The sequence below is a fragment of the Pseudophryne corroboree genome, chromosome 2, assembly GCF_028390025.1.
Source record: "Pseudophryne corroboree isolate aPseCor3 chromosome 2, aPseCor3.hap2, whole genome shotgun sequence".
NCBI classification, from domain to species: Eukaryota; Metazoa; Chordata; class Amphibia; order Anura; family Myobatrachidae; genus Pseudophryne; species Pseudophryne corroboree.
The window spans coordinates 12605351-12738131 of NC_086445.1; the positions used below are offsets into that span (position 1 = coordinate 12605351).

The 132781-nt window shown below is 52.4% G+C and overlaps 2 protein-coding genes across 5 annotated transcripts; one reads left to right on the plus strand and one right to left on the minus strand.

Moving 5' to 3' along the window:
* Positions 1–6304: 6304 nt before the first annotated feature.
* Positions 6305–87769, minus strand: LOC134992685 (ankyrin repeat domain-containing protein 50-like). 4 transcript variants are annotated; one of them, XM_063950800.1, is made up of 6 exons: positions 87692–87769; positions 73816–73963; positions 22405–22869; positions 17552–17781; positions 11116–14826; positions 6305–6622 (listed from the first exon to the last, which is right to left on the minus strand). In XM_063950800.1, the coding sequence occupies exons 3-5, from the start codon at positions 22776–22778 to the stop codon at positions 11117–11119; spliced, it is 4314 nt and encodes a 1437-aa protein (XP_063806870.1). In that variant the 5' UTR covers positions 22779–22869; positions 73816–73963; positions 87692–87769; the 3' UTR covers positions 6305–6622; position 11116. The 4 variants fall into 4 exon arrangements, with proteins under 4 accessions (XP_063806870.1, XP_063806871.1, XP_063806873.1 ...); XM_063950801.1 differs by having other exon boundaries at positions 87659–87745; XM_063950803.1 differs by lacking the exons at positions 73816–73963; positions 87692–87769 and adding an exon at positions 72422–72495.
* Positions 87770–118448: 30679 nt separating this feature from the next.
* On the plus strand, positions 118449–127269 carry LOC134992748 (uncharacterized). Its single transcript, XM_063950806.1, has 4 exons — positions 118449–118518; positions 122061–122742; positions 122838–122996; positions 124628–127269. Exons 2-4 carry the CDS (start codon positions 122094–122096, stop codon positions 127252–127254), a joined length of 3435 nt encoding a protein of 1144 aa, XP_063806876.1. The 5' UTR covers positions 118449–118518; positions 122061–122093; the 3' UTR covers positions 127255–127269.
* The last annotated feature ends 5512 nt before the right edge of the window (positions 127270–132781 follow it).

The following is a 132781-nucleotide window of genomic DNA, read 5'->3' on the forward strand; positions in this document are numbered from 1 at the left end:
GGCACCAGTCCCTGTGAGGGCACCAGTCCCTGTAAGTGCACCAGTCCCTGCGAGGGCACCAGTCCCTGTGAGTGCACCAGTCCCTGTGGAGGCACCAGTCCCTGTGAGGGCACCAGTCCCTGCGGGGGCACCAGTCCCTGCGGGGGCACCAGTCCCTGCGGGGGCACCAGTCCCTGTGAGGGCACCAGTCCCTGCGAGGGCACCAGTCCCTGTGAGTGCACCAGTCCCTGTGGGGGCATCAGTCCCTGTGAGTGCACCAGTCCCTGTGAGGGCAACAATCCCTGTGGGGGCACCAGTCCCTGTGAGTGCACCAGTCCCTGTGAGTGCACCAGTCCCTGTGAGTGCACCAGTCCCTGTGGGGGCACCAGTCCCTGTGAGGGCATGTGGGGGCACCAGTCCCTGTGAGGGCATGTGTGTGCACCAGTCCCTGTGAGTGCACCAATCCCTGTGGGGGCACCAGTCCCTGTGAGTGCACCAGTCCCTGTGAGTGCACCAGTCCCTGTGGGGGCACCAGTCCCTGTGAGTGCACCAGTCCCTGTGGGGGCACCAGTCCCTGTGAGGGCATGTGGGGGCACCAGTCCCTGTGAGGGCATGTGTGTGCACCAGTCCCTGTGAGTGCACCAGTCCCTGTGAGTGCACAGGATCCGGTGTCAGTCCCAGGTGAGGACTCCGGCCGCCGGGTTGTGTTGCATCTCATCCTGTGTTATATTGGTCCCTATTAGTGGGATAACTGATAATAGACGGTGTGACCGGACGCCTTCCCACCTTCACTGACTGCGTCCTGCGATCACAGAATGGGTTTGGGTCACACGGGACCTGTCCAATTAGAGGATTCCCGCTTACTGCCAGTAACCGCCTGTTACTGACTCCACCCACTGCGCCGTGGGCGGGTCTGATGCTGCCACCACCAGACTCCTTATTCCCGTGGCATCTGGAACCACGGATCTGCTCAGGCTCCTACCGCCGGCACCTGAATAACTACTTACTGCTGTGTATGCGTCGACGCGCTTTTGCCACCCCTCCTGGTGGGCACTGCCTGACCAGGCCTCTGCACGGTAGCATGGCGGAAGGAGAAACTTGGAGACGCTAGGTTCGTACTCTTTGACAGCCGGAGAACGGGATCGCTTTTGGCGCGCTTCTGCTGGTCACAAGATGAAGGCGGTTGACTTGAGGCAAAGGTTGTTTATTTGCTTAAACATAAATCGGTATCCTAGAGAGCGCAGCACAGGAAATCTTAAATTAAAGTGATTTTACACAAACCTACTGGGAAGACACCCTCATTTGCATTCGTAAAACACAATTTGATTTAGCATCCCCTCCTGTCTTTCCCATCTCCATATAAAACCAGCTTTGGCTTATCACCCAACAGAAGATTCCGATAAGACAGCAAACCAATCCTCTCACCTGCATGTGTCTATAACGGTTACACAGAGACACAAAGAATGGCTTGTCCACAGACCCAGGTACCAGGGTCATCAGCATCTCAATTCCTAGGTGAGAAGGTTCTAAGTCCATTTGTCCTCTGACGTCAATACATTTTAAAACCAAAACAGCTTACACATTCCTTGTAAGTGCTGCCATTTGCTGCATTGTAAATGTGCAATCCTACAACTGTGCCTAGAGCATTAAATATAACATGGTGAGGACACAGTATTAAACATGCATTTACAGTACATGGCGCCCAGCGCCAATTCATCCATTTAGATAATGGCGAACGCGCCACAAGTTTATCATGTCGGATGGGTCTCCAGCCACAGACGAGATGTGGGGAACAATATGTCTGGGCCATACACCAGGACAACTCATATTGGGGCAGGGAAGCCTGTTGGTGGCACGTCCTGCACCGAGCGCGGGGCTGGTGAAACGCAGATTCTGTACTGATGAGGACAGTTGTGGCGGCCGGCGCAGCTTCCGCTTCTGTATTACTGCACCTTCATTAGTGGTACGGATACTTGGATTAGCATAAGGTAGTATGTCCTAATTCGGAAGTCTGTCTGTCCTTTTGTCCCCTTGCCAAGTGGATGGGAAGTCTGTCCCTATGACAAGTGGATGGGAATCTGTCTGTCCCTATGACAAGCGGATGGGAATCTGTCTGTCCCTATGACAAGCGGATGGGAATCTGTCTGTCCCTATGACAAGCGGATGGGAATCTGTCTGTCCCTATGACAAGCGGATGGGAATCTGTCTGTCCCTATGACAAGCGGATGGGAATCTGTCTGTCCCTATGACAAGCGGATGGGAATCTGTCTGTCCCTATGACAAGCGGATGGGAATCTGTCTGTCCCTATGACAAGCGGATGGGAGGTCTGTCTGTCCCTATGACAAGCGGATGGGAATCTGTCTGTCCCTATGACAAGCGGATGGGAATCTGTCTGTCCCTATGACAAGCGGATGGGAATCTGTCTGTCCCTATGACAAGCGGATGGGAATCGGTCTGTCCCTATGACAAGCGGATGGGAATCTGTCTGTCCCTATGACAAGCGGATGGGAATCTGTCTGTCCCTATGACAAGCGGATGGGAGGTCTGTCTGTCCCTATGACAAGCGGATGGGAAGTCTGTCTTTCCCTATGACAAGCGGATGGGAATCTGTCTGTCCCTATGACAAGCGGATGGGAATCTGTCTGTCCCTATGACAAGCGGATGGGAAGTCTGTCTTTCCCTATGACAAGCGGATGGGAAGTCTGTCTTTCCCTATGACAAGCGGATAAGTATCTGTCTGTCCCTATGACAAGCGGATGGGAATCTGTCTGTCCCTATGACAAGCGGATGGGAATCTGTCTGTCCCTATGACAAGCGGATGGGAATCTGTCTGTCCCTATGACAAGCGGATGGGAATCTGTCTGTCCCTATGACAAGCGGATGGGAATCTGTCTGTCCCTATGACAAGCGGATGGGAATCTGTCTGTCCCTATGACAAGCGGATGGGAATCTGTCTGTCCCTATGACAAGCGGATGGGAGGTCTGTCTGTCCCTATGACAAGCGGATGGGAGGTCTGTCTGTCCCTATGACAAGCGGATGGGAGGTCTGTCTGTCCCTATGACAAGCGGATGGGAGGTCTGTCTGTCCCTATGACAAGCGGATGGGAATCTGTCTGTCCCTATGACAAACGGATGGGAATCTGTCTGTCCCTATGACAAGTGGATGGGAGGTCTGTCTGTCCCTATGACAAGTGGATGGGAATCTGTCTGTCCCTATGACAAGCGGATGGGAATCTGTCTTGACAAGCGGATGGGAGGTCTGTCTGTCCCTATGACAAGCGGATGGGAGGTCTGTCTGTCCCTATGACAAGCGGATGGGAATCTGTCTGTCCCTATGACAAGCGGATGGGAATCTGTCTGTCCCTATGACAAGTGGATGGGAGGTCTGTCTGTCCCTATGACAAGTGGATGGGAATCTGTCTGTCCCTATGACAAGCGGATGGGAATCTGTCTGTCCCTATGACAAGCGGATGGGAATCTGTCTGTCCCTATGACAAGTGGATGGGAGGTCTGTCTGTCCCTATGACAAGCGGATGGGAATCTGTCTGTCCCTATGACAAGTGGATGGGAATCTGTCTGTCCCTATGACAAGCGGATGGGAATCTGTCTGTCCCTATGACAAGCGGATGGGAATCTGTCTGTCCCTATGACAAGCGGATGGGAATCTGTCTGTCCCTATGACAAGCGGATGGGAATCTGTCTGTCCCTATGACAAGCGGATGGGAATCTGTCTGTCCCTATGACAAGCGGATGGGAATCTGTCTGTCCCTATGACAAGCGGATGGGAATCTGTCTGTCCCTATGACAAGCGGATGGGAGGTCTGTCTGTCCCTATGACAAGTGGATGGGAATCTGTCTGTCCCTATGACAAGCGGATGGGAATCTGTCTGTCCCTATGACAAGTGGATGGGAATCTGTCTGTCCCTATGACAAGCGGATGGGAATCTGTCTGTCCCTATGACAAGCGGATGGGAATCTGTCTGTCCCTATGATAAGTGGATGGGAATCTGTCTGTCCCTATGACAAGCATGCGCCCATGTGTCTACTGCATCTGTTTGTTTTCAGCCAATTCTTCCACAGAACCTACCTGACTCCGGTCAGGTAAGTGAGATTTGGGGGAAGGTCAGATACATACCCTAAGTGCAAGTCAGCTTCCTGCACCTTCTGACATCTGATCTAGGAATGGTCTGAGGTGCAGTCCTTTTGTGATCAAGTGATCCAGGTGCTCTCTACTACGAGTATCCCCTGATCCCCCTTTCCATTCTCTCACCAAAGTTCTGCTGCCTAGGGACTATTGAGGAGAACGTCCTTGATGAATATAGTATGCAACACGCTACTAATTTATGTACCTTGGCCAAGGATGGCCTACCCAGGTTATGGATGCCACCCAAGGGTCCAGACTTCCAAGCCTGGTTATCTTTAGATAATGTCACAGATATGTGTTCTTTACTCGCACAGCAGAATCTAAATTTGACCGCATTCTGTCCAGGTGGCTCTCCTCTAAACACGCTCCACCTGTGACCAGGGCTGGATTAAGCCTTGGTAAGGAGCACTTAAGACTAGGGTGCCCCAGGGAGGTGGGGGTGTATATAAGATAGTGTATACCTCCCAACATGACCCATTCCAGGATGGACAAAATGCTCTCTACCTGGACATCCCTCCTTATATACAGTATGACTGGTGTCACCTGTGTTGAACAACACAGAAGAGGAGGAGATGCTGGGATCGCTGGATGACTTACAGCTCCCCCCCCCCCCCCCCCTCGTATCTCTTCCCCGGTCCGGAAGCTCCATTGGCAGTTCATGAAACCTAGTACACCTGTGTCTCATACCTGCCTTTCGAGAAAGACGCCCTGCTGGCGTTGAAACGCGTTAAGGATACAGGCTTTCTATCACAAGGACTTATACTCTAAAGCTACGGGGAGCTGTTACACATAACAGCGATAAGCCCTGCATTTTTTGGATCCACGGCTCACCACTGCGACTGGGAACATCTATGCTGCATTTCTTCATCCTTTGCAGCCAGACCGCACACGCCAAGCTGAGCGGTGGAAGCTACGTCAGCCGCCTCTTCAAGTCCGGCACAGATCGGCGAACGGAGCCCCTGTCGGATGCCCGCCCAATAGAAGTTAGGCTCCTTGTGGGTCACACACACCAGGAAAGTTTACCCTATTCAACTCCGGATATACCAGCTAATAGCCCCCGTTTGCAAAGCACGGAGGTACCGGAGACGGTGTGAATTGGGCTAGGACGGCGCATTGAGATACCCCGCACGGCACGGCTTCCAGATTGTCCACTGAGGCTCTGGCGAGTGTCTCCGTCCGGACTGTGGGACAACACCGGGGAGCAGAGACCGTAGGAGCTCCTGCCCAGTGGTAACTGTGTGCACACAGCTATTAATATACACGTGTCTTTTTTCTGCAATAGCTACCCACTGTTATGAACTTACATTTTTGCAACTGGCTAAAAGAAAACAGTTGCTAGTGACTTTTGTTCTATTAATTAGTAATAATAGTGTGCATATATAACCCATAAAAGGCTGTTTACCTTCCAGGTGTTATTTATAAACCAATTACATGCTATTAATTAGGCTCATTCAATGTTAATCCAGACATTGTGTTGTTTTAAGATTTATCACCCCCGGGAGGTTGTTGTAATTTTTACATGCATTTAAGAAAATAAATGTTTTAATTTACTCTGGTTGTCCAGCGCCACTTGTTAATTGTTTTATTGGTTGTGTTTTAAGGGATTGGCAATTCCCTTTTTCAAGAGGCTGCTGACAACCAAGTGCAGTGCTATTCACCTGAGCGCATAGCTTTTTCCACATTTACACCTGTGTCTCTGCCTGCACTGCATACTGTCCTACTGACATTCTAGCTGCCTGTTTCTGCTGCTGCACAAGAGGGAGAGTTAGTGATGTCAGTGTACTTTGGCTGAGGGGCCCCCTGACAGAGGGGGCACGGGGTACAGTGCCCCCCTTAATTTGGCTATACCTCCGACACTCACATTGAGGTAATTCCCTCTGTATACACTATTATCTCCCCACATTGTTGTTATCCATACTACGTTTGTTCTGGACTATGCCCCCGCTTTCCACGCTGCTACCGCTCTCCCTCAATTCATTTGATGCCAGAGATCTGTGAATGTGTATGTGGCGGGATATTGCCCCCGTTTGGTGTAACACCGTTCTGTTATTGTATGGTTGGGGTTTCTCTTCCTGTACGTCTGTTAGTGGAAACCAATAATAAATATACGGCCAGGACGTGATAACCTCGTATGTACAAAGTAATGACGGAGTTATGTAAACAACAGATAACATCTGAAATACCAACATGAAGAAGGTTTATTCGGTTATACGAGTCCTCCATCACTGAGTGCACGTCGTTACCACCCAGGATGGGACGTTACCCATAGCAACCTATGTCCATTCTAGTATAAATGCTTACACAACAGGTTAGATACACAGGTCCCCAGCACAACGCTATAGCAGATGGCCCTCTGATCGCACAGCCTGGAACAGCCCAGCTGCTCCCGGAGGCCAGTGACAATCCTGCTCCCACTGCGACGCAGGTTCCTCAGCAGCTTTATCCGCAGCGCCCGATCCTGCGCCCAGCAGACTGATCCCGCAGAATGAACGCGTCACCTGGAAACGGAGATAAGAGAGTAAGTCTGACATCTACGCTACACAACGCCACAGCATCCGCCCCCGATATAAATAACATTATTACTACTATCATTACCCACTTCATGGGCCTCATTCAGGACTGGAAGCTATTTGCACATACAGATGTGTCCACTTACATCTAGCCTCCCTGCACGCTAAACAGCCATGCCGTGACTTCATAGCGCCAGCGTCTTTTTGTGCGATTTTTCCCAATAAAACGAGTATTAATCGCAAAATTATATGCGGCATGCCGGTATTCTGTGTGCGACCGCGGTTCTATCTCCATACGGAATTTTATTTACAGTGTTTACCCCACAATACTGTCTGCATAGCATTTTCATCGGCAGTCTGCGTCCTATTCACATAGCGATGCTAAAAAGACGCATTTTTGCCAAAAAAAGAAAAGATGCCCGACGCTAACGCAGAAAAACTTCAGGGGGCGCCATTTCAGTGCAAACACAAAATATGGTCATAGAACATCTCATACACTGCGCGCACACACACACACACACACACACACACATTATAGTAATGGATGGATAATAGCATTGTCCTCGCTGACACATCACTCATCTCCTGATATACTCTGTGCTGCTGGGGACCCTGCTCCTCCCACTATATAACTCTCAGTCTGTGGCTTCCTGCTGCCTCCATTCCCCTCCTCACATCATGTCACTGCCCCTGTCACATGCAGCCCTGTCCTCACTGACACATCTCTCCTCTCCTGATGTACTCTGTACTGCTGGGGACCCTGCTCCTCCCACTATATAACTCTCAGTCTGTGGCTTCCTGCTGCCTCCATTCCCCTCCTCACATCATGTCACTGCCCCTGTCACATGCAGCCCTGTCCTCACTGACACATCACTCATCTCCTGATATACTCTGTGCTGCTGGGGACCCTGCTCCTCCCACTATATAACTCTCAGTCTGTGGCTTTCTGCTGCCTCCATTCCCCTCCTCACATCATGTCACTGCCCCTGTCACATGCAGCCCTGTCCTCACTGACACATCACTCATCTCCTGATATACTCTGTGCTGCTGGGACCCTGCTCCTCCCACTATATAACTACATCCTCTCACCTGTACGCGACACCGCGTACATCACACAATGTACACCCTCTCTCCTGTACGTGACACCATGTACACTCTCTCTCCTGTATGTACATCCTCTCTGCGTACTGTGTAATCTGCCACGCCAGGTCATATACCGCTGATAGGGAGGACATGTGTTTACGGACGCTGCTGTTGACTTTGGAGGTGGCGAGCGGAGCAGGAGTTGTTTTCAGAGCAAACAAACGGAAGGGAAGGATTTCTGGTTAATCTTAAGATGTGAAAGGTTTATACCGTCCTCGCAGGACAAAGCGTCGCTGACAAACTGGAACGCAGAAGCCCGGAGGCGCCATCTGCTGGTTGGGCACATCTGTGCATGTGCTATGTAGATGGGGTGCAGTGGTAACGGTGGGACATTGGGGGGGTCATTCCAACTTGATCGCACGCGGCCCTTTTTCGCAGCGATCAGGACAGAACTGCGTATGCACCGCAATGCGCAGGCGCGTTGTACGGGTAAACAGCGGATCGTTGCTGGGCGATGAGTTTAACGAAAAATCCATTCGCACAGCCGATCGCAAGGAGATTGACAGGAAGAAGGCGTTTGTGGGTGTCACCTGACCGTTTTCTGGGAGTGGTAGGGAAAACGCAGGCGTGTCCAGGCGTTTGCAGGGCGGGTGTCTGACGTCAATTCCGGGCCCGGACAGGCTGAAGTGATCGCAGCGGCTGAGTAAGGTCAGAGCTACTCAGAAACTGCACAAACTATTTTTGTACCGCTCGGCTGCACACGCGATCGCACACTTGCAAAGCAAAAATACACTCCCCTATAGGCGGCGACTATCTGCTCGCAGCGCTGCAAAAAACATCTAGCAAATGATCACCTCGGAATGACCCCCACTGGCAGCCAATACTTCTTTACACATCAAGGCCAAGAGATTTGCACAGAAAACAAAACTGTTGTTCAGACTAATTAGCTAAATCAGGGATCTCGGTAATGAGTATAAGCGACAGGTTTTATCATTTTTCCAGCGTTTGGGCGGAACTGGCGATTGTGGCTCGCTGTCACCCATTACAGATCTGGCAGAGGGTTGTATAGTGTGCGCCGGCTGTTACTAAGTATTAGTGATTCTGTAACAAAAGAACTGTATAAAGTAACTAATAAGATGCATATTTCACAAGAGCGGCACGGCGCGGTTACGCTGGCTGTTTGGCGCAATCTGAGGATGTGTGTACAGATGTGTCCACTCACGTCTAGCCCCCCAGTCATGTCATTCCGCAGTGTGACTTGGTGGTGCTGAGCGTCTTTTCATGCGACTAAAATGCGCCTTATTCGCAAACCTATATGAATAGGACGCACAAACCGTTTATGCAGAGTAAATGATATGCGGCATGCCTATATTGTGTGCGTAACCGCGCCGGTATCTGCATACACAATGTTACGTTACAGTGTTTTCCTGGAAACATTCCGTATGCAGATACAGCCGCAGACGCACGCAGAATATAGACATGACGCCTATCATTTTAATCAGCAGAGTCTGCTTCTGCGTCTGACACCAGCCTCATTCCACGGGACCTGTCAGCTGACTCACGCCGGGCATCTCCCGCTGCGTGGCGTACTGAGGCTGGATGTATGAGGCATCTCCCGCTGCGTGGCGTACTGAGGCTGGATATATGAGGCATCTCCCGCTGCGTGGCGTACTGAGGCTGGATGTATGAGGCATCTCCCGCTGCGTGGCGTACCGAGGCTGGATATATGAGGCATCTCCCGCTGCGTGGCGTACTGAGGCTGGATGTATGAGGCATCTCCCGCTGCGTGGCGTACCGAGGCTAGATGTAAGAGGCATCTCCCGCTGCGTGGCGTACTGAGGCTGGATGTATGAGGCATCTCCCGCTGCGTGGCGTACTGAGGCTGGATATATGAGGCATCTCCTGCTGCGTGGCGTACTGAGGCTGGATGTATGAGGCATCTCCCGCTGCGTGGCGTACCGAGGCTAGATGTAAGAGGCATCTCCCGCTGCGTGGCGTACTGAGGCTGGATGTATGAGGCATCTCCCGCTGCGTGACGTACTGAGGCTGGATATATGAGGCATCTCCCGCTGCGTGGCGTACTGAGGCTGGATGTATGAGGCATCTCCCGCTGCGTGGCCTACTGAGGCTGGATGTATGAGGCATCTCCCGCTGCGTGGCGTACCGAGGCTAGATGTATGAGGCACCTCCCGCTGCGTGGCGTACCGAGGCTGGATATATGAGGCATCTCCCGCTGCGTGGCGTACCGAGGCTGGATGTACGAGGCATCTCCCGCTGCGTGGCGTACCGAGGCTAGACGTATGAGGCATCTCCCGCTGCGTGGCGTACTGAGGCTAGACGTACGAGGCATCTCCCGCTGCGTGGCGTACTGAGGCTGGATGTACGAGGCATCTCCCACTGCGTGGCGTACTGAGGCTAGACGTACGAGGCATCTCCCGCTGCGTGGCGTACTGAGGCTAGACGTATGAGGCATCTCCCGCTGCGTGGCGTACCGAGGCTAGACGTATGAGGCATCTCCCGCTGCGTGGCGTACTGAGGCTAGACGTACGAGGCATCTCCCGCTGCGTGGCGTACTGAGGCTGGATGTACGAGGCATCTCCCGCTGCGTGGCGTACAGAGGCTAGACGTACGAGGCATCTCCCGCTGCGTGGCGTACTGAGGCTGGATGTACGAGGCATCTCCCGCTGCGTGGCGTACTGAGGCTAGACGTACGAGGCATCTCCCGCTGCGTGGCGTACTGAGGCTAGACGTATGAGGCATCTCCCGCTGCGTGGCGTACCGAGACTAGATGTATGAGGCATCTCCCGATGCGCGGCGTACCGAGGCTAGACGTATGAGGCATCTCCCGCTGCGTGGCGTACTGAGGCATCTCCCGCTGCGTGGCGTACTGAGGCTAGACGTATGAGGCATCTCCCGCTGCGTGGCGTACTGAGGCTAGACGTATGAGGACACACCTGTAAGTGGACAAATCTGCAAACACGATGGAAGATGCGTATGGCTGACACCTACTCTCCTTGATAGATGCCTAGCACAGTACCGGATCCTGTAACCGCTGGGAAGAAGTAAATGTCCGCTGCGCAAACCACATAAAGCGTGCATGCTACCACCAGGAAGCCTCCTACTGTGTGTAAGGCCAGCGGGCGACCCTTACATGGGGCAACTTCCCTTACCGTGCCCTTCAGACAAAGGACCTCCCACTGACAACTGGTACCTCCTGCCTCCCGCTGACCTGTATGGAAACGGGACCAAGGGATGGGACCCCCACTAGCTCCCTAACAGATCACTGTGACTAAAGGTTCCAGGACATTGCATTCATTATCCTTATGTGTCTGATATACACCTGCCGACACACACCTACACCTGCATAAGAGGAAAGAAACGGTAATTATTGTGCTGACCTCACAGTGGTGTCTCCTTCCTGTAGCTGAATCCACACGTACGCCCCTCGAACTGCAGCTTGATGGCCTGTTTGAGGTGTAGCTGTGGGTCCCTGGTGGTGATGGAGATAATGGGAGGATGCAGTTTGTCTGGGGAGCTGGTCTGGTCCCGACACTTATTTGGAGAGTACTGATGATATTCTTTGGTCTTACTCGGCGAGTGCTCCGTGTCCCCGGCTTTTCCAGGAGAGTACGAGAAGTCCTCAGGTCTTTTGGAACCACATGGTTTATCTTTGTATCTTAGAGGAGAGGTTACGATGTTTAGTGTTTTTTTGTAAGGAGATACAGTTTCCACAGGTCTCTTTGGGGAGGTCACTGGGTCATTGCATTTCTTTGGAGAGTACACAGGGTTCCCCATTATTTGGGGAGAGCGCATGGGTTCCCCGGTCTTGGTAGCACAGTGCACAAAGTTCTTGGACTTCTCTGGAGAGTCCGTGGTCTTTCTGTGCTCAAAGTCTCTCTCGGTGCCAGTATGACTTGATGAATATCCAGAGCTACTGGTTTTATTTTGGCTATAGCCAGGGTCTCCCATCTTACTACAAAATGAGCTGGAGTTACCCTTCCTATCCTGAAGGTGCACACTGTCAGTGGTCTTGCGTAGAGCGTATGAAGGGCTTCCGTACTTTGGGTTTGTGAGAATCCCATTCCTCTTTAGCTCGCGGTCCGGAGAACTTGGATTTTGGCTAGGCCTGCTAACTGCTTCCCATATATTAAGTTCATAAAACGCTGTGGGACTTTGTGGTGAGGTAGGTGCATCTACTGGCTGAGTGGGCATGAAATCAGGAAGACCATGGGAACCAAGCACGTCCGTGATGGCAACAGCTTGGCGGGAACGGCTACGTGGAAGAGAGTGTTGCTGGACCTGCTGTGTAAAGGTTAGGATGTCCATGGGCACTGTTGCCTGGGAATGGTATGTAGAGGAGGTCATAACTGATCCCCTAGAGCTCTTCAGGGAGTTGTCAAGCGAGTGGCTACCTGTTGACACTGGGGAAAGTGTAGACCAACTATCTGCACCTGCTTCCATTTTCTCTTTTCTGGATGAGTCTTTTTCTGGAGCTCTCCCCATCTGCCCTTGGTAGGAAGGAACACCATGTTTCTCCAGAAGAGTCACTAGTGCGATGTGCCCACCTTTCCCAGCTACTCTTATAGGGGTACGTCCATAATGGTCAGCATGGAAGGGGCTGGCCTTTCCCTCCTCCAACAACACTCTGGCCAGCTCCACATGTCCTTCTTGGGCAGCAATACAGAGAGGGGTGGCACCCTGGGAGCATTGGGCATCAGTGAATGCCCCATTCTCTAGCAGCAGTTGGGCAATACTGACATGTCCTCTCCAAGCGGTGCAATGTAAAGGAGTTCTCCCTTCTTTGTCAAAGGCGTTGCAATTGGCCCTGCCCTTGCCCAGGAGAAGCCGAGCCATTTCCAAGTCTCCCTGCCAGCAGGAGGCATGTAAAGCGGTGCGTTCCTCCGGATCCCTACCTTCGGGGTCAGCCCCATGCTCCAACAGAACGTTTGCCATGTCTGTTTGCCCTTGCAGAGCCAACAAGTACAGGAGCGGCTTGCCTTGGCTAGTCTTTATATCAGGGTCCGATCCCTTTCTCAGCAGTAAGTCAACTGTACTTTTGTGGCCCCCGAGAGCAGCAAAGCACAGAGCAGTCATTCCATCTCTGCCCCGCTGGTCTAGGGGAGACCCCCTGTTAATCAGTAACTCTACGCAGCCCGAGTGACCTTCCTGAGCTGCCAGGAGAAGAGCAGTGTACTCCTCGTTGTCTCTTGTGCTAATTTTAGCGCCCCCTTCTACAAGAGCGCGGCAGACATTTCTCCTTCCTTCACAGGCTGCCCAGTGCAGCGGGCTCCAGCCCAAGTGGTCCTGGTGGTTCTCATTCAGCCCTCTGTCCAGTAAGACCCTGACAGCCTCTTCTCCTCTAGCTGCAGCGGCCGCCAGCACCAGTGCTGACTTCCCTTCTGTATCCGTGACATCCGTAGCAGCGCCCCAAAGCAATAGGACCCTCACCGTCTCAGCATGTCCCACCGAGGCAGCTGCCAGGAGCGGCGTCATCCGTGCCTTTCCCGGACGATCGGGGTCAGCTCCAGCCTCAAGCAGAAGCTCCGCAACTTCTTCCTGCCCCTCATATGCAGCAACCAGTAGTGGTGTTGCCCCCTCCTGGTCTGGCAGCTCCGGGTCTGCTCCATGTTCCAACAAAAGAGACACCAGCTCTGGGTGCCCGTGTCCCGCAGGCACACACAGACAGGCCACAGCAAGAGCGGTGCGCCCTTCCAGATCACACTTATTCACATTAGCTCCAGATTCAAGCAGCAGCTTTGCAACTGTATGATGACCCATATAAGCCGCCGCCATAAGGGGAGTGCGTCCCTCCACATCGGCATCATCTATCTCCGCCCCTGCTCCTAGCAAGGCCTTCACCGTGCCCTCGTGTCCTCCCCAGGCTGCTGCTCTTAGTGCCGTTCTTCCGTCAGGGCCAGAAATGTCTGGCTGAGCGCCAGCTGCAAGTAGTACTTCTACCACCTCAGTGTGGCCTCCCCAAGAGGCGGAGCGCAGGGGTGTCCACGCACGGTTGTCAGTGTGGTCATAGCAGGCCCCATGCTTAAGGAGGAGCTCTACCACTTCCACGTGTCCGCGGTGGGCTGCCAGTCCCAAAGGAGTTTGCCCATCTTCATCTGTAGCCTCCAGGTTTGCTCCTCTGGAAAGCATCAGCGTAACAGCCTCCAGGTTCCCAGCATGGGCTGCAGCAGCCAGCAGAGTCCTTCCAGCACGATCCCGCTGGTTTAACCCACCCCCAGTCTCTATCAGCATTTCCACAGAGCCAGCTGGCTGTAGCGTCTTCCTCAGAGTGCCAGAGGACTCCACAATCGAATCACTGTCCACCTTACACCTGGCCAGTAGAAGCAACTGCAAGACTTCCAACTCTAGGGGAATGTCTGAGGCCAAACAGTCAGATACAGGAACCCCTGTCCACAAAAGCCACAGCGCTAAGTGAGAAGGTTCTAGTCCTCGGAGGTCAGACAGCAGAAGATGCCTGGCTAGCTGATGAACCTCGTCGGGTTTCAGGTCTGGTGCTCGGGCCGAGAAACTCATGGCAAGCATGCAGTGCCCCTCGGAGACACTGCACAGGTACTTCTGAGTACAGTATTTCACATCCAGGAGCCACTCGGAAAAGCTGTGATGGAAGAGCACGAGAAGACCGTCAGGGGCACTTAGCGGGCGCAGCAACATGGAAATGGATCCTAGAATCTTGCTGAAGTCCTCAGCGCTCCACCCTTTCATCTGCTTGGTCCAGACCGCCTGGTGCAGCTCAGAAGGTAACAGCGGAGACGGAGAAGCCAAGATGACATTCAGCAGCGTCTGCACCTGGCAGAACTGCCGCCCGGAGAAAAGCCGCTGGCACAGCCACAAATAGAGTCCGTTCAGGGTGCCAGGGATATGGCGGATCTCGCGGAGGACGATGGCCCCCTCGGATACGCCGTCCAGCACTCGCTCCAGGTAGAGGAAGCAGCCGTTGCTCTTTATGTGCAGCTGGTTAAGCATCTCTGCAGTGTCGGGTGTCAGGTGCTGCCGCAGAGCCTCTTCCCTGTCCAGGCGGCACAGGATGTACTGCTGAACGTTGTGGACAACGTGAGCCTTGCGGAGATCGTCCAAACACAGCCTGCGGAAACCTGCGGGGAGCAGAATGAGATGGTTTACTCACAGTGTCTACAGAGGAGCTTGCTGCGCGTGCATGCAGAGAGGGCTATATAACAGGTGTATATATATATATATATATATCTATCACAGTGTGTACAGAGGAGCATGCTGCGCGTGCATGCAGAGAGGGCTATATAACAGGTGTATATATATATCTATCTATCACAGTGTGTACAGAGGAGCATGCTGCGCGTGCATGCAGAGAGGGCTATATAACAGGTGTATATATATATATATATATATATATATATATATATCACAGTGTGTACAGAGGAGCTTGCTGCGCGTGCATGCAGAGAGGGCTATATAACAGGTGTATATATATATATCACAGTGTGTACAGAGGAGCTTGCTGCGTGTGCATGCAGAGAGGGCTATATAACAGGTGTATATATATATATATCACAGTGTGTACAGAGGAGCTTGCTGCGTGTGCATGCAGAGAGGGCTATATAACAGGTGTATATATATCGGAGTGTGTACGGCGGGGATGCTACCTGACAACCAGCAGCGCGGGAAGACAAGTAATGCTGGGACGTGCTTACAGCAGGCGTAATAGATCCAGGACTACACCATGGTACAGTGGTTCTCTAATACCCCTTTCACATCGCACAAATAACCGGGTACCGACACGGCATATTGCCGTGTCGAACCGGGTCAGTGTGCGATGTGAAAGCACACTAGGCGATTTAGCGGGTCGCCTGACCCGGTAAATCAACCCGGTAAAAAAGAAGGGTTTTACCCGGGTTGATTACCGGGTCAGGTGCGGTGTGAATGGGAGCCGTGTCGATGCGACACGGTTCCCATTCACAAGATAGGGAGAGGCGGCGCAGGAGATGAGCTCATCTCCCGACGCCGCCTCCACCCCCGCCCCTGCTGCTGCTGCGGCCTCCGTTGTCATGGCAACCGACCCGGTATATTGCCGGGTCGGGAAGCCTGCAACGGAGCGCAAATGCCGGATCCCACCCGGTAAGTACACGTTTGTCTTACCGGGTAGGACCCGGCATTTGCGGTGTGAATGCAGCATAACTCAGGACCCCAAACAGCTCACCCAGCAGGTGCACAGGTGTACTCATTACTCACTGACACATTTCCCAGGTCACCCGTCAGGTGCACAGGTGTACTCATTACTCACTGACACATTTCCCAGGTCACCCAGCAGGTGCACAGGTGTACTCATTACTCACTGACACATTTCCCAGGTCACCCGGCAGGTGCACAGGTGTACTCATTACTCACTGACACATTTCCCAGGTCACCCGGCAGGTGCACAGGTGTACTCATTACTCACTGACACATTTCCCAGGTCACCCGGCAGGTGCACAGGTGTACTCATTACTCACTGACACATTTCCCAGGTCACCCAGCAGGTGCACAGGTGTACTCATTAGTCACTGACACATTTCCCAGGTCACCCAGCAGGTGCACAGGTGTACTCATTAGTCACTGACACATTTCCCAGGTCACCCAGCAGGTGCACAGGTGTACTCATTAGTCACTGACACATTTCCCAGGTCACCCAGCAGGGGCACAGGTGTACTCATTAGTCACTGACACATTTCCCAGGTCACCCAGCAGGGGCACAGGTGTACTCATTAGTCACTGACACATTTCCCAGGTCACCCAGCAGGGGCACAGGTGTACTCATTACTCACTGACACATTTCCCAGGTCACCCAGCAGGGGCACAGGTGTACTCATTACTCACTGACACATTTCCCAGGTCACCCAGCAGGGGCACAGGTGTACTCATTACTCACTGACACATTTCCCAGGTCACACAGCAGGTGCACAGGTGTACTCATTACTCACTGACACATTTCCCAGGTCACCCAGCAGGTGCACAGGTGTACTCATTACTCACTGACACATTTCCCAGGTCACACAGCAGGGGCACAGGTGTACTCATTACTCACTGACACATTTCCTGCGCTGCTGAACACGCCACCTGTCACGCTGTCCTCCTAACCTATGGCAGCCAGCAATACTAGATAATGACATCACGTATGTGCACAGGACACGGACTGGCTCACTGACCGAGATCCGCCTGGCGCTGAGCTGGTGGTGTCCGTGGTTTATACAGCACATGCCAGGAGTTACTTGCTGCATGAGGGCCCGTGCCTGTGTGTGAGCACCAGGGGGCGCTGTGATTGCTCCCAGACATAGCACGCTATATACTGTACAGCGCTGACACAGGGCACAGCTATAACCGTATAATACCCAGCCTGCTCTGTCTGAGAGGTGACCCTGCCACGGTCTCATGCTGAACGTCCTCTCTCTCTCTGCACTGGATCTCGGCAACCGAATGAGCCCCTCACCTGCACCTCCCCTCCCCCCATCTCACCTGGTGCATCACAACCCGTACAGATGAGGCAGCGCAGCCAATCAGAGGCGGGCAGAGCATATACTATACCCCCACCACCATTCTCTCCGTGCACGGGCTCAGACAGGGCAGGTAAGTGGGGGATGTGTGGTATTTGGGACCTGGGGGTTCCGGGGGTGTAAGGCGTGTCTGAGTTGCGATGGGCATTCTGGGATGAGTAATGTGGGGGTGCTGTGGTAATACTGGGGGTCAGCCCTTTGCTGTAGGGACACCCGCCCTTGTAGTATGGCCGGCTGCCCGTCACATGTTCTGCGCATACTCTGCATGTATGTTACACAGCATATAAAACATACTACACGCGTCACGCCGCCTCACCTGTGAACATCCTGGTGACAGACTTGTTCACCCTCCGCGCAGAGCACACAAGCAGCAGCCACGGGGGCAGTAGCTCGCAGTGATTGGCCAGCAGCTCCGCAATGGTGCATCTGGGCTCCGCATCGAAGCAGTCTGAGCGACAGCAGCAGCACATCTCGTCCACAGAGTCAACAAGCAACAGCAGGTTCTGCGAGGGCGGCATCAGGTTCTCCAGGGGCGACACGATCACCCTGCAAAAAGCCAGACCGTGACCGTTCATTATCCATACCTGGCGCAGAGCGCCCGATTATACATAAGCTGCAGAGCATAGCGGGGAGGTTATTATATGTACACTGCAGAGCATAGCGGGGAGGTTATTATAGATACACTGCAGAGCATAGCGGGGAGGTTATTATATGTACACTGCAGAGCATAGCGGGGAGGTTATTATAGATACGCTGCAGAGCATAGCGGGGAGGTTATTATATGTACACTGCAGAGCATAGAGGGGTGGTAATTATAGATACGCTGCAGAGCATAGCGGGGAGGTTATTATATGTACACTGCAGAGCATAGCGGGGAGGTTATTATATGTACACTGCAGAGCATAGCGGGGAGGTTATTATAGATACACTGCAGAGCACAGCGCTCAGGTTATTATAGATACACTGCAGAGCATAGCGGGGAGGTTATTATAGATACACTGCAGAGCATAGTGGGGAGGTTATTATAGATACACTGCAGAGCATAGCGGGGAGGTTATTATAGATACACTGCAGAGCATAGCGGGGAGGTTATTATAGATACGCTGCAGAGCATAGCGGGGAGGTTATTATATGTACACTGCAGATCATAGCGGGGAGGTTATTATATGTACACTGCAGATCATAGCGGGGAGGTTATTATATGTACACTGCAGAGCATAGCGGGGAGGTTATTATAGATACGCTGCATAGCATAGCGGGGAGGTTATTATATGTACACTGCAGAGCATAGCGGGGAGGTTATTATATGTACACTGCAGAGCATAGCGGGGAGGTTATTATAGATACACTGGAGAGCATAGTAGGGAGGTTATTATAGATAAGCTGCAGAGCATAGCGGGGAGGTTCTTATAGATACTCTGCAGAGCATAGCGGGGAGGTTATTATATGTACACTGCAGAGCATAGCGGGGAGGTTATTATATGTACACTGCAGAGCATAGCGGGGAGGTTATTATATGTACACTGCAAAGCATAGCGGGGAGGTTATTATATGTACACTGCAGAGCATAGCGGGGAGTTTATTATAGATACACTGCAGAGCATAGTAGGGTGGTTATTATAGATACGCTGCAGAGCATAGCGGGGAGGTTATTATAGATACGCTGCAGAGCATAGCGGGGAGGTTATTATATGTACACTGCAGAGCATAGCGGGGAGGTTATTATATGTACACTGCAGAGCATAGCGGGGAGGTTATTATAGATACACTGCAGAGCATAGTGGGGAGGTTATTATAGATACGCTGCAGAGCATAGTGGGGAGGTTATTATAGATACACTGCAGAGCATAGCGGGGAGGTTATTATAGATACACTGCAGAGCATAGTGGGGAGGTTATTATAGATACGCTGCAGAGCATAGCGGGGAGGTTATTATAGATACGCTGCAGAGCATAGCGGGGAGGTTATTATATGTACACTGCAGAGCATAGCGGGGAGGTTATTATATGTACACTGCAGAGCATAGCGGGGAGGTTATTATAGATACGCTGCAGAGCATAGCGGGGAGGTTATTATAGGTACAGTGCAGAGCATAACAGGGAGGTTATTATACATGCACTGCAGAGCATAACAGGGAGGTTATTATACATGCACTGCAGAGCATAACAGGGAGGTTATTATAGATACACTGCAGAGCATAGCGGGGGGTTATTATATGTACACTGCAGAGCATAGTGGGGAGGTTGTTATAGATACGCTGCAGAGCATAGCGGGGAGGTTATTATAGGTACAGTGCAGAGCATAACAGGGAGGTTATTATACATGCACTGCAGAGCATAACAGGGAGGTTATTATACATGCACTGCAGAGCATAACAGGGAGGTTATTATAGATACACTGCAGAGCATAGCGGGGGGTTATTATATGTACACTGCAGAGCATAGTGGGGAGGTTATTATAGATACGCTGCAGAGCATAGCGGGGAGGTTATTATAGGTACAGTGCAGAGCATAACAGGGAGGTTATTATAGATACACTGCGGAGCACAGCGGGGAGGTTATTATAGGTACAGTGCAGAGCATAACAGGGAGGTTATTATAGATGCACTGCAGAGCATAGCGGGGGGGTTATTATATGTACACTGCAGAGCATAGTGGGGAGGTTATTATAGATACACTGCAGAGCACAGCGCTCAGGTTATTATAGATACACTGCAGAGCACAGCGCTCTGGTTATTATAGGTACAGTGCAGAGCATAGCGCTCAGGTTATTATAGATACACTGCAGAGCACAGCGCTCAGGTTATTATAGGTACAGTGCAGAGCATAGCGCTCAGGTTATTATAGATACACTGCAGAGCACAGCGCTCTGGTTATTATAGATACACTGCAGAGCACAGCGCTCAGGTTATTATAGGTACACTGCAGAGCACAGCGCTCAGGTTATTATAGATACACTGCAGAGCACAGCGCTCAGGTTATTATAGATACACTGTAGAGCATAGCGCTCAGGTTATTATAGGTACACTGCAGAGCACAGCGCTCAGGTTATTATAGATACACTGCAGAGCATAGCGAGGAGGTTATTATAGGTACAGTGCAGAGCATAGCGCTCAGGTTATTATAAATACACTGCAGAGCACAGCGCTCAGGTTATTATAGATACACTGCAGAGCATAGCGCTCAGGTTATTATAGATACACTGCAGAGCACAGCGCTCAGGTTATTATAGATGCACTGCAGAGCACAGCGCTCAGGTTATTATAGATACACTGCAGAGCATAGCGCTCAGGTTATTATACACTGCAGAGCACAGCACTCTGGTTATTATAGATACACTGTAGAGCATAGCGCTCAGGTTATTATAGATACACTGCAGAACATAGTGCTCAGGTTATTATAGGTACACTGCAGAGCACTGCGCTCAGGTTATTATAGATACACTGCAGAGCATAGCGGGGAGGTTATTATAGGTACAGTGCAGAGCATAGCGCTCAGGTTATTATAAATACACTGCAGAGCACAGCGCTCAGGTTATTATAGATACACTGCAGAGCATAGCGCTCAGGTTATTATAGATACACTGCAGAGCACAGCGCTCAGGTTATTATAGATACACTGCAGAGCACAGCGCTCAGGTTATTATAGATACACTGCAGAGCATAGCGCTCAGGTTATTATAGGTACACTGCAGAGCATAGCGCTCAGGTTATTATAGATACACTGCAGAGCACAGCGCTCTGGTTATTATAGATACACTGCAGAGCACAGCACTCAGGTTATTATAGGTACACTGCAGAGCATAGTGCTCAGGTTATTATAGATACACTGCAGAGCACAGCGCTGAGGTTATTATAGGTACACTGCAGAGCATAGCGCTCAGGTTATTATAGGTACACTGCAGAGCACAGCGCTGAGGTTATTATAGGTACACTGCAGAGCACAGCGCTCAGGTTATTATAGATACACTGCAGAGCATAGCGCTCAGGTTATTATAGATAACCTGAGCGCTGTGCTCTGCAGTGTATCTATAATAACCTGAGCACTGTGCTCTGCAGTGTATTATAGATACACTGTAGAGCATAGCGCTCAGGTTATTATAGATACACTGCAGAACATAGTGCTCAGGTTATTATAGGTACACTGCAGAGCACTGCGCTGAGGTTATTATAGGTACACTGCAGAGCATAGTGCTCAGGTTATTATAGATACACTGCAGAGCACAGCGCTCAGGTTATTATAGGTACACTGCAGAGCACAGCACTCTGGTTATTATTGATACACTGCAGAGCACAGCGCTCAGGTTATTATAGGTACACTGCAGAGCATAACGCTCAGGTTATTATAGGTACACTGCAGAGCACAGCGCTCAGGTTATTATAGGTACACTGCAGAGCATAGCGCTCAGGTTATTATAGATACACTGCAGAGCACAGCGCTCTGGTTATTATAGGTACACTGCAGAGCATAGCGCTCAGGTTATTATAGATACACTGCAGAGCACAGCGCTCAGGTTATTATAGGTACACTGCATAGCATAGTGCTCAGGTTATTATAGATACACTGCAGAGCATAGCGCTCAGGTTATTATACACTGCAGAGCACAGCGCTCTGGTTATTATAGATACACTGCAGAGCACAGCGCTGTGGTTATTATAGATACACTGCAGAGCACAGCGCTCAGGTTATTATAGATACACTGCAGAGCACAGCGCTCAGGGTATTATAGGTACAGTGCAGAGCACAGCGCTCTGGTTATTATAGATACACTGCAGAGCACAGCGCTCTGGTTATTATAGATACACTGCAGAGCATAGCGCTCTGGTCATTATAGATACACTGCAGAGCATAGCGCTCTGGTCATTATAGATACACTGCAGAGCACAGCGCTCTGTTTATTATAGGTACAGTGCAGAGCACAGCGCTCAGGTTATTATAGATACACTGCAGAGCACAGCGCTCTGGTTATTATAGATACACTGCAGAGCATAGCGCTCAGGTTATTATAGATACACTGCAGAGCATAGCGCTAAGGTTATTATACACTGCAGAGCATAGCGCTCAGGTTATTATAGATACACTGCAGAGCATAGTGCTCAGGTTATTATAGATACACTGCAGAGCATCTGACGCTAATGGCGCCATATAAGTCTGGGGGCACCGTCCTCACCTCTTGAACAAGTCATTGAGGTCCCCCTTGCAGGTCTCTGTGTCGGTCTCTCCTCTGTACCCCTGGATGAGCGTGCTGTGCTGCAGCTGCCGTGCCAGGCTCTGGATGAAGTGATGCGGGTTGAGACTGGCATGAGTGTGGGCCTGGCAGAAGTGGTATGCCAGGACCCTGGAGCTGAGCCGTGCGTTCCGTCCTGCCTCAGACGTGGGCCACAGGATCTCTGTACACAGGGCAGTTTTTCCTGCCCCGGGGGCACCGGTGATGAGAATACCAGGTGCGGCCGCTCCCCCCAGCCTCTCCAGACAGTGGCCGAGCCTCTGAAGAGCCCATTCCCGGCAGTAGAAGGCCCGCCCCCGCAGTTCACTAGATGTCATCTCGGTAGGCCTGGTGGGTACTGCGCCGCTGGCTGTGGGAGCATCACGAGGTGTACGGGAGCGTCCGGCAGGTCAGAGGCAGCGTATATACCTGTAACGTAAGAGACAGTAAGTGATCGGCAGAGAGACCCACCGAGACTCCTCGCTCGTCCCCATACACAGGCCCATGTAGTCCACTGTGCAAAACGCCCTGCGTATAACCTCCCCACCCACCGCCTCTATTCTAATAGGTTATATGTCGCTATTCTTGTTGCAGAGCACCTACAGGTGGCGCCACAGGGACCCGGAGAATGAGTACTGCGGACACACGGTGCAATAGTAACCTAGCAACAAAGGTGCATCTTGTGATACCCCGCAGCGGCCATTTTGGAAAGAGGCTGATTTAATAAAGAGGAGTTAGAGAAGTGAGAGAGGAGAGCGGAGGGGCCCCACTGCGCAGTGATACGCAGTCGACAGAGAGGAAGAGTGTCTGGGACTTGTAGTGCCACACAGAAAGCCTAGCTGGGAGTCCTGTCCAGCTGTTTGCTCTGCCCAGTAATAACCTTGTTTAGGACCTCAGACTTGGTGAGAGGAAACCATTATTATACACAACCTATGTGATATAGAGAGACTGGACCTGATCCAGAGGCGGACGCTGAGCGGCAGAAGCAGCGACCTTTGTCGCCGGTGATACTGCCAAATTATACTTTTGCTGCAGCCGAGAGATGGCCACCAGCCGCTGCTCTATCCCGCCGTAGTGCGCACACAGGCGTGCCATGGAGCAGACATGGGCCACAGAATCAGACCGCAGAGGACCCTATAAGTGCTCAGAATGTAAACAGAATATGGCTGCAGGAGTCCGAGGAACTACGTTTTCTGGCGCAATCCCCGACACCGGAACGCCCTTCACACGAGCCACCCCCTGTCACCGCCCCGGAATGCCTATTAGGATCTCCATGCAGCTCCAATCTGCGCCTGCCGGCTAGGCCCTGCGGGACAAATATTGGGCCCTTGACCTTCAGTTGTAAAGACACTTTAAGGGCCCCACCATGTACACAACAACTTAACAGTAACCCAGGTTATCAATGATTTGAGGAGGGTGCAGCACTATACAGGGTTAGGGGAGGGGGTGCAGCACTATACAGGGTTAGGGGAGGGGGTGCAGCACTATACAGGGTTAGGGGAGGGGGTGCAGCACTATACAGGGTTAGGGGAGGGGGGTGCAGCACTATACAGAGTTAGTGGAGGGGGGTGCAGCACTATACAGAGTTAGGGGAGGGGGGTGCAGCACTATACAGAGTTAGGGGAGGGGGGTGCAGCACTATACAGAGTTAGGGGAGGGGGGTGCAGCACTATACAGAGTTAGGGGAGGGGGTGCAGCACTATACAGAGTTAGGGGAGGGGGGTGCAGCACTATACAGAGTTAGGGGAGGGGGGTGCAGCACTATACAGAGTTAGGGGATGGGGGGTGCAGCACTATACAGGGTTAGGGGAGGGGGGGTGCAGCACTATACAGGGTTAGGGGATGGGGGTGCAGCACTATACAGAGTTAGGGGAGGGGGTGCAGCACTATACAGGGTTAGGGGAGGGGGTGCAGCACTATACAGAGTTAGGGGAGGGGGGTGCAGCACTATACAGAGTTAGGGGAGGGGGGGTGCAGCACTATACAGGGTTAGGGGAGGGGGGTGCAGCACTATACAGAGTTAGGGGAGGGGGGTGCAGCACTATACAGAGGTAGGGGAGGGGGTGCAGCACTATACAGAGTTAGGGGAGGGGGTGCAGCACTATACAGTTAGGGGAGGGGGGGTGCAGCACTATACAGAGTTAGGGGAGGGGGGGTGCAGCACTATACAGGGTTAGGGGAGGGGGGTGCAGCACTATACAGAGTTAGGGGAGGGGGTGCAGCACTATACAGAGTTAGGGGAGGGGGTGCAGCACTACACAGAGTTAGGGGAGGGGGTGCAGCCCTATACAGAGTTAGGGGAGGGGGTGCAGCACTATACAGAGTTAGGTGAGGGGGGTGCAGCACTATACAGAGTTAGGGGAGGGGGTGCAGCACTCTACAGGGTTAGGGGAGGGGGTGCAGCACTATACAGAGTTAGGGGAGGGGGGGTGCAGCACTATACAGAGTTAGGGGAGTGGGGTGCAGCACTATACAGGGTTAGGGGAGGAGGTGCAGCACTATACAGGGTTAGGGGAGGGGGGTGCAGCACTATACAGAGTTAGGGGAGGGGGGTGCAGCACTATACAGGGTTAGGGGAGGGGGTGCAGCACTATACAGGGTTAGGGGAGGGGGGTGCAGCACTATACAGGGTTAGGGGAGGGGGGTGCAGAACTATACAGAGTTAGGGGAGGGGGGTGCAGCACTATACAGAGTTAGGGGAGGGGGGGTGCAGCACTATACAGAGTTAGGGGAGGGGGTGCAGCACTATACAGGGTTAGGGGAGGGGGGGTGCAGCACTATACAGGGTTAGGGGAGGGGGGGTGCAGCACTATACAGAGTTAGGGGAGGGGGGGTGCAGCACTATACAGAGTTAGGGGAGGGGGGGTGCAGCACTATACAGAGTTAGGGGAGGGGGTGCAGCACTATACAGGGTTAGGGGAGGGGGGTACAGCACATTACAGAGTTAGGGGAGGGGGGGTGCAGCACTATACAGAGTTAGGGGAGGGGGTGCAGCACTATACAGGGTTAGGGGAGGGGATGCAGCACTATACAGTGTTAGGGGAGGGGGGGTGCAGCTCTATACAGAGTTAGGGGAGGGGATGCAGCACTATACAGGGTTAGGGGAGGGGGTGCAGCACTATACAGAGATAGGGGAGGGGGGGTGCAGCACTATACAGAGATAGGGGAAGGGGTGCAGCACTATACAGAGTTAGGGAAGGGGGGTGCAGCACTATACAGAGTTAGGGGAGGGGGGGTGCAGCACTATACAGAGGTAGGGGAGGGGGGTGCAGCACTATACAGAGTTAGGGGATGGGGGGTGCAGCACTATACAGTTAGGGGAGGGGGGGTGCAGCACTATACAGAGTTAGGGGAGGGGGGTGCAGCACTATACAGGGTTAGGGGAGGGGGCGCAGCACTATACAGGGTTAGGGGAGGGGGGTGCAGCACTATACAGGGTTAGGGGAGGGGGGTGCAGAACTATACAGAGTTAGGGGAGGGGGGTGCAGAACTATACAGAGTTAGGGGAGGGGGTGCAGCACTATACAGGGTTAGGGGAGGGGGGGTGCAGCACTATACAGAGTTAGGGGAGGGGGGGTGCAGCACTATACAGAGTTAGGGGAGGGGGGTGCAGCACTATACAGAGTTAGGGGAGGGGGTGCAGCACTATACAGGGTTAGGGGAGGGGGGTGCAGAACTATACAGAGTTAGGGGAGGGGGGGTGCAGCACTATACAGAGTTAGGGGAGGGGGGTGCAGCACTATACAGAGTTAGGGGAGGGGGTGCAGCACTATACAGGGTTAGGGGAGGGGGTGCAGCACTATACAGAATTAGGGGAGGGGGGGTGCAGCACTATACAGAGTTAGGGGAGGGGGGGTGCAGCACTATACAGAGTTAGGGAAGGGGGGTGCAGCACTATACAGGGTTAGGGGAGGGGGTGCAGCACTATACAGAGTTAGGGGAGGGGGGTGCAGCACTATACAGAGTTAGGGGAGGGGGTGCAGCACTATACAGAGTTAGGGGAGGGGGTGCAGCACTATACAGAGTTAGGGAGGGGGGTGCAGCACTATACAGAGTTAGGGAGGGGGGTGCAGCACTATACAGAGTTAGGGAAGGGGGGTGCAGCACTATACAGGGTTAGGGGAGGGGGTGCAGCACTATACAGAGTTAGGGGAGGGGGTGCAGCACTATACAGAGTTAGGGGAGGGGGGTGCAGCACTATACAGAGTTAGGGGAGGGGGGTGCAGCACTATACAGAGTTAGGGGAGGGGGGTGCAGCACTATACAGGGTTAGGGGAGGGGGTGCAGCACTATACAGGGTTAGGGGAGGGTGGTGCAGCACTATACAGGGTTAGGGGAGGGGGGTGCAGCACTATACAGAGTTAGGGGAGGGGGGTGCAGCACTATACAGAGTTAGGGGAGGGGGGTGCAGCACTATACAGAGTTAGGGGCACACATGGGAGCTGACAGTCTCCTCACTCTGTGCAGATGTCTCCTCCTCAGCTGCTGCAGCTCTCTCTCACTTCCTCCTCCTGTGTATGAGGTGCGGGGTGAGGACACGGGGAGGGTCCGGCCTCTCTCTCCTCCTGCCTGCCCCGAGCTCTGTATAATATATGTATCCCTGCCTCCTGTCTCTGTGCCTGCCCTGAACTCTGTGTACTATATATGTCCCCTGCCACCCTACCTGCCCCGAACTCTGTATACTGTATATCTCCCCTGCAACTGTGCCTGCCCCGAACTCTGTATACTGTATATCTCCCCTGCAACTGTGCCTGCCCGAACTCTGTATACTGTATATCTCCCCTGCAACTGTGCCTGCCCGAGCTCTGTATGATATATATCCCTCTTGTTACATTGTATCAGTGGCTGTCTTAGTGTCCTGCCATGAGCTCTGTATAATGTATATATACCTGTGGCTGTCCCGAGCTCTGTATAATGTATATATCCCTGTTCGTTTCACTGTGCCTGCCCCGAACACTGTATGATATATATCCCTCTTGTTACATTGTATCAGTGTGAGTCTCTGTGTCCTGCCCCCAGCACTGTATCGCCCTCCTGTTATATATAACACTGTATTTATGACTCTGACCCCACTCCGGTATTTATGACACTTACTCTCTACCGTCACTTTAACGCCCCCATCCCTCACTTTCCCCTCTCACTGGAACATTGCCCCCCCCCCCTTCCCCTAACTACAACACTACCCCCACGGTAGATGCTAGAATCAAGTGGGCTAAGGGACCTTTTCCGTAAGGGGGAGGAGTTACGACGCAAGGGGGAGGAGCTAGGCCCCTACCCCCACCCTTCCCCTGTCACTGTAACACTGACTCTTCCCCTCACTATAACACTGCCCCCACCCTTCCCCTGTCACTGTAACACTGACTCTACCCCTCACTATAACACTACCCCCACCCTTCCCCTGTCACTGTAACACTGACTCTTCCCCTCACTACCCCTCACTATAACACTACCCCCACCCTTCCCCTGTCACTGTAACACTGACTCTACCCCTCACTATAACACTGCCCCCACCCTTCCCCTGTCATTGTAACACTGACTCTACCCCTCACTATAACACTACCCCTACCCTTCCCCTGTCACTGTAACACTGACTCTTCCCCTCACTACCCCTCACTATAACACTGCCCCCACCCTTCCCCTGTCACACTGACTCTTCCCCTCACTATAACACTACCCCCACCCTTCCCCTGTCACACTGACTCTTCCCCTCACTATAACACTGCCCCCACCCTTCCCCTGTCACTGTAACACTGACTCTACCCCTCACTATAACACTACCCCCACCCTTCCCCTGTCACTGTAACACTGACTCTACCCCTCACTATAACACTACCCCCACCCTTCCCCTGTCACTGTAACACTGACTCTTCCCCTCACTATAACACTGCCCCCACCCTTCCCCTGTCACTGTAACACTGACTCTACCCCTCACTATAACACTACCCCCACCCTTCCCCTGTCACTGTAACACTGACTCTTCCCCTCACTACCCCTCACTATAACACTGCCCCCACCCTTCCCCTGTCACTGTAACACTGACTCTACCCCTCACTACCCCTCACTATAACACTGCCCCCACCCTTCCCCTGTCACTGTAACACTGACTCTACCCCTCACTACCCCTCACTATAACACTGCCCCCACCCTTCCCCTGTCACTGTAACACTGACTCTACCCCTCACTACCCCTCACTATAACACTGCCCCCACCCTTCCCCTGTCACTGTAACACTGACTCTACCCCTCACTACCCCTCACTATAACACTGCCCCCACCCTTCCCCTGTCACTGTAACACTGACTCTTCCCCTCACTATAACACTGCCCCTACCCTTCCCCTGTCACTGTAACACTGACTCTTCCCCTCACTATAACACTGCCCCTACCCTTCTCCCCTCACTGTAACACTGACCCTACTCTTCCCCTCACTATGACACTGCCACCACCCTTCGCCCATTACTGTAACACTGACTCTTACCCTCACCATAACACTACCCCACCCTTCCCCTCTCACTGTAACACTGACTCTACCCCTCACTATAACACTGCCCCCACCCTTCCCCTGTCACACTGACTCTTCCCCTCACTATAACACTACCCCCACCCTTCCCCTGTCACTGTAACACTGACTCTTCCCCTCACTATAACACTGCCCCCACCCTTCCCCTGTCATTGTAACACTGACTCTACCCCTCACTATAACACTACCCCCACCCTTCCCCTGTCATTGTAACACTGACTCTTCCCCTCACTACCCCTCACTATAACACTGCCCCCACCCTTCCCCTGTCACTGTAACACTGACTCTACCCCTCACTATAACACTACCCCCACCCTTCCCCTGTCACTGTAACACTGACTCTTCCCCTCACTACCCCTCACTATAACACTGCCCCCACCCTTCCCCTGTCACTGTAACACTGACTCTACCCCTCACTACCCCTCACTATAACACTGCCCCCACCCTTCCCCTGTCACTGTAACACTGACTCTACCCCTCACTACCCCTCACTATAACACTGCCCCCACCCTTCCCCTGTCACTGTAACACTGACTCTTCCCCTCACTATAACACTGCCCCTACCCTTCCCCTGTCACTGTAACACTGACTCTTCCCCTCACTATAACACTGCCCCTACCCTTCTCCCCTCACTGTAACACTGACCCTACTCTTCCCCTCACTATGACACTGCCACCACCCTTCGCCCATTACTGTAACACTGACTCTTACCCTCACCATAACACTACCCCACCCTTCCCCTCTCACTGTAACACTGACTCTACCCCTCACTATAACACTGCCCCCACCCTTCCCCTGTCACACTGACTCTTCCCCTCACTATAACACTACCCCCACCCTTGCCCTGTCACTGTAACACTGACTCTTCCCCTCACTATAACACTGCCCCCACCCTTCCCCTGTCACTGTAACACTGACTCTACCCCTCACTATAACACTACCCCCACCCTTCCCCTGTCACTGTAACACTGACTCTTCCCCTCACTACCCCTCACTATAACACTACCCCCACCCTTCCCCTGTCACTGTAACACTGACTCTACCCCTCACTATAACACTGCCCCCACCCTTCCCCTGTCATTGTAACACTGACTCTTCCCCTCACTACCCCTCACTATAACACTGCCCCCACCCTTCCCCTGTCACTGTAACACTGACTCTACCCCTCACTATAACACTGCCCCCACCCTTCCCCTGTCACTGTAACACTGACTCTTCCCCTCACTATAACACTGCCTCCACCCTTCCCCTGTCACTGTAACACTGACTCTTCCCCTCACTATAACACTGCCCCCACCTTTCCCCTGTCACTGTAACACTGACTCTACCCCCCACTACCCCTCACTATAACACTGCCCCCACCCTTCCCCTGTCACACTGACTCTTCCCCTCACTATAACACTACCCCCACCCTTCCCCTGTCACTGTAACACTGACTCTACCCCTCACTATAACACTACCCCCACCCTTCCCCTGTCACTGTAACACTGACTCTTCCCCTCACTACCCCTCACTATAACACTGCCCCCACCCTTCCCCTTCCCCTGTCACTGTAACACTGACTCTACCCCTCACTACCCCTCACTATAACACTGCCCCCACCCTTCCCCTGTCACTGTAACACTGACTCTACCCCTCACTACAACACTGCCCCCACCCTTCCCCTGTCACTGTAACACTGACTCTACCCCTCACTATAACACTGCCCCCACCCTTCCCCTGTCACTGTAACACTGACTCTTCCCCTCACTATAACACTGCCCCTACCCTTCCCCTGTCACTGTAACACTGACTCTTCCCCTCACTATAACACTGCCCCTACCCTTCTCCCCTCACTGTAACACTGACCCTACTCTTCCCCTCACTATGACACTGCCACCACCCTTCGCCCATTACTGTAACACTGACTCTTACCCTCACCATAACACTACCCCACCCTTCCCCTCTCACTGTAACACTGACTCTACCCCTCACTATAACACTGCCCCCACCCTTCCCCTGTCACACTGACTCTTCCCCTCACTATAACACTACCCCCACCCTTCCCCTGTCACTGTAACACTGACTCTTCCCCTCACTATAACACTGCCCCCACCCTTCCCCTGTCATTGTAACACTGACTCTACCCCTCACTATAACACTACCCCCACCCTTCCCCTGTCATTGTAACACTGACTCTTCCCCTCACTACCCCTCACTATAACACTGCCCCCACCCTTCCCCTGTCACTGTAACACTGACTCTTCCCCTCACTATAACACTACCCCCACCCTTCCCCTGTCATTGTAACACTGACTCTTTCCCTCACTATAACACTGCCCCCACCCTTCCCCTGTCATTGTAACACTGACTCTTCCCCTCACTATAACACTACCCCCACCCTTCCCCTGTCATTGTAACACTGACTCTACCCCTCACTATAACACTACCCCCACCCTTCCCCTGTCATTGTAACACTGACTCTACCCCTCACTATAACACTGCCCCCACCCTTCCCCTGTCATTGTAACACTGACTCTACCCCTCACTATAACACTGCCCCCACCCTTCCCCTGTCATTGTAACACTGACTCTACCCCTCCCTATAACACTGCCCCCACCCTTCCCCTGTCACTGTAACACTGACTCTACCCCTCCCTATAACACTGCCCCCACCCTTCCCCTGTCACTGTAACACTGACTCTTCCCCTCACTATAACACTGCCCCCACCCTTCCCCTGTCACTGTAACACTGACTCTACCCCTCCCTATAACACTGCCCCCACCCTTCCCCTGTCACTGTAACACTGACTCTTCCCCTCACTATAACACTGCCCCCACCCTTCCCCTGTCACTGTAACACTGACTCTTCCCCTCACTATAACACTGCCCCCACCCTTCCCCTGTCACTGTAACACTGACTCTACCCCTCACTACCCCTCACTATAACACTGCCCCCACCCTTCCCCTGTCACTGTAACACTGACTCTACCCCTCCCTATAACACTGCCCCCACCCTTCCCCTGTCACTGTAACACTGACTCTACCCCTCCCTATAACACTGCCCCCACCCTTCCCCTGTCACTGTAACACTGACTCTTCCCCTCACTATAACACTGCCCCCACCCTTCCCCTGTCACTGTAACACTGACTCTTCCCCTCACTATAACATTGCCCCCACCCTTCCCCTGTCACTGTAACACTGACTCTACCCCTCACTACCCCTCACTATAACACTGCCCCCACCCTTCCCCTGTCACTGTAACACTGACTCTTCCCCTCACTATAACACTGCCCCCACCCTTCCCCTGTCACTGTAACACTGACTCTTCCCCTCACTATAACACTGCCCCCACCCTTCCCCTGTCACTGTAACACTGACTCTTCCCCTCACTACCCCTCACTATAACACTGCCCCCACCCTTCCCCTGTCACTGTAACACTGACTCTACCCCTCACTATAACACTGCCCCCACCCTTCCCCTGTCACTGTAACACTGACTCTTCCCCTCACTATAACACTGCCCCCACCCTTCCCCTGTCACTGTAACACTGACTCTTCCCCTCACTATAACACTGCCCCCACCTTTCCCCTGTCACTGTAACACTGACTCTACCCCCCACTACCCCTCACTATAACACTGCCCCCACCCTTCCCCTGTCACACTGACTCTTCCCCTCACTATAACACTACCCCCACCCTTCCCCTGTCACTGTAACACTGACTCTACCCCTCACTATAACACTACCCCCACCCTTCCCCTGTCACTGTAACACTGACTCTTCCCCTCACTACCCCTCACTATAACACTGCCCCCACCCTTCCCCTGTCACTGTAACACTGACTCTACCCCTCACTACCCCTCACTATAACACTGCCCCCACCCTTCCCCTGTCACTGTAACACTGACTCTACCCCTCACTACCCCTCACTATAACACTGCCCCCACCCTTCCCCTGTCACTGTAACACTGACTCTACCCCTCACTACCCCTCACTATAACACTGCCCCCACCCTTCCCCTGTCACTGTAACACTGACTCTTCCCCTCACTATAACACTGCCCCTACCCTTCCCCTGTCACTGTAACACTGACTCTTCCCCTCACTATAACACTGCCCCTACCCTTCTCCCCTCACTGTAACACTGACCCTACTCTTCCCCTCACTATGACACTGCCACCACCCTTCGCCCATTACTGTAACACTGACTCTTACCCTCACCATAACACTACCCCACCCTTCCCCTCTCACTGTAACACTGACTCTACCCCTCACTATAACACTGCCCCCACCCTTCCCCTGTCACACTGACTCTTCCCCTCACTATAACACTACCCCCACCCTTCCCCTGTCACTGTAACACTGACTCTTCCCCTCACTATAACACTGCCCCCACCCTTCCCCTGTCATTGTAACACTGACTCTACCCCTCACTATAACACTACCCCCACCCTTCCCCTGTCATTGTAACACTGACTCTTCCCCTCACTACCCCTCACTATAACACTGCCCCCACCCTTCCCCTGTCACTGTAACACTGACTCTTCCCCTCACTATAACACTACCCCCACCCTTCCCCTGTCATTGTAACACTGACTCTTCCCCTCACTATAACACTGCCCCCACCCTTCCCCTGTCATTGTAACACTGACTCTTCCCCTCACTATAACACTACCCCCACCCTTCCCCTGTCATTGTAACACTGACTCTACCCCTCACTATAACACTACCCCCACCCTTCCCCTGTCATTGTAACACTGACTCTACCCCTCACTATAACACTGCCCCCACCCTTCCCCTGTCATTGTAACACTGACTCTACCCCTCACTATAACACTGCCCCCACCCTTCCCCTGTCATTGTAACACTGACTCTTCCCCTCACTATAACACTGCCCCCACCCTTCCCCTGTCACTGTAACACTGACTCTACCCCTCCCTATAACACTGCCCCCACCCTTCCCCTGTCACTGTAACACTGACTCTACCCCTCCCTATAACACTGCCCCCACCCTTCCCCTGTCACTGTAACACTGACTCTACCCCTCCCTATAACACTGCCCCCACCCTTCCCCTGTCACTGTAACACTGACTCTACCCCTCCCTATAACACTGCCCCCACCCTTCCCCTGTCACTGTAACACTGACTCTACCCCTCCCTATAACACTGCCCCCACCCTTCCCCTGTCACTGTAACACTGACTCTTCCCCTCACTATAACACTGCCCCCACCCTTCCCCTGTCACTGTAACACTGACTCTACCCCTCACTACCCCTCACTATAACACTGCCCCCACCCTTCCCCTGTCACTGTAACACTGACTCTTCCCCTCACTATAACACTGCCCCCACCCTTCCCCTGTCACTGTAACACTGACTCTTCCCCTCACTATAACACTGCCCCCACCCTTCCCGTCACTGTAACACTGACTCTACCCCTCACTACCCCTCACTATAACACTGCCCCCACCCTTCCCCTGTCACTGTAACACTGACTCTTCCCCTCACTATAACACTGCCCCCACCCTTCCCCTGTCACTGTAACACTGACTCTACCCCTCACTATAACACTGCCCCCACCCTTCCCCTGTCACTGTAACACTGACTCTTCCCTTCACTATAACACTGCCCCTACCCTTCTCCCCTCACTGTAACACTGACCCTACTCTTCCCCTCACTATGACACTGCCACCACCCTTCGCCCATTACTGTAACACTGACTCTTACCCTCACCATAACACTACCCCACCCTTCCCCTCTCACTGTAACACTGACTCTTCCCCTCACTATAACACTGCCACCACCTTTCCCCTGTCACTGTAACACTGACTCTACCCCTCACTACCCCCTCACTATAACACTGCCCCCACCCTTCCCCTGTCACTGTAACACTGACTCTTCCCCTCTAACACTGACTCTTCTCACTATAACACCGCCTCCACTCTTCCCCATCACTGTAACACTGACTCTTCCCCTCACTATAACCCCGCCTCCACTCTCACCCATCTCTGTAACACTGACTCTACCCCTCACTATAACACTGCCCCCACCCTTCCCCTGTCACTGTAACACTGACTCTTCCCCTCACTATAACACTTCCCCCACACTTCCCCTCTAACACTGACTCTTCTCACTATAACACCGCCTCCACTCTTCCCCATCACTGTAACACTGACTCTTCCCCTCACTATAACCCCGCCTCCACTCTCACCCATCTCTGTAACACTGACTCTTCCCCTCACTATAACACTGCCCCCACCCTTCCCCTGTCACTGTAACACTGACTCTTCCCCTCACTATAACACTTCCCCCACACTTCCCCTCTAACACTGACTCTTCTCACTATAACACCGCCTCTACTCTTCCCCATCACTGTAACACTGACTCTCCCCCTCACTATAACACTGCCCCTACTCTTCTCCCCTCACTGTAACAAAGGCCCTACTCTTCCCCTCACTATAACACTGCCACCACCCTTCGCCCATTACTGTAACACTGACTCTTACCCTCACTATAACCCCGCCTCCACTCTCACCCATCACTGTAACACTGACTCTTCCCCTCTAACACTGACTCTTCTCACTATAACACCGCCTCCACTCTTCCCCATCACTTTAACACTGACTCTTCCCCTCACTATAACTCCGCCTCCACTCTCACCCATCTCTGTAACACTGACTCTTCCCCTACCCTTCCCCTCCTCACTGTAAGACTGACCCTACTCTTCCCCTCACTATAACACTGCCACCACCCTTTGCCCAACACTATAACTCTGACGCTTCCCCTCACCATAACACTATTCCACCCTTTCCCTCTCACTGGCGTACTGACTCCTTCCCCTCACTAAAACACTACTCCACCCTTCCCCCATCATTGTAACACTGACCCTTCCCCTCTAACACTGACTCTTCCCCTCACTATAACACTGCCCCTACCCTTCTCCCCTCAGTGTAACAATGGCTCTACTCTTCCCCTCACTATAACACTTCCCCCACTCTTCCCCTCTAACACTGACTCTTCCCCTCACTATAACACCGCCTCTACTCTTCCCCCATCACTGCAACACTGACTCATCCCCTCACTATAACACTGCCCCTACCCTTCTCCCCTCACTTTAACACTGACCCTACTCTTCCCCTCACTAGAACACTGCCACCACCCTTCACCCATTACTGTAACACCGACTCTTACCCTCACCATAACACTACCCCACCCTTCCCCTCTCACTGGAGCAGTGACTCTTTCCCATCACTATAACACTGCCCCACCCTTCCCCTCTCACTGGAGCACTGACTCTTTCCCCTCACTATAACACTACCCCACCCTTCCCCTCTCACTGGAGCAGTGACTCTTTCCCATCACTGTAACACTACCCCACCCTTCCCCTCTCACTGGAGAACTGACTCTTTCCCCTCACTATAACAGTACCTCACCCTTCCCCTCTAACACTGACTCTTCCACTCACTATAACACCGCTTCCACTCTCCCCCTCTAACACGGACTCTTCCCCTCACTATAACACCACCTCTACTCTTCCCCATCACTGTAACACTGACTCTTCCCCCATCACTGTAACACTGACTCTTCCCCCATCACTGTAACACTGACTCTTCCCCCATCACTGTAACATTGCCCCTACCCTTCTGCCCTTACTGTAACTCTGACCCTACTCTTCCCCTCACTATAACACTGCCACCACCCTTCGCCCATTACTGTAACACTGACTCTTACCCTCACCATAACACTACCCCACCCTTCCCCTCTCACTGGAGCAGTGACTCTTTCCCATCACTATAACACTGCCCCACCCTTCCCCTCTCACTGGAGCACTGACTCTTTCCCCTCACTATAACAGTACCTCACCCTTCCCCTCTCACTGGAGAACTGACTCTTTCCCATCACTATAACACTGCCCCACCCTTCCCCTCTCACTGGAGAACTGACTCTTTCCCCTCACTATAACAGTACCTCACCCTTCCCCACACTATAACACTGCCCTCACCCTTCCCCTCTCACTGTAACACTGACTCTACCTCTCACTATAACACTGCTCCCACCCTTCCCCTCTCACTGGAACACTGAGCCAACTAGGGATGGCCATCGACCATCAATGATTCCAAATCATCGATGGTTTATGGCCGATGGCAAATGTTTTTGCCATCAATGGGAGAGAACCAGACCGTTTCCCTCCATCGATGGCACAGATTAAACAAATATTTTTTTATTTTATTTTTTGCAAGATTCCGGGACACTGCGCATAGCTCCGCCCCTGACACCCACTAAGCCCCGCCCCCATTTTTTATTGGCCCGCGGCCCGGCCAGCGCCTTTCAGTGATGGCCATTGAGTAGTGCAAACTATCGATGGTTCACCATAGATGGTTCAAGTGCCATCGATGGCAGCTCACCAATAGCCATCCCTAGACCCAACTCTTCCCCCCTCACTGTACCACTGACTCTTCCTTTCACTATAAAAACTGCCCCCACTCTTCCCCTCTTACTGAAGCACTGACTCTTCCCCTCACTATATCACTACCCAACTCTTCCCCTCTCACTGTAACACTTCCCCCACTCTTCCCCTCTAACACTGACTCTTCCCCTCACTATAACACCGCCTCTACTCTTCCCCCATCACTGTAACACTGACTCTTCCCCTCACTATAACACTGCCCCAACCCTTCTCCCCTCACTTTAACACTGACCCTACTCTTCCCCTCACTAGAACACTGCCACCTCCCTTCGCCCATTACTGTAACACCGACTCTTACCCTCACCATAACACTACCCCACCCTTCCCATCTCACTTGAGCAGTGACTCTATCCCATCACTATAACACTGCCCCACCCTTCCCCTCTCACTGGAGCACTGACTCTTTCCCCTCACTATAACACTGCCCCCACCCTTCCCCTGTCACTGTAACACTGACTCTTCCCCTCACTATAACACTGCCCCCACCCTTCTCCTGTCACTGTAACACTGACTCTACCCCTCACTATAACACTACCCCCACCCTTCCCCTGTCACTGTAACACTGACTCTTCCCCTCACTACCCCTCACTATAACACTGCCTCCACCCTTCCCCTGTCACTGTAACACTGACTCTTCCCCTCACTATAACACTGCCCCCACCTTTCCCCTGTCACTGTAACACTGACTCTACCCCCCACTACCCCTCACTATAACACTGCCCCCACCCTTCCCCTGTCACACTGACTCTTCCCCTCACTATAACACTACCCCCACCCTTCCCCTGTCACTGTAACACTGACTCTACCCCTCACTATAACACTACCCCCACCCTTCCCCTGTCACTGTAACACTGACTCTTCCCCTCACTACCCCTCACTATAACACTGCCCCCACCCTTCCCCTGTCACTGTAACACTGACTCTACCCCTCACTACCCCTCACTATAACACTGCCCCCACCCTTCCCCTGTCACTGTAACACTGACTCTACCCCTCACTACCCCTCACTATAACACTGCCCCCACCCTTCCCCTGTCACTGTAACACTGACTCTACCCCTCACTACCCCTCACTATAACACTGCCCCCACCCTTCCCCTGTCACTGTAACACTGACTCTTCCCCTCACTATAACACTGCCCCTACCCTTCCCCTGTCACTGTAACACTGACTCTTCCCCTCACTATAACACTGCCCCTACCCTTCTCCCCTCACTGTAACACTGACCCTACTCTTCCCCTCACTATGACACTGCCACCACCCTTCGCCCATTACTGTAACACTGACTCTTACCCTCACCATAACACTACCCCACCCTTCCCCTCTCACTGTAACACTGACTCTACCCCTCACTATAACACTGCCCCCACCCTTCCCCTGTCACACTGACTCTTCCCCTCACTATAACACTACCCCCACCCTTCCCCTGTCACTGTAACACTGACTCTTCCCCTCACTATAACACTGCCCCCACCCTTCCCCTGTCATTGTAACACTGACTCTACCCCTCACTATAACACTACCCCCACCCTTCCCCTGTCATTGTAACACTGACTCTTCCCCTCACTACCCCTCACTATAACACTGCCCCCACCCTTCCCCTGTCACTGTAACACTGACTCTTCCCCTCACTATAACACTACCCCCACCCTTCCCCTGTCATTGTAACACTGACTCTTCCCCTCACTATAACACTGCCCCCACCCTTCCCCTGTCATTGTAACACTGACTCTTCCCCTCACTATAACACTACCCCCACCCTTCCCCTGTCATTGTAACACTGACTCTACCCCTCACTATAACACTACCCCCACCCTTCCCCTGTCATTGTAACACTGACTCTACCCCTCACTATAACACTGCCCCCCACCCTTCCCCTGTCATTGTAACACTGACTCTACCCCTCACTATAACACTGCCCCCACCCTTCCCCTGTCATTGTAACACTGACTCTTCCCCTCACTATAACACTGCCCCCACCCTTCCCCTGTCACTGTAACACTGACTCTACCCCTCCCTATAACACTGCCCCCACCCTTCCCCTGTCACTGTAACACTGACTCTACCCCTCCCTATAACACTGCCCCCACCCTTCCCCTGTCACTGTAACACTGACTCTACCCCTCCCTATAACACTGCCCCCACCCTTCCCCTGTCACTGTAACACTGACTCTACCCCTCCCTATAACACTGCCCCCACCCTTCCCCTGTCACTGTAACACTGACTCTTCCCCTCACTATAACACTGCCCCCACCCTTCCCCTGTCACTGTAACACTGACTCTACCCCTCACTACCCCTCACTATAACACTGCCCCCACCCTTCCCCTGTCACTGTAACACTGACTCTTCCCCTCACTATAACACTGCCCCCACCCTTCCCCTGTCACTGTAACACTGACTCTTCCCCTCACTATAACACTGCCCCCACCCTTCCCCTGTCACTGTAACACTGACTCTACCCCTCACTACCCCTCACTATAACACTGCCCCCACCCTTCCCCTGTCACTGTAACACTGACTCTTCCCCTCACTATAACACTGCCCCCACCCTTCCCCTGTCACTGTAACACTGACTCTACCCCTCACTATAACACTGCCCCCACCCTTCCCCTGTCACTGTAACACTGACTCTTCCCTTCACTATAACACTGCCCCTACCCTTCTCCCCTCACTGTAACACTGACCCTACTCTTCCCCTCACTATGACACTGCCACCACCCTTCGCCCATTACTGTAACACTGACTCTTACCCTCACCATAACACTACCCCACCCTTCCCCTCTCACTGTAACACTGACTCTTCCCCTCACTATAACACTGCCACCACCTTTCCCCTGTCACTGTAACACTGACTCTACCCCTCACTACCCCCTCACTATAACACTGCCCCCACCCTTCCCCTGTCACTGTAACACTGACTCTTCCCCTCTAACACTGACTCTTCTCACTATAACACCGCCTCCACTCTTCCCCATCACTGTAACACTGACTCTTCCCCTCACTATAACCCCGCCTCCACTCTCACCCATCTCTGTAACACTGACTCTTCCCCTCACTATAACACTGCCCCCACCCTTCCCCTGTCACTGTAACACTGACTCTTCCCCTCACTATAACACTTCCCCCACACTTCCCCTCTAACACTGACTCTTCTCACTATAACACCGCCTCCACTCTTCCCCATCACTGTAACACTGACTCTTCCCCTCACTATAACCCCGCCTCCACTCTCACCCATCTCTGTAACACTGACTCTTCCCCTCACTATAACACTGCCCCCACCCTTCCCCTGTCACTGTAACACTGACTCTTCCCCTCACTATAACACTTCCCCCACACTTCCCCTCTAACACTGACTCTTCTCACTATAACACCGCCTCTACTCTTCCCCATCACTGTAACACTGACTCTCCCCCTCACTATAACACTGCCCCTACTCTTCTCCCCTCACTGTAACAAAGGCCCTACTCTTCCCCTCACTATAACACTGCCACCACCCTTCGCCCATTACTGTAACACTGACTCTTACCCTCACTATAACCCCGCCTCCACTCTCACCCATCACTGTAACACTGACTCTTCCCCTCTAACACTGACTCTTCTCACTATAACACCGCCTCCACTCTTCCCCATCACTTTAACACTGACTCTTCCCCTCACTATAACTCCGCCTCCACTCTCACCCATCTCTGTAACACTGACTCTTCCCCTACCCTTCCCCTCCTCACTGTAAGACTGACCCTACTCTTCCCCTCACTATAACACTGCCACCACCCTTTGCCCAACACTATAACTCTGACGCTTCCCCTCACCATAACACTATTCCACCCTTTCCCTCTCACTGGCGTACTGACTCCTTCCCCTCACTAAAACACTACTCCACCCTTCCCCCATCATTGTAACACTGACCCTTCCCCTCTAACACTGACTCTTCCCCTCACTATAACACTGCCCCTACCCTTCTCCCCTCAGTGTAACAATGGCTCTACTCTTCCCCTCACTATAACACTTCCCCCACTCTTCCCCTCTAACACTGACTCTTCCCCTCACTATAACAACGCCTCTACTCTTCCCCCATCACTGCAACACTGACTCATCCCCTCACTATAACACTGCCCCTACCCTTCTCCCCTCACTTTAACACTGACCCTACTCTTCCCCTCACTAGAACACTGCCACCACCCTTCACCCATTACTGTAACACCGACTCTTACCCTCACCATAACACTACCCCACCCTTCCCCTCTCACTGGAGCAGTGACTCTTTCCCATCACTATAACACTGCCCCACCCTTCCCCTCTCACTGGAGCACTGACTCTTTCCCCTCACTATAACACTACCCCACCCTTCCCCTCTCACTGGAGCAGTGACTCTTTCCCATCACTGTAACACTACCCCACCCTTCCCCTCTCACTGGAGAACTGACTCTTTCCCCTCACTATAACAGTACCTCACCCTTCCCCTCTAACACTGACTCTTCCACTCACTATAACACCGCTTCCACTCTCCCCCTCTAACACGGACTCTTCCCCTCACTATAACACCACCTCTACTCTTCCCCATCACTGTAACACTGACTCTTCCCCCATCACTGTAACACTGACTCTTCCCCCATCACTGTAACACTGACTCTTCCCCCATCACTGTAACATTGCCCCTACCCTTCTGCCCTTACTGTAACTCTGACCCTACTCTTCCCCTCACTATAACACTGCCACCACCCTTCGCCCATTACTGTAACACTGACTCTTACCCTCACCATAACACTACCCCACCCTTCCCCTCTCACTGGAGCAGTGACTCTTTCCCATCACTATAACACTGCCCCACCCTTCCCCTCTCACTGGAGCACTGACTCTTTCCCCTCACTATAACAGTACCTCACCCTTCCCCTCTCACTGGAGAACTGACTCTTTCCCATCACTATAACACTGCCCCACCCTTCCCCTCTCACTGGAGAACTGACTCTTTCCCCTCACTATAACAGTACCTCACCCTTCCCCACACTATAACACTGCCCTCACCCTTCCCCTCTCACTGTAACACTGACTCTACCTCTCACTATAACACTGCTCCCACCCTTCCCCTCTCACTGGAACACTGAGCCAACTAGGGATGGCCATCGACCATCAATGATTCCAAATCATCGATGGTTTATGGCCGATGGCAAATGTTTTTGCCATCAATGGGAGAGAACCAGACCGTTTCCCTCCATCGATGGCACAGATTAAACAAATATTTTTTTATTTTATTTTTTGCAAGATTCCGGGACACTGCGCATAGCTCCGCCCCTGACACCCACTAAGCCCCGCCCCCATTTTTTATTGGCCCGCGGCCCGGCCAGCGCCTTTCAGTGATGGCCATTGAGTAGTGCAAACTATCGATGGTTCACCATAGATGGTTCAAGTGCCATCGATGGCAGCTCACCAATAGCCATCCCTAGACCCAACTCTTCCCCCCTCACTGTACCACTGACTCTTCCTTTCACTATAAAAACTGCCCCCACTCTTCCCCTCTTACTGAAGCACTGACTCTTCCCCTCACTATATCACTACCCAACTCTTCCCCTCTCACTGTAACACTTCCCCCACTCTTCCCCTCTAACACTGACTCTTCCCCTCACTATAACACCGCCTCTACTCTTCCCCCATCACTGTAACACTGACTCTTCCCCTCACTATAACACTGCCCCTACCCTTCTCCCCTCACTTTAACACTGACCCTACTCTTCCCCTCACTAGAACACTGCCACCTCCCTTCGCCCATTACTGTAACACCGACTCTTACCCTCACCATAACACTACCCCACCCTTCCCATCTCACTTGAGCAGTGACTCTATCCCATCACTATAACACTGCCCCACCCTTCCCCTCTCACTGGAGCACTGACTCTTTCCCCTCACTATAACACTGCCCCCACCCTTCCCCTGTCACTGTAACACTGACTCTTCCCCTCACTATAACACTGCCCCCACCCTTCTCCTGTCACTGTAACACTGACTCTACCCCTCACTATAACACTACCCCCACCCTTCCCCTGTCACTGTAACACTGACTCTTCCCCTCACTACCCCTCACTGTAACACTGCCTCCACCCTTCCCCTGTCACTGTAACACTGACTCTTCCCCTCACTATAACACTGCCCCCACCTTTCCCCTGTCACTGTAACACTGACTCTACCCCCCACTATAACACTGCCCCCACCCTTCCCCTGTCACACTGACTCTTCCCCTCACTATAACACTACCCCCACCCTTCCCCTGTCACTGTAACACTGACTCTACCCCTCACTATAACACTACCCCCACCCTTCCCCTGTCACTGTAACACTGACTCTTCCCCTCACTACCCCTCACTATAACACTGCCCCCACCCTTCCCCTGTCACTGTAACACTGACTCTACCCCTCACTACCCCTCACTATAACACTGCCCCCACCCTTCCCCTGTCACTGTAACACTGACTCTACCCCTCACTATAACACTGCCCCCACCCTTCCCCTGTCACTGTAACACTGACTCTACCCCTCACTACCCCTCACTATAACACTGCCCCCACCCTTCCCCTGTCACTGTAACACTGACTCTTCCCCTCACTATAACACTGCCCCTACCCTTCCCCTGTCACTGTAACACTGACTCTTCCCCTCACTATAACACTGCCCCTACCCTTCTCCCCTCACTGTAACACTGACCCTACTCTTCCCCTCACTATGACACTGCCACCACCCTTCGCCCATTACTGTAACACTGACTCTTACCCTCACCATAACACTACCCCACCCTTCCCCTCTCACTGTAACACTGACTCTACCCCTCACTATAACACTGCCCCCACCCTTCCCCTGTCACACTGACTCTTCCCCTCACTATAACACTACCCCAACCCTTCCCCTGTCACTGTAACACTGACTCTTCCCCTCACTATAACACTGCCCCCACCCTTCCCCTGTCATTGTAACACTGACTCTACCCCTCACTATAACACTACCCCCACCCTTCCCCTGTCATTGTAACACTGACTCTTCCCCTCACTACCCCTCACTATAACACTGCCCCCACCCTTCCCCTGTCACTGTAACACTGACTCTTCCCCTCACTATAACACTACCCCCACCCTTCCCCTGTCATTGTAACACTGACTCTTCCCCTCACTATAACACTGCCCCCACCCTTCCCCTGTCATTGTAACACTGACTCTTCCCCTCACTATAACACTACCCCCACCCTTCCCCTGTCATTGTAACACTGACTCTACCCCTCACTATAACACTACCCCCACCCTTCCCCTGTCATTGTAACACTGACTCTACCCCTCACTATAACACTGCCCCCACCCTTCCCCTGTCATTGTAACACTGACTCTACCCCTCACTATAACACTGCCCCCACCCTTCCCCTGTCATTGTAACACTGACTCTTCCCCTCACTATAACACTGCCCCCACCCTTCCCCTGTCACTGTAACACTGACTCTACCCCTCCCTATAACACTGCCCCCACCCTTCCCCTGTCACTGTAACACTGACTCTACCCCTCCCTATAACACTGCCCCCACCCTTCCCCTGTCACTGTAACACTGACTCTACCCCTCCCTATAACACTGCCCCCACCCTTCCCCTGTCACTGTAACACTGACTCTACCCCTCCCTATAACACTGCCCCCACCCTTCCCCTGTCACTGTAACACTGACTCTTCCCCTCACTATAACACTGCCCCCACCCTTCCCCTGTCACTGTAACACTGACTCTTCCCCTCACTATAACACTGCCCCCACCCTTCCCCTGTCACTGTAACACTGACTCTACCCCTCACTACCCCTCACTATAACACTGCCCCCACCCTTCCCCTGTCACTGTAACACTGACTCTACCCCTCCCTATAACACTGCCCCCACCCTTCCCCTGTCACTGTAACACTGACTCTACCCCTCCCTATAACACTGCCCCCACCCTTCCCCTGTCACTGTAACACTGACTCTTCCCCTCACTATAACACTGCCCCCACCCTTCCCCTGTCACTGTAACACTGACTCTTCCCCTCACTATAACACTGCCCCCACCCTTCCCCTGTCACTGTAACACTGACTCTACCCCTCACTACCCCTCACTATAACACTGCCCCCACCCTTCCCCTGTCACTGTAACACTGACTCTTCCCCTCACTATAACACTGCCCCCACCCTTCCCCTGTCACTGTAACACTGACTCTTCCCCTCACTATAACACTGCCCCCACCCTTCCCCTGTCACTGTAACACTGACTCTTCCCCTCACTATAACACTGCCCCCACCCTTCCCCTGTCACTGTAACACTGACTCTACCCCTCACTATAACACTACCCCCACCCTTCCCCTGTCACTGTAACACTGACTCTTCCCCTCACTACCCCTCACTATAACACTACCCCCACCCTTCCCCTGTCACTGTAACACTGACTCTACCCCTCACTATAACACTGCCCCCACCCTTCCCCTGTCATTGTAACACTGACTCTACCCCTCACTATAACACTACCCCCACCCTTCCCCTGTCACTGTAACACTGACTCTTCCCCTCACTACCCCTCACTATAACACTGCCCCCACCCTTCCCCTGTCACACTGACTCTTCCCCTCACTATAACACTACACCCACCCTTCCCCTGTCACACTGACTCTTCCCCTCACTATAACACTGCCCCCACCCTTCCCCTGTCACTGTAACACTGACTCTACCCCTCACTATAACACTACCCCCACCCTTCCCCTGTCACTGTAACACTGACTCTACCCCTCACTATAACACTACCCCCACCCTTCCCCTGTCACTGTAACACTGACTCTTCCCCTCACTATAACACTGCCCCCACCCTTCCCCTGTCACTGTAACACTGACTCTTCCCCTCACTACCCCTCACTATAACACTGCCCCCACCCTTCCCCTGTCACTGTAACACTGACTCTACCCCTCACTACCCCTCACTATAACACTGCCCCCACCCTTCCCCTGTCACTGTAACACTGACTCTTCCCCTCACTATAACACTGCCCCCACCCTTCCCCTGTCACTGTAACACTGACTCTTCCCCTCACTATAACACTGCCCCCACCCTTCTCCTGTCACTGTAACACTGACTCTACCCCTCACTATAACACTACCCCCACCCTTCCCCTGTCACTGTAACACTGACTCTTCCCCTCACTACCCCTCACTATAACACTGCCTCCACCCTTCCCCTGTCACTGTAACACTGACTCTTCCCCTCACTATAACACTGCCCCCACCTTTCCCCTGTCACTGTAACACTGACTCTACCCCCCACTATAACACTGCCCCCACCCTTCCCCTGTCACACTGACTCTTCCCCTCACTATAACACTACCCCCACCCTTCCCCTGTCACTGTAACACTGACTCTACCCCTCACTATAACACTACCCCCACCCTTCCCCTGTCACTGTAACACTGACTCTTCCCCTCACTACCCCTCACTATAACACTGCCCCCACCCTTCCCCTGTCACTGTAACACTGACTCTACCCCTCACTACCCCTCACTATAACACTGCCCCCACCCTTCCCCTGTCACTGTAACACTGACTCTACCCCTCACTACCCCTCACTATAACACTGCCCCCACCCTTCCCCTGTCACTGTAACACTGACTCTACCCCTCACTACCCCTCACTATAACACTGCCCCCACCCTTCCCCTGTCACTGTAACACTGACTCTTCCCCTCACTATAACACTGCCCCTACCCTTCCCCTGTCACTGTAACACTGACTCTTCCCCTCACTATAACACTGCCCCTACCCTTCTCCCCTCACTGTAACACTGACCCTACTCTTCCCCTCACTATGACACTGCCACCACCCTTCGCCCATTACTGTAACACTGACTCTTACCCTCACCATAACACTACCCCACCCTTCCCCTCTCACTGTAACACTGACTCTACCCCTCACTATAACACTGCCCCCACCCTTCCCCTGTCACACTGACTCTTCCCCTCACTATAACACAACCCCCACCCTTCCCCTGTCACTGTAACACTGACTCTTCCCCTCACTATAACACTGCCCCCACCCTTCCCCTGTCATTGTAACACTGACTCTACCCCTCACTATAACACTACCCCCACCCTTCCCCTGTCATTGTAACACTGACTCTTCCCCTCACTACCCCTCACTATAACACTGCCCCCACCCTTCCCCTGTCACTGTAACACTGACTCTACCCCTCCCTATAACACTGCCCCCACCCTTCCCCTGTCACTGTAACACTGACTCTACCCCTCCCTATAACACTGCCCCCACCCTTCCCCTGTCACTGTAACACTGACTCTTCCCCTCACTATAACACTGCCCCCACCCTTCCCCTGTCACTGTAACACTGACTCTTCCCCTCACTATAACACTGCCCCCACCCTTCCCCTGTCACTGTAACACTGACTCTACCCCTCACTACCCCTCACTATAACACTGCCCCCACCCTTCCCCTGTCACTGTAACACTGACTCTTCCCCTCACTATAACACTGCCCCCACCCTTCCCCTGTCACTGTAACACTGACTCTTCCCCTCACTATAACACTGCCCCCACCCTTCCCCTGTCACTGTAACACTGACTCTTCCCCTCACTATAACACTGCCCCCACCCTTCCCCTGTCACTGTAACACTGACTCTACCCCTCACTATAACACTACCCCCACCCTTCCCCTGTCACTGTAACACTGACTCTTCCCCTCACTACCCCTCACTATAACACTACCCCCACCCTTCCCCTGTCACTGTAACACTGACTCTACCCCTCACTATAACACTGCCCCCACCCTTCCCCTGTCATTGTAACACTGACTCTACCCCTCACTATAACACTACCCCCACCCTTCCCCTGTCACTGTAACACTGACTCTTCCCCTCACTACCCCTCACTATAACACTGCCCCCACCCTTCCCCTGTCACACTGACTCTTCCCCTCACTATAACACTACACCCACCCTTCCCCTGTCACACTGACTCTTCCCCTCACTATAACACTGCCCCCACCCTTCCCCTGTCACTGTAACACTGACTCTACCCCTCACTATAACACTACCCCCACCCTTCCCCTGTCACTGTAACACTGACTCTACCCCTCACTATAACACTACCCCCACCCTTCCCCTGTCACTGTAACACTGACTCTTCCCCTCACTATAACACTGCCCCCACCCTTCCCCTGTCACTGTAACACTGACTCTTCCCCTCACTACCCCTCACTATAACACTGCCCCCACCCTTCCCCTGTCACTGTAACACTGACTCTACCCCTCACTACCCCTCACTATAACACTGCCCCCACCCTTCCCCTGTCACTGTAACACTGACTCTTCCCCTCACTATAACACTGCCCCCACCCTTCCCCTGTCACTGTAACACTGACTCTTCCCCTCACTATAACACTGCCCCCACCCTTCTCCTGTCACTGTAACACTGACTCTACCCCTCACTATAACACTACCCCCACCCTTCCCCTGTCACTGTAACACTGACTCTTCCCCTCACTACCCCTCACTATAACACTGCCTCCACCCTTCCCCTGTCACTGTAACACTGACTCTTCCCCTCACTATAACACTGCCCCCACCTTTCCCCTGTCACTGTAACACTGACTCTACCCCCCACTATAACACTGCCCCCACCCTTCCCCTGTCACACTGACTCTTCCCCTCACTATAACACTACCCCCACCCTTCCCCTGTCACTGTAACACTGACTCTACCCCTCACTATAACACTACCCCCACCCTTCCCCTGTCACTGTAACACTGACTCTTCCCCTCACTACCCCTCACTATAACACTGCCCCCACCCTTCCCCTGTCACTGTAACACTGACTCTACCCCTCACTACCCCTCACTATAACACTGCCCCCACCCTTCCCCTGTCACTGTAACACTGACTCTACCCCTCACTACCCCTCACTATAACACTGCCCCCACCCTTCCCCTGTCACTGTAACACTGACTCTACCCCTCACTACCCCTCACTATAACACTGCCCCCACCCTTCCCCTGTCACTGTAACACTGACTCTTCCCCTCACTATAACACTGCCCCTACCCTTCCCCTGTCACTGTAACACTGACTCTTCCCCTCACTATAACACTGCCCCTACCCTTCTCCCCTCACTGTAACACTGACCCTACTCTTCCCCTCACTATGACACTGCCACCACCCTTCGCCCATTACTGTAACACTGACTCTTACCCTCACCATAACACTACCCCACCCTTCCCCTCTCACTGTAACACTGACTCTACCCCTCACTATAACACTGCCCCCACCCTTCCCCTGTCACACTGACTCTTCCCCTCACTATAACACTACCCCCACCCTTCCCCTGTCACTGTAACACTGACTCTTCCCCTCACTATAACACTGCCCCCACCCTTCCCCTGTCATTGTAACACTGACTCTACCCCTCACTATAACACTACCCCCACCCTTCCCCTGTCATTGTAACACTGACTCTTCCCCTCACTACCCCTCACTATAACACTGCCCCCACCCTTCCCCTGTCACTGTAACACTGACTCTTCCCCTCACTATAACACTACCCCCACCCTTCCCCTGTCATTGTAACACTGACTCTTCCCCTCACTATAACACTGCCCCCACCCTTCCCCTGTCATTGTAACACTGACTCTTCCCCTCACTATAACACTACCCCCACCCTTCCCCTGTCATTGTAACACTGACTCTTCCCCTCACTATAACACTACCCCCACCCTTCCCCTGTCACTGTAACACTGACTCTTCCCCTCACTACCCCTCACTATAACACTACCCCCACCCTTCCCCTGTCACTGTAACACTGACTCTACCCCTCACTATAACACTGCCCCCACCCTTCCCCTGTCATTGTAACACTGACTCTACCCCTCACTATAACACTACCCCCACCCTTCCCGTCACTGTAACACTGACTCTTCCCCTCACTACCCCTCACTATAACACTGCCCCCACCCCTCCCCTGTCACACTGACTCTTCCCCTCACTATAACACTACCCCCACCCTTCCCCTGTCACACTGACTCTTCCCCTCACTATAACACTGCCCCCACCCTTCCCCTGTCACTGTAACACTGACTCTACCCCTCACTATAACACTACCCCCACCCTTCCCCTGTCACTGTAACACTGACTCTACCCCTCACTATAACACTACCCCCACCCTTCCCCTGTCACTGTAACACTGACTCTTCCCCTCACTATAACACTGCCCCCACCCTTCCCCTGTCACTGTAACACTGACTCTTCCCCTCACTACCCCTCACTATAACACTGCCCCCACCCTTCCCCTGTCACTGTAACACTGACTCTACCCCTCACTACCCCTCACTATAACACTGCCCCCACCCTTCCCCTGTCACTGTAACACTGACTCTTCCCCTCACTATAACACTGCCCCCACCCTTCCCCTGTCACTGTAACACTGACTCTTCCCCTCACTATAACACTGCCCCCACCCTTCTCCTGTCACTGTAACACTGACTCTACCCCTCACTATAACACTACCCCCACCCTTCCCCTGTCACTGTAACACTGACTCTTCCCCTCACTACCCCTCACTATAACACTGCCTCCACCCTTCCCCTGTCACTGTAACACTGACTCTTCCCCTCACTATAACACTGCCCCCACCTTTCCCCTGTCACTGTAACACTGACTCTACCCCCCACTACCCCTCACTATAACACTGCCCCCACCCTTCCCCTGTCACACTGACTCTTCCCCTCACTATAACACTACCCCCACCCTTCCCCTGTCACTGTAACACTGACTCTACCCCTCACTATAACACTACCCCCACCCTTCCCCTGTCACTGTAACACTGACTCTTCCCCTCACTACCCCTCACTATAACACTGCCCCCACCCTTCCCCTGTCACTGTAACACTGACTCTACCCCTCACTACCCCTCACTATAACACTGCCCCCACCCTTCCCCTGTCACTGTAACACTGACTCTTCCCCTCACTATAACACTGCCCCTACCCTTCCCCTGTCACTGTAACACTGACTCTTCCCCTCACTATAACACTGCCCCTACCCTTCTCCCCTCACTGTAACACTGACCCTACTCTTCCCCTCACTATGACACTGCCACCACCCTTCGCCCATTACTGTAACACTGACTCTTACCCTCACCATAACACTACCCCACCCTTCCCCTCTCACTGTAACACTGACTCTACCCCTCACTATAACACTGCCCCCACCCTTCCCCTGTCACACTGACTCTTCCCCTCACTATAACACTACCCCCACCCTTCCCCTGTCACTGTAACACTGACTCTTCCCCTCACTATAACACTGCCCCCACCCTTCCCCTGTCATTGTAACACTGACTCTACCCCTCACTATAACACTACCCCCACCCTTCCCCTGTCATTGTAACACTGACTCTTCCCCTCACTACCCCTCACTATAACACTGCCCCCACCCTTCCCCTGTCACTGTAACACTGACTCTTCCCCTCACTATAACACTACCCCCACCCTTCCCCTGTCATTGTAACACTGACTCTTCCCCTCACTATAACACTGCCCCCACCCTTCCCCTGTCATTGTAACACTGACTCTTCCCCTCACTATAACACTACCCCCACCCTTCCCCTGTCATTGTAACACTGACTCTACCCCTCACTATAACACTACCCCCACCCTTCCCCTGTCATTGTAACACTGACTCTACCCCTCACTATAACACTGCCCCCACCCTTCCCCTGTCATTGTAACACTGACTCTACCCCTCACTATAACACTGCCCCCACCCTTCCCCTGTCATTGTAACACTGACTCTTCCCCTCACTATAACACTGCCCCCACCCTTCCCCTGTCACTGTAACACTGACTCTACCCCTCCCTATAACACTGCCCCCACCCTTCCCCTGTCACTGTAACACTGACTCTACCCCTCCCTATAACACTGCCCCCACCCTTCCCCTGTCACTGTAACACTGACTCTACCCCTCCCTATAACACTGCCCCCACCCTTCCCCTGTCACTGTAACACTGACTCTTCCCCTCACTATAACACTGCCCCCACCCTTCCCCTGTCACTGTAACACTGACTCTTCCCCTCACTATAACACTGCCCCCACCCTTCCCCTGTCACTGTAACACTGACTCTACCCCTCACTATAACACTGCCCCCACCCTTCCCCTGTCACTGTAACACTGACTCTTCCCCTCACTATAACACTGCCCCCACCCTTCCCCTGTCACTGTAACACTGACTCTTCCCCTCACTATAACACTGCCCCCACCCTTCCCCTGTCACTGTAACACTGACTCTACCCCTCACTACCCCTCACTATAACACTGCCCCCACCCTTCCCCTGTCACTGTAACACTGACTCTTCCCCTCACTATAACACTGCCCCCACCCTTCCCCTGTCACTGTAACACTGACTCTACCCCTCACTATAACACTGCCCCCACCCTTCCCCTGTCACTGTAACACTGACTCTTCCCCTCACTATAACACTGCCCCCACCCTTCCCCTGTCACTGTAACACTGACTCTACCCCTCACTATAACACTGCCCCCACCCTTCCCCTGTCACTGTAACACTGACTCTTCCCCTCACTATAACACTGCCCCCACCCTTCCCCTGTCACTGTAACACTGACTCTTCCCTTCACTATAACACTGCCCCTACCCTTCTCCCCTCACTGTAACACTGACCCTACTCTTCCCCTCACTATGACACTGCCACCACCCTTCGCCCATTACTGTAACACTGACTCTTACCCTCACCATAACACTACCCCACCCTTCCCCTCTCACTGTAACACTGACTCTTCCCCTCACTATAACACTGCCACCACCTTTCCCCTGTCACTGTAACACTGACTCTACCCCTCACTACCCCCTCACTATAACACTGCCCCCACCCTTCCCCTGTCACTGTAACACTGACTCTTCCCCTCTAACACTGACTCTTCTCACTATAACACCGCCTCCACTCTTCCCCATCACTGTAACACTGACTCTTCCCCTCACTATAACCCCGCCTCCACTCTCACCCATCTCTGTAACACTGACTCTTCCCCTCACTATAACACTGCCCCCACCCTTCCCCTGTCACTGTAACACTGACTCTCCCCCTCACTATAACACTGCCCCTACTCTTCTCCCCTCACTGTAACAAAGGCCCTACTCTTCCCCTCACTATAACACTGCCACCACCCTTCGCCCATTACTGTAACACTGACTCTTACCCTCACTATAACCCCGCCTCCACTCTCACCCATCACTGTAACACTGACTCTTCCCCTCTAACACTGACTCTTCTCACTATAACACCGCCTCCACTCTTCCCCATCACTTTAACACTGACTCTTCCCCTCACTATAACTCCGCCTCCACTCTCACCCATCTCTGTAACACTGACTCTTCCCCTACCCTTCCCCTCCTCACTGTAAGACTGACCCTACTCTTCCCCTCACTATAACACTGCCACCACCCTTTGCCCAACACTATAACTCTGACGCTTCCCCTCACCATAACACTATTCCACCCTTTCCCTCTCACTGGCGTACTGACTCCTTCCCCTCACTAAAACACTACTCCACCCTTCCCCCATCATTGTAACACTGACCCTTCCCCTCTAACACTGACTCTTCCCCTCACTATAACACTTCCCCCACTCTTCCCCTCTAACACTGACTCTTCCCCTCACTATAACACCGCCTCTACTCTTCCCCCATCACTGCAACACTGACTCATCCCCTCACTATAACACTGCCCCTACCCTTCTCCCCTCACTTTAACACTGACCTACTCTTCCCCTCACTAGAACACTGCCACCACCCTTCACCCATTACTGTAACACCGACTCTTACCCTCACCATAACACTACCCCACCCTTCCCCTCTCACTGGAGCAGTGACTCTTTCCCATCACTATAACACTGCCCCACCCTTCCCCTCTCACTGGAGCACTGACTCTTTCCCCTCACTATAACACTACCCCACCCTTCCCCTCTCACTGGAGCAGTGACTCTTTCCCATCACTGTAACACTACCCCACCCTTCCCCTCTCACTGGAGAACTGACTCTTTCCCCTCACTATAACAGTACCTCACCCTTCCCCTCTAACACTGACTCTTCCACTCACTATAACACCGCTTCCACTCTCCCCCTCTAACACGGACTCTTCCCCTCACTATAACACCACCTCTACTCTTCCCCATCACTGTAACACTGACTCTTCCCCCATCACTGTAACACTGACTCTTCCCCCATCACTGTAACATTGCCCCTACCCTTCTGCCCTTACTGTAACTCTGACCCTACTCTTCCCCTCACTATAACACTGCCACCACCCTTCGCCCATTACTGTAACACTGACTCTTACCCTCACCATAACACTACCCCACCCTTCCCCTCTCACTGGAGCAGTGACTCTTTCCCATCACTATAACACTGCCCCACCCTTCCCCTCTCACTGGAGCACTGACTCTTTCCCCTCACTATAACAGTACCTCACCCTTCCCCTCTCACTGGAGAACTGACTCTTTCCCATCACTATAACACTGCCCCACCCTTCCCCTCTCACTGGAGAACTGACTCTTTCCCCTCACTATAACAGTACCTCACCCTTCCCCACACTATAACACTGCCCTCACCCTTCCCCTCTCACTGTAACACTGACTCTACCTCTCACTATAACACTGCTCCCACCCTTCCCCTCTCACTGGAACACTGAGCCAACTAGGGATGGCCATCGACCATCAATGATTCCAAATCATCGATGGTTTATGGCCGATGGCAAATGTTTTTGCCATCAATGGGAGAGAACCAGACCGTTTCCCTCCATCGATGGCACAGATTAAACAAATATTTTTTTATTTTATTTTTTGCAAGATTCCGGGACACTGCGCATAGCTCCGCCCCTGACACCCACTAAGCCCCGCCCCCATTTTTTATTGGCCCGCGGCCCGGCCAGCGCCTTTCAGTGATGGCCATTGAGTAGTGCAAACTATCGATGGTTCACCATAGATGGTTCAAGTGCCATCGATGGCAGCTCACCAATAGCCATCCCTAGACCCAACTCTTCCCCCCTCACTGTACCACTGACTCTTCCTTTCACTATAAAAACTGCCCCCACTCTTCCCCTCTTACTGAAGCACTGACTCTTCCCCTCACTATATCACTACCCAACTCTTCCCCTCTCACTGTAACACTTCCCCCACTCTTCCCCTCTAACACTGACTCTTCCCCTCACTATAACACCGCCTCTACTCTTCCCCCATCACTGTAACACTGACTCTTCCCCTCACTATAACACTGCCCCTACCCTTCTCCCCTCACTTTAACACTGACCCTACTCTTCCCCTCACTAGAACACTGCCACCTCCCTTCGCCCATTACTGTAACACCGACTCTTACCCTCACCATAACACTACCCCACCCTTCCCATCTCACTTGAGCAGTGACTCTTTCCCATCACTATAACACTGCCCCACCCTTCCCCTCTCAATGGAGCACTGACTCTTTCCCCTCACTATAACACTACCCCACCCTTCCCCTCTAACACTGACTCTTCCACTCACGATAACACCGCTTCCACTCTCACCCTCTAACACGGACTCTTCCCCTCACTATAACACCACCTCTACTCTTCCCCATCACTGTAACACTGACTCTTCCCCATCACTGTAACACCGACTCTTCCCCTCACTATAACATTGCCCCTACCCTTCTCCCCTTACTGTAACACTGACCCTACTCTTCCCCTCACTATAACACTACCACCACCCTTCGCCCATTACTGTAACACTGACTCTTACCCTCACCATAACACTACCCCACCCTTCCCCTCTCACTGGAGCAGTGACTCTTCCCCTCACTATAACACCACTTCCACTCTCCCCATCTAACACTGACTCTTCCCCTCACTATAACACCGCCTCTACTCTTTCCCCATCACTGTAACACTGACTCTTCCCCTCACTATAACACTGCCCCTACCCTTCTCCCCTCACTGTAACACTGACCCTACTCTTCCCCTCACTATAACACTACCACCACCCTTCGCCCATTACTGTAACACTGACTCTTACCCTCACCATAACACTACCCCACCCTTCCCCTCTCACTGGAGCAGTGACTCTTCCCCTCACTATAACACCACTTCCACTCTCCCCATCTAACACTGACTCTTCCCCTCACTATAACACCGCCTCTACTCTTTCCCCATCACTGTAACACTGACTCTTCCCCTCACTATAACACTGCCCCTACCCTTCTCCCCTCACTGTAACACTGACCCTACTCTTCCCCTCACTATAACACTACCACCACCCTTCGCCCATTACTGTAACACTGACTCTTACCCTCACCATAACACTACCCCACCCTTCCCCTCTCACTGGAGCAGTGACTCTTTTCCCTCACTATAACATTGCCCCACCCTTCCCCTCTCACTGGAGAACTGACTCTTTCCCCTCACTATAACAGTACCTCACCCTTCCCCACACTATAACACTGCCCTCACCCTTCCCCTCTCACTGTAACACTGACTCTACCTCTCACTATAACACTGCTCCCACCCTTCCCCTCTCACTGGAGAACTGACTCTTTCCCCTCACTATAACAGTACCTCACCCTTCCCCACACTATAACACTGCCCTCACCCTTCCCCTCTCACTGTAACACTGACCCAACTAGGGATGGCCATCGACCATCAATGATTCCAAATCACTCTTCCCTCAGTATAACGCAGCTGTCAGTCGCTCTCCCAGTATAACGCAGCTGTCAGTCGCTCTCCCAGTATAACGCAGCTGTCAGTCGCTCCCACAGTATAACGCTGCTGTCAGTCACTCCCTCAGTATAACACAGCTGTCAGTCGCTCTCCCAGTATAACGCAGCTGTCAGTCACTTCCTCAGTATAACGCAGCTGTCAGTCGCTCTCCCAGTATAACGCAGCTGTCAGTCGCTCCCACAGTATAACGCAGCTGTCAGTCGCTCTCCCAGTATAACGCAGCTGTCAGTCGCTCCCTCAGTATAACGCAGCTGTCAGTCGCTCCCCCAGTATAACGCAGCTGTCAGTCACTCCCCCAGTAAAAAGCAGCTGTCAGTCCCTCCCTCAGTATAACGCAGCTGTCAGTCGCTCCCCCAGTATAAAGCAGCTGTCAGTCACTCCCTCAGTATAACGCAGCTGTCAGTCGCTCCCCCAGTATAACGCAGCTGTCAGTCGCTCCCTCAGTATAACGCAGCTGTCAGTCGTTCCCCCAGTATAACGCAGCTGTCAGTCACTCCCCCAGTATAAAGCAGCTGTCAGTCCCTCCCTCAGTATAACGCAGCTGTCAGTCGCTCCCCCAGTATAACGCAGCTGTCAGTCGCTCCCTCAGTATAACGCAGCTGTCAGTCGCTCCCCCAGTATAACGCAGCTGTCAGTCCCTCCCCCAGTATAAAGCAGCTGTCAGTCCCTCCCTCAGTATAACGCATCTGTCAGTCGCTCCCCCATTATAAAGCAGCTGTCAGTCACTCCCCCAGTATAACGCAGCTGTCAGTCACATCCAGTATAACGCAGCTGTCAGTCACTCCCCCAGTATAACGCAGCTGTCAGTCACTCCCCCAGTATAACGCAGCTGTCAGTCACATCCAGTATAACGCAGCTGTCAGTCCCTCCCTCAGTATAACGCAGCTGTCAGTCGCTCCCCCAGTATAACGCAGCTGTCAGTCGCTCCCTCAGTATAACGCAGCTGTCAGTCGCTCCCCCAGTATAACGCAGCTGTCAGTCGCTCCCCCAGTATAAAGCAGCTGTCAGTCCCTCCCTCAGTATAACGCAGCTGTCAGTCGCTCCCCCAGTATAAAGCAGCTGTCAGTCACTCCCTCAGTATAACGCAGCTGTCAGTCACATCCAGTATAACGCAGCTGTCAGTCGCTCCCCCAGTATAACGCAGCTGTCAGTCACTCCCCCAGTATAAAGCAGCTGTCAGTCCCTCCCTCAGTATAACGCAGCTGTCAGTCGCTCCCCCAGTATAACGCAGCTGTCAGTCGCTCCCCCAGTATAACGCAGCTGTCAGTCGCTCCCCCAGTATAACGCAGCTGTCAGTCGCTCCCCCAGTATAACGCAGCTGTCAGTCGCTCCCCCAGTATAACGCAGCTGTCAGTCACTCCCCCAGTATAAAGCAGCTGTCAGTCCCTCCCTCAGTATAACGCAGCTGTCAGTCGCTCCCCCAGTATAACGCAGCTGTCAGTCGCTCCCTCAGTATAACGCAGCTGTCAGTCGCTCCCCCAGTATAAAGCAGCTGTCAGTCCCTCCCTCAGTATAACGCATCTGTCAGTCGCTCCCCCATTATAAAGCTGCTGTCAGTCACTCCCTCAGTATAACGCAGCTGTCAGTCACATCCAGTATAACGCAGCTGTCAGTCACTCCCCCAGTATAACGCAGCTGTCAGTCACTCCCCCAGTATAACGCAGCTGTCAGTCACATCCAGTATAACGCAGCTGTCAGTCCCTCCCTCAGTATAACGCAGCTGTCAGTCGCTCCCCCAGTATAACGCAGCTGTCAGTCGCTCCCCCAGTATAACGCAGCTGTCAGTCGCTCCCCCAGTATAACGCAGCTGTCAGTCCCTCCCTCAGTATAACGCAGCTGTCAGTCGCTCCCCCAGTATAACGCAGCTGTCAGTCGCTCCCCCAGTATAACGCAGCTGTCAGTCGCTCCCCCAGTATAACGCAGCTGTCAGTCGCTCCCCCCAGTATAACGCAGCTGTCAGTCGCTCCCCCAGTATAACGCAGCTGTCAGTCGCTCCCCCAGTATAACGCAGCTGTCCGTCGCTCCCCCAGTATAACGCAGCTGTCAGTCGCTCCCCCAGTATAACGCAGCTGTCAGTCGCTCCCCCAGTATAACGCAGTATAACGGGTCGACAAAAGCTTGGCTCGAGGGATGACTTTCAATAGATCGCAGCGAGGGAGCTGCTCTGCTACGCACGAAACCCTGACCCAGAATCAGGTCGTCTACGAATGATTTAGCACCGGGTGCCCAGCGAACATGCGATGCGCTGCGGGAGAGAGGCGGCCCACTTCCGTCCGCGCTCCGGTCCCGTGGCGAGCGGCCCTAGTATAAAGCAGCTGTCAGTCCCTCCCTCAGTATAACGCAGCTGTCAGTCGCTCCCCCAGTATAAAGCAGCTGTCAGTCACTCCCTCAGTATAACGCAGCTGTCAGTCACATCCAGTATAACGCAGCTGTCAGTCGCTCCCCCAGTATAACGCAGCTGTCAGTCACTCCCCCAGTATAAAGCAGCTGTCAGTCCCTCCCTCAGTATAACGCAGCTGTCAGTCGCACCCCAGTATAACGCAGCTGTCAGTCGCTCCCCCAGTATAACGCAGCTGTCAGTCGCTCCCCCAGTATAACGCAGCTGTCAGTCGCTCCCCCAGTATAACGCAGCTGTCAGTCACTCCCCCAGTATAAAGCAGCTGTCAGTCCCTCCCTCAGTATAACGCAGCTGTCAGTCGCTCCCCCAGTATAAAGCAGCTGTCAGTCACTCCCTCAGTATAACGCAGCTGTCAGTCACATCCAGTATAACGCAGCTGTCAGTCACATCCAGTATAACGCAGGTGTCAGTCCCTCCCTCAGTATAACGCAGCTGTCAGTCGCTCCCCCAGTATAACGCAGCTGTCAGTCGCTCCCCCAGTATAAAGCAGCTGTCACATCCAGTATAACGCAGCTGTCAGTCACTCCCCCAGTATAACGCAGCTGTCAGTCACTCCCCCAGTATAAAGCAGCTGTCAGTCCCTCCCTCAGTATAACGCAGCTGTCAGTCGCTCCCCCATTATAAAGCAGCTGTCAGTCCCTCCCTCAGTATAACGCAGCTGTCAGTCGCTCCCCCAGTATAACGCAGCTGTCAGTCGCTCCCCCAGTATAATGCAGCTGTCAGTCGCTCCCCCAGTATAACGCAGCTGTCAGTCACATCCAGTACAACGCAGCTGTCAGTCACTCCCCCAGTATAACGTAGCTGTCAGTCCCTCCCTCAGTATAACGCAGCTGTCAGTCCCTCCCTCAGTATAAAGCAGCTGTCAGTCGCTCCCTCAGTGTAACGCAGCTGTCAGTCGCTCCCTCAGTATAACGCAGCTGTCAGTCGCTCCCTCAGTATAACGCAGCTGTCAGTCGCTCCCCCAGTATAACGCAGCTGTCAGTCGCTCCCTCAGTATAACCCAGCTGTCAGTCGCTCCCCCAGTATAACGCAGCTGTCAGTCACATCCAGTATAACGCAGCTGTCAGTCGCTCCCTCAGAATAACGCAGCTGTCAGTCCCTCCCCAGTATAACGCAGCTGTCAGTCCCTCCCTCAGTATAAAGCAGCTGTCAGTCCCTCCCTCAGTATAAAGCAGCTGTCAGTCACTCCTCCAGTATAACGCAGCTGTCAGTTACTCCCTCAGTATAAAGTAGCTGTCAGTCCCTCCCTCAGTATAAAGCAGCTGTCAGTCACATCCAGTATAACGCAGCTGTCAGTCACTCCTCCAGTATAACGCAGCTGTCAGTTACTCCCTCAGTATAAAGTAGCTGTCAGTCCCTCCCTCAGTATAAAGCAGCTGTCAGTCACATCCAGTATAACGCAGCTGTCAGTCCCTCCCTCAGTATAAATCAGCTGTCAGTTACTCCCCCAGTATAATGCAGGTGTCAGTCACTCCCTCAGTATAACGCAGCTGTCAGTCGCTCCCTCAGTATAACGCAGCTGTCAGTCGCTCCCTCAGTATAATGCAGCTGTCAGTTGCTCCCTCAGCATAACGCAGCTGTCAGTCCCTCCCTCAGTATAACGCAGCTGTCAGTCACTCTCCCAGTATAACGCAGCTGTCAGTCGCTCCCTCAGTATAACGCAGCTCAGTCACATCCAGTATAACGCAGCTGTCAGTCACATCCAGTATAACGCAGCTGTCAGTCGCTCCTCCAGTATAGCGCAGCTGTCAGTCACTCCTCCTGTATACCGCAGCTGTCAGTCACTCCCTCAGTATAAAGCAGCTGTCAGTCCCTCCCTCAGTATAACGCAGCTGTCAGTCCCTCCCTCAGTATAACGCAGCCGTCAGTCCCTCCCTCAGTATAACGCAGCGGTCAGTCACTCCCCCAGTATAACGCAGCTGTCAGTCACTCCCTCAGTATAATGCAGCTGTCAGTCACTCCCTCAGTATAACGCAGCTGTCAGTCACTCCCTCAGTATAACGCAGCTGTCAGTCACTCCCTCAGTATAACGCAGCTGTCAGTCACTCCCCCAGTATAAAGCAGCTGTCAGTCACTCTGTGGGGCCATATCATCACTTCCAGGACTCCTTGTTCTTCTTTTGCACTGAATATAGTACTTAATGACATTGGCTGTATACTTGGGGTCGTTGTCATGCAGTAGAATAAATTTGGAGCCAATCAGACGACTCCCTGATGGTACTGCGTGATGGATAAGTACCTGCCTGGATTTCTGAGCATTGAAGACACCATTAATCCTGACCAAGGAGGTCATTCCGAGTTGTTCGCTCGTTGCCGATTTTCGCTATACTGCAATTATCCGCTAGCTGCGCATGCGCAATGTTCGCAGAGCGCATGCGCTTAGTTATTTTACACAAAAGTTTGGTATTTTACTCACGGCATTACAAAGCTTTTTCATCGCTGTGGTGATCATAGTGTGATTGACAGGAACTGGGTGTTTCTGGGCGGAAACTGGCCATTTTATGGGAGTGTGCGGAAAAACGCAGGCGTTCGAGTTCCAAAACGCAGGAGTGGCTGGAGAAACGGGGGAGTGGTTGGGCAAACGCTGGGTGTGTGTGTGACGTAAAACCAGGAACAAAAAGGACTGAGGTGATCGCAATGGCTGAGTAAGTCTGGAGCTACTCAGAAACTGCTAAGAAATTTCTATTCGCAATTCTGCTAATCTTTCGTTCGCACTTCTGCTAAGCTTAGATACACTCCCAGAGGGCGGCGGCCTAGCGTGTGCAATGCTGCTAAAAGCAGCTAGCGAGCGAACAACTTGGAATGACCTCCCAAATCCCCAACTCCATTTGCTGAAATGCAGCCGCAGACTTGCAAGGAGCCTCCGCCATGCGTCACTGCTGCCTGCAGACACTCATTTCTGTACCGCTCTCCAGCCCTTCTGCCAACTCACTGCCTCCTGTTACATCCAGATATGTCACAGGGTCACTCCTCAGTCCGGAGCCCCGGCCGCCATTTTCCTGCTCCCCAGTTCCTATGTTTTTATGCATAGTTGAGTCGCTTGGCCTTATTTCCACGTCCTAGGTACTGTATGGCATCTTGCCCACAATTCTTCCATGAAGACCACTTCTGGCCAGACTTCTGAACAGTAGATGGGTGTACCTGGGTCCCACTTGTTTCTGCCAGTTCTGAGCTGGTGGCACTGGAGAGCGGTACAGTAATGTGTCTGCAGGCAGCAGTGACGCATGGCGGAGGTTCCTTGCAAGTCTGGGGCTGCATTTCAGCAAATGAAGTTGGGGATTTGGTCAGGAGTAATGGTGTCCTCAATGCTGAGAAATACAGGCAGCTACTTATCCATCATGCAGTACCATCAGCAGCCTAGTGCCGTGACCCCCTTTTTTTTCTCATTTTGGGGGCGTGCCCAGCACTCCCTGGTCAGTTGGCCAGCCCCGGCTAACACTCTCCGCACTGATAGATACAGTGCGCATGCGCACGGCATCTATTCAATGATCACCGGCTGCTCTCAATCCCAATCCCCCCCCACCCCCCACTTGCGGGACACTGGACACAGTGTCCAATTAGCAGGACTGTCCCACTGTATTCAGGACAGTTGGGGGGTATGGATTGGCTCCAAATTTATTCTGCAGCAGGACAACTCCAAACACACAGCCAATGTCATTAATAACTATCTTCAGCGTAAAGAAGAACAAGGAGTCCTGGAAGTGATGATACGGCCCCCACAGAGCCCTAATCTCTACATCATGGCGTTTGTCTGGCGTTACATGAAGAGAGAGGAGGATTCTAGCAAGCTACATCCACACAATATCTGTGGTTAGTTCTCCAAGATGTTTGAAACAACCTCCCGGCCGAGTTCCTTCAAAAACTGTGTGCAAGTGTACCTAGAAGAATTGTGTGCAAGTGTATAACAACTATTGATGTGATTTAGATTTATCTTCTGTTCATTCACTTTGCATTTTGTTAATTTAAAAAATTAACTATTAACACTTCTATTATTGAAAGCATTCTAAAACATATGCAAAGTTATATATAATATATATATATATATGTGAGAGAGAGAGAGAGAGAGACTGCATGTGTGTAATTGCAGGTACCATCCTGCTGTATATACTGTAGTCTGTAGCACGATGACAGTACAGCGAGGGGGGGGGACACTCCTTCTGCTCTCCGGCTGCAGGGTATACGCGAGTCTCATTGCACGGCATGTCTGGACACGTCCCACTGTCCTCGCACCGGCCGTACCTCCTCACCTCCCTCCCGGCTGAGGCACTGAACATGTTGCTGCCTGTGATTTCACAGCAAGTTTTCACCAACAAACTTATCCTTCCTGCAATACATTCCTGATAAATGAGTCTGTGGTAAGGATTACCCATCACCTACGCACCCTGCAGGATGCAGCCTGTACAGTCAGTAGGGAATAGTGCCTTAAGGGCCGTATTCACGGCACGATTTGGCGAGAGATGTGTGCTGAGCGTGCGGGGGGAGACGGGGGGCCGCTCATTTCACCCAGCGGGTGAAGTGAGCGACCTGCTAGATTGGCCTGCATGCAGGCCAATCTAGCACCAGCGATAGCGATGCGCAGGGCTGCGCATCGCTATCGCTGTGAGGGGTACACACGGAGTGATCGCTGCTTAAAATCTAAGCAATCTAGTCAGATTGCTTAGACTTTAAGCAGCAATCGCACCGTGAGTACCCCCCTTATACCTCAGGGATGGATGCAGGAGCAGTGCACAACATGGCTGCCCCCGGGGCATAGTGACATCAGCACATCAATCCCGTGAGGTTGTTAGAGACTAATTATAGAGCATATTTTACACTGCTCAAAAAAATAAAGTGAACACTTAAACAACACAATGTAACTCCAAGTCAGTCACACTTCTGTGAAATCAAACTGTCCACTTAGGAAGCAACACTGATTGACAATCAATTTCACATGCTGTTGTGCAAATGGAATAGACAACAGGTGGGAATTATAGGCAATTAGCAAGACACCCCCAATAAAGGAGTTGTTCTGCAGGTGGTGACCACAGACCACTTCTCAGCTCCTATGCTTTCTGGCTGATGTTTTGGTCACTTTTGAAAGCTGGCGGTGCTTTCACTCTAGTGGTAGTATGAGACGGAGTCTACAACCCACACAAGTGGCTCAGGTAGTGCAGCTCATCCAGGATTGCACATCAATGCGAGCTGTGGCAAGAAGGTTTGCTGTGTCTGTCAGCGTAGTGTCCAGAGCATGGAGGCGCTACTAGGAGACAGGCCAGTACATCAGGAGACGTGGAGGAGGCCGTAGGAGGGCAACAACCCAGCAGCAGGACCGCTACCTCCGCCTTTGTGCAAGGAGGAACAGGAGGAGCACTGCCAGAGTCCTGCAAAATGACCTCCAGTAAGCCACAAATGTGCATGTGTCTACTCAAACGATCAGAAAGAGACTCCATGAGGGTGGTATGAGGGCCCGACGTCCACAGGTGGGGGTTGTGTTTACAGCCCAACACCGTGCAGGACATTTGGCATTTGCCAGAGAACACCAAGATTGGCAAATTCGCCACTGGCGCCCTGTGCTCTTCACAGATGAAAACAGGTTCTCACTGAGCACGTGTGACAGTCTGGAGACGCCAAGGAGAACGTTCTGCTGCCTGCAACATCCTCCAGCATGACTGGTTTGGCAGTGGGCCAGTAATGGTGTGGGGTGGCATTTCTTTGGGTGACCGCACAGCCCTCCATGTGCTCGCTAGAGGTAGCCTGACTGCCATTAGGTACCGAGATGAGATCCTCAGACCCCTTGTGAGACCATATGCTGGTGCAGTTGGCTCTGGGTTCCTCCTAATGCAAGACAATGCTAGACCTCATGTGGCTGGAGTGTGTCAGCAGTTCCTGCAAGACGAAGGCATTGATTCTATGGACTGGCCCGCCCGTTCCCCAGACCTGGATCCAATTGAGCACATCTAGGACGTCATGTCTCGCTCCATCCACCAACGCCACGTTGCACCACAGACTGTCCAGGAGTTGGCGGATGCTTTAGTTCAGGTCTGGGAGGAGATCCCTCAGGAGACCATCCGCCACCTCATCAGGAGCATGCCCAGGCGTTGTAGGGAGGTCATACAGGCACGTGGAGGCCACACACACTACTGAGCCTCATTTTGACTTGTTTTAAGGACATTACATCAAAGTTGGATCAGCCTGTAGTGTGTTTTTCCACTTTCATTTTGAGTGTGACTCCAAATCCAGACCTCCATGGGTTAATAAATTTGATTTCCATTGATCATTTTTGTGTGATTTTGTTGTCAGCACATTCAACTGGGTGGTCTTCTGGTTGCCGAATGTCGGGATCCCGATGCACAGTATACCGGCGCCGGAATCCCGACACCCGGCATACAGACACATATTCTCCCTCGTGGGGGTCCACGACCCCCCTGGAGGGAGAATAAATAGCGTGGTGCGCGTAGTGCGCCTCCGTGCCCACAAGGGGCTCATTTGCGCTCGCCACGCTGTCTGTATGCCGGCGGTTGGGCTCCCGGCGCCGGTATGCTGGTCGCCGGTAGCCCGGCCGGGCTCCCGGCATACCATACTACACCCCATTCAACTATGTAAAGAACAAAGTATTTAATAAAAATATTTCATTCATTCAGATCCAGGATGTGTTGTTTTAGTGTTCCCTTTATTTTTTTGAGCAAAAAATACATACATACATACATACATACACACACACACACACACACACACACACATACATACATACATACAGTAAATATAATTGTGTTTCTGTGAGGTGTGTAATGGACTTTCCTACAAATATGGCAATGTGATACATCACCACACACTTCTCATTGTATGTGCAGTGTTAATAAGTATAATCCAGGGACTGTTACACCATGGTGATAGGGTGCATCTACGCTGGCAAGACACACCGCTTCATCCGAAGCTGCAGAATAACACCAGGTGCCCCATTCTGGGTAATAATAGAAGATCCTGGGGACGGAACCAGAGAGGAAGTGGCTTCATTCACAAACTATTTGTTTTCAATTGTCCCAGCCAGTAACGTGACTGTTGAACGTCCTCCTCCTGCATAGTGGTGAAGGTCAGTATTCCGTGTGTGTCACTGTGCACTGCATGTGCTTTTATAACAAGCAGTGTCTGTAAGTAACAGGCTGAGAAATATGCAGCCAATCAGAGCTCTAGAATCTTTCCAGGAATAGAACCAACTTGCAGTCAATCGAACATTTTCAGGACTAGAACCAAATGGCAGCCAACTAGGGCTCTAGAATGTTCCCAGGACTAGAACCAACAAGCAGCCAATCAGGGCACTAGAACATTCCCAGGACTAGAACCAGCCTGTAGCCAATCAGGGCACTAGAACATTCCAAGGACTAGAACCAAACTGTAGCCAGAGTTCTAGAACGTTCCCAGGACTAGAACCAACCTGCAGCCAATCAGGGCTCTAGAACATTCCCCGGACCAACCTGCAGCCAATCAGGGCACTAGAACATTCCCAGGACTAGAACCAACCTGAAGCCAATCAGGGCACTAGAACATTCCCAGGACCAACCTGCAGCCAATCAGGGCACTAGAACATTCCCATAACTAGAACCAACAAGCAGCCAATCAGGGCACTAGAACATTCCCAGGACTAAAACCAAACTGTAGCCAGAGTTCTAGAACGTTCACAGGACTAGAACCAGCCTGTAGCCAATCAGGGCACTAGAACATTCCAAGGACTAGAACCATTCTGCAGCCAATCAGGGCACTAGAACATTCCCAGGACTAGAACCAACCTGAAGCCAATCAGGGCACTAGAACATTCCCAGGACCAACCTGCAGCCAATCAGGGCACTAGAACATTCCCAGGACTAGAACCAACCTGCAGCCAATCAGGGCACTAGAACATTCCAAGGACTAAAACCAAACTGTAGCCAGAGTTCTAGAACGTTCCCAGGACTAGAACCAGCCTGTAGCCAATCAGGGCACTAGAACATTCCAAGGACTAGAACCATTCTGCAGCCAATCAGGGCACTAGAACATTCCCAGGACCAACCTGCAGCCAATCAGGGCACTAGAACATTCCCAGGACTAGAACCAACCTGCAGCCAATCAGGGCACTAGAACATTCCCAGGACTAGAACCAACCTGCAGCCAGTCAGGGCTCTAAAACATTCCCAGGACTAGAACCAAACTGTAGCCAGAGTTCTAGAATGTTCCCAGGACTAGAACCAACATGCAGCCAATCAGGGCACTAGAACATTCCCAGGACTAGAACCAACCTGCAGCCAATCAGAACACTGCCAGGGATAGAAGCTACCTGCAGCCAATCAGGGCCCTAGTCTGCACATAGTTAGGAATGCCCTATGTTTGCCCAACTCTCCTGGCGCCATCACCCCCATGCCATGCGGCTGATGGAAGCGTCTGATGTCACAGGGGAATCTGCACCGTCCGTGGGAGGTCTGAAGTGGGACATCACCTCCCAAATGCTCAGATCCACAAACCTGGAGCCGGCTTTGATGAATAATGAAACAATTAGGATAATACAGTGTACGCAGGGTAACATCCTATGGACTCTAATTGCTGCACTTGAACCCACATAACGGTATCTGTATGCCAGCGGCAGATGCCACCTTGCAGGCCGATTCCCTGGGCTGTATAAGATAATTTCTACTGTAGACAAGTATTTCGCATGAAAGAGATTATTATGACGAGGTTCAGCTAAGGCAACACTACGGGAGTGGTGGAAGCAGTGCTACATGTGCCAGGCCCACGCCACCACGTATGTTCATGCTCCCTCGGCGTGTGGAGGGACGCAGGCAATGCGCAAGTGCTGTAACGCATCACTGCGATGACTGAGGCTGCCAGGAGTCTCCGGGGTAGGTATTGTTGCTGGTGAAGTGCAGGAATCAGACCGTATTTGGCAGCGTGCAGTGTGTTATTCTGAGGCAGCAATATGTGTTTTACTCATACATGCTAGAAGGAGACCATAGAGTACATGGTCCTGACCAGCGGTGAGACTGCCGCACTTCTGGGAGAGTTGCACTAATGTGAATAACACAGCACCATGCACACTGGCCAGACCCACTGTAACAAATCCCCGAAGGGCGGTATGCAGTATGGCGACAGAAAGAGGACAATGCTGAAATACCGGTTACACAGCTATGCTGGGTGACCAACAGTCACAGAGATGCAATCCAGGAGGAATGAGCTGTCAGCTCCTGAGACAAGGCCATAATCATGAGACACTTATTAGCTTGCTGGTTGCCTTATCCACACTGTGATTGGACAGATTACTCAGTGGTCTATATTATTTGTTGAAGTTTTGGTACTCTCTAGGTCAGTGATTTTCAACCTTTTTTTACTCGCAGCACACCGAACAATATTTTAAAATTGCCAAGGCACACCATCAGTTCACCCACAGGAAAAAATAAAAAATAAAAACACACATTGGCCCTCACAGTGAAAAAAAAAATCCACACATACATTGGCCTACACAGCAAAATACAATCACATTGCTCCCCACATAAATCATGTTGCTCCCTACATAAATCCTATTGCTTCCCACATTAATTATTCACATTGTTCCCCCCCATAAATACTATTGCTCCCCACAGAAGAAATAACATAACAAATAATAGCCCCTACCGGTCAGCTGTCCTCCTCCCTGTCCCTCAGTGGCGGGGGTTATTCATAGTGGAGTGCTGCAAATACTGAGCAGCGAGCGGTCGGGCAGGTGTGGATGTGGGCTAGCAAGGAAAGCTGTGGATGCAGGCGGGAACTGGAAGTTGTGTATGCAGGCGGGTGGACTGGCTGAGTGATGAGACACGGTGGCCGTGACCTGTGATATCACACCGCCGTGTCACCAAGGCATAGGTCATGGCCGGAGCATGACTGATCCGCTAAGAAGAGCCTGGGCCAACAGTTAATTCTGAAGGTGCAGGAAGCTGCTCTGGCTCCGCGGCACACCTTGCAACTGGTCGCGGCACACTAGTGTGCCACGGCACACTGGTTGAAAAAGACTGCTCTAGGTACTACTGCCTGTTACACTCTCAGTATGTCACACTCCTCATACATGGAAGATGAGGCGAGGCGATGGTGACACTATAAAGGGGAGGAGTTAGTTAAGGTACAGGCGGAGAGGAGCAGAGGCGTTGGAGGCACTATTAAGGAGGAGGAGTTTGTAATACTATACAGGGGAGGAGTTGGAGACACTATACAGGGAGAGGAGCTGGTGAAGGTACAGGTGGAGATGAGGAGAGGAGATGGAGACACTATGAGGAGAGGAGCTGGTGAAGGTACAGGTGGAGATGAGGAGAGGAGTTGGAGACACTATGAGGAGAGGAGCTGGTGAAGGTACAGGTGGAGATGAGGAGAGAAGTTGGAGACACTATGAGGAGAGGAGCTGGTGAAGGTACAGGTGGAGATGAGGAGAGGAGTTGGAGACACAATGAGGAGAGGAGCTGGTGAAGGTATATGGGGAGATGAGGAGAGGAGCTGGTGAAGGTACAGGGGGAGATTAGCTGGTGACACTATAAAGGTGGAGGAGTTGGTGAAGGTACATGGGGAGATGAGGAGGAGTTGGAGACACAATGAGGAGAGGAGTTAGTGAAGGTACATGGGGAGATGAGGAGGAGTTGGAGACATTATGAGGAGAGGAGTTGGTGAAGGTACATGGGGAGATGAGGAGAGGAGTTGGTGAAGGTACAGGCGGAGATGAGGAGAGGAGTTGGAGACACTATGAGGAGAGGAGCTGGTGAAGGTACAGGTGGGGATGAGGAGAGGAGTTGGAGACACTATGGGGAGATGAGGTGAGGAGCTGGTGAAGGTACAGGGGGAGATTAGTTGGTGACACTATAAAGGTGGAGGAGTTGGTGAAGGTACATGGGGAGATGAGGAGGAGTTGGAGACACTATGAGGAGAGGAGTTAGTGAAGGTACATGGGGAGATGAGGAGGAGTTGGAGACATTATGAGGAGAGGAGTTGGTGAAGGTACATGGGGAGATGAGGAGGAGTTGGAGACATTATGAGGAGAGGAGTTGGTGAAGGTACATGGGGAGATGAGGAGAGGAGTTGGTGAAGGTACAGGCGGAGATGAAGAGAGGAGTTGGAGACACTATGAGGAGAGGAGTTGGTGAAGGTACAGGGGGAGATGAGGAGAGGAGTTGGTGAAGGTACAGAGGGAGATGAGGAGAGGAGTTGGGGACACTATAAGGGAGTTGGTGAAGGTACAGGGCTAAATGAGGAGAGGAGTTAAAGACAGTACAGGGGGAGAGGAGTTGGTGACACTATAAAGGGGGAGGAGTTGGTGAAAGTTCAGATGGAGAGGCGTTGGAGACACTATAAGGAAAGAGGAGCTGGTGAAGGCACAGGTAGGAGAGGTGAAGAGAAGTTGGTGACACTATAAAGGAGGAGGAGGAGTTGGTAATACTATATGGGGGAGGAGTTGGTGACACTATAAAGGAGGAGGAGTTGGTAATACAATACGGGAGAGGAGTTGGTGACACTATAAAGGAGGAGGAGTTGGTAATACTATTTGGGGGAGGTGTTGGTGACACTATAAAGGAGGAGGAGGAGTTGGAAATACTATACGGGGGAGGAGTTGGTGACACTATAAATGAGGAGGAGTTGGTAATACTATACGGGGGAGGAGTTGGTGACACTATAAATGAGGAGGAGTTGGTAATACTATACGGGGGAGGAGTTGGTAATACTATATGGAGAGGAGTTGGTGACACTATAAAGGAGGAGTTGATAATACTATTTGGGGGAGGAGTTGGTGACACTATAAATGAGGAGAAGTTGATAATACTATACGGGGGAGGAGTTGGGGACACTATAAATGAGAAGGAGTTGGTAATACTATACAGGGGAGGAGTTGGGGACACTATAAATGAGAAGGAGTTGGTAATACTATACAGGGGAGGAGTTGGTGACACAATAAAGGGGGAGGAGTTGGTAAAGGCACAGGCGGAGATGAGGAGAGGAGTGAGTAAAAGTACTTAGGGAAAAAGGAGTAGAAATGGTGATAGATGGGCTGATTCTGAGTTTGGAGCAGATGCGGGGGTAGCGAGGGCAGATTTGGGTGGGAAGTGTGCAAACTTAAAACTAAGGACCTCATTCAGTAAGGATTGCAGTGTCTGATAAGAAGCAGTTGCTGCGATCACATAGTTCCCGCTCAGAAATAGAAAAAAAACGCCCAGTGCAGAAATGGTGACGGCATCGCAAGATGCGCTCTCTTCACAGAACCATACGCAATTCCCAGAACAACGAAGATTTTACCCATCTGAGCCCGGCAAGGTCACCCACAATTCTTGCGACACAAGAGGCTGGAAGTGGTCATTGCTGATGTCAGAGGCCCTCCTTAAAAACACCTGGGCACGCCTGCGTTTTTTCAGACACACCCAGAAAACAGCAGGTTTCCGCCCACTAACGCTGACTTTCTGTCAAACAGCGGCAGCATTGCGATCACAATGTGTACAAAGTCATCCCCAAAGACAAGTGCGATCCAAGCTGGTGCCAGAGTCAGGGAACAGGAAGCCTAGCGGCGTACAGATGCAGCCAGCCTGACCGCGGGTGTGAATGGTCTTTCACCAATAGTGTGCACGCCTATGTGCAGGTGTGACTATTCACTCCCGTGGCCCATAGACAACACATTATGCGATTGCTGTTGCAGACGGTTACAGTCAGGCGCACTGAGGTGCTCCAGCGATGCAGGACAGAGGAGGCTGGCTACACCTGAATTCCCAGGTGTCCTCCCGTATACATTAACCAGGCCAGGCTTAGCGTGTAAGGTCAGACAAGATTGGGCATGGCTCTACAGGTGGTGTAGCTAATGGGTCTATACTCACAATACAGCAGCTCCTTTAGAACGCTATGGGGACTGCTACGGAAATCCAGAACCCCTGTCATACATCCAGGTGATGCACATTTTGCAGGCACTCCCCGGAAACATCAGCACATACACTAGGAGGCAGGGACGCTACTAACCAGACCCAGAGGATTCCTCATGCTGGGGCGTGCTTAGGACGGCGTTGCTGCAGGCAGTGAGTTTTTACTCACGTATACCTCATGTGCTCCTGACTACCTCGCCGGCTCAGGTGCAGCTCAGTGCGTTCATCAAACACGGCGTAACTAGCCAATACCCGGGCAAGCTTCTGTGGAATTCTAAAGCGTTAGACCATACTTCCCAACTCTCCCTATCTGTTGGGGAGACTCCCTGAAATAGCAGCAATCTCCCCGACTCCCTGAAGAGTCTAGAAAATCTCCCTGATTGCACCTTACCCCATTATGCAGCTGTTATATTCTTGGAGGGATGGGGGGGGGGTGGAGATAAATAATTTCACTGGGGTGTAGCATGGTTTGCCGGCGGCTGGGTTCCCGGTGGACAGCACACCGGCGCCGTCATGCCGACAGCGAGGTGAGCGCAAATAAGCCATGTGTGCCACGCTATTTATTCTCCTTCCAGGGGAGTCGTGGACCCCCAAGAGGGAGAATAGGTGTCGGGATTCCTGCGCCGGTATACTGAGCGCCGGCATACTGAATACCACCCATTTCCCCGTAGTGGTTGTAAGGCACAATTCTCCCTCTGGCTACACGCATAATACATCAGAAATCCCTGGAAAGTATCAGTGGGGTAAATGTATTGTACCCGCACTTATCGTGTGTGTATAACGCTTCCTGATTCGCTTCTTTACGGGGGGCGAAGCAGGAAGCAGCAGCGCCGAGATTTAAGAACATTTCGGATGCCGAAGTGGAGGAGTGAAAACTCCCCCCTCTGGTAAACGCTGCCAAAAATCCACACAGCGCATCAGCTTAGTGCTCTACTCCGGCCGGCTCCACTGGCAATGTGCGAGATCTCGCTTTTGTCGCGAGATCTCAAATGCAGCCCGAAGCCGGCAGCCGCCACAACGCTGTCCGTGGCTGTGGTGTATTAGCAATGACACTTGCAGCTGTAGAAATAAATAAATGCAGGTAGCATTTCCCGTTCTTACATAGCACACCAATATGCGGGGCAATCTACAAGATACTAGCGCCAATAATGACATGCGCCTCTGTCACCGAGCACACGCCACCAGCATCAAACATGGGGGAGAAGCGGTGTAGCACACATAATGTGCGCTGATACTGCTTCTCCCCATAATGGAGGATCATACATGTCCCCCAGTGTCTTTTCATCAACCAGTATAACTTACTGCCTGTTGTGTGAGAGTGCTGCCATCTTGTGTCCATTCCGTATACTTACAGTAGAGAAATCCAGAAGTACTGTACTCTGAGAGACGTCGCTGCAACGAGCGGCTTTCAGACTGCTCCACCGAGGGGCTGATTCTGCGTCAGACGGATCTCTGTGCACAGGCAGGAATGGTATACAGATGTTTTTCCTGGATGCTTTCCTAATGGTTGTAGGGGAGACATGGTAAAATCTACAATGGGGTAGAGTTCCTAAAACTGGGCCTTTCAGTAGTAGCGTCACATGTAATACAGCCACACAGTCCTCTCACTCTCAGGACACGTGTAATACAGACAGCCACACAGTCCCCTCACTCTCAGGACACGTGTAATACAGACAGCCACACAGTCCCCTCACTCTCAGGACACGTGTAATACAGACAGCCACACAGTCCCCTCACTCTCAGGAGGACACACGTATGATACAGACAGTCCCGGTGTCCCCTCACTCTCAGGACACGTGTAATACAGACAGCCACACAGTCCCCTCACTCTCAGGACACGTGTAATACAGCCCCACATTCCCCTCACTCTCAGGACACATGTAATACAGACAGTCCCGGTGTCCCCTCACTCTCAGGACACGTGTAATACAGACAGTCCCGGGGTCCCCTCACTCTTAGGACACATGTAATACAGACAGTCCCGGTGTCCCATCACTCTCAGGACACGTGTGATACAAACAGTCCCGGTGTCCCCTCACTCTCAGGACACGTGTGATACAAACAGTCCCGGTGTCCCCTCACTCTCAGGACACGTGTAATACAGACAGTCCCGGTGTCCCGTCACTCTCAGGACACGTGTGATACAAACAGTCCCGGTGTCCCCTCACTCTCAAGACACGTGTGATACAAACAGTCCCGGTGTCTCCTCACTCTCAGGACACGAGTAATACAGACAGTCCCGGTGTCTCCTCACTCTCAGGAAACGTGTAATACAGACAGTCCCGGTGTCCCCTCACTCTCAGGACACGTGTAATACAGACAGTCCCGGTGTCCCCTCACTCTCAGGACACGTGTAATACAGACAGTCCCGATGTCCCCTCACTCTCAGGACACACGTGTAATACAGACAGTCCCGGTGTCTCCTCACTCTCAGGACACGTGTAATACAGACAGTCCCGGTGTCCCCTCACTCTCATGAAACGTGTAATACAGACAGTCCCGGTGTCCCCTCACTCTCAGGACACGTGTAATACAGACAGTCCAGGTGTCCCCTCACTCCCAGGACACACGTGTAATACAGACAGTCCCGGTGTCCCCTCACTCTCAGGATACACGTGTAATACAGACAGTCCCGGTGTCTGCTCACTCTCAGGACACGTGTAATACAGACAGTCCCGGTGTCCCGTCACTCTCAGGACACGTGTAATACAGAAAGTCCCGGTGTCCTCTCACTCTCAGGACACGTGTAATACAGACAGTCCCGGTGTCCCCTCACTCTCAGGACACGTGTAATACAGGCAGTCCCGGTGTCCCCTCACTCTCAGGACACGTGTAATACAGACAGTCCCAGTGTCCCCTCACTCTCAGGACACGTGTAATACAGACAGTCCCAGTGTCCCCTCACTCTCAGGACACGTGTAATACAGACAGTCCCGGTGTCCCCTCACTCTCAGGACACGTGTAATACAGACAGTCCCGGTGTCCCCTCACTCTTAGGACACGTGTAATACAGACAGTCCCGGTGTCCCCTCACTCTCAGGAAACGTGTAATACAGACACTCCCGGTGTCCCCTCACTCTCAGGACACATGTAATACAGACAGTCCCGGTGTCCCCTCACTCTCAGGACACACATGTAATACAGACAGTCCCGGTGTCCCCTCACACCCAGGACACATGTGTAATACAGACAGTCCCGGTGTCCCCTCACTCTCAGGACACACGTGTAATACAGACAGTCCCGGTGTCCCCTCACTCTCAGGACACATGTAATACAGACAGACCCGGTGTCCCCTCACTCTCAGGACACGTGTAATACAGACAGTCCCGGTGTCCCCTCACTCTCAGGACACGTGTAATACAGACAGTCCCGGTGTCCCCTCACTCCCAGGACACACGTGTAATACAGACAGTCCCGGTGTCCCCTCACTCTCAGGACACACGTGTAATACAGACAGTCCCGGTGTCCCCTCACTCTCAGGACACGTGTAATACAGACAGTCCCGGTGTCCCCTCACTCTCAGGACACGTGTAATACAGACAGTTCCGGTGTCCCCTTCTCTCTCAGGACACATGTAACACAGACAGTCCCAGTGTCTCCTCACTCTCAGGACACATGTAACACAGACAGTCCCGGTGTCCCCTCACTCTCAGGACACGTGTAATACAGACAGTCCTGGTGTCTCCTCACTCTCAGGACACATGTAACACAGACAGTCCCGGTGTCCCCTCACTCTCAGAACACATGTAATACAGACAGTCCCCGTGTCCCCTCACTCTCAGGACACGTGTAATACACACAGTCCCGGTGTCCCCTCACTCTCAGGACACGTGTAATACAGACAGTCCCGGTGTTCCCTCACTCTCAGGACACATGTAATACAGACAGTCCCGGTGTCCCCTCACTCTCAGGACACATGTAATGCAGACAGTCCCGGTGTCCCCTCACTCTCAGGACACATGTAATACAGACAGTCCCGGTGTCCCCTCACTCTCAGGACACGTGTAATACAGACAGTCCCGGTGTCTCCTCACTCTCAGGACACGTGTAATACAGACAGTCCCGGTGTCCTCTCACTCTCAGGACACATTTAATACAGACAGTCCCGGTGTCCCCTCACTCTCAGGACACATGTGATACAGACAGTCCCGGTGTCCCCTCACTCTCAGGACACGTGTAATACAGACAGTCCCGGTGTCCCCTCACTCTCAGGACACATGTAATACAGACAGTCCCGGTGTCCCCTCACTCTCAGGACACATGTAACACAGACAGTCCCGGTGTCCCCTCACTCTCAGGACACGTGTAATACAGACAGTCCCGGTGTCCCCTCACTCTCAGGACACGTGTAATACAGACAGTCCCGGTGTCCCCTCACTCTCAGGACACGTGTAATACAGACAGTCCCGGTGTCCCCTTCTCTCTCAGGACACATGTAATACACACAGTTCCGGTGTCCCGTCACTCTCAGAACACGTGTAATACAGACAGTCCAGGTGTCCCCTCACTCTCAGGAAATGTGTAATACAGACAGTCCCGGTGTCCCCTCACTCTCCGGACAAATGTAATACAGACAGTCCCGGTGTCCCCTCACTCTCAGGACACATGTAACACAGACAGTCCCGGTGTCCCCTCACTCTCAGGACAAATGTGTAATACAGACAGTCCCGGTGTCCCCTCACTCTCAGGACACATGTAATACAGACAGTCCCGGTGTCCCCTCACTCTCAGGACACGTGTAATACAGACAGTCCCGGTGTCCCCTCACTCTCAGGACACATGTAATACAGACAGTCACACAGTCCCCTCACTCTCAGGACATATGTAACACAGACAGTCCCGGTGTCCCCTCACTCTCAGGACATATGTGTAATACAGACAGTCACACAGTCCCCTCACTCTCAGGACACATGTAATACAGACAGTCCCGGTGTCCCCTCACTCTCAGGACACGTGTAATACAGACAGTCCAGGTGTCCCCTCACTCTCAGGAAATGTGTAATACAGACAGTCCCGGTGTCCCCTCACTCTCAGGACACGTGTAATACACACAGTCCCGGTGTCCCGTCACTCTCAGAACACGTGTAATACAGACAGTCCAGGTGTCCCCTCACTCTCAGGAAATGTGTAATACAGACAGTCCCGGTGTCCCCTCACTCTCAGGACACGTGTAATACAGACAGTCCCGGGGTCCCCTCACTCTCAGGACACATGTAATACAGACAGTCCCAGTGTCCCCTCACTCTCAGGACACGTGTAATACAGACAGTCCAGGTGTCCCCTCACTCTCAGGAAATGTGTAATACAGACAGTCCCGGTGTCCCCTCACTCTCAGGACACGTGTAATACAGACAGTCCCGGGGTCCCCTCACTCTCAGGACACATGTAATACAGACAGTCCCGGTGTCCCCTCACTCTCAGGACACATGTAATACAGACAGTCCCGGTGTCCCCTCACTCTCAGGACACATGTAACACAGACAGTCCCGGTGTCCCCTCACTCTCAGGACACATGTAATACAGACAGTCCCGGTGTCTCCTCACTCTCAGGACACATGTGTAATACAGACAGTCACACAGTCCCCTCACTCTCAGGACACGTGTAATACAGACAGTCCCGGTGTCCCCTCACTCTCAGGACACGTGTAATACAGACAGTCCCGGTGTCCCCTCACTCTCAGGACACATGTAATACAGACAGTCCCGGTGTCCCCTCACTCTCAGGACACATGTAATACAGACAGTCCCGGTGTCCCCTCACTCTCAGGACACGTGTAATACAGACAGTCCCGGTGTCCCCTCACTCTCCGGACAAAAGAAATACAGACAGTCCCGGTGTCCCCTCACTCTCAGGACAAATGTGTAATACAGACAGTCCCGGTGTCCCCTCACTCTCAGGACACATGTAATACAGACAGTCCCGGTGTCCCCTCACTCTCAGGACACGTGTAATACAGACAGTCCCGGTGTCCCCTCACTCTCAGGACACATGTAATACAGACAGTCCCAGTGTCCCCTCACTCTCAGGACACATGTAATACAGACAGTCCCGGTGTCTCCTCACTCTCAGGACACATGTAATACAGACAGTCACACAGTCCCCTCACTCTCAGGACACATGTAATACAGACAGTCCCGGTGTCTCCTCACTCTCAGGACACATGTGTAATACAGACAGTCCCGGTGTCCCCTCACTCTCAGGACACATGTAACACAGACAGTCCCGGTGTCCCCTCACTCTCAGGACACATGTAATACAGACAGTCCCGGTGTCTCCTCACTCTCAGGACACATGTGTAATACAGACAGTCACACAGTCCCCTCACTCTCAGGACACGTGTAATACAGACAGTCCCGGTGTCCCCTCACTCTCAGGACACGTGTAATACAGACAGTCCCGGTGTCCCCTCACTCTCAGGACATATGTAATACAGACAGTCCCGGTGTCTCCTCACTCTCAGGACACATGTAATACAGACAGTCGCGGTGTCGCCTCACTCTCAGGACACGTGTAATACAGACAGTTCCGGTGTCCCCTCACTCTCAGGACACGTGTAATACAGACAGTCCCGGTGTCCCCTCACTCTCAGGACACGTGTAATACAGACAGTCCCGGTGTCCTCTCACTCTCAGGACACACTTATAATACATACAGTCCCGGTGTCCCCTCACTCTCAGGACACGTGTAATACAGATAGTCCCGGTGTCCCCTCACTCTCAGGACACATGTAATACAGACAGTCCCAGGGTCCCCTCACTCTCAGGACACGTGTAATACAGACAGTCCCGGTGTCCCCTCACTCTCAGGACACGTGTAATACAGACAGTCCCGGTGTCCCCTCACTCTCAGGACACGTGTAATACAGACAGTCCTGTTGTCCCCTCACTCTCAGGACACGTGTAATACAGACAGTCCCGGTGTCCCCTTCTCTCTCAGGACACATGTAATACACACAGTCCCGGTGTCCCGTCACTCTCAGAACACGTGTAATACAGACAGTCCAGGTGTCCCCTCACTCTCAGGAAATGTGTAATACAGACAGTCCCGGTGTCCCCTCACTCTCAGGACACGTGTAATACAGACAGTCCCGGGGTCCCCTCACTCTCAGGACACATGTAATACAGACAGTCCCGGTGTCCCCTCACTCAGGACACATGTAATACAGACAGTCCCGGTGTCCCCTCACTCTCAGGACACATGTGTAATACAGACAGTCCCGGTGTCCCCTCACTCTCAGGACACATGTAATACAGACAGTCCCGGTGTCTCCTCACTCTCAGGACACGTGTAACACAGACAGTCCCGGTGTCCCCTCACTCTCAGGACACATGTAACACAGACAGTCCCGGTGTCCCCTCACTCTCAGGACACATGTAATACAGACAGTCCCGGTGTCTCCTCACTCTCAGGACACATGTGTAATACAGACAGTCACACAGTCCCCTCACTCTCAGGACACATGTAATACAGACAGTCCCGGTGTCCCCTCACTCTCAGGACACGTGTAATACAGACAGTCCCGGTGTCCCCTCACTCTCAGGACACGTGTAATACAGACAGTCCCGGTGTCCTCTCACTCTCAGGACACACTTATAATACATACAGTCCCGGTGTCCCCTCACTCTCAGGACACGTGTAATACAGATAGTCCCGGTGTCCCCTCACTCTCAGGACACGTGTAATACAGACAGTCCCGGTGTCCCCTCACTCTCAGGACACATGTAATACAGACAGTCCCGGTGTCCCCTCACTCTCAGGACACGTGTAATACAGACAGTCCCGGTGTCCCCTCACTCTCAGGACACGTGTAATACAGACAGTCCCGGTGTCCCCTCACTCTCAGGACACATGTAATACAGACAGTCCCGGTGTCCCCTCACTCTCAGGACACATGTAATACAGACAGTCCCGGTGTCCCCTCACTCTCAGGACACATGTAATACAGACAGTCCCGGTGTCCCCTCACTCTCAGGACACATGTAATACAGACAGTCCCGGTGTCCCCTCACTCTCAGGACACGTGTAATACAGACAGTCCCGGTGTCCCCTCACTCTCCGGACAAATGTAATACAGACAGTCCCGGTGTCCCCTCACTCTCAGGACACATGTAACACAGACAGTCCCGGTGTCCCCTCACTCTCAGGACAAATGTGTAATACAGACAGTCCCGGTGTCCCCTCACTCTCAGGACACATGTAATACAGACAGTCCCGGTGTCCCCTCACTCTCAGGACACGTGTAATACAGACAGTCCCGGGGTCCCCTCACTCTCAGGACACATGTAATACAGACAGTCCCAGTGTCCCCTCACTCTCAGGACACGTGTAATACAGACAGTCCAGGTGTCCCCTCACTCTCAGGAAATGTGTAATACAGACAGTCCCGGTGTCCCCTCACTCTCAGGACACGTGTAATACAGACAGTCCCGGGGTCCCCTCACTCTCAGGACACATGTAACACAGACAGTCCCGGTGTCCCCTCACTCTCAGGACATATGTAATACAGACAGTCCCGGTGTCTCCTCACTCTCAGGACACATGTAATACAGACAGTCCCGGTGTCGCCTCACTCTCAGGACACGTGTAATACAGACAGTCCCGGTGTCCCCTCACTCTCAGGACACGTGTAATACATACAGTCCCGGTGTCCCCTCACTCTCAGGACACGTGTAATACAGATAGTCCCGGTGTCCCCTCACTCTCAGGACACATGTAATACAGACAGTCCCGGTGTCCCGTCACTCTCAGAACACGTGTAATACAGACAGTCCAGGTGTCCCCTCACTCTCAGGAAATGTGTAATACAGACAGTCCCGGTGTCCCCTCACTCTCAGGACACGTGTAATACACACAGTCCCGGTGTCCCTTCACTCTCAGAACACGTGTAATACAGACAGTCCAGGTGTCCCCTCACTCTCAGGAAATGTGTAATACAGACAGTCCCGGTGTCCCCTCACTCTCAGGACACGTGTAATACAGACAGTCCAGGTGTCCCCTCACTCTCAGGACACATGTGTAATACAGACAGTCACACAGTCCCCTCACTCTCAGGACACATGTAACACAGACAGTCCCGGTGTCCCCTCACTCTCAGGACACGTGTAATACAGACAGTCCCGGTGTCCCCTCACTCTCAGGACACGTGTAATACAGACAGTCCCGGTGTCCCCTCACTCTCAGGACACGTGTAATACAGACAGTCCCGGTGTCCTCTCACTCTCAGGACACACTTATAATACATACAGTCCCGGTGTCCCCTCACTCTCAGGACACGTGTAATACAGATAGTCCCGGTGTCCCCTCACTCTCAGGACACGTGTAATACAGACAGTCCCGGTGTCCCCTCACTCTCAGGACACATGTAATACAGACAGTCCCGGTGTCCCCTCACTCTCAGGACACGTGTAATACAGACAGTCCCGGTGTCCCCTCACTCTCAGGACACATGTAATACAGACAGTCCCGGTGTCCCCTCACTCTCAGGACATGTGTAATACAGACAGTCCCGGTGTCCCCTCACTCTCAGGACACGTGTAATACAGGCAGTCCCGGTGTCCCCTCACTCCCAGGACACAAGTGTAATACAGACAGTCCCGGTGTCCCCTCACTCTCAGGACACACGTGTAATACAGACAGTCCCGGTATCTCCTCACTCTCAGGACACGTGTAATACAGACAGTCCCGGTGTCCCGTCACTCTCAGGACACGTGTAATACAGACAGTCCCGGTGTCCTCTCACTCTCAGGACACGTGTAATACAGACAGTCCCGGTGTCCCCTCACTCTCAGGACACGTGTAATACAGACAGTCCCGGTGTCCCCTCACTCTCAGGACACGTGTAATACAGACAGTCCCGGTGTCCCCTCACTCTCAGGACACATGTAATACAGACAGTCCCGGTGTCCCCTCACTCTCAGGACACGTGTAATACAGACAGTCCCGGTGTCCCCTCACTCTCAGGACACGTGTAATACAGACAGTCCCGGTGTCTCCTCACTCTCAGGACACATGTAATACAGACAGTCCCGGTGTCCTCTCACTCTCAGGACACATGTGTAATACAGACAGTCCCGGTGTCCCCTCACTCTCAGGACACATGTAATACAGACAGTCACACAGTCCCCTCACTCTCAGGACACATGTAACACAGACAGTCCCGGTGTTCCCTCACTCTCAGGACACGTGTAACACAGACAGTCCCGGTGTCCCCTCCCTCTCAGGACACATGTAATACAGACAGTGTCAGTGTCCCCTCACTCTCAGGACACATGTAACAGACAGTCCCGGTGTCCCCTCACTCTCAGGACATATGTAATACAGACAGTCCCGGTGTCCCCTCACTCTCAGGACACATGTAATACAGACAGTCCCGGTGTCTCCTCACTCTCAGGACACATGTGTAATACAGACAGTCACACAGTCCCCTCACTCTCAGGACACATGTAACAGACAGTCCCGGTGTCCCCTCACTCTCAGGACACGTGTAATACAGACAGTCCAGGTGTCCCCTCACTCTCAGGAAATGTGTAATACAGACAGTCCCGGTGTCCCCTCACTCTCAGGACACGTGTAATACAGACAGTCCCGGGGTCCCCTCACTCTCAGGACACATGTAATACAGACAGTCCCGGTGTCCCCTCACTCTCAGGACACATGTAATACAGACAGTCCCGGTGTCCCCTCACTCTCAGGACACATGTAACACAGACAGTCCCGGTGTCCCCTCACTCTCAGGACACATGTAATACAGACAGTCCCGGTGTCTCCTCACTCTCAGGACACATGTAATACAGACAGTCCCAGTGTCGCCTCACTCTCAGGACACGTGTAATACAGACAGTCCCGGTGTCCCCTCACTCTCAGGACACGTGTAATACAGACAGTCCCGGTGTCCCCTCACTCTCAGGACACGTGTAATACAGACAGTCCCGGTGTCCTCTCACTCTCAGGACACATGTAATACAGACAGTCCCGGTGTCGCCTCACTCTCAGGACACATGTAATACAGACAGTCCCGGTGTCCCCTCACTCTCAGGACACGTGTAATACAGACAGTCTCAGTGTCCCCTCACTCTCAGGACACATGTAACACAGACAGTCCCGGTGTCCCCTCACTCTCAGGACACATGTAATACAGACAGTCCCGGTGTCTCCTCACTCTCAGGACACATGTGTAATACAGACAGTCACACAGTCCCCTCACTCTCAGGACACATGTAACACAGACAGTCCCGGTGTCCCCTCACTCTCAGGACACGTGTAATACAGACAGTCCAGGTGTCCCCTCACTCTCAGGAAATGTGTAATACAGACAGTCCCGGTGTCCCCTCACTCTCAGGACACGTGTAATACAGACAGTCCCGGGGTCCCCTCACTCTCAGGACACATGTAATACAGACAGTCCCGGTGTCCCCTCACTCTCAGGACACATGTAATACAGACAGTCCCGGTGTCCCCTCACTCTCAGGACACATGTAATACAGACAGTCCCGGTGTCCCCTCACTCTCAGGACACGTGTAATACAGACAGTCACACAGTCCCCTCACTCTCAGGACACTTGTAATACAGACAGTCCCGGTGTCCCCTCACTCTCAGGACACGTGTAATACAGACAGTCCCGGTGTCCCCTCACTCTCAGGACACGTGTAATACAGACAGTCCCGGTGTCCCCTCACTCTCAGGACACGTGTAATACAGACAGTCCTGTTGTCCCCTCACTCTCAGGACACGTGTAATACAGACAGTCCCGGTGTCCCCTTCTCTCTCAGGACACATGTAATACACACAGTCCCGGTGTCCCGTCACTCTCAGAACACGTGTAATACAGACAGTCCAGGTGTCCCCTCACTCTCAGGAAATGTGTAATACAGACAGTCCCGGTGTCCCCTCACTCTCAGGACACGTGTAATACAGACAGTCCCGGGGTCCCCTCACTCTCAGGACACGTGTAATACAGGCAGTCCCGGTGTCCCCTCACTCTCAGGACACGTGTAATACAGACAGTCCCGGTGTCCCCTCACTCTCAGGACACGTGTAATACAGACAGTCCCGGTGTCTCCTCACTCTCAGGACACGTGTAATACAGACAGTCCCGGTGTCCCCTCACTCTCAGGACACGTGTAATACAGACAGTCCCGGTGTCCCCTCACTCTCAGGACACGTGTAATACAGACAGTCCCGGTGTCCCCTCACTCTCAGGACACGTGTAATACAGACAGTCCCGGTGTCCTCTCACTCTCAGGACACGTGTAATACAGACAGTCCCGGTGTCCCCTCACTCTCAGGACACGTGTAATACAGACAGTCCCGGTGTCCCCTCACTCTCAGGACACGTGTAATACAGACAGTCCCGGTGTCCCCTCACTCTCAGGACACGTGTATTACAGGCAGTCCCGGTGTCCCCTCACTCTCAGGACACGTGTAATACAGACAGTCCCAGTGTCCCGTCACTCTCAGGACACATGTAATACAGACAGTCCCGGTGTCCCCTCACTCTCAGGACACGTGTAATACACACAGTCCCGGTGTCCCGTCACTCTCAGGACACGTGTAATACAGGCAGTCCCGGTGTCTCCTCACTCTCAGGACACATGTGTAATACAGACAGTCACACAGTCCCCTCACTCTCAGGACATATGTAATACAGACAGTCCCGGTGTCCCCTCACTCTCAGGACACGTGTAATACAGACAGTCCCGGTGTCCCCTCACTCTCAGGACACACGTGTAATACAGACAGTCCCGGTGTCCCCTCACTCTCAGGACACACGTGTAATACAGACAGTCCCGGTGTCTCCTCACTCTCAGGACACGTGTAATACAGACAGTCCCGGTGTCCCGTCACTCTCAGGACACGTGTAATACAGACAGTCCCGGTGTCCTCTCACTCTCAGGACACGTGTAATACAGACAGTCCCGGTGTCCCCTCACTCTCAGGACACGTGTAATACAGGCAGTCCCGGTGTCCCCTCACTCTCAGGACACGTATAATACAGACAGTCCCGGTTTCCCCTCACTCTCAGGACACGTGTAATACAGACAGTCCCGGTGTCCTCTCACTCTGAGGACATGTGTAATACAGACAGTCCCGGTGTACCCTCACTCTCAGGACACATGTAATACAGACAGTCCCGGTGTCTCCTCACTCTCAGGACACATGTAATACAGACAGTCCCGGTGTCCTCTCACTCTCAGGACACATGTGTAATACAGACAGTCCCGGTGTCCCCTCACTCTCAGGACACATGTAATACAGACAGTCACACAGTCCCCTCACTCTCAGGACATATGTAACACAGACAGTCCCGGTGTCCCCTCACTCTCAGGACATATGTAACACAGACAGTCCCGGTGTCCCCTCACTCTCAGGACACGTGTAACACAGACAGTCCCGGTGTCCCCTCCCTCTCAGGACACTTGTAATACAGACAGTCCCGGTGTCCCCTCCCTCTCAGGACACATGTAATACAGACAGTCCCAGTGTCCCCTCACTCTCAGGACACATGTAACACAGACAGTCCCGGTGTCCCCTCACTCTCAGGACACATGTAATACAGACAGTCCCGGTGTCCCCTCACTCTCAGGACACATGTAATACAGACAGTCCCGGTGTCCCCTCCCTCTCAGGACACATGTAATACAGACAGTCCCGGTGTCCTTTCACTCTCAGGACACGTGTAATACAGACAGTCCCGGTGTCCTTTCACTCTCAGGACACGTGTAATACAGACAGTCCCGGTGTCCCCTCACTCTCAGGACACATGTAATACAGACAGTCCCAGTGTCCCCTCACTCTCAGGACACATGTAACACAGACAGTCCCGGTGTCCTCTCAGTCTGAGGACACGTGCAATACAGACAGTCCCGGTGTCCCCTCACTCTCAGGACACGTGTAATACAGACAGTCCCGTTGTCCCTCCCTCTCAGGACACGTGTAATACAGACAGTCCCGGTGTCCCCTCACTCTCAGGATACGTGTAATACAGACAGTCCCGGTGTCCTCTCACTCTCAGGACACACGTGTAATATAGACAGTCCCGGTGTCTCCTCACTCTCAGGACACGTGTAATACAGACAGTCCCGGTGTCCCCTCACTCTCAGGACACGTGTAATACAGACAGTCCCGGTGTCCCCTCACTCTCAGGACACGTGTAATACAGACAGTCCCGGTGTCCCCTCACTCTCAGGACACGTGTAATATAGACAGTCCCGGTGTCCCCTCACTCTCAGGACACGTGTAATACAGACAGTCACGTTGTCCCTCACTCTCAGGACACACGTGTAATATAGACAGTCCCGGTGTCCCCTCTCTCTCAGGACACACGTGTAATACAGACAGTCCCGGTGTCCCCTCACTCTCAGGACACACGTGTAATACAGACAGTCCCGGTGTCCCCTCACTCTCAGGACACGTGTAATACAGACAGTCCCGGTGTCCCCTCACTCTCAGGACACGTGTAATACAGACAGTCCCGGTGTCCCCTCACTCTCAGGACACGTGTAATACAGACAGTCCCGGTGTCTCCTCACTCTCAGGACACGTGTAATACAGACAGTCCCGGTGTCCCCTCACTCTCAGGACACGTGTAATACAGACAGTCCCGGTGTCCCCTCTCTCTCAGGACACATGTGATACAGACAGTCCCGGTGCTGCTGCCAGGTAAGGGGGAGGGGGCCTAGGGACCCCAGTGCACCCCCCCATCAGACCTAGGCCCGGGTAATTAGTACCTGCACCCCCCTCCTCTCGGCAACACTCGTGCAGGGTTACAACCAGCTTCTTAAACACTGATGCTGGAATACAGAGCAGGACCAGCTAAGCAGGATTGCAGCTTTTTAGACTTTGATGCTGGAGTACGGAGCAGTACCAGCTATGCAGGATTACTGGAAGGTTGCAGTACCAGCTATGCAGGATTACTGGGAGGTTGCAGTACCAGCTATGCAGGATTACTGGGAGGTTGCAGTACCAGCTATGCAGGATTACTGGGAGGTTGCAGTACCAGCTATGCAGGATTACTGGGAGGTTGCAGTACCAGCTAAGCAGGATTACTGGGAGGTTGCAGTACCAGCTAAGCAGGATTACTGGGAGGTTGCAGTACCAGCTAAGCAGGATTACTGGGAGGTTGCAGTACCAGCTAAGCAGGATTACTGGGAGGTTGCAGTACCAGCTAAGCAGGATTACTGGGAGGTTGCAGTACCAGATATGCAGGATTACTGGGAGGTTGCAGTGCCAGATATGCAGGATTACTGGGATGTTGCAGTGCCAGATATGCAGGATTACTGGGAGGTTGCAGTACCAGCTATGCAGGATTACTGGGAAGTTGCAGTGCCAGCTATGCAGGATTACTGGGAGGTTGCAGTGCCAGCTATGCAGGATTACTGGGAGGTTGCAGTACCAGCTATGCAGGATTACTGGGAGGTTGCAGTACCAGCTATGCAGGATTACTGGGAGGTTGCAGTACCAGCTATGCAGGATTACTGGGAGGTTGCAGTACCAGCTATGCAGGGTTACTGGGAGGTTGCAGTACCAGCTATGCAGGGTTACTGGGAGGTTGCAGTACCAGCTATGCAGGGTTACTGGGAGGTTGCAGTACCAGCTATGCAAGATTACTGGGAGGTTGCAGTACCAGATATGCAGGATTACTGGGAGGTTGCAGTACCAGCTATGCAGGATTGCTGGGAGGTTGCAGTACCAGCTATGCAGGATTACTGGGAGGTTGCAGTACCAGCTATGCAGGATTACTGGGAGGTTGCAGTACCAGCTATGCAGGATTACTGGGATGTTGCAGTACCAGCTATGCAGGATTACTGGGATGATGCAGTACCAGCTATGCAGGATTACTGGGATGATGCAGTACCAGATATGCAGGATTACTGGGATGTTGCAGTACCAGATATCCAGGTTTACTGGGATGTTGCAGTACCAGATATCCAGGTTTACTGGGATGTTGCAGTACCAGATATCCAGGTTTACTGGGATGTTGCAGTACCAGATATCCAGGTTTACTGGGATGTTGCAGTACCAGATATCCAGGTTTACTGGGATGTTGCAGTACCAGATATCCAGGTTTACTGGGATGTTGCAGTGCCAGATATCCAGGTTTACTGGGATGTTGCAGTGCCAGATATCCAGGTTTACTGGGATGTTGCAGTGCCAGATATCCAGGTTTACTGGGATGTTGCAGTGCCAGATATCCAGGTTTACTGGGATGTTGCAGTGCCAGATATCCAGGTTTACTGGGATGTTGCAGTGCCAGATATCCAGGTTTACTGGGATGTTGCAGTACCAGATATGCAGGATTACTGGGATGTTGCAGTACCAGATATCCAGGTTTACTGGGATGTTGCAGTACCAGATATCCAGGTTTACTGGGATGTTGCAGTACCAGATATCCAGGTTTACTGGGATGTTGCAGTACCAGATATGCAGGATTACTGGGATGTTGCAGTACCAGATATCCAGGTTTACTGGGATGTTGCAGTGCCAGCTATGCAGGATTGCTGGGAGGTTGCAGTACCAGCTATGCAGGATTGCTGGGAGGTTGCAGTACCAGCTATGCAGGATTGCTGGGAGGTTGCAGTACCAGCTATGCAGGATTGCTGGGAGGTTGCAGTACCAGCTATGCAGGATTGCTGGGAGGTTGCAGTACCACCTATGCAGGATTGCTGGGGTGTTGCAGTGCCAGATATGCAGGATTACTGGGAGGTTGCAGTACCAGATATGCAGGATTACTGGGAGGTTGCAGTACCAGATATGCAGGATTACTGGGATGTTGCAGTACCAGCTATGCAGGATTACTGGGATGTTGCAGTACCAGCTATGCAGGATTACTGGGATGTTGCAGTACCAGCTATGCAGGATTACTGGGATGTTGCAGTACCAGCTATGCAAGATTACTGGGATGTTGCAGTACCAGCTATGCAGGATTACTGGGATGTTGCAGTGCCAGATATGCAGGATTACTGGGAGGTTGCAGTACCAGATATGCAGGATTACTGGGAGGTTGCAGTACCAGATATGCAAGATTACTGGGATGTTGCAGTGCCAGATATGCAGGATTACTGGGAGGTTGCAGTACCAGATATGCAGGATTACTGGGAGGTTGCAGTACCAGCTATGCAGGATTACTGGGAGGTTGCAGTACCAGCTATGCAAGATTACTGGGATGTTGCAGTGCCAGATATGAAGGATTACTGGGATGTTGCAGTGCCAGATATGCAGGATTACTGGGAGGTTGCAGTACCAGATATGCAGGATTACTGGGATGTTGCAGTACCAGCTATGCAGGATTACTGGGATGTTGCAGTACCAGATATGCAGGATTACTGGGAGGTTGCAGTGCCAGATATGCAGGATTACTGGGAGGTTGCAGTACCAGATATGCAGGATTACTAGGAGGTTGCAGTACCAGATATGCAGGATTACTGGGATGTTGCAGTGCCAGATATGCAGGATTACTGGAATGTTGCAGTGCCAGATATGCAGGATTACTGGGATGTTGCAGTACCAGATTAGCAGGAGCTGACTGATAGACAGAGAGCTACTCAGCGCAGGTTATGGACAACACAGCACTGAACACAGGAAAAGCCACTGAAGGATCTTTATACCCCTGGGTCTCAGATAATTGGCTGTTCACCACTGATGCAACTTCCTTCCTACTCTATTGGTGCTCCTGCAGTCACATGACATGAACTAAAATGGCGGCGCCCAGTGCCTAGAATAGCGGGAGCTTTGTGGCATGCTTGCCTACCTGACCCTCTCCATGAGGGAGAAAATGCTCTGTTCTTGGACTTTCCTGGTAATGTATGATTGCCATCACCTGTGGTGAGCTAGTTAATTGATAAGAAAGGTGTGTCACCACAGGTGATAGCAATCATACATTACCAGGAAAGTCCAGGAACAGAGCATTTTCTCCCTCATGGAGAGGGGCAGGTAGGCAAGGATGTAGGCAAAACATATGTAACGAAGAGCTCTAAATTTCCTATTATTACATAGTATATAGTTCTTCTTACTAACAGCCAGCAGAGTGCGTGGGAAAAATCCCTTTTGTATTTCTTGTCTAGAGTAACCCCCTCCCGCAGCACCTGGGGATTGTTACCAGCTTGATTAGAGCAGTTTTCCACTATTTAATGCAGGTAGGCAAGTATGCTTTGTGGGGGTACACGCTGGGGAGCATGGGTGCAGCATTGCACGCAGGAGAGCTCGTACAACCTGCACACAAGCAGTTACCAGCTAGTCTGTGATCACTGCTGCAACCTAGAGATTGCACAGCTGCACAATCAGCCTGGGGAACGAGCTGCAGCAGTAACACAATGTACACTGAGCGGAGACCAATCCTGAAACACTGCACGGGGGAAGACACAAGGAATCTGTATACAAATGAAAGACGTCGTGACAGGGGTATTGGCATGCTCAGTGTTGGCCCCTGCCAGGCCTCAGGTGTGTGCCAGGATTTCTGCCAGGACTCAGGTGTGTGCCAGAACCCCCTACCAGGACTCAGGTGTGTACCACATACCTCCCAACATGACCTCTCTAGGAGGACACAATGCTCTGCTCCTGCACTTCCCTCTTACTGTATGATTACCATCTCCTGTGCTGTACCCTAATACTGACCCAGTGCTCATACCTATGTCATACCTCCCAACATGACCTCTCCAGGAGGACACAATGCTCGGCTCCTGCACTTCCCTCTTACTGTATGATTACCATCACCTGTGCTGTACCCTAATACTGACCCAGTGCTCATACCTATGTCATACCTCCCAACATGACCTCTCCAGGAGGACACAATGCTCTGCTCCTGCACTTCCCTCTTACTGTATGATTACCATCACCTGTGCTGTACCCTAATACTGACCCAGTGCTCATACCTATGTCATACCTCCCAACATGACCTCTCCAGGAGGACATAATGCTCTGCTCCTGCACTTCCCTCTTACTGTATGATTACCATCACCTGTGCTGTACCCTAATACTGACCCAGTGCTCATACCTATGTCATACCTCCCAACATGACCTCTCCAGGAGGACACGATGCTCTGCTCCTGCTCTTCCTTCTTACTGTATGATTACCATCACCTGTGCTGTACCCTAATACTGACCCAGTGCTCATACCTATGTCATACCTCCCAACATGACCTCTCCAGGAGGACACAATGCTCTGCTCCTGCACTTCCCTCTTACTGTATGATTCCCATCACCTGTACTGTACCCTAATACTGACCCAGTGCTCATACCTATGTCATACCCCCCAACATGATCTCTGCAGGAGGGACACAATGCTCTGCTCCTGCTCTTCCCTCTTACTGTATGATTACCATCACCTGTGCTGTACCCTAATACCGACCCAGTGCTCATATCTATGTCATACCTCCCAACATGACCTCTCCAGGAAGACACAATGCTCTGCTCCTGCTCTTCCCTCTTACTGTATGATTACCATCACCTGTGCTGTACCTTAATACTGACCCAGTGCTCATACCTATGTCATACCTCCCAACATGACCTCTCCAGGAGGACACAATGCTCTGCTCCTGCTCTTCCCTCTTACTGTATGATTATCATCACCTGTGCTGTATCCTAATACTGACCCAGTGCTCATACCTATGTCATATCTCCCAACATGACCTCTCCAGGAGGACACAATGCTCTGCTGCTGCACTTCCCTCTTACTGTATGATTGCCATCATCTGTGCTGTACCCTTATACTGACCCAGTGCTCATACCTATGTCATACCTCCCAACATGACCTCTCCAGGAGGACACAATGCTCTGCTCCTGCTCTTCCCTCTTACTGTATGATTATCATCACCTGTGCTGTATCCTAATACTGACCCAGTGCTCATACCTATGTCATATCTCCCAACATGACCTCTCCAGGAGGACACAATGCTCTGCTCCTGCACTTCCCTCTTACTGTATGATTGCCATCACCTGTGCTGTACCCTAATACTGACCCAATGCTCATACCTATGTCATACCTCCCAACATGACCTCTCCAGGAGGACACAATGCTCTGCTCCTGCTCTTCCCTCTTACTGTATGATTACCATCACCTGTGCTGTACCCTAATACTGACCCAGTGCTCATACCTATGTCATACCTCCCAACATGACCTCTCCAGGAGGACACAATGCTCTGCACCTGCTCATCCCTCTTACTGTATGATTACCATCACCTGTGCTGTACCCTCATACTGACCCAGTGCTCATACCTATGTCATACCTCCCAACATGATCCTCTCCAGGAGGACACAATGCTCTGCTCTTCCCTCTTACTGTATGATTACCATCACCTGTGCTGTACCCTAATACTGACCCAGTGCTCATACCTATGTCATACCTCCCAACATGACCCTCTCCAGGAAGATACAATGCTCTTCTCCTGCACTCCCCTCTTACTGTATGATTACCATCACCTGTGCTGTACCCTAATACTGACCCAGTGCTCATACCTATGTCATACCTCCAAACATGACATGCCAGGAGGACACAATGCTCTGCTCCTGCTCTTCTCTCTTACTGTATGATTACCATCATCTGTGCTGTACCATAATACTGACCCAGTGCAAATACCTATGTCATACCTCCCAACATGACCTCTCCAAGAGGACACAATGCTCTGTTCCTGCTCTTCCCTCTTACTGTATGATTACCATCACCTGTGCTGTACCCTAATACTGACCCAGTGCTCATACCTATGTCATACCTCCCAACATGACCCTCTCCAGGAGGACACAATGGTCTGCTCTTCCCTCTTACTGTATGATTACCATCACCTGTGCTGTACCCTAATACTGACCCAGTGCTCATACCTATGTCATACCTCCCAACATGACCTCTCCAGGAGGGACACAATGCTCTGCTCCTGCTCTTCCCTCTTACTGTATGATTACCATCACCTGTGCTGTACCCTAATACTGACCCAGTGCTCATACCTATGTCATACCTCCCAACATGACCCTCTCCAGGAGGGACACAATGCTCTGCTCCTGCACTTCCCTCTTACTGTATGATTACCATCACCTGTGCTGTATCCTAATACTGACCCAGTGCTCATACCTATGTAATATCTCCCAACATGAACTCTCCAGGAGGACACAATTCTCTGCTCCTGCTCTTCCCTCTTACTGTATGATTACCATCACCTGTGCTGTATCCTAATACTGACCCAGTGCTCATACCTATGTCATATCTCCCAACAGGACCTCTCCAGGAGGACACAATGCTCTGCTCCTGCACTTCCCTCTTACTGTATGATTGCCATCACCTGTGCTGTACCCTTATACTGACCCAGTGCTCATACCTATGTCATACCTCCCAAAATGACCTCTCCAGTAGGACACAATGCTCTGCTCCTGCTCTTCCCTCAGACTGTATGATTACCATCACCTGTGCTGTACCCTAATATTGACCCAGTGCTCATACCTATGTCATATCTCCCAACAGGACCTCTCCAGGAGGACACAATGCTCTGCTCCTGCTCTTCCCTCTTACTGTATGATTACCATCACCTGCGCTGTACCATAATACTGACCCAGTGCTCATACCTATGTCATACCTCCCAACATGACCTCTCCAGGAGGACACAATGCTCTGCTCCTGCTCATCCCTCTTACTGTATGTTTACCATCACCGGTGCTGTACACAAATACTGACCCAGTGCTCATACCTATGTCATACCTCCCAACATGACCCTCTCCAGGAGGACACAATGCTCTGCTCCTGCTCTTCCCTCTTACTGTATGATTACCATCACCTGTGCTGTACGCTAATACTGACCCAGTGCTCATACCTATGTCATTCCTCCCAACATGATCCTCTCCAGGAGGACACAATGCTCTGCTCCTGCTCTTCCCTCTTACTGTATGATTACCATCACCTGTGGTGTACCCTAATACTGACCCATTGTTAATACCTATGTCAAATCTCCCAACATGACCTCTCCAGGAGGACACAATGCTCTGCTCCTGCACTTCCCTCTTACTGTATGATTACCATCACTTGTGCTGCACCCTAATACTGACCCAGTGCTCATACCTATGTCATACCTCCCAACATGACACTCTCCAGGAGGACACAATGCTCTGCTCCTGCTCTTCCCTCTTACTGTATGATTACCATCACCTGTGCTGTACCCTTATACTGACCCAGTGCTCATACCTATGTCATACCCCCCAACATGTCCTCCCCAGGACACAATGCTCTGCTCCTGCACTTCCCTCTAACTGTATGATTACCATCACCTGTGCTGTACCCTAATACTGACCCAGTGCTCATACCTATGTCATACCTCCCAACATGACCTCTCCAGGAGGACACAATGCTCTGTACCTGCTCTTCCATCTTACTGTATGATTACCATCACCTGTGCTGTATCCTAATACTGACCCAGTGCTCATACCTATGTCACACCTCCCAACATGACCCTCTCCAGAAGGACACATGGCTCTGCTCCTGCACTTCCCTCTTACTGTATGATTACCATCATCTGTGCTGTACCCTAATACTGACCCAGTGCTCATAAATGTCATACCTCCCAACATAACCTCTCCAGGAGGACGCAATGCTCTGCCCCTGCTCTTCCCTCTTACTGTATGATTACCATCACCTGTGCTGTATCCTAATACTGACCCAGTGCTCATACCTATGTCATATCTCCCAACATGACCTCTCCAGGAGGACACAATGCTCTGCTCCTGCACTTCCCTCTTACTGTATGATTGCCATCACCTGTGCTGTATCCTTATACTGACCCAGTGCTCATACCTATGTCATACCTCCCAAAATGACCTCTCCAGGAGGGATACAATGCTCTGCTCCTGCTCTTCCCTCTTACTGTATGATTACCATCACCTGTGCTGTACCATAATACTGACCCAGTGCTCATACCTATGTCATACCTCCCAACATGACCTCTCCAGGAGGACACAATGCTCTGCTCCTGCACTTCCCTCTTACTGTATGATTGCCATCACCTGTGCTGTACCCTAATACTGACCCAATGCTCATACCTATGTCATACCTCCCAACATGACCTCTCCAGAAGGACACATGGCTCTGCTCCTGCACTTCCCTCTTACTGTATGATTATCATCACCTGTGCTGTATCCTAATACTGACCCAGTGCTCATACCTATGTCATACCTCCCAACATGACCTCTCCAGGAGGACACAATGCTCTGCTCCTGCTCTTCCCTCTTACTGTATGATTACCATCACCTGTGCTGAAACACCTTTTTTAATCCATTAACCTGTTCAACACAGGTGCCTGCAATCATAAATTAAAAGTCCAGAAGCAGAGTATTGTGTCCCTCCTGGAGAGGGTTATGTTGGGAGGTATGGTACCAGGACCCCCTGCCAGGACTCAGGTGTGTGTCAGGACCCCCTGCCAGGACTCAGGTGTGTGTCAGGACCCCCTGCCAGGACTCAGGTGTGTGTCAGGACCCCCTGCCAGGACTCAGGGGTGTGTCAGGACTCGGGTGTGTACACTGTCGAACTGGGGCATGAAGGGCCGGGGGGATGCAGGAGTAGGGGCCCGTGTTTTGGGGGTGGCCAGTCTCCAGAGGGGGTTGGCCAGCTGCCACAGAGGTTTGACTATTAGAGAGTGCATAGTCTGGGCCCCTTGATAAATAACAGGATTTTTTAATACATACCGGTAAATCCTTTTCTCCTAGTCCGTAGAGGATGCTGGGGACTTCAAAAAGGACCATGGGGTATAGACAGGATCCGCAGGAGCTTGGGCACACTAAAAAGACTTTGACTGGGTGTGAACTGGCTCCTCCCTCTATGCCCCTCCTCCAGACCTCAGTTATAGGAACTGTGCCCAGGAGAGACGGACATTTCGAGGAAAGGATTTTTGTTAACTAAGGGTGATAAACATACCAGCCCACACCACAAACATACCATACAACTGGAGTAGTGATGAGCGGGTTCGGTTTCTCAGAAACCGAACCCCCCGAACTTCACCCTTTTTACACGGGTCCGAGCCATACTCTGATTCTCCCGTATGGCTCGGTTAACCCGAGAGCGCCCGAACGTCATCATCCCGCTGTCGGATTCTCGCTAGATTCGGATTCTATATAAGCAGCCGCGCGTCGCCGCCATTTTCACTCGTGCATTGGAAATGTTAGGGAGAGGACGTGGCTGGCGTCCTCTCCGTTATTGTTGAACTTGATTGTGCATTATTGCTTAATTGTGGGGAGGGCTGGGGAGCAGCTGTATAATATAGGAGGAGTACAGTGCAGAGTTTTGCTGATCAGTGACCACCAGTTTTATCCGTTCTCTGCCTGAAAAAAAACGCTCCATATCTGTGCTCAGTGTGCTGCATATATCTGTGCTCACACTGCTTAATTGTGGGGACTGGGGAGCAGCTGTATTATATAGCAGGAGTACAGTGCAGAGTTTTGCTGACAGTGACCACCAGTATACGTTGTCTGCCTGAAAAACACTCCATATCTGTGCTCAGTGTGCTGCTTTATTGTGGGGACTGGGGACCACCAGTATAATATTATATAGGAGTACAGTGCAGAGTTTTGCTGACCAGTGACCACCAGTATATAATATATAGCATTACGGTACAGTAGGCCACTGCTGTACCTACCTCTGTGTCGTCATTAAGTATACTATCCATCTAGATTCTATACCTGTGGTGCATTTCAGTTGTGCAGTTTGCTGACACAGTGACCACCAGTATATATAGCAGTACGGTACGGAAGGCCACTGCTGTACCTACCTCTGTGTCGTCATTAAGTATACTATACATCTACATTCTATACCTGTGGTGCATTTTAGTTTTGCAGTTTGCTGACAGTGACCACCAGTATACTATATATAGCAGTACGGTACGGAAGGCCACTGCTGTACCTACCTTTGTGTCATCATTAAGTATACTATCCATCTACATTCTATACCTGTGGTGCATTTTAGTTTTGCAGTTTGCTGACACAGTGACCACCAGTATACTATATATAGCAGTACGGTACAGAAGGCCACTGCTGTACCTACCTCTGTGTCGTCATTAAGTATACTATCCATCTACATTCTATACCTGTGGTGCATTTTAGTTTTGCAGTTTGCTGACACAGTGACCACCAGTATACTATATATAGCAGTACGGTACGGAAGGCCACTGCTGTACCTACCTCTGTGTCGTCATTAAGTATACTATCCATCTACATTCTATACCTGTGGTGCATTTTAGTTTTGCAGTTTGCTGACACAGTGACCACCAGTATACTATTTATAGCAGTACGGTACGGAAGGCCACTGCTGTACCTACCTCTGTGTCGTCATTAAGTATACTATCCATCTAGATTCTATACCTGTGGTGCATTTTAGTTTTGCAGTTTGCTGACACAGTGACCACAAGTATATATAGCAGTACGGTACGGAAGGCCACTGCTCTACCTACCTCTGTGTCGTCAAGTATACTATCCATCTAGATTCTATACCTGTGGTGCATTTTAGTTTTGCAGTTTGCTGACAGTGACCACCAGTATATATAGCAGTACGGTACGGAAGGCCACTGCTCTACCTACCTCTGTGTCGTCAAGTATACTATCCATCCATACCTGTGGTGCATTTCAGTTGTGCGCAGTATATATAGTAGTAGGCCATTGCTATTGATACTGGCATATAATTCCACACATTAAAAAATGGAGAACAAAAATGTGGAGGTTAAAATAGGGAAAGATCAAGATCCACTTCCACCTCGTGCTGAAGCTGCTGCCACTAGTCATGGCCGAGACGATGAAATGCCATCAACGTCGTCTGCCAAGGCCGATGCCCAATGTCATAGTAGAGAGCATGTAAAATCCAAAAAACAAAAGTTCAGTAAAATGACCCAAAAATCAAAATTGAAAGCATCTGATGAGAAGCGTAAACTTGCCAATATGCCATTTACGACACGGAGTGGCAAGGAACGGCTGAGGCTCTGGCCTATGTTCATGGCTAGTGGTTCAGATTCACATGAGGATGGAAGCACTCATCCTCTCGCTAGAAAAATGAAAAGACTTAAGCTGGCAAAAGCACAGCAAAGAACTGTGCGTTCTTCTAAATCACAAATCCCCAAGGAGAGTCCAATTGTGTCGGTTGCGATGCCTGACCTTCCCAACACTGGACGGGAAGAGCTTGCGCCTTCCACCATTTGCTGGAAGGAGCACCCGCAGTCCAGTTCCTGATAGTCAAATTGAAGATGCCACTGTTGAAGTACACCAGGATGAGGATATGGGTGTTGCTGGCGCTGGGGAGGAAATTGACAAGGAGGATTCTGATGGTGAGGTGGTTTAAGTCAGGCACCCGGGGAGACACCTGTTGTCCGTGGGACGAATATGGCCATTGACATGCCTGGTCAAAATACAAAAAAAATCAGCTCTTCGGTGTGGAATTATTTCAACACAAATGCGGACAACAGGTGTCAAGCCGTGTGTTGCCTTTGTCAAGCTGTAATAAGTAGGGGTAAGGACGTTAACCACCTCGGAACATCCTCCCTTATACGTCACCTGCAGCGCATTCATCATAAGTCAGTGACAAGTTCAAAAACTTTGGGTGACAGCGGAAGCAGTCCACTGACCACTAAATCCCTTCCTCTTGTAACCAAGCTCCTGCAAACCACACCACCAACTCCCTCAGTGTCAATTTCCTCCTTACCCAGGAAAGCCAATAGTCCTGCAGGCCATGTCACTGGCAAGTCTAACGAGTCCTCTCCTGCCTGGGATTCCTCCGATGCATCCTTGAGTGTAACGCCTACTGCTGCTGGCGCTGCTGTTGTAGCTGCTGGGAGTCGATCGTCATCCCAGAGGGGAAGTCGGAAGACCACTTGTACTACTTCCAGTAAGCAATTGACTGTCCAACAGTCCTTTGCGAGGAAGATGAAATATCACAGCAGTCATCCTGCTGCAAAGCAGATAACTCAGGCCTTGGCGGTGAGAAACGTGGTTCCAGTATCCACCGTTAGTTCAGAGGCAACTAGAAACATGATTGAGGTACTGTGTCCCCGGTACCAAATACCATCTAGGTTCCATTTCTCTAGGCAGACGATACCGAAAATGTACACAGACCTCAGAAAAAGAGTCACCAGTGTCCTAAAAAATGCAGTTGTACCCAATGTCCACTTAACCACGGACATGTGGACAAGTGGAGCAGGGCAGACTCAGGACTATATGACTGTGACAGCCCACTGGGTAGATGTATTGCCTCCCGCAGCAAGAACAGCAGCGGCGGCACCAGTAGCAGCATCTCGCAAACGCCAACTCATTCCTAGGCAGGCTACGCTTTGTATCACCGCTTTCCAGAAGAGTCACACAGCTGACAACCTCTTACGAAAACTGAGGAAGATCATCGCAGAATGGCTTACCCCAATTGGACTCTCCTGGGGATTTGTGACATCGGACAACGCCAGCAATATTGTGCGTGCATTACATCTGGGCAAATTCCAGCACGTCCCATGTTTTGCACATACATTGAATTTGGTGGTGCATAATTATTTAAAAAACGACAGGGGCGTGCAAGAGATGCTGTTGGTGGCCCGAAGAATTGCGGGCCACTTTCGGCATTCAGCCACCGCGTACAGAAGACTGGAGCACCACCAAACAGTCCTGAACCTGCCCTTACATCATCTGAAGCAAAAGGTGGTAACGAGGTGGAATTCAACCCTCTATATGCTTCAGAGGATGGAGGAGCAGCAAAAGGCCATTCAAGCCTATACATCTGGCCACGATATAGGCAAAGGAGGGGGAATGAACCTGACTCAAGCGCAATGGAGAATGATTTCAACGTTGTGCAAGGTTCTGCAACCCTTTGAACTTGCCACACGTGAAGTCAGTTCAGACACTGCCAGCCTGAGTCAGGTCATTCCCCTCATCAGGCTTTTGCAGAAGAAGCTGGAGACATTGAAGGAGGAGCTAAAACAGAGCGATTCCGCTAGGCATGTGGGACTTGTGGATGGAGCCCTTAATTCGCTTAACCAGGATTCACGGGTGGTCAATCTGTTGAAATCAGAGCACTACATTTTGGCCACCGTGCTCGATCCTAGATTTAAAACCTACGTTGTATCTCTCTTTCCGGCAGACACAAGTCTGCAGGGGTTCAAAGACCTGCTGGTGAGAAAATTGTCAAGTCAAGCGGAACGTGACCCGTCAACATCTCCTCCTTCACATTCTTCCGCAACTGGGGGTGTGAGGAAAAGGCTAAGAATTCCGAGCCCACCCGCTGGCGGTGATGCAGGGCAGTCTGGAGCGAGTGCTGACATCTGGTCCGGACTGAAGGACCTGCCAACGATTACTGACATGTCGTCTACTGTCACTTCATATGATTCTCTCACCATTGAAAGAATGGTGGAGGATTATATGAGTGACCGCATCCAAGTAGGCACGTCAGACAGTCCGTACGTATACTGGCAGGAAAAAGAGGCAATTTGGAGGCCCTTGCACAAACTGGCTTTATTCTACCTAAGTTGCCCTCCCTCCAGTGTGTACTCCGAAAGAGTGTTTAGTGCAGCCGGTCACCTTGTCAGCAATCGGCGTACGAGGTTACTTCCAGAAAATGTGGAGAAGATGATGTTCATTAAAATGAATAATAATCAATTCCTCCATGGAGACATTCACCAGCAGCAATTGCCTCCACAAAGTACACAGGGACCTGAGATGGTGGATTCCAGTGGGGACGAATTAATAATCTGTGAGGAGGGGGATGTACACAGTGAAAGGGGTGTGGAATCGGAGGATGATGATGAGGTGGACATCTTGCCTCTGTAGAGCCAGTTTGTGCAAGGAGAGATTGATTGCTTCTTTTTTTGGTGGGGGCACAAACCAACCAGTCATTTCAGTCACAGTCGTGTGGCAGACCCTGTCGCTGAAATGATGGGTTTGTTAAAGTGTGCATGTCCTGTTTATACAACATAAGGGTGGGTGGGAGGGCCCAAGGACAATTCCATCTTGCACCTCTTTTTTTCTTTAATTTTTCTTTGCATCATGTGCTGTTTGGGGACAATTTTTTTTAAGTGCCATCCTGCCTGACACTGCAGTGCCACTCCTAGATGGGCCAGGTGTTTGTGTCGGCCACTTGTGTCGCTTAGCTTAGTCACACAGCGACCTTGGTGCGCCTCTTTTTTTCTTTGCATCATGTGTTGTTTGGGGACAATTTTTTTGAAGTGCCATCCTGCCTGACACTGCAGTGCCACTCCTAGATGGGCCAGGTGTTTGTGTCGGCCACTTGTGTCGCTTAGCTTAGTCACACAGCGACCTTGGTGCGCCTCTTTTTTTCTTTGCATCATGTGCTGTTTGTGGACTATTTTTTTGAAGTGCCATCCTGCCTGACACTGCAGTGCCACTCCTAGATGGGCCAGGTGTTTGTGTCGGCCACTTGTGTCGCTTAGCTTAGCCATCCAGCGACCTCGGTGCAAATTTTAGGACTAAAAATAATATTGTGAGGTGTGAGGTGTTCAGAATAGACTGGAAATGTGTGGAAATTATGGTTATTGAGGTTAATAATACTATGGGATCAAAATGACCCCCAAATTCTATGATTTAAGCTGTTTTTTAGGGTTTTTTGTAAAAAACACCCGAATCCAAAACACACCCGAATCCGCCAAAAAAATTTCGGTGAGGTTTTGCCAAAACGCGTCCGAATCCAAAACACGGCCGCGGAACCGAATCCAAAACCAAAACACAAAACCCGAAAAATGTCCGGTGCACATCACTAAACTGGAGTAGCATGAAACAAGATAACCGTATGAATTAACAACAGCAACAAGCTGAATATAACTAATACACAACCCACGTGTAACCATAAGTAACCAGTATCAATACAACTGCAAGGAACAGTCCGCACTGGGACGGGCGCCCAGCATCCTCTACGGACTAGGAGAAAAAGATTTACCGGTAGGTTTAAAATCTTATTTTCTCGTACGTCCTAGAGGATGCTGGGGACTCCGTAAGGACCATGGGGATTATACCAAAGCTCCAAAACGGGCGGGAGAGTGCGGATGACTCTGCAGCACCGATTGAGCAAACAGGAGGTCCTCATCAGCCAGGGTATCAAACTTGTAGAATTTTGCAAAAGTGTTTGAACCCGACCAAGTAGCCGCTCGGCAAAGCTGTAAAGCCGAGATGCCTCGGGCAGCCGCCCAAGAAGAGCCCACCTTCCTAGTGGAATGGGCCTTTACCGAATTTGGTACCGGCAATCCAGCCATAGAATGAGCCTGCTGAATCGTGTTACAGATCCAGCGAGCCATATTCTGCTTAGAAGCAGGAACGCCAACTGTTTTCCTAATCCGAGGCGTCCTGGCTACGTAAATTTTTAAGGCCCTGACTACATCAAGGGATTTGGAATCCTCCAAGTCTCCCGTAGCCACAGGCACCACAATAGGTTGGTTCATATGAAACGATGACACCACCTTAGGTAAAAATTGAGGACGAGTCCTCCACTCTGCTCTATCCACATGGAAAATGAGATAGGGGCTCTTATGAGACAAGGCCGCCAATTCGGACACCCGCCTTGCAGATGCCAAGGCCAACACATGACCACCTTTCAAGTGATAAACTTTAATTCAACCGTTTGAAGAGGCTCAAACCAGTGAGATTTTAGGAACTGTAACACCACGTTAAGGTCCCATGGTGCCACTGTACCTTAATGGAGCCTAACTTTAGGCCCATATCCACTCCTGTCTGTAGAAAGTGGAGAAAACGGCCCAAATGGAAATCTTCTGTAGGAGCATTCTTGGCTTCACACCAAGAAACATACTTCCTCCAGATACGGTGATAATATTTCGACATCACCTCCTTCCTAGCCTTTATCGGAGTAGGGATGACTTCTTCCGGAATACCCTTCCCAGCTAGGATTCGGTGTTCAACCGCCATGCCGTCAAACGTAACCGAGGTAAGTCTTGGAACATGCAGGGCCCCTGCTGCAACATGTCCTCCCTGAGAGGAAGAGGCCATGGATCTTCTGTGAGCAGTTCCTGAAGATCTGAATACCAGGCCCTTCGAGGCCCATCTGGAACAATGAGTATTGTCTGCACTCTTTTTCGTCTTATGATTCTCAATATTTTGAGATGAGAGGAAGAGGAGGGAACACATAGACCGACTGAAACACCCATGGTGTCACCAGGGCGTCCACCGCTACTGCCTGAGGGTCCCTTGGCCTGGCACAATACCTCCGAAGCTTCTTGTTGAGGCGTGACGCCATCATGTCTATATGAGGAAGTCCCCAAAGACTTGTTATTTCTGCAAAAACTTCTTGATGAAGTCCCCACCTCCTGGATGGAGATAGTGTCTGCTGAGGAAGTCTGCTTCCCAGTTGTCCACTCCCGGAATGAAGACAGCTGACAGAGCGCTTACGTGATTTTCTGCCCAGCGCAAAATCCTGATAGCTTCCGCCATTGCCACTTTGCTCCTTGTCCCGCCATGGTGGTTTACATGAGCCACGGCTGTGACGTTGTCTGATTGAATCAGAACCGGTAGGTTCCGAAGAATATTCTCCGCTTCTCGTAGGCCACTGTATATGGCCCTCAATTCCAGTCTGTTGATGTGTAGACAAGTCTCCTGGCTTGACTACAGTCCCTGAAAATTCCTTCCTTGTGTGACTGCTCCCCATCCTCGGAGGCTCGCGTCCGTGGTCACCAGAACCCAGTCCTGAATGCCGAACCTGCGACCCTCTAGAAGGTGAGCACTCTGCAGCCACCACAGGAAAGACACCCTGGCCCTGGGGGACAGGGTTATTTTCTGATGAATTTGAAGGTGGGACCCGGACCACTTGTCCAGAAGGTCCCACTGAAAAGTCCTCGCATGAAACCTGCCGAAGGGGATGGCCTCGTAGGTCGCCACCATTTTCCCCAGTACTCGAGTGCATTGATGGACTGACACTCTTTTCGGTTTTAACAGGTCTCTGACCATGTTCTGGAGTGAGAAAAACCCTCTTTTGTTCTGTGTCCAGAATCATGCCTAAGAAAAACAGCCGAGTCGTTGGAACTAACTGTGACTTTGGTAGATTTAGAATCCAGCCATGTTGCTGCAGTACTCTCAGGGAGAGCGACACGCTTTTCTGCAACTGTTCATTTGATCTCGCTTTTATCAGGAGATCGTCCAAGTACGGGATAATTGTGACTCCTTGCCTGCGCAGGAGCACCATCATTTCCGCCATTACTTTGGTGAACATCTGAAACTGGTAATGACAGTCCCGTACAGCGAATCTCAGGTATGCCTGATGAGGAGGATATATGGGTACGTGACACCATAAAATCCCCCCCTTCTAGGCTGGAGATAACTGTCCTGAGCGATTCCATCTTGAACTTGAACCTTTTTAAGTACAGGTTCAGGGATTTTAAATTTAGAATGGGTCTGACCGAGGCATCCGGTTTCGGGACCCCAAATAGGGTTGAATAGTACCCCTTTTCCCTGATGTATTAGGGGAACCTTGATAATCACTTGCTGTTGACACAGCTTTTGAATTGCAGCTAAAACTATCTCCCTCTCTGGGGGAGAAGCTGGTAAAGCCGAGTTGAAGAATCGGCGAGGAGGCACGTCTTCGAATTCCAGCTTGTAGCCTTGGGATACTATTTCCATCGCTCAAGGATCCACGTCCGACTGACCCCAGACGTGGCTGAAGAGTCGAAGACGTGCCCCCACCGGTGCGGACTCCCTCAGTGGAGCCCCAGGAACTTCTGTTCCTGGGAACTGGCCGTAGCAGGCATTCTTTTCCCTCTACCCTTACCTCTGGCGAGGAAGGAAGAGCCCCGACCTCTTCTGGACTTATGCGACCAAAAAGACTGCATCTGATACTGTGGTGTTTTCTTTTGCTGTGGGGGAACAGAAGGCAAAAAAATAGATTTATCCGCGGTAGCTGTGGAAACCAGGTCCACGAGACCTTCCCCAAATGAAACCTCACCCTTGTAAGGTAAAACTTCCATATGCCTCTTTGAGTCGGCATCACCCGTCCATTGGCGGGTCCACAGTGCTCGCCTAGCCGAGATCGCCATGGCGTTGGCCCTTGAACCTAGTAGCCCGACGTCTCTCTGAGCGTCTCTCATATATAAGACTGCGTCTTTGATGTGACCTAATGTCAATAACATGGTATCCCTGTCTAGGGTATCAATATCAGCTGACAAGGTATCTGACCAATCTGCTACCGCGCTACAAACCCAAGCCGATGCTATTGCCGGTCTGAGCAAAGCACCCGTATGTGTATTGGCGACTGTAGCGCCACCTTCTTGGATAAGCGCGTTAAAACCTTGTCCACCCTGGGCGAGGATTCCCACCGTACCCTGTCCTGTGCAGGGAAAGGATACGCCATAAGAATTCTTTTGGGAATCTGCAGTTGTTTGTCTGGAGTTTCCCAAGCTTTTTCAAATAACTCGTTCAGCTCATGAGATGGGGGAAATGTTACCTCAGGTTTCTTTTCCTTAAACATGTGCACCCTCGTGTCAGGGACAGAGAGGTCATCTGTGATATGTAAAACATCTTTTATTGCCATAATCATAAAATTAATACTTTTGGCCACCCTTGGGTGTAACCTTGCAACATCGTAGTCGACACTGGAGTCAGCACACACCCAGCGCCACCGGACTGGAATAAAATCCCAGTAGTACAGCGCTTTTATAGTAATATATATATATATATATATATACATAAATACACTTCACTGCGCCAATTACATGTGCCCCCCCCCCCCCCCCCCCCTCTTTTATGCCCTCTGTAACCGTGTGCAGCAGGGGAGAGTCCGGGAGCAGCTTCTGCAGTGTGCTATGGAGAAAATGGCGCTGGTTAGTGCTGGAAGGATCAAGCCCCGCCCCCTCACCGGCAGGCTTCGGTCCCGCTCAAATTATTTATACTGGCAGGGGATTATTAATATACTGCCTCTGCAGTATCTATTGTATATGCCAGTGTCCCTTGAGGTTAATAATGCTGCCCAGGGCGCCCCCCCTGCGCCCTGCATCCGTACAGTGCCTGTTGTGTGTGATCTGTGTGGGAGCAATGGCGCGCAGCGTTACCTCAGTGAAGATCATGAAGTCTTCTGCCGCCTTTGAAGTCTTCTTTCTTCTCATACTCACCCGGCTTCTATCTTCCGGCTCTGTGAGGAGGACGGCGGCGGCGGCGCGGCTCCGGGACGAACGGCGAGGGTGAGACCTGCGTTCCGACTCCCTCTGGAGCTAATGGTGTCCAGTAGCCTAAGAAGCAGAGCCTAGCATTTAAGTAGGGCTGCTTCTCTCCCCTCAGTCCCACGATGCAGGGAGCCTGTTGCCAGCAGTGCTCCCTGAAAATAAAAAACCTAACAAAAGTCTTTTCAGAGAAACTCAGGAGAGCTCCCCTGCAGTGCATCCAGTCTCTTCTGGGCACAGGATCTAACTGAGGTCTGGAGGAGGGGCATAGAGGGAGGAGCCAGTGCACACCCATTCTATCCTAAAGTCTTTGGAGTGCCCATGTCTCCTGCGGAGCCCGTCTATACCCATGGTCCTTACGGAGTCCCCAGCATCCTCTAGGACGTAAGAGAAAAGGATTTACCGGTAGGTATTAAAATCCTATTTTCTCTTGCGTCCTAGAGGATGCGGGGGACTCCAAAAAGGACCATGTGGTCTATACCAAAGCTCCAGAACGGGCAGGAGAGTGCGGACAACTCTGCAGCACCGATTGAGCAAACATGAGGTCCTCATCAACCAGGGTATCAAACTTGTAGAATTTAGCAAAGGTGTTTGAACCCGACCACGTAGCAGCTCGGCAAAGTTGAAGTGCCGAGACCCCTCGGGCAGCCGCCCAAGATGAGCCCACCTTCCTGATAGAATGGGCCTTTACAGACTTCAGTAACGGTAGCCCAGCCGAAGAATGAGCTTGCTGAATCGTATTACAAAAAGCAGGATTTCCAATCTTGTTGGAAACATACAGGACAAATAGAGCCTCTGTTTTCCTAGTAAGAGCCGTCCTGGCGACATAAATCTTCAAGGCTCTTACAACATCAAGAGATTTTGGAACCGCCACAGCATCCGTAGCCACAGGCACCACAATAGGTTGGTTTATATGAAACGAAGAAACCACCTTCGGCAGAAATTGTTGACGAGTCCTCAATTCCGCTCTTTCAGAATGAAAAATCAAATATGGGCTCTTGTGAGACAAGGCCGCCAACTCGGACACACGTCTGGCAGACGCCAGAGCCAAAAGCATGACTACCTTCCAAGTGAGAAACTTCAACTCAACCTTACGCAAAGGCTCAAACCAGGGAGACATAAGAAGCTGCAACACCACTTCAAGATCCCACGGCGCCACGGGTGGCACAAATGGAGGATGGATATGCAGCACTCCCTTCACGAAGGTCTGAACCTCAGGAAGGACGGCCAATTGCTTTTGAAAGAAAATAGATAGAGCCGAAATCTGCACTTTTATGGAACCCAATTTCAGGCCTGCATCCACGCCTGCCTGCAGAAAATGGAGGAAACGCCCCGAGTGAAACTCCTCCGCAGGAGCTGCTTTGGTTTCACACCACGACACATATTTTCTCCAAATACGGTGATAATGTTTCGCCGTGACCTCCTTCCTAGCCTTAAGGAGAGTGGGGATGACTTCCCCTGGAATACCCTTCCGAGCTAGGATTTGGCGTTCAACTTCCACGCCGTCAAACGCAGCCGCGGTAAGTCCGGAAACACGCAGGGCCCCTGCAGTAACAGGTCCTCGCTTAGAGGAAGTGGCCAGGGATCTTCCACTAGTAACTCCTGAAGATCTGGATACCATGCCCTCCTGGAACGACTAGTATTGCCTAAACCCCTGTTCGTCGTACGATCCTCAGCACCCTTGGAATGAGAGGAAGTGGAGGGAACACATACACCGACGGAAACACCCATGGAGTTACCAGGGCGTCCACTGCACTGGCTTGGGGGTCCCTTGACCTGGAACAATACCTCGGAAGCTTCTTGTTGAGGCGCGACGTCATCATGTCTATTAGAGGAATTCCCCAACGCCTTGTCACTTTTGCGAATACCTCTTCATGAAGAGCCCATTCTCCCGGATGGAGGTCGTGTCTGCTGAGGAAGTCTGCCTCCCAGTTGTCCACGCCCGGGAGGAAGACTGCTGACAGGGCGCTAATGTGCTGTTCCGCCCAGCTGAGAATTTTCGTGGCTTCCGCCATCGCTGCCCTGCTCCATGTTCCGCCTTGGATCAGAACAGGGAGACCCTGAAGAAGGTTCTTCGCTTGCAGCAGGCCGTTGTAAATGGTTCTTAACTCGAGAACATTTATGTGGAGACAAGCTTCCTGGCTTGACCACTTTCCCTGGAAATTTCTTCCTTGCGTGACCGCGCCCCAGCCTCGGAGACTTGCATCTGTTGTCAGCAGGACCCAGTCCTGGATTCCGAATCGGCGTCCCTCTAGGAGGCGGGAGTCTTGCAGCCACCATAGGAGAGAGATCCTGGCCCTGGAAGATAGACTTATTTTCCGGTGCATGTGCAGGTGAGACCCGGACCATTTGTTTAGCAGATCCCACTGAAACACCCGGGCATGAAACCTGCCAAACAGAATGGCTTCGTAAGCCGCCACCATCTTCCCTAGCACCCGAGTGCATTGATGAATCGACACACTCAGAAGCTCCCTGACCATGGACTGGATCTCCAGAGCTTTGTCCTCCGGAAGAAATACTCTCTGTCGTTCCGTGTCTAGGATCATACCCAGAAAGCACAGCCGAGTGGCCGGGATCAACTGAGACTTTGGCAAATTTAGAATCCAACCGTGATGCCGCAGAACCGACAGGGAGAGATCCACATTTCTCAACAACTGTTCCTTGGACCTCGCCTTTATCAGGAGATCGTCCAAGTATGGGATAATTGTGACCCCTTGCTTGCGAAGGAGCACCATCATCTCCACCATTACCTTGGTGAAAACACTCGGGGCCGTGGAAAGCCCAAACGGCAACGCCTGAAATTGGTAGTGACAATCCTGTACCGCAAACCTCAGAAAGCCTTGATGAGGAGGGTATATCGGGATGTGCAAGTAAGCATCCTTTATGTCGACTGACGCCATAAAATCCCCCCCCCCCCCCTTCGAGACTGGAGATCACCGCTCGAAGAGACTCCATCTTGAACTTGAACACTTTCAAGTATGGATTGAGGGATTTTAGGTTCAGAATTGGTCTGACCGAGCCGTCCGGCTTCGGTACAACAAAGAGGCTCGAATAGAACCCTTCCCCCCCATTGAGACAGGGGAACCGGCACCACGTCCCTCTGTTGACACAACTTTTGAATCGCATCCCTTACCACCTCTCTTTTGGGAAGGGAAACTGGCAAGGCCGACACGAAAAACCGGCTGGGGGGCATCTCCTGAAACTCCAGTCTGTATCCCTGGGACACTATGTCTAAGACCCAAGGATCCAGGGCCGTCTAAACCCAGACCTGACTGAAGTAATGGAGACGGACCCCACCGGTAGGGACTCCTGCAGGGAAGCCCCAGCGTCATGCGGTGGACTTGGTAGAGTCGGGGAAGGACTTTTGGTCCTGGGTGCCTGACACTGCAGGCGGCTTCTTTCCCCTTCCTCTACCCTTGGAAGCGAGGAAGGACGAGCTCTTACTTCTTCTGTATTTATTAGGCCGAAAGGACGGCAACTGTTGATGGGGTGGCTTTTTCTGTTGTGTGGGAACATAGGGAAGTAAAATAAGAATTTACTCACCGGTAATTCTATTTCTCGTAGTCCGTAGTGGATGCTGGGAACTCCGTAAGGACCATGGGGAATAGACGGGCTCCGCAGGAGACTGGGCACTCTAAAGAAAAGATTAGGTACTATCTGGTGTGCACTGGCTCCTCCCTCTATGCCCCTCCTCCAGACCTCAGTTAGGGAAACTGTGCCCGGAAGAGCTGACATTACAAGGAAAGGAAATTTTGAATCCAGGGTAAGACTCATACCAGCCACACCAATCACACCGTACAACTTGTGATACCTTACCCAGTTAACAGTATGAACAACAACTGAGCCTCACTCAACGGATGGCTCATAACAATAATCCTTAGTTAAGCAATAACTATATACATGTATTGCAGAAAGTCCGCACTTGGGACGGGCGCCCAGCATCCACTACGGACTACGAGAAATAGAATTACCGGTGAGTAAATTCTTATTTTCTCTGACGTCCTAGTGGATGCTGGGAACTCCGTAAGGACCATGGGGATTATACCAAAGCTCCCAAACAGGCGGGAGAGTGCGGATGACTCTGCAGCACCGAATGAGCAAACACAAGGTTCTCCTCAGCCAGGGTATCAAACTTGTAGAACTTTGCAAATGTGTTTGAACCCGACCAAGTAGCCGCTCGGCAAAGCTGTAAAGCCGAGACCCCTCGGGCAGCCGCCCAAGAAGAGCCCACCTTCCTTGTGAAATGGGCTTTTACTGATTTTGGATGCGGCAATCCAGCCGCAGAATGAGCCTGCTGAATCGTGCTACAAATCCAGCGAGCAATAGTTTGCTTTGAAGCAGGAGCACCCAGCTTGTTGGGGGCATGCAAGATAAACAGCGAGTCAGTCTTCCTGACTCCAGCCGTTCTGGAAACATATATTTTCAAAGCCCTGACTACGTCCAGCAACTTGGAGTCCTCCAAGTCCCGAGTAGCCGCAGGCACCACATAGGTTGGTTCAAATGAAACTAGGACACCACCTTTGGGAGAAATTGGGGACAAGTCCTCAATTCTGCCCTGTCCATATGGAAGATCAGATATGGGCTTTTACATGACAAAGCCGCCAATTCCGACACACGCCTAGCCGTTGCTAAGGCCAACAGCATGACCACTTTCCACGTGAGATACTTCAGTTCCACGGTCTTAAGTGGCTCAAACCAGTGGGATTTCAGGAAATCCAACACAACGTTAAGATCCCAGGGTGCCACTGGTGGCACAAAAGGGGGCTGAATATGCAGCACTCCCTTAACAAATGTCTGAACCTCAGGCAGTGAAGCCAGTTCTTTTTGAAAGAAAATGGATAGGGCCGAAATCTGGACATTTATGGACCCCAATTTTAGGCCCATAGTCACCCCTGACTGTAGGAAGTGCAGGAGACGACCCAGCTGGAATTCCTCTGTAGGGGCCTTCCTGGCCTCACACCAAGCAACATATTTTCGCCATATACGGTGATAATGCTTTGCTGTCACGTCTTTCCTAGCCTTTATCAGCGTAGGAATAACTTCATCCGGAATGCCTTTTTCCGCTAGGATCCGGCGTTCAACCGCCATGCCGTCAAACGCAGCCGCGGTAAGTCTTGGAACAGACAGGGCCCTTGTTGCAGCAGGTCCTGTCTGAGAGGCAGAGGCCATGGGTCCTCTGTGCGCATTTCTTGCAGTTCCGGGTACCAAGTCCTTCTTGGCCAGTCCGGAACAATGAGTATTGTTCTTATTCCTCTCTTTCTTACTATTCTAAGTACTTTTGGTATGAGAGGAAGAGGAGGAACACATATACCGACTGGTACACCCACGGTGTCACTAGGCCGTCCACAGCTATCGCCTGAGGGTCCCTTGACCTGGCGCAATATCTTATTAGCTTTTTGTTGAGGCGGGACGCCATCATGTCCACCGGTGGTAGTTCCCATCGGTTTGCAATCAGTTGGAAGACTTCCTGATGAAGTCCCCACTCTCCCGGGTGGAGGTCGTGTCTGCTGAGGAAGTCTGCTTCCCAGTTGTCCACTCCCAGAATGAACACTGCTGACAGTGCTTGCACGTGATTCTCCGCCCATCGAAGAATCTTTGTGGCTTCCGCCATTGCCATCCTGCTTCTTGTGCCGCCCTGGCGGTTTACATGGGCGACCGCCGTGATGTTATCTGACTGAATCAGCACTGGCCGGTTTCGAAGCAGGGGCTCTGCTTGACTCAGGGCGTTGTAAATGGCCCTTAATTCCAGTATATTTATGTGTAGAGAAGTCTCCAGACTTGACCACAGCCCTTGGAAGTTTCTTCCCTGAGTGACTGCCCCCCATCCTCGGAGGCTTGCATCCGTGGTCACCAGGACCCAGTCCTGTATGCCGAACCTGCGGCCCTCGAGAAGGTGAGCACTCTGCAGCCACCACAGAAGAGACACCCTGGCCCTTGGGGACAGGGTGATCAGCCGATGCATCTGAAGATGCGATCCGGACCACTTGTCCAACAGATCCCACTGAAAGATCCTCGCATGGAACCTGCCGAAGGGAATGGCTTCGTATGAAGCCACCATCTTTCCCAGGACTCGCGTGCAGTGATGCACCGATACCTGTTTTGGTTTCAGGAGGTCCCTGACCAGAGATGCTAATTCCTGGGCCTTCTCCACCGGGAGAAACACCTTCTTCTGTTCTGTGTCCAGAATCATGCCCAGGAAAAGCAGACGCGTTGTAGGAATCAGCTGCGACTTTGGAACATTCAGAATCCAGCCGTGCTGTTGCAACACTTCCTGAGAGAGTGCTACGCTGATCAACAATTGCTCCCTGGACCTCGCCTTTATGAGGAGATCGTCCAAGTACGGGATAATTATAACTCCCTTCTGCCGAAGGAGTATCATCATTTCGGCCATTACCTTGGTAAATATTCTCGGTGCCGTGAACAGTCTAAACTGCAACGTCTGGAACTGGTAATGACAGTCCTGTACCACAAATCTGAGGTACTCCTGGTGAGGTGGGTAAATGGGGACATGCAAGTAAGCATCTTTGATGTCCAGCGACACCATAAAATCCCCCTCTTCCAGGCTTGCAATAACCACTCTGAGCGATTCCATTTTGAACTTGAATTTCTTTATATAAGTGTTCAAGGACTTTAAATTCAGAATGGGTCTCACCGAACCGTCCGGTTTCGGTACCACAAACATTGTGGAATAGTAACCCCTTCCCTGTTGAAGGAGGGGGACCCTGACAATCACTTGCTGGGGGTACAGCTTGTGAATTGCCGCCAGCACTACCTCCCTTTCCATGGGGGAAGCTGGCAAGGCTGATTTGAGGTAACGGCGGGGAGAAGTCGCTTCGAATTCCAGCTTGTATCCCTGAGATACAATTTGTATAGCCCAGAGATCCACCTGTGAGCGAATCCACTGGTTGCTGAAGTTTCGGAGACGCGCCCCCACCGCACCTGGCTCCGCCTGTGGAGCCCCAGCGTCATGTGGTGGACTTAGTGGAAGCAGGGGAGGACTTTTGTTCCAGGGAACTGGCTGCCTGGTGCAGCTTCTTTCCTCTACCCCTGCCTCTGGCAAGAAAGGATGCACCCCTGACCCTCTTGCCTTTTTGGGAACGAAAGGACTGCATTTGATAATATGGTGCTTTCTTAGGCTGTGAGAAAACCTGAGGCAAGAAAGTCGACTTTCCAGCTGTCGCTGTAGACACGAGGTCCGACAGACCGTCCCCAAACAATTCCTCACCCTTATAAGGCAAAACCTCCATGTGTTTTTTAGAATCAGCATCTCCTGTCCATTGCCGAGTCCATAAGACCCTCCTGGCAGAAATGGACATAGCATTAATTCTAGAGCCCAGGAGGCAAATGTCCCTCTGAGCATCTCGCATATATAAGACGACGTCTTTGATATGGCCCAGGGTTAGCAAAACAGTATCTCTGTCGAGGGAATCTATGTCGTCTAACAGAGTATCTGTCCACGCTGCTACAGCACTACACATCCAGGCTGAAGCAATAGCAGGTCTCAGTAGAGTACCAGAGTGTGTATACACTGACTTCAGGATAGCTTCCTGCTTTCTATCCGCAGGCTCCTTTAGGGCGGCCGTATCCTGAGACGGCAGGGCCACCTTTTTAGATAAGCGTGTCAGCGCCTTGTCCACCCTAGGGGATGTTTCCCAGCGTAACCTGTCCGTTGGCGGGAAAGGGTACGCCATCAGTAACCTCTTAGAAATCACTAATTTCTTATCAGGGGAACTCCACGCTTCTTCACACAATTCATTTAATTCATCAGATGGGGGAAAAGTCACTGGCTGCTTTTTCTCCCCAAACATATAAACCCTCTTGGTATTAACCGGGTTACTCTCAGAAATGTGTAATACATCTTTCATTGCAATAATCATGTATCGGATGGCCTTGGTCATTTTAGACTGTAAATGTGCCTCATCATCGTCGACACTGGAGTCCGACTCCGTGTCGACATCTGAGATAGAGGGCGTTTATGAGCCCCTGACGGTTTCTGAGTCGCCTGGGCAGGCACGGGCTGAGACCCCGGCTGTCCCAAGGCTGCAGCGTCATCAAACCTTTTATGTAAGGAGTTTACATTGTCATTTAAGACCTTCCACATATCCATCCAATCAGGTGTCGGCCCCGACGGGGGCGATACCAAACTTATCCGCCCTTGCTCCGCCTCCACGTAACCTTCTTCATCAAACATGTCGACACAGCCGTACCGACACACCGCACACACACAGGGAATGCTCAGACTGAGGACAGGACCCCACAAAGTCCTTTGGGGAGACAGAGAGAGAGAGTATGCCAGCACATACCACAGCGCTATATAACACAGGGATTTTCACTGCTAATAAGTGATATACCCAATAGCTGCTTTTTTTTGTATTCTTTGCGCCTACATTTATGTGCCCCCCCTCTCTTTTTAACCCGTCTTGTACCTGGATACTGCAGGGGAGAGCCTGGGGAGCTGCTTCCAGCGGAGCTGCGAAGAAAAAATGGCGCTGGTGTGCTGAGGAAGAAGGCCCCGCCCCCTCAGTGGCGGGCTTCTGTCCCGCTTTCAGTGTAAAATAATGGCGGGGGGTTTTACATATATACAGTGCTAGACTGTATATATGTATTTTTATGCCAAAGGTACTTCAATTGCAGCCCAGGGCGCCCCCCCCCCCCCAGCGCCCTGCACCCTACAGTGATCGGAGTGTGTAAGTGTGCTGGGAGCAATGGCGCACAGCTGCGGTGCTGTGCGCTACCTTAATGAAGACAGGAGTCTTCAGCCTCCGATTTCGTCGTCTTCTAGCTTCTGTTCTTCTGGCACTGCAAGGGGGACGGCGGCGCGGCTCCGGGAACGGACGATCAAGGACAGGTACCTGTGTTCGAACCCTCTGGAGCTAATGGTGTCCAGTAGCCTTAGAAGCCCAAGCTAGCTGCAAGCAGGTAGGTTTGCTTCTCTCCCCTTGGTCCCACGTAGCAGTGAGTCTGTTGCCAGCAGAAGCTCACTGAAAATAAAAAACCTAATAAATACTTTCTTTACTAGTAAGCTCAGGAGAGCCCACTAGGAGCACCCAGCTCTGGCCGGGCACAGATTCTAACTGAGGTCTGGAGGAGGGGCATAGAGGGAGGAGCCAGTGCACACCAGATAGTACCTAATCTTTTCTTTAGAGTGCCCAGTCTCCTGCGGAGCCCGTCTATTCCCCATGGTCCTTACGGAGTTCCCAGCATCCACTAGGACGTCAGAGAAAGATGACTTACCCGCAGTAGCGGTAGACACCAGGTCAGCCAGGCCGTCACCAAACAAGACACTACCTTTAAAAGGGAGAGCTTCCATATTCTTTTTGGAGTCAGCATCAGCATTCCATTGATGAATCCACAGCGCCCTCCTGGCCGAAATTGCCATGGCATTGGCTCTTGAACCCAAGAGGCCAACATCCCTCGCCGCATCCTTTAGGTAATCTGCAGCGTCCTTGATATAACCAAGAGTTAAAAGAATATTATCCTTATCAAGGGTATCTATATCAGAAGCCAAATTTTCGGCCCACTTATACCCCTTTTCCACTAGCTCAAAAAACACGGGTAAATGCACGGGGGCGCGCATTTACCCGTGTTTTTGGCAAGTGGAAAAGGGTCAACCCGGATCAAGTGACCCGTGAATCCTACCCGGCTATTTACCTGGGTAGGACACGGGAATGATCCGGGTAGGGTGTAGTGTAAACGGGAGCCGTGTCGATGCGACACGGCTCCCGTTTACACTGTATGGATGGGCGGCGCTGGGAGATCATGTGATCTCCCTGCGCCGCCCCTGCCGTGTAGCTAGAAGCGTCACCAACCCGGCATATGCCGGGTTGTGACTGCTGATGGGAAAGGGACCGAGCACGGGTCGCAGCAGGGGGCAGCTCCCGTGTCAGGCTCCCGGCTGCGACCCGTGCTCGTAGGTGTAAAAGGGGTATTAGCAATAGCACTACTCGCCCACACCGACGCCACAGCAGGTCTGAGCAAAGCACCAGTATTAACGAAAATGGACTTCAGTGTCGTCTCCAGTTTGCGATCCGCGGGATCCTTGAGAGCAGCGGTGTCAGGAGACGGAAGCGCCACCTTCTTGGACCATCGCGAGAGAGCCTTGTCCACATTGGGAGACGACTCGCATTTTTCCCTGTCGTCAGAGGGGAAAGGATACGCCATCAAAATTCTCTTAGGAATCTGCCACCGTTTTTCAGGTGACTCCCAAACCTTTTCACAAAGCGCATTCATTTCATGAGAGGGGGGAAATTTTACCTCAGGTCTTTTCCCCTTAAATAAACAGACTCTTGTGTCAGGAACAGCAGGTTTCTCAGATATATGTAAAACGTCTTTAATGGCTATAATCATGTACTGAATACTTTTTACAACCTGTGGATGCAAAGAAGTCTCATTAAAATCGACATCGGAATCAGAGTCCGTGTCGGTACCTGTATCAGCCATCTGGGTAAAAGAACGCTTTTGTGACCCTGAGACTGTCTGTACCTGAGACAAAGCGTCCTCCACCGACTGTCTCCATGTTTGTGCCTGAGAATCAGATTTATCCAGTCTCTTAGATAATAAAGCCACATTTGCATTCAGTGTACTCAGCATAGTCATCCAATCAGCAGTCGGCTGTGTCGACAGAGTCATACTTAAATCCCCCTCTGCACCCCCAAGAACTTCCTCCGGGGAGGAACACCCAGGCTCAGACATGTCGACACAGAGTACCGAGACACCCACACTCACACAGTCCACAAGTCCGGGGACAGACCCACAGAGAAGCCCTTAGGGAGAACACAGAGGGATTATGCCAGCTCACACCCCAGCGCCCATACACCAAAATAAATAGTATATGTGATCTGCGCTGACTAAAAGCTTATGAAAGCACCAAATTTCATGTGCCCCCCCCCCGTTTTTTCCTCCATGGTACTTGAGGGAGCTTTGAGGTCCGGGCCAGCGTCTCTTCAGCACTGCAGAGATAGAGAAAAATGGCGCTGGTGAGCAATGTGCGGCTAAGCCCCGCCCCTTCCCAGGGCGCTGTAGCCCGCTCAAATTCAAATATTTTAACACTGGCGGGGGTACTCTATACGGTGTCCGGGCACCGTATAATCCTTTTTGCCAGCCACCGACCTCAGTAACTTGCTGCCCAGGGCGCTCCCCCCCCCCCCCCCCCCAACACCCTGCGAGTGCCGTTGGTGAAGTGAGTGGGAGCACGGAGCGCAGCGCTACCGCTGCGCTGTACCTCCGTTACTGAAGTCTTCTGCCGTCCTGAGTCTTCTCATACTCGCCCGGCTTCTTTCTTCTGGCTTCTGTGAGGGGGGTGACGGCGCGGCTCCGGGAACAAGCAGCTAGGCGCACCAAGTGATCGAACCCTCTGGAGCTAATGGTGTCCAGTTGCCTAAGAAGCAGAACCCTTAACTAAGAAGAAGTAGGTCCTGCTTCTCTCTCCTCAATCCCACGATGCAGGGAGCCTGTAGCCAGCAGGTCTGTCTGAAAATAAAAAACCTAACATAAAGTCTTTCCAGAGAAACTCAGTAGAGCTCCCCTAGTGTGTGTCCAGTCACTCCTGGGCACAAAGTCTAACTGAGGTCTGGGGGAGGGGCATAGAGGGAGGAGCCAGTTCACACCCAGTCAAAGTCTTTGTAGTGTGCCCAAGCTCCCGCGGATCCTGTCTATACCCCATGGTCATTTTTGGAGTCCCCAGCATCCTCTAGGACGTAAGAGAAATATACTTTACAGTTTAATTTATAAGTATATAGTATAAGTATTACACATATGTATAATGTATAATTTAAGTGCACAGTCTGGAACTTGATCCCTAGATGAGGAGGTGGAGCCCACCGGTGGTTTCCCCTGTGCCCCTATGGGCCAGTCTAGTTTCTCTTCATGGACAGGACCTTTCCCATAACCCCCTGGGTCCATGTCACAATCTATTTGGAACCGTACCCGGACCCCCTGCCAGGACTCAGGTGTGCACGGTCCCAGGTAATACAGAAGATACAGACACAGCTCCCTCTGGCGGCAGAACCGGAAACTGCATCCATACTATTCCGTGACTCTGCTCTGTCAGTGACTTCTGTCTTCCCCCTTCCGCGCTCAGAGTGGTATCGCCCAGCCTACTTCCTCCGTGTACCAGCATTAGGCGGAAGAGTACATGTGCGCCTACCGGAGGGGGGGGGGGGGGGGGGCGCTCTTAGATCGCTGCGTACGGTGTACGGCGGGAGAAGGTGAGAGCCCCGGTGTGTCCGCAGGAACCTGCCGCTGACCTGCCGGTGCTGGGGTACGGGGTATTACCCTGCCCAGTGCTGGTATTGAGGGGGAGGTGGCACAGGGGAATGCCCCGTTAGTGATGACGGATAGGGGGAGGGGGGTTATAATCTGCCTAGGGGTTACAGAGGGGGGGGGGGGGGTGGTGCAGTAACCTGATCAGTGGTGACAGAGGGGGGTAATAACCTGGTCAGTGGTGACAGAGGGGGGTAATAACCTGGTCAGTGGTGACAGAGGGGGGTAGTAACCTGGTCAGGGGGGGGGGGGGGGGGGGATTTTAACCTGGTCAGTGGTGACAGAGGGGGGTAGTAGCCTGGTCAGTGGTGACAGAGGGGGGTAGTAACCTGGTCAGTGGTGACGGGGGGGGGGGGGGATTTTAACCTGGTCAGTGGTGACAGAGGGGGGTAGTAACCTGGTCAGTGGTGACAGAGGGGGGGTAGTAACCTGGTCAGTGGTGACAGGGGGGGGGTAGTAACCTGGTCAGTGGTGACAGAGGGGGGTAGTAACCTGGTCAGTGGTGACGGGGGGGGGGGGGGATTTTAACCTGGTCAGTGGTGACAGAGGGGGGTAGTAACCTGGTCAGTGGTGACAGAGGGGGGTAATAACCTGGTCAGTGGTGACAGAGGGGGGTAGTAACCTGGTCAGTGGTGACGGGGGGGGGGGGGGGGATTTTAACCTGGTCAGTGGTGACAGAGGGGGGTAGTAACCTGGTCAGTGGTGACAGAGGGGGGTAGTAACCTGGTCAGTGGTGACAGGGGGGGGGGTAGTAACCTGGTCAGTGGTGACAGGGGGGGGTAGTAACCTGGTCAGTGGTGACAGAGGGGGGTAGTAACCTGGTCAGTGGTGACAGAGGGGGGTAGTAACCTGGTCAGTGGTGACAGGGGGGGGGGGGTAGTAACCTGGTCAGTGGTGACAGGGGGGGGGGTAGTAACCTGGTCAGTGGTGACAGGGGGGGGGGGGTAGTAACCTGGTCAGTGGTGACAGAGGGGGTAGTAACCTGGTCAGTGGTGACAGAGGGGGGTAGTAACCTGGTCAGTGGTGACAGGGGGGGGGGGTAGTAACCTGGTCAGTGGTGACAGGGGGGGGGGGGTAGTAACCTGGTCAGAGGTGACAGAGGGGGGTAGTGACCTGGTCAGTGGTGACAGAGGGGGGTAGTAACCTGGCCAGTGGTGACGGGGGGGGGGGGGGGGGGGTAGTAACCTGGTCAGAGGTGACAGGGGGGGGGGTAATAACCTGGTCAGAGGTGACAGAGAGGGGGTAGTAACCTGGTCAGTGATGACAGAGGGGGGGGGGGGGGGTAGTAACCTGGTCAGTGGTGATGGGGGGTAGTAACCTGGTCAGTGATGACAGAGGGGGGGGTAGTAACCTGGTCAGTGGTGATGGGGGGTAGTAACCTGGTCAGTGGTGACAGAGGGGGTAGTAACCTGGTCAGTGGTGACAGAGAGGGGGGTAGTAACCTGGTCAGTGATGACAGAGAGGGGGGTAGTAACCTGGTCAGTGGTGACAGAGAGGGGGGGTAGTAACCTGGTCAGTGATGACAGAGAGGGGGGTAGTAACCTGGTCAGTGGTGACAGAGAGGGGGGTAGTAACCTGGTCAGTGATGACAGAGAGGGGGGGTAGTAACCTGGTCAGTGGTGACAGAGGGGGGGTAGTAACCTGCATAGGGGTGACAGAGGGGGGGGGTAGTAACCTGGTCAGTGGTGACAGAGGGGGGGTAGTAACCTGCCTAGGGGCGACAGAGTGGGGGCAGTAACCTGGTCAGTGGTGACAGAAAGGGGGGTAATAACTTGGTCAGTGGTGACAGAGAGGGGTAGTAACCTGGTCAGTGGTGACGGAGGGGTTAGTAACCTGGTCAGTGGTGACAGAGGGGGGCAGTAACCTGCTTATAAGTGACAGGGGGAAGGGGGGGGGTATAGTCACTTATTCAGCCTATCAGTGTGTTGAGAACCAGGGGCGTCACTGTAGGGCTCTGGTGGGGTAGTAACCTGGTCAGTGGTGACAGAGGGGGGTAGTAACCTGGTCAGTGGTGACGGGGGGGGGGTAGTAACCTGGTCAGTGGTGACAGGGGGGGGGTAGTAACCTGGTCAGAGGTGACAGAGAGTGGGTAGTAACCTGGTCAGTGGTGACAGAGGGGGTAGTAACCTGGTCAGTGGTGACAGAGGGGGGTAGTAACCTGATCGGTGGTGACAGAGGGGGGTAGTAACCTGGTCAGTGGTGACAGAGGGGGGTAGTAACCTGGTCAGTGGTGACAGAGAGGGGGGGTAGTAACCGGTCAGTGGTGACAGAGAGGGGGTAGTAACCTGGTCAGTGGTGACAGAGGGGGGTAGTAACCTGGTCAGTGGTGACAGAGGGGGGTAGTAACCTGGTCAGTGGTGACAGAGGGGGGTAGTAACCGGTCAGTGGTGACAGAGAGGGGGTAGTAACCTGGTCAGTGGTGGCAGAGGGGGGGTAGTGACGGGGGGAAGGGGGGGGTATAGTCACTTATTCAGCCTATCAGTGTGTTGAGAACCAGGGGCGTCACTGTAGGGCTCTGGTGGGGTAGTGACCTGGTCAGTGGTGACAGAGGGGGGTAGTAACCTGGTCAGTGGTGACGGGGGGGGGGGGGGGGTAGTAACCTGGTCAGTGGTAACAGGGGGGGGGGGGTAGTAACCTGGTCAGAGGTGACAGAGGGGGTAGTAACCTGGTCAGTGGTGACAGAGGGGGGTAGTAACCTGGTCAGTGGTGACAGAGGGGGGTAGTAACCTGGTCAGTGGTGACAGAGAGGGGGGTAGTAACCGGTCAGTGGTGACAGAGGGGGGTAGTAACCTGGTCAGTGGTGACAGAGGGGGGTAGTAACCGGTCAGTGGTGACAGAGAGGGGGTAGTAACCTGGTCAGTGGTGGCAGAGGGGGGGTAGTGACGGGGGGAAGGGGGGGGGGGGGTATAGTCACTTATTCAGCCTATCAGTGTGTTGAGAACTAGGGGCGTCACTGTAGGGCTCTGGTGGGGTAGTAACCTGGTCAGTGGTGACAGAGGGGGGTAGTAACCTGGTCAGTGGTGGCAGAGGGTGGGTAGTGACGGGGGGAAGGGGGGGGGGGGGGGGTATAGTCACTTATTCAGACTATCAGTGTGTTGAGAACTAGGGGCGTCACTGTAGGGCTCTGGTGAGGTAGCAGTGTAGCTCCTGATGGCGCATTATGCTCATGTCTGCACCACTGTGTTACTAGTAACACCTATGTCTTGATGTACTGTATGAGCCAATCACTTCTTTACTATACACAGGTGAGACGCACGCGGACAGAGCCTGATGCAGAGATGGTGTGCCCGGATGGCAAGGCCTTTGATACTCCGTCCGTTCTGATAACGGATAAAAGGATACATACTGAAGAAAGACTTTTTTCTTGCCCCGACTGTGGCAAAAGCTTTGGTCACAGATCAACCCTCATCCGGCATCAGAGTTTTCACTGTAGAACCAAGAAGGGCAAAATTCCAGCTTCTTCCAGCAGCCCAATGCTGTCCGTAGAGGTCCAGCGCTCTTATAAGTGCGGCATCTGCCAGGAGACTTACCCAAGCCCCAATGAGCTAAAGAGACACCTAAGAAGCCACACCGGAGATCAGCGCTACGTGTGCCAGGAGTGTGGCCGCACCTTCACCTGTAACTTCTACCTGGTCCGTCACCAGAGGACACACACCGGGGAGAGACCCTTCAGCTGCCCGCAGTGCGCCAAGAGCTTCAAGTGCAGCTCCGTCCTGTTCCGGCACCAGAGGACCCACTCCAGGGAGCAGCCGTATAAGTGTGACGTGTGTACCAAGGGCTTCTCTCAGAAGACCAGTCTGATCATCCACCTGAGGACGCACACGGGAGAGCGCCCGTTCCGCTGCCAGGTCTGTGGGCGGAGCTTCTGCTCCAGCTCCGCCCTGATCCGACACGCACAGAGTCACCGACGGGATGGATGTAGAGAAGGTGGGACCTTTAACCCCTGCTATTTGCCCCCAGTACATTGTAATTAATGAAGTCTAGCAATGCTGCTAATTGTGGATATATTGTGCCTCCTGCAGGTGGAGACCAGCTGACGGGAGCAGATGAGAGCCCTGTAATGCTGAAGATCCTGGATGGTTTGTCAGAAGACACCCTGAGCTGGTCATTCAGGACAGAGGGCGAGGGCCCAGCCACGACGCAGAATGTCCCTGAGATAGGGATTAACTGCAGATTTATAGGTGAGAAGCTGAGAAGCTTCCTGTGACATAATGCAGTGCCACCCGCGTCATTGTGCCCTTACTGGTCTCGGGGCATGGGACTGGCTGGAGGCAGGGAGATCGACCGGTAGAAGTGTAGCTGCCACTACTTGTACATAGATCTGTGACATCCCACTGTGCACATGACATGGGGGTAATTCAGACCTGAGCGCAGCAGCAAATTTGTTAGCAGATGGGCAAAACCATGTGCACTGCAGGTGGGGCAGATGTAACGTGCAGAGAGAGTTAGATTTGGGTGGGTTATATTGTTTCTCTAACGTCCTAGTGGATGCTGGGGACTCCGTAAGGACCATGGGGAATAGACGGACTCCGCAGGAGACTGGGCACTCTAAGAAAGATTTAGTACTACTGGTGTGCACTGGCTCCTCCCTCTATGCCCCTCCCCCAGACCTCAGTTAGAATCTGTGCCCGGACAGAGCTGGGTGCTTTTAGTAGGCTCTCCTGAGCTTGCTAATAAGAAAGTATTTTAGTTAGGTTTTTTATTTTCAGAGAGATCTGCTGGCAACAGACTCTCTGCTACGTGGGACTGAGGGGAGAGAAGCAAACCTACTAACTGCGGCTAGGTTGCGCTTCTTAGGCTACTGGACACCATTAGCTCCAGAGGGATCGAACACAGGACCTGACCTTGTCGTCCGTTCCCGGAGCCGCGCCGCCGTCCCCCTCGCAAAGCCAGAAGACAGAAGCCGGCAGAAGCAAGAAGACATCGAAATCGGCGGCAGAAGACTCCTGTCTTCATATGAGATAGCGCACAGCACTGCAGCTGTGCTCCATTGCTCCCGCATTACACCCACACGCTCCGGTCACTGTAGGGTGCAGGGCGCAGGGGGGGGCGCCCCTGGGCAGCAATTAAGTACCTCCTGGCAAAAGCAGCATATATACAGTTGGACACTGTTATATGCATACTGGCTGCTTTATTTTTACACTGCAATTTAGATTTCAGTTTTAACGCACCCCACCCAAATCTAACTCTCTCTCTGCACATGTTACATCTGTCCCACCTATAGTGCACATGGTTTTGCCCAACTGCTAACAAATTTGCTGCTGCGATCAGGTCTGAATTAGGCCCGTAGATCAGAGCAGTATTGGTAGGAGAAGAATGTGAAGAACTGGAGCAGGGGAGCCCCTGGTATCAGTGGGATTGGTGCAGGAGGGTGAGCCTCTGGTATCAGTGGGATTGGTGCAGGAGGGTGAGCCTCTGGTATCAGTGGGATTGGTGCAGGAGGTTGAGCCTCTGGTATCAGTGGGATTGGTGCAGGAGGGTGAGCCTCTGGTATCAGTGGGATTGGTGCAGGAGGGTGAGCCTCTGGTATCAGTGGGATTTGTGCAGGAGGGTGAGCCTCTGGTATCAGTGGGATTGGTGCAGGAGGGTGAGCCTCGTGGTCTTGCTGGGAATAATGGGCTCCTTATGTCCCGTCAGGGTTAGTGAAAGGGAGTCTCTTCTGTATTTGGGATAAGTGAAGTGGAACAAAAATATTAAGTAGAGAAGATACAATGAGGAGTGAGTCCTGTAGAAGTAGATGAAGTCATTGCACAATGTATATAATATGTATAGACCTAGAGACATTAACTTGTTTCATGTTTTACTTTGACAGACATGTGTTCAGAAATCGTTCTGCAGAGAGATGTCTGCTCAGAAGAAGTGGCAGCCATTGTGGAGCCTGGAGGTGGTGCAGAGCTGCATGACACAGGACAGGGTGCGGTTACTGGACGTGAAGACTGGACATCTGATACACATGTAGAGCGTCAGGACACAGGACAGGGTGCGGTTACTGAGCAGGAAGACTGGACATCTGGTACACATGCAGAGCATGACACAGGACAGGGTGTGGTTACTGAACGTGAAGACTGGACATCTGGTACACATGCAGAGCGTCAGGAGACAGGACATGGTGCGGTTACTGAGCAGGAAGACTGGACATCTGGTACACATGCAGAGCGTCAGGAGACAGGACATGGTGCGGTTACTGAGCAGGAAGACTGGACATCTGATACACATGCAGAGCGTCAGGAGACAGGACAGGGTGCGGTTACTGAGCAGGAAGACTGGACATCTGGTACACATGCAGAGCATGACACAGGACAGGGTGCGGTTACTGAACGTGAAGACTGGACATCTGGTACACATGCAGAGCGTCAGGAGACAGGACAGGGTGCTGTTAATGAGCAGGAAGACTGGACATCTGATACACATGCAGAGCGTCAGGAGACAGGACAGGGTGCTGTTAATGAGCAGGAAGACTGGACATCTGGTACACATGCAGAGCGTCAGGAGACAGGACAGGGTGCGGTTACTGGACGTGAAGACTGGACATCTGGTACACATGCAGAGCGTCAGGAGACAGGACAGGGCGCTGTTACTGAGCAGGAAGACTGGACATCTGATACACATGCAGAGCGTCAGGAGACAGGACAGGGTGCTATTACTGGACGTGAAGACTGGACATCTGGTACACATGCAGAGCGTCAGGAGACAGGACAGGGTGCTATTACTGAGCAGGAAGACTGGACATCTGATACACATGTAGAGCGTCAGGACACAGGACAGGGTGCGGTTACTGAGCAGGAAGACTGGACATCTGATACACATGCAGAGCGTCAGGAGACAGGACAGGGTGCTGTTAATGAGCAGGAAGACTGGACATCTGGTACACATGCAGAGCGTCAGGACACAGGACAGGGTGCGGTTACTGGACGTGAAGACTGGACATCTGGTACACATGCAGAGCGTCAGGAGACGGGACAGGGTGCTGTTACTGAGCAGGAAGACTGGACATCTGATACACATGCAGAGCGTCAGGAGACAGGACAGGGTGCTATTACTGAGCAGGAAGACTGGACATCTAATACACATGCAGAGCATCAGGAGACAGGACAGGGCGCTGTTACTAAGCAGGAAGACTGGACATTGGAGGCACATGCAGAGCGTCAGGAGACAGTACAGGGTGCCGCCAGTGAGCAGGAAGACTGGACACCCAGTACGCATGCAGAGCGTCAGGAGACAGGACAGGGCGCTGCCAGTGAGCAGAAAGACTGCACACCTGTTACACATGCAGTGCGTCAGGAGACAGGGAATGGTGCCGCCAGTGAGCAGGAAGACTGGACACCTGTTATGCATGCAGAGCGTTGGGAGACAGGGCAGGGTGCCGCCAGTGAGCAGGAAGACCGGACACCTGTTACACATGCAGAGCATCAGGAGACAGAACATGGTGCCGCCAGTGAGCAGGAAGATTGGACATTGGAGACACATGCAGAGCGTCAGGAGACAGGACAGGGAGCTGCCAATGAACGGGAAGACTGGACACCTGTTACGCATGCAGAGCATTGGGAGACAGGGCAGGGTGCCGCCAGTGAGCAGGAAGACTGGACATTGGAGACACATGCAGAGCGTCAGGAGACAGGGTACGGTGCCGCCAGTGAGCAGGAGGACTGTGGGAGTGAGGATAAAGTTGCGCCCTCGGAGGGGAACATTAGCTGTGGTTTTATATGTTCTGAATGTGGTAAGATGTTCTCGTCTCAGTCTGATCTCAGGGCCCATTCTACCACACACACCAGAGACAAGCCTTCCTGCCCAGACTGCGGTAAAACATTTGGACATCAATCATCTCTTACGCGGCACCAGAACTCACACTGTGGCGTCCGGACTGGAAAACATACCACTTCCACCATCAGTGGTCAGAGCTGCAATAAATGTGGGATATGTCACATGACCTTCCCTGGCCTGAACGAGCTTAGAAGACATCTTGGAAGTCACACCGGGGACCAGCGATACATGTGCCGCGAATGTGGTCGCACATTTAACTGTAACTACTTCTTGGTGCGACACCAGAGGACGCACACGGGCGAGCGGCCCTTCACCTGTCCGCAGTGTAACAAGAGCTTCCGGTGCATGTCCGTCTTATGCCGACACCAGAGGACGCACACAGGCGAGCAGCCGTACCGGTGTGAGGTGTGTACACGATGCTTCTCCCAGAAGACCAGTCTGATCATCCACCTGAGAACGCACACCGGAGAGCGACCATTCTGCTGCCAGGTCTGTGGGCGGAGCTTCTGCTCTAGCTCCGCTCTGGTCCGTCACGAGCAAAGCTGCAGACATGGCGGGAATCGGACACGTGAGTATCTTCTGCGTTATTCCCCAGTACATGTGGTATATCTCTTATTTCACTGTCATTCTATGGCTATCTCCTTCCATTGCCATATGGCCATCCAACAAGAAGTCTAGGAAACCCCTACTGTCTAGGAAACCCCTATTGCGTAGGAGTGAGAAGTCTAAGAAACCCCTACTGCGCAGGAGGCAGAAGTCTAGGAAACCCCTACTGCACATGAGCCAGAAGTCTAAGAAACCCCTACCGCGCAGGAGCCAGAAGTCTAGGAAACCCCTACTGCACATGAGCCAGAAGTCTAAGAAACCCCTACCGCGCAGGAGCCAGAAGTCTAGGAAACCCCTACCGCGCAGGAGCCAGAAGTCTAGGAAACCCCTACTGCGCAGGAGCCAGAAGTCTAGGAAATCCCTACCGCGCAGGAGCCAGAAGTCTAGGAAACCCCTACTGCGCAGGAGCCAGAAGTCTAGGAAACCCCTACTGCGCAGGAGCCAGAAGTCTAGGAAACCCCTACTGCGCAGGAGCCAGAAGTCTAGGAAACCCCTACTGCGCAGGAGCCAGAAGTCTAGGAAATCCCTACCGCGCAGGAGCCAGAAGTCTAGGAAACCCCTACTGCGCAGGAGCCAGAAGTCTAGGAAACCCCTACTGCACATGAGCCAGAAGTCTAGGAAACCCCTACTGCGCAGGAGCCAGAAGTCTAGGAAACCCCTACTGCGCAGGAGCCTGAAGTCTAGGAAACCCCTACTGCACATGAGCCAGAAGTCTAGGAAACCCCTACTGCGCAGGAGCCAGAAGTCTAGGAAACCCCTACTGCGCAGGAGCCAGAAGTCTAGGAAACCCCTACTGCGCAGGAGCCAGAAGTCTAGGAAACCCCTACTGCACATGAGCCAGAAGTCTAGGAAACCCCTACTGCGCAGGAGCCAGAAGTCTAGGAAACCCCTACTGCGCAGGAGCCAGAAGTCTAGGAAACCCCTACTGCGCAGGGGCCAGAAGTCTAGGAAACCCCTACCGCGCAGGAGCCAGAAGTCTAGGAAACCCCTACTGCGCAGGAGCCAGAAGTCTAGGAAACCCCTACTGCGCAGGAGCCAGAAGTCTAGGAAATCCCTACTGCGCAGGAGCCAGAAGTCTAGGAAACCCCTACTGCGCAGGAGCCAGAAGTCTAGGAAATCCCTACTGCGCAGGAGCCAGAAGTCTAGGAAACCCCTACTGCGCAGGAGCCAGAAGTCTAGGAAACCCCTACTGCGCAGGAGCCAGAAGTCTAGGAAACCCCTACTGCGCAGGAGCCAGAAGTCTAGGAAACCCCTACTGCGCAGGAGCCAGAAGTCTAGGAAACCCCTACTGCGCAGGAGCCTGAAGTCTAGGAAACCCCTACTGCGCAGGAGCCTGAAGTCTAGGAAACCCCTACTGCGCAGGAGCCAGAAGTCTAGGAAACCCCTACTGCGCAGGGGCCAGAAGTCTAGGAAACCCCTACTGCGCAGGAGCCAGAAGTCTAGGAAACCCCTACTGCGCAGGAGCCAGATGTCTAGGAAACCCCTACTGCGCAGGAGCCAGAAGTCTAGGAAACCCCTACTGCGCAGGGGCCAGAAGTCTAGGAAACCCCTACCGCGCAGGAGCCAGAAGTCTAGGAAACCCCTACTGCGCAGGGGCCAGAAGTCTAGGAAACCCCTACCGCGCAGGAGCCAGAAGTCTAGGAAACCCCTACCGCGCAGGAGCCAGAAGTCTAGGAAACCCCTACTGCGCAGGAGCCAGAAGTCTAGGAAACCCCTACTGCGCAGGAGCCAGAAGTCTAGGAAACCCCTACTGCGCAGGAGCCAGAAGTCTAGGAAATCCCTACTGCGCAGGAGCCTGAAGTCTAGGAAACCCCTACTGCGCAGGAGCCAGAAGTCTAGGAAACCCCTACTGCGCAGGAGCCAGAAGTCTAGGAAACCCCTACTGCGCAGGAGCCAGAAGTCTAGGAAATCCCTACTGCGCAGGAGCCTGAAGTCTAGGAAACCCCTACTGCGCAGGAGCCAGAAGTCTAGGAAACCCCTACTGCGCAGGAGTGAGAAGTCTAGGAAACCCCTACTGCGCAGGAGTGAGAAGTCTAGGAAACCCCTACCGCGCAGGAGCCAGAAGTCTAGGAAACCCCTACTGCGCAGGAGCCAGAAGTCTAGGAAACCCCTACTGCGCAGGAGCCAGAAGTCTAGGAAATCCCTACTGCGCAGGAGCCAGAAGTCTAGGAAACCCCTACTGCGCAGGAGCCAGAAGTCTAGGAAATCCCTACTGCGCAGGAGCCAGAAGTCTAGGAAACCCCTACTGCGCAGGAGCCTGAAGTCTAGGAAACCCCTACTGCGCAGGAGCCAGAAGTCTAGGAAACCCCTACTGCGCAGGAGCCAGAAGTCTAGGAAACCCCTACTGCGCAGGGGCCAGAAGTCTAGGAAATCCCTACTGCGCAGGAGCCAGAAGTCTAGGAAACCCCTACTGCGCAGGAGCCAGAAGTCTAGGAAATCCCTACTGCGCAGGAGCCAGAAGTCTAGGAAACCCCTACTGCGCAGGAGCCTGAAGTCTAGGAAACCCCTACTGCGCAGGAGCCAGAAGTCTAGGAAACCCCTACTGCGCAGGAGCCAGAAGTCTAGGAAACCCCTACTGCGCAGGGGCCAGAAGTCTAGGAAATCCCTACTGCGCAGGAGCCAGAAGTCTAGGAAACCCCTATTGCGTAGGAGTGAGAAGTCTAGGAAACCCCTACTGCGCAGGAGCCAGAAGTCTAGGAAATCCCTACTGCGCAGGAGTGAGAAGTCTAGGAAACCCCTATTGCGTAGGAGTGAGAAGTCTAGGAAACCCCTACTGCGCAGGAGCCAGAAGTCTAGGAAACCCCTACTGCGCAGGAGGCAGAAGTCTAGGAAACCCCTACTGCGCAGGGGCCAGAAGTCTAGGAAACCCCTACTGCGCAGGAGCCTGAAGTCTAGGAAACCCCTACTGCGCAGGAGCCAGAAGTCTAGGAAACCCCTACTGCGCAGGAGCCAGAAGTCTAGGAAACCCCTACTGCGCAGGAGCCAGAAGTCTAGGAAACCCCTACTGCGCAGGGGCCAGAAGTCTAGGAAATCCCTACTGCGCAGGGGCCAGAAGTCTAGGAAACCCCTACCGCGCAGGAGCCAGAAGTCTAGGAAACCCCTACCGCGCAGGAGCCAGAAGTCTAGGAAACCCCTACTGCGCAGGAGCCAGAAGTCTAGAAAACCCCTACTGCGCAGGAGCCAGAAGTCTAGGAAATCCCTACTGCGCAGGAGCCAGAAGTCTAGGAAACCCCTACTGCGCAGGAGCCAGAAGTCTAGGAAACCCCTACTGCGCAGGAGCCAGAAGTCTAGGAAACCCCTACCGCGCAGGAGCCAGAAGTCTAGGAAACCCCTACTGCGCAGGAGCCAGAAGTCTAGGAAATCCCTACTGCGCAGGGGCCAGAAGTCTAGGAAACCCCTACCGCGCAGGAGCCAGAAGTCTAGGAAATCCCTACTGCGCAGGGGCCAGAAGTCTAGGAAATCCCTACTGCGCAGGGGCCAGAAGTCTAGGAAACCCCTACCGCGCAGGAGCCAGAAGTCTAGGAAACCCCTACTGCGCAGGGGCCAGAAGTCTAGGAAATCCCTACTGCGCAGGGGCCAGAAGTCTAGGAAACCCCTACTGCGCAGGGGCCAGAAGTCTAGGAAATCCCTACTGCGCAGGGGCCAGAAGTCTAGGAAACCCCTACCGCGCAGGAGCCAGAAGTCTAGGAAACCCCTACCGCGCAGGAGCCAGAAGTCTAGGAAACCCCTACTGCGCAGGAGCCAGAAGTCTAGGAAACCCCTACTGCGCAGGAGCCAGAAGTCTAGGAAATCCCTACTGCGCAGGAGCCAGAAGTCTAGGAAACCCCTACTGCGCAGGAGCCAGAAGTCTAGGAAACCCCTACTGCGCAGGAGCCAGAAGTCTAGGAAACCCCTACTGCGCATGAGCCAGAAGTCTAGGAAACCCCTACCGCGCAGGAGCCAGAAGTCTAGGAAACCCCTACTGCGCAGGAGCCAGAAGTCTAGGAAACCCCTACTGCACATGAGCCAGAAGTCTAGGAAATCCCTACTGCGCAGGAGCCTGAAGTCTAGGAAATCCCTACTGCGCAGGAGCCAGAAGCCTAGGAAACCCCTACTGCGCAGGAGCCAGAAGTCTAGGAAACCCCTACTGCGCAGGAGCCAGAAGTCTAGGAAACCCCTACTGCGCAGGAGCCTGAAGTCTAGGAAACCCCTACTGCGCAGGAGGCAGAAGTCTAGGAAACCCCTACTGCGCAGGAGCCAGAAGTCTAGGAAACCCCTACTGCGCAGGAGCCTGAAGTCTAGGAAACCCCTACTGCGCAGGAGCCAGAAGTCTAGGAAACCCCTACTGCGCAGGAGCCAGAAGTCTAGGAAACCCCTACTGCGCAGGAGCCAGAAGTCTAGGAAACCCCTACTGCGCAGGAGCCAGAAGTCTAGGAAACCCCTACTGCGCAGGAGCCAGAAGTCTAGGAAACCCCTACTGCGCAGGGGCCAGAAGTCTAGGAAACCCCTACTGCGCAGGAGCCAGAAGTCTAGGAAACCCCTACTGCGCAGGAGCCTGAAGTCTAGGAAACCCCTACTGCGCAGGAGCCAGAAGTCTAGGAAACCCCTACTGCGCAGGAGCCTGAAGTCTAGGAAACCCCTACTGCGCAGGAGCCAGAAGTCTAGGAAACCCCTACTCTGCAGGAGCCTGAAGTCTAGGAAACCCCTACTGCGCAGGAGCCAGAAGTCTAGGAAACCCCTACTGCGCAGGAGCCTGAAGTCTAGGAAACCCCTACTGCGCAGGAGCCAGAAGTCTAGGAAACCCCTACTGCGCAGGAGCCTGAAGTCTAGGAAACCCCTACTGCGCAGGAGCCAGAAGTCTAGGAAACCCCTACTGCGCAGGAGCCAGAAGTCTAGGAAACCCCTACCTGCGCAGGAGCCAGAAGTCTAGGAAACCCCTACTGCGCAGGAGCCTGAAGTCTAGGAAACCCCTACTGCGCAGGAGCCAGAAGTCTAGGAAACCCCTACTGCGCAGGAGCCTGAAGTCTAGGAAACCCCTACTGCGCAGGAGCCAGAAGTCTAGGAAACCCCTACTGCGCAGGAGCCAGAAGTCTAGGAAACCCCTACTGCGCAGGAGCCAGAAGTCTAGGAAACCCCTACTGCGCAGGAGCCAGAAGTCTAGGAAACCCCTACTGCGCAGGAGCCAGAAGTCTAGGAAACCCCTACTGCGCAGGAGCCAGAAGTCTAGGAAACCCCTACTGCGCAGGAGCCAGAAGTCTAGGAAACCCCTACTGCGCAGGAGCCAGAAGTCTAGGAAACCCCTACTGCGCAGGAGCCAGAAGTCTAGGAAACCCCTACTGCGCAGGAGCCAGAAGTCTAGGAAACCCCTACTGCGCAGGAGCCAGAAGTCTAGGAAACCCCTACTGCGCAGGAGCCAGAAGTCTAGGAAACCCCTACTGCGCAGGAGCCAGAAGTCTAGGAAACCCTACTGCGCAGGAGCCAGAAGTCTAGGAAACCCCTACTGCGCAGGAGCCAGAAGTCTAGGAAATCCCTACTGCGCAGGAGCCAGAAGTCTAGGAAACCCCTACTGCGCAGGAGCCAGAAGTCTAGGAAACCCCCTACTGTGCAGGAGTGAGAAGTC

Bases quoted from the DNA above. Each gene is read 5' to 3' on its own strand.
- LOC134992685 (XM_063950800.1), bottom strand. From the start codon at position 22,778: ATGACATCTAGTGAACTGCGGGGGCGGGCCTTCTACTGCCGGGAATGG. The intron at 17,782-22,404 runs GTGAGGACGGTG...GGCTTTTTGCAG, and splicing joins CTCAATGACTTGTTCAAGAG to GGTGATCGTGTCGCCCCTGG. The intron at 14,827-17,551 runs GTGAGGCGGCGT...TGCTCCCCGCAG, and splicing joins TGTCACCAGGATGTTCACAG to GTTTCCGCAGGCTGTGTTTG.
- LOC134992748 (XM_063950806.1), top strand. From the start codon at position 122,094: ATGGTGTGCCCGGATGGCAAGGCCTTTGATACTCCGTCCGTTCTGATA. The intron at 122,743-122,837 runs GTGGGACCTTTA...TGCCTCCTGCAG, and splicing joins ACGGGATGGATGTAGAGAAG to GTGGAGACCAGCTGACGGGA. The intron at 122,997-124,627 runs GTGAGAAGCTGA...TTACTTTGACAG, and splicing joins GATTAACTGCAGATTTATAG to ACATGTGTTCAGAAATCGTT.